Raw genomic sequence first — 143,285 nt, 5'->3', positions numbered from 1 at the left:
ATCTGCGTAGGGCATCGTGCCTTGGAACTTTCCAGACTTATATTTGGGTTCTTAATTGTCAGAGCCCCGTGTATATACCATCCCCATCCAACCTTCCTGTCTCACTCCTGCAGTATCGTCCAGGGAGGGAATACCCCAAGGTGCCCTTTCCTATGTGAGCTTGGGAGGTGCTCTGCCCTAAATTTGCGGTGTGACCTTAATCCTTCTGGACCTCAGTTTCCTTATCAGCAGAATGAGGGGTTTGGTGAGAGAGAGTCTTAGATCTCCTCTGACTCTAATAGCTTTTGGCTTTCAGAGTCACCCCTCTGGATTTCCCTGAGATGTACACATCTCGCTTGATACAAACAACTCCTGAATGATAAGGAGTTGGCAAATTGTTCCACTTTTTCTATTTATCAAATATTGCTAAATGCCTACATGTGCCAAGCACTGGACTTGATCCTACGATCCGTGCCTTCCAGAGGCTCACCATGCCGTGAAAAGTACAATAGTCTGGCTGTACCAGTCCAGAACTCAGAAGGAAACGCTGATTTTCAGGGAAATACTCAGGGGGTGATAACAAAGAAGCCAGACCATGAGGATGGTCGCATTTCCTCGGGGGGAGTACAAAAAGGAGGAAGAGACAAGTGATGGGAATGGAACCCAGGATGCAGGCTGAGAAGGAGCAGCCAGAGGGGTGGAGGAAGCCAGGGGTTCTGTGTCCTGGTACAGAAGGGGGGTGGTCAGCAGGCCAGCTGCTGCAGAGCGATCAGTTGGGAGACCGAAGAGCATGGGCCGAGTTCAGCAGCGAGGAGACCAGCGCAGGCTCTGTGGACTGGTGGAGACAAGGTCAGACTGCAGTGGGAGGAGGGGAAGTGGGGGGTAGAGGTAGCGAGTGGAGGCAAAACTTTCTAGAAGCCTAACAGTGAGGGAAGAATAGAGGGTAGCTAGAGGTAGATAGATTTTTGTTTGTTTGTTTGCTTGCTTGCTTGTTTGAGGATGGCAGAGAATTAAGCATCCTTACATTTGTTCGAGAAGTAGACATAAAAGTCATTAAAGCTACACAAGGAAAGCCATTGCCGCCATGAAGCCATGGCGTTGAGCTGGGGGAGGGTCCCAACGAGGTGGGGAGGGGGCTCCCAAGCCCGGGTGGAAGCAGGGAGCAGGACCCCAAGGCGGGGTGCAGGGAGGTGGTGGGTGATTGTGGATCCAGGCTCGATCCACCCAGGGTGTGAGTCACCCCCTGAGAGAATCATCTCTCTGGGCCTCCGCTTGCGCATTTACGAAGGGGAGAGCTAGATTACGGCTCTCAAATTCTAGATCCGTTATTCTAAGCTGTTAAAATTGGGCTGAGTCTGAGGTTTTATGATCTTCTAATTCTGTACGATCATTTTCTATTCCTCGGGTTCTCTGCGAGATTGTGAACTTCTGAGACAATATGTTTGACTGCTGCTATGATGGCGTGAGGACGGTGAATGCCGTGGCCCTGTGGCCTCCGGAGTGAGCTGGTTACAGAGAGCCCGGCCATATTCAAAGCAGAGGTTATTTTGAGGGCTTTGTGCAGGCCTCGTGGCGGTGCATCCTGGGGCAGGAGCACTGGTGTCTCTGCTGAGGCACCACCTGGCCTTGGGTTTTACTCGGTTCCAGAAAGCCCCAGGCCTGTTGGACAGGGTTCAGAGAGTGGCAGGTGGACGGAGAGAGGAGGAGGTGGAGGGAACAAGCTGAGGGAGGAGGATGGCATTTCCCACTTTCAGTACTGCCCCCATTTCTTCATAGGAAGGCAGGGAACGTGGTCTTGGAGGCAGGACAAGGGAGAGAAGGTGCTCACGCTTAAACCCAGACCTGAGTGGGGAGGCTGTTTTGGGGGTAGAATTTAAAGACCTTAGTTTCTGTTGCAGCTCTGTGACCTTGGGCAGTGACTGCCTTTCTCTGGGCCTGTTTCCTCCCGGGGGGCCCTCCCAGGCCTGGCTCAGCCTCGCTGTCACAGAGGCGGCTCCTGGTTCTTCCCAAGGACTGTCAGGGAAAGGAAGCCAGGGCAGCCATTTAAGTACTACTTTTTGAGTGCCTCCCTCAGGAAACGTCACACATTCCTTCATTCAGCATATCCTTGAGCCCAACCTTGTGCTAGAGCCCGAGGAAAGAAAAGCCCCAGCTTCTGTTGGCTTGTTTTGTTTAAGTTGCATTAATTACTCATTCATTTATTCCTTCAGCTAAGTCCATGTCCTGCCTCAACTGCCGTATTCGGCAAGTTACTCAATTTACCTGTGTGCCTTTTCCCTCCTCGGCAAAAATGAGGATAAATAATTTCTGGTCACCTCGCAGTTGTTTTGAGAATCAAAAAATGTCTTTAAAAGAACCCCACGCACTGTAAAAATTAGAAACGTTTATACCAATACACGATGTTGTTATTATTGTGTGTTTTAGTATTGATTTCTGAGGAGAAGCACTCGAGGCAATAGGAAGGCTGCAAAGATGAGTAAGACCTGGTTAAGTCCCTCGAGGGGCTTTTAATATTTGGTTGAAATAGTCTCTGTCTCCTTTTCTCTATATCGCCAACGGCAACTGCTTTCAGCAACGCACAAGAGATGGACTGTTGCCCCTTCCAGCTGTCTCAAGCTGTGCTTTAGTGAGTTGGTCATTAGGCCAGCATGGGACATAAAATGCAAGGGTGGCCTGGGCCCCGATCAACAACGATCTTTTCAAATCTCCTACGCTGTGCCTTTTTTTATATGTCCCAAGCTTACGGTTCCCTAATGTCACTTACCCTAACGACAAAGTTACCAGGATTCACTTAGTTCCGGGCACTGGGCTAGCTTCTGGGGACACGATGATGAATACGATGCCATTCCAGTCCTCAAAGAATTTGCCATTTGTTAGAGGCGGTAGCCTAACAGATTTAAAATCACAACCCAGCATACTAAGTGCTGCAGAGAATTCTGTTCCAAGACCTACAGTTGTTTAGCCACTTTCTGAACAGCTCCCGTGAAAGGGAATTTGCCGTCTTATGAGCTATGCCATTCTACTGCCGGGCACTTCTGATTCATTCCCTCATTCGTTCAGCACATCATTAGCAAACACCTTCTGTGTTAGGCGCGGCACAGGCAAGGTTCCTGTGTTCATGGAACTTAGCATCCGCCAAGAGAGACAGAATACACAAAAAAGCTAATATATGATATAATTTCAGGCAACGATCAATGCTATGAAGACAAATTAAGCAGGATGAACAGATCGCTGTAGGATGGGAGGGGGAAGCTATTTCAGATAGGGTGGGCAGGGAAGTCCTCTCTGAAGGGGTAACATTTGAGCAGAGACCTTAAAGAAGGAAGGGAGCAGACCACGCCGTGAAGAAGAAGAGCCTTGCTAGCAGAGGGAACGAAGACCCTGAGAGTCATCTTAGCATGTGCAAGGCCAGCAAGAAGGCCCCTGTGGCTGGGAGCCAGTGTATGGGGGAGGGGGAATGAGGGTGTCATCTGACTCGGAGACGGGGGCTTGATCATGTGGGTCCCTGTGGGCCAACGTGAGGAGTTTGCATTTTATTCTAGGTGTTTGGGGAAATCATTGGATGGTTTTAAAGCAGGGAGTGAGGTGACCTAATCCCATTTACAGTGTATTCTCACATATACTCCCTCCCTTAAGGCTTGCTACAACCTAAGAACAGCGAGAGCTAGAATTCTCGTGTTTCAGATGGGGAAACTGAGGTTCACAAGGATTGGCTTGCCGGGGCTCCCACGATGAGTGGTGGAGCTGGAACTACCAAGCCCATGCCCCTGACCCCCGGGCTCGAGTGCAACCCCGTGTCTTCCTAATCGTTGTGAGTGAATGAATCAAGTAATCGGTCGATGGTGCTCCCGATGGGGGGGAACCCATCAAAGCCAGGGCCCCCGCAGCCAGGGCGTGGTTGCACGCTGCCATTTAGACTGGGACTGGGAATGCTGCATTGCGTGCCTAGAGCGTTCAGTGAGCACAGCGTGTGTGTGTGTCCTGTCTCTGCCCAGGTGGATGAAGAAGCCCCGATGCGGTGTCCCTGATCACCCCCACCTAAGCCGCCGGCGGAGGAGCAAGCGCTACGCCCTGACAGGACAGAAGTGGAGGCAGAAACACATCACCTACAGGTGCTCAGACGCCCTCTCCTCCTCCCTGGCCTTGTCCCCCACCCCACCCCCGCCCCGGTTCTGTCGCCGCCTGAGTTTGAGAGGCTCCTGCTGCAGGTGGTGGGTCTGTGAGCGGGGTGAGAGCCAGGTATGTGGGCATCAGGACCAGGTGCTGAGAGCCTGTGATCCGTCCCCCTTGGGGCTTCCAGATGATGCTGTGTCTCCAACTTCAGGTTGGTTTGTGTCCTGTTTCGATTCCTACAGTTTTCAGGAAGTGGGGTATGGATTGTTTAGCAACTTTCCGCTGTGATAAAAAATGGGCTGAGCGCACTTTCCCCCTCGCTGCTTGCCACACCCCACTCCCTTCGATCTGGAGCCCTTCACTGAGCCCCATGGACTTCACCTGAACTTCCCAGCACAGATCCAGTTGTCTCCCAAGGGAACTGAATCGCCACAGTGTCGCCCCTGAACTATGCGGGGAAACCAAGGGCAGGAGAGGATCACTGTCCATGTCAGACCAGTGACCAAGGGCAGGGATGACGGAGCCCAGCACAGCAGACTCAGACATCACGGTGCAGGGTGGGGCTGAGGCAAAGGCCAGGCACAGACCAGGCTCAGATGGGCTCCGGTTGGCACTCTCACGGCTCTGATTCCATCTCAGGTAGATGCCCTGGGTTCAGGGGTAGGATCCAAGATAGAGATCCTTTTAAAATTTTTTTTTAAAGATTTTATTTACTTATTTGAGAGAGAGAGCGCGCACGAGTGGGGGTGAAGGCGCAGAGGGGAGAAGAAGCAGACTCCCCACCAAGCAGGAAGCCCGACGCGGGGCTCGATCCCACGACCCTGGGATCATGACCTGAGCCGAAGGCAGACGCTTAACTGAATGAGCCAACCAGGCGCCCCTAAGGCAGAGATTCTTAAAGCTGAAGAATGAAGGGCTCTTCTGCTGATGAGCTATAGAGACCAGAAAGGGATTTTTTCCAGAAATCTGACAAGAGAAGGAAACATAAGAAGAATCTGAGTTAGAAACTCAGATAGACTCTGAAGGTCTCATGAAGAGGTAGAATGAATCAAGAGAAAGAACTGGCTTCTAACCTTAACTTCTATCACTCGGCCTCTCTGGGCCTCAGTTTCCTTACCTATAGAATGGGTAAATAATCCTTACCCAGGTGTTCATGGCACAGAGCACCCAGGAGTGTTGCTCTGTTATGGAGAACCATTCAAATAGCTAGTGTAATCTTAAATCACTGAGTCTCTAACTGACTGAATCGGATACCACCCTATACCAACGTCCCAGGTAGACAAGCAGTAGATGGGTAGTTGGTACCAAATATTTGTAAAAGGGATGTTTCACTTAAACTCTCCACTGTTTAAATATTTCTATAACTTTTATGTTTTATAAATACTTTTTATGTATTAGGAGAAAAACTTAAAATTTAGAAAATGCTATCTCCCCACTTAATTGTTTCCTGCACATTGGAATGGAATTCTGTATTCAACACAAGCTTTGTGAGAGATCAGATATAAGACTTCGATTAAAGCAAAGCTGTGTGGACTGAGGCAGGGGTGCAGACCCAGAGCCTTGCCCGCCTGGCCTCTTCTTCAACCCCAGGGGTACCTCAGCAGAATCCTAGGGTTCAAAAATTGAAGATGACTGGGCTGTATGGCCTTTGACTCTGACTGTTCCTCCCTAATGACCCTCCCCTCTCTCACCAGCATCCACAACTATACCCCGAAGGTGGGCGAGCTAGACACGCGGAAAGCAATTCGCCAGGCTTTCGATGTCTGGCAGAAGGTGACCCCGCTGACTTTTGAAGAGGTGCCATACCATGAGATCAAAAGTGACCGGAAGGAGGCAGACATCATGATCTTCTTTGCTTCTGGTTTCCATGGCGACAGCTCCCCATTTGATGGAGAAGGGGGATTCCTGGCCCACGCCTACTTTCCTGGCCCAGGGATTGGAGGAGACACTCACTTTGACTCAGATGAGCCGTGGACACTAGGAAACGCCAACCATGATGGTAAGGCCATGAGGGGGACAGGGGGTCAGTCCTGGATTGCTCAGTTGTCAGGGAAGGGAGTCCTGAGGAAGAGCTTGGGATGCTACAGATGAGTTTCCTGCTCTGGAGCTTCAGGCCCAAGAACTAAGAACCTAAGAGGGTGGAAACTGCGGTCTCTGATAATGTTCAACACTGATCCATCCACGGAGTCGGGTCAGTTCTCTTAGTAAATGGTCTAAGGGGGGTGAGTCCAGAGGGAGGGGTCAGGCCACGAATAAGATGAAGTAATGGATCAGAGGCTGGAGAAGAGGTAAAAAAGTCATTAAAGCTGAACTTGGGGTCTGAAAGTGGTAGGCTCTGGCCTGGCTGGTAAGGGCTTCAAAGGCCATCGTACAAGACGGCCTGACTCTCTCTCCTTTATGTCAACTTCACGGGTGAATAACGGGCCCCAGAATCACTCTAGTATCCGTGGATAGCTCAGCGAATGTTATATGGAGCCAGGTCAGATTGTACAGTACTAGTAACAATACTCTTCAGCTTGCAAAAGCACTCCTCGTCAGTATTTACTCCTAGGGCACTTGCTTAGTAAGTAAGCAAGTGTACATCATTATGCCCATTTTCAAGAGAAAGGGCTTGGGGCTCAAATGGCATAGCTGGTAGCTGGCAGCACTAGGGCTCAAGCCACAGTCCAACCACCTAGCTGTGTGATTAGGGGCACATGATTCCCTCTCAGCCTCCTCGTGTATAGAATGAGGGGCTGGACTAGTGATCTCTAAGACCCATTCCAACACTAGTGTAACATGATACACAGCCCAGGGCGGGGTGTGGGGGGGAGGGTATTCAAACATTTAAACAAAAAAGACACAGTCTCTGCCCTCTGATAGTCCACAGTTGAGTGGGGGAGACAACGTGTGCATAAGTCACTCTGTCACAAAGCAGACTACTGAAGGATGTAGCAGAAATACCAAGGAAATAAGAAAATGCAGAGGGAGCCTGGAGGAGAAAGGGATAGAGGATTCTGGCTTTTAGATGAGAACGGGTAACGATTAGCATGTTGATATTCTAAGGCCTGTGTCAAGTGCTTTCCATGTGCTATGTAGTATGTATATATTATTATTATCATCCCCATTTTACAGATAGGTAAACCAAGGTACATAGAAACATTAAGTAGTCTTCCTACAGTCCCCTAGTCAGTGAATGGTGAAATAAGGCTTTGAACCTGGGCATTATGACTCCGGAGCTCATACTCTTTTTTTTTTTTTTTTTTTTAAATAACCTCTACACCCAGCGTGGGGCTCAAACTCATGATCCTGAGATCAAGAGTTGCATGCTCTAGTGACTGAGCCAGCCAGGCACCCCTGGAGCACATACTCTTAGCTACCAAGCTAAGCTCTATGGTTCTCAAACTGCAGGGCACACCGGAATCACCCAGAAATCTTTCTAAAGAATGCACATTCCAGGTTCCAGGCCCCTAACCTCTTGCTATTCTGACTCTCTCATTCTGGGACATCTGCACTTGGTGTAATAAATTCTCCAGGCACTTCTGATGTAGGCGTTCCATCACCTTGAGAAATACTGTCTTGATCCCCGGAGTTTCCCTCACTTGCCTGGTCATAAGCATCACCTGTGGTTCTTGTTATAAACAGATTCCCAGGCCCGTCCCCTGGGCATTCTGATTCTTAAACTTAGGCATGTTTGGGAACACAGGGCGTTCTCTCTCCTCAGCTATGCTTCAGGCTGAGAGCAGACTCTTACAGGCCCATTTCCTCAGGCTGAGTCTGGTGTCGGGGGATGGGGACAGCCTCCTTGAGAACATTTCAGATCATTGTGTGAATCAAGGATCGGCCGCTCTTGGCTTATCTGTCAAAGAGTGGTTTGGCCAAGGCTCAGCCTCGGCAAAGATAGGAAACTTAAATTTCTCTTTGTTTCTTGCCCCCTTCAAATGTTGGTCCTCTTTGCTATCTGGCACCATTTCCTCTGCCCTGCTACCCCTTCCTTATGTCCTGGGTGTGCTTCCTGGCTTTCTGAACAGTTATTCTTTCTTCCCTTCTTCTTGAATCAGTGTCAAGGAAGGGCTGTCTGTGCTAACTGATAAAGTGTGAGGAGAAGAAACTAACATTTTTGAGCCCTGTTATATGCCAGGCACAGTTAGCTGACAAGATTTTAGTTATAGCCCTGATAGAGACAAATGAATTCTTAAAGGGATGTTGGCCAGAGGAGGCACAGGGAAGACACTCCTAATAACTCTGCCCTCCCCTTCCCAGCTCTGGGGTTTCTACTGTCTGCAAGCCCTCCTTGTGTTGGAGACCTTGGGCCACATCTCAAAATCCCAAGAATTTCTGGTGGCATGTGTGGGAAGGAGCTGGGACCTGTGTGTGGGCACAATCTCAGCATCCTCCCGCCTGTCCCACCCCATCCTGAAGAACAATTGCCAATTCTGATAGATCATCCAGTATGGCCAATATCTTCTTTGGACAAGAGTCAGGACTTTTCTGTGCTCTGGAAAGCCAAGCATGAACTGTTCAGATGCAGCCCCTAACCTTAGCAACAGGCCCCTGACAGGTGAACTGCAATGCAGCAGGTTGCCCTAGGACAGTTTCTGGAAGGAGATGAAAGGAACCAAGATTTATGGAGCACCTGTATATTATCTCGTTTAATTTCCACATAAATTCAGCGAGGGAGTACTTGGAGCCTCCTGGGAACTTTGTGTTTATTGGCTTTCTTCTCCCTTCTAAATTTCCATTATGGAAAACCTCAAACTCACAAAAGAAGGGATAATGATAATATGAACCCCCAGGCGCCCACCACCTTGCTTCAGCTATTCCCCACATGATGTCACTGCCACCTCACCTTCTCTCCCCCTGCCACTTTTATTTTCTGGCTGATGTATTTTAAAGAAAATCCTTGGCACAGTATCATTTCACCTGTAAATACTTTAGGACATACCTCTAACAGATTATTTTTAACACAACCACAAAACCATTATGAAACCCAACAAAATCTTCAATAATTTCTTAAAATCCAATTCCCAGTTTGGGTCCATTTTCCCAGAATCACCTCAAAAACGTCCTTTACAGCTGTTTGCTTGCATCCGGACCCAGACAATACTCGCATGGCATACACGGTTGACGTCTCTTAAGTGGTTTTCGTTTACGCAGTCGGCTCGCTTCCCCACCCCCCGGCCCCGTTGAAGGAACCGTGTCACTTGTCCTGAGTAAGGTCATTTGGCTTGATGAGATTCAGATTTGCCTTTAACACACCTCCCTTCCTCCTACATCCTGAATATTGGTCATTAGACCTACAGGCCTGACTAGACTCCCTTTTGGGCAAGAGCTTCCGAAGTCGGGGGCGGGGGGGTCGACCCTCCTGCCCCGCACGGGGACATTCGGCTGTCCCACTGCTAGTGGTGCAGAGGTTGAGCAGCTGCTTCGGGTTTGTCAGCCCGACCCAATCACTATAAGTCACTTGGGGGACTTTATATTTTAAAAACAAAAAATGTTACCTAGGTCCTACCTCGAGCTCCTGAATTAGAAGCTGCCTCCATCTGTGTGTTTCAAAGGCTCTCCCCGAGAACCGCTGCATGTGAGGGCAGAAGGGCGAGTCCGATTGTCCACGTCATCCGAGTCTGTGTGGAGGGCAGTCTGGGCCAGCGTCCTTCCAGCTCCTTTCGGGGGCTGCTTCCAGGCACCTTCTGTCCTCATCTCTTTTCAGTGAGTCAAGCACTGACGTCTGAGTTCACTAAGCTCTGATGAGAAGGGAGCCCAGCCCTGGGGGAAGGTGACAAGACAGGGAGAGTCACTGAGCCCAGACCCTCACAGAGTAGAGTCCCTCGGCAATGACTTCTGTGACTCTTCCCCCACCCTGGGAGTTAGACCAGGCAGGGATCATAATCTCACTTTAGCAGATGAGGAAAGTAAAGCTCCCGGTGGTTATAAAACCTCATATAGCAAGTGGCAGAGCCAGGTGGGAACCCAGGACTCTGAATTTTTAATAATCACCCCAGGTGGTTCTGGGGCAGGTGGTCCAAGGACCACACCTGGAAAACTACGGAACATCTGGCACTGTTCCATCCTGGCTGCTGTCACCCAGCTCTGTCCAGCACAAAGCCTGCCCTCCAGAAGCTCACAGTCCCGGGGCTGAAGAGAACGTGTGCTAGTGGCTGCCACGGATGGTGGAAAGGGGTCAGTGCCATAGAGACGATTCAGATAAACTGCTGGGGAGGTAGAGGAGGGAGCACTCACTGCCAGTGGGGGGAATCAAGGAAGTCTTCCTGGAAGATGTGGCAGTGAGCCTGAGCTTTGAAGGAGTAAGGCTATTCTGGCTGGAGGGGACAGCAAGGGCAAAAGAATAGAGGCAAAGGGAAATGTTATAACCTTTTTGGGGGTTGGAGGGGTCAATGAGATGGGATTTAACAAATACAGAGGTTCCAAGAACAGGAAATGGAGCAGAGACAAGGTATATTTGAGTAGCTGAGTAAGACGTTTGGGTACTTGCTAGGAGGCCCTAGGACTTGAGCTCGAAGCCCATGGGAACACTCCCTCTCGGGGATGTTGGTTCTCGCACACAGCTCCGTGTGAGCCTGCTGGTTAACAGTAATCCGTGGTTCTGTGCCAGGAGGCAGTGTGAGCATTTCACATACCTTGCCTCATTGACCTCACCCCCATTCTTAGATTGAAGGTACCGTTACTCCCTGCATGTTACAGAGGAAGAGATTTAAACTGTCACACGGCTGTGACATGGCGGAGCTGTGACTCGTGTCAGTCTGGCTCCATCAGACTTCACTTCCAACCACTCTGCTTCCTTGCTTCTCACCCTCTTGGAGGATGAAGACCCTAACAGCCTCCTGCCCATTAGGTACTGGGATCTCCTCCCTCCTTCTGCTTTTCCCCTCACAAGCTCCAGGGAGTTCTTCTGCCCCTCTCTCCTCTCCTTCCATCTCCCCAGAGCAGCCCCCACTAAACAGTCTCTTGGTTTCTGTGCAGGGGGGTGCCAGCTCCCCAGCTCCTCTCTGCCTTTTGGTCCCTGGAAGAAACCCACAGTCCTCTTTCTTTCAAGGGCTGACTCCTGTTCTCTGCAGAGACCCTGGCACAGAGGCTATCAGAGGAATAGACGCAGGCTGAGGACACAGGTTTAGAGTCTTGCCAAGTGCTCAGAGGCCTGCTCCCTGGTTCCCAGCAGAGATCCCTGTGGATGCCCCCAAGGAAGAGCCTGGTCAGGAGACAAGAGGCCCGAACAGCTTGTCCCTGGTCGAAGAACAGGTCAGGAGCAGAGCCAGGCAGGACCAGCCCCCAGGAAGCAGAGCTGCCTTCCGCTGGCTCTAGTAGCTGCCTTTGTTTGGGATGGAGCTGAGAGATGAGCTCACCCTTCCCCGCTGCCAGAGAAACCAGGACCTGAGGAAGGAACTGGGGGCGGCCTGGCCTCCTCCTGCCAGCTTGCCCTTCCCCAGCAGAAGGCCAGCCCCAGGCTCTTGGCCAACCTTGCACTGATCTTGCCCATCCCCACTTCGCTGAAGACACTGGTGGCGTCAGCAGAGAGTCGGGCACGCACGTGTCTGGGTCTGCCCGCAAAAAACTCTTTTCTCTTCCCAAGACCTTAACCAGAAAGGCCAGCAACCAGCCCCAGCCCCATCTGACCCTCACCGGGCCCTCAACTTTGCCAGTGACACTGGAGCCAGAGTAGGCACTGGACTGCTGACCACCTCCTGGGCTCCTGGCAGCCTCCCCTGCACTTCGAGGTGGCGGGAAGGAGCTGCAACATGCCTTAGGGCTGGGCAATGAGAGGCAGGGCTCAAAGGCCAGAGGTCAAGGCAAGCAAGAGTTTATAACTGGACAGACAGGGGTCAGGACTATCGGTGCAACTGCCTGCCCAACTCCCTGTCCCTTGTGTTCCTTTCCCAAAGCTGGGGTTACTTCACCCCCCACCCCCACCCCCAAAATCAGGCCTTGCTCTGTCCCAGGCCCGATCCAGAGGCTCAGAGGAGTTGGCTTAAGAAAATCTGGTAGCTGGAATCCTCCTGGCCTTGTGCTTCCTTTCTGGTCAATGGGCTTGTTCCAGCCATCAAGCTTTCATCGTCTGTATGCTAACAACAGCTAGCATGCAGCTCCACGCCCTTTCCACATATTATCTTATCCGATCCTCACACAACCCTATGAGGTAGGTACGATCTCCTCATTTTACAAATAAGGACATTGAGGCTCAGAGGGTAGACCAGCTGGCCAAGTTCATAGTGCTGGTGGGGCAGAGCTGAAAATGAAGATCTGTCTGGCTCAGGGGCCCACACTCGTGACCACTGTACTGTGTTGCCGCCTAAGCTTCGTGCTCGGAATCCCGTGTCCCACTTTCAGCACCTGGACCTTGTTTTCACTCACATTTGAGTCCCTGCCTTGATCTTGGCCATGGTTCAGTTCTTTCAGGACCGAGGTCTTGCCAGTCCGAGCGCTGCCTCGCAATCAGGGCCCTGCCTGCCCCTGGGCCTCCTGAAGCTGACTGCCAACCTGCCACCCCCTGACCTCCCCTCTGCTTGTCCTACTCCCTCCCCTGGCTTGGCCCTTTTCATCTCTCACCCAGACCCTTCTCCCAGCTTCCAACCCAGCCCCACCGATGCCCTACCTCTGGTCTCCTTCCCCCCATCCCTCCTCCAGCCACAGCGCAGCCAGAGTGACTCATCACGTTGCCACCCCCACTCCTGCCTAAACCCCCCACTGGCTAAGAAGCCGACCCCAATTCCTTTGCGTGGCATCACAGAGCCCCACTTGCCAGGCTGGCTGACCTCATCTCTCTCTCTGCCCTCCCCTCGTGCTTTGTTCCAGAGCCAAGTGGAATGAGCCTGCTTGTCCCTGGATCTTGTTTATAGCCTTCCCTCTGCCAGGAATGCCACCCCCACCCCTCCCTCTCCTACCCTCTGAATCCCTTCTCCTGACTAACTTCTTATCTTTCCTGAGTCGACTTAAACTTCACCTTTATGAAGCTTTCCCTGAACATCTTCAAGTTTAAATCACTCCTCCCTTCTCCGAAACCTCACTTGACCCTTACAGACATCTATTAAAGCACCTGGAACATTAATCTCACTTATTTTCTTTCTTTCTCCAAATCCCCCACTATATCGAGAGTTCCAAAAGGCAGGACTGTATAGGGTTTCTCTGTAGATCCCAGTGTCCAGCACAGGGCCTGACACAAAGTCTTTGCTCAGTGTTTGCTGAAGCAATGGATTGACTGATACCTAAGTGGGTGCCTTGGGCACCTCCCCACCCCCCTCTCCACAGGGAATGACCTCTTCCTGGTGGCTGTGCACGAGCTGGGCCATGCGCTGGGACTGGAGCACTCCAACGACCCCAGTGCCATCATGGCACCCTTCTACCAGTACATGGAGACACACAACTTCAAACTGCCTCAGGATGATCTCCAGGGCATCCAGAAGATCTACGGTGTGTGGCAGGGGAGAGGGGGCCACTGCTCCTTCTTCGGGGCTGGACTGTGACTACCTGCCTGAGGGGTTGGGGCGGGGGCACTGACATCCATCACCATAGCGGCTGTCTGACCTTTACAGACTTCTGAGGTCTTTGCCTGACCCACTGGAAAACCACAGGGAGGGTCTGAGCTGCCAGAAGTGAGCGGAATCCCACCCACTCCCTCTTCTCTACCTCCTCCCCCTCCATATACCTCCCTCTCGCCTCCTGTGTTACACTCTCAAGGGGACCCCCAACCTCTAGTCCAGAGATCCTTAAACAGGAAAAAATGAGAAGCCAGACTGATATTTTGATAAGATAGGAAAGGCCTCCCTCCCAGTTCTCTGTTCACACTGGTATGTGAAGGTCTTATTCTTATCAAGTCAGTTGAGATGGGAAGACCAGTTACTTGAGCAAATGCACGTCAGCATAGCACAGGCCGCCTCAGCCCCCAGGCTATGAAGTGCAGGAGAAGGGCTCCCTCTGGACTCCCCAAGAACCTCACAGAACAGAGGGCCCCAATCAGAACCATGGAGGATGGGCAGGATCTCCTTCAGCGAAGCAGTGAAGACCAGACAGGGGAGGTGGTGACTGTAGGTATTTTGAAAGTAAAATGGACAAGATTTGCTGATAGATCAAACATGGGGGTGAGGGTCAAGGATAACACCAAGATTTCTGGCTTTTCTCATTGTGGGGTAATAGGATTTACCCATCTGCTGCTCAGAGATCTGGGCTGGGGTATTGATTTGGAATCTTAGGTGTCCAATTTTTAACCACCAACCACATGTGACTGTTGAAGTTTAAATCTGTATTAATTAGAATTAAATAAAATTAAAATTTCAGTTCCTCTGTCACACTAACAACTAGTCACTCATTTCAAGTGCTCAACAGCCACACAGGGCTGGATGCTACTGTATTGGACAGTGCAGACACAGAACATTTCTGCCATCATAGAACATCTTACTGGACAGCCCCGACAATAGAGGGTCTTTGAGGCCATGAACCTGGGTGAGATCACTTAGAGCTAATCAATTCTTAATTAGGGGACCCATTGGCATTACCTTGGGATTTCAATAAAAAGTGCCCACATTCTCAGAGATTGGGTTCTAATTGGTCTCGGGTGCCTTCTGAGCATCGTTTTAAAAGCTCTCCCAGGGATCCTGATACGCTGTCCAAGTGAGAAAACTGACCTGGGGACAAAAATAGAGAGGAGAGGACCCAGGAGCACTCCAACCTTTAGAGTAGGGCGGGCGAGGAAAGGCTGCCAGCAAAGGGGGTAGAGAAGGAACAGCCCATGAAGCAGAAAGAAAACCAAGTCAGTACAGGCTCCTGGAAAAGTGATCTTGCTACTCAAAGTGTGGGCCTCAGACCAGCAACCCTGGCATCACCTGAGAGCTTGAAGAAATGCAGAATGGCAAGCCCCACCCCAGACCCTCTGAGTCATAATCCACATTTTATCCAAATCCCTGGATAATTCAGATGCACACCAAAGTTTGAGTCAGTAATGCTTGCATCTGGCAACATGGAGGTCATTGGAGATCTTGACAGACAGGACAGACGCTGTCTTGGAGCAGGATAAGGAAGGAAGGGGAGAGCGAGTGAGGCTGGCATGTGTGGAGGGCACAGAGGAAGATGGTATGGGACACTGAGCCTAAGAAAGGACATGCTCTTCTCTTGTAACAGAAGAGAAGAAGAGAAGATACCAGATTTGTGGGTGGAAAGATGAGAGTCCCATTTCATGGCTCTTTTCATCTATTTTCTCAAAGACTGGGGGAGAGTAAAAAATGGGAGGAGGAACAGGGGGCTGGTGGGTGACAGACCCCAGTGCTGCCTGGGTGGTGACGAGGCACGGGTACTGGGAGGCCCTGTCTAAGATGCAGTCCCTCTCTCCAGGACCTCCAGCCGAGCCCCTGGAGCCCACAAGACCACTCCCCACGCTCCCCGTCCGCAGGATCCACTCACCAAGTGAAAGGAAGCATGAGCGCCAGCCCAGGCCCCCTCGGCCACCCCTGGGGGACCGGCCATCCACACCGGGTGCCAAACCCAACATCTGTGATGGCAACTTCAACACAGTGGCGCTCTTCCGAGGCGAGATGTTTGTGTTTAAGGTAAGGCCATACCCAGATGGTCCCCCTCCCACTCGTTCCCCCTCTGTGGAGCAGGAGAAGCCTGCTGATCTGGGATTAGGCCTCCTTTGGGCCTAGCCGGCAGCTGGCCCAGTGGCCAGGACACGGGGTCCCTTTCTGGTGCTGCCGGATGATTTGACTTGTTTCCAAAAAGGAGGTGGGTAGACTGGTGATCCTACACCTTCCCAGGGGTTAATGCTAGGGGAAAGTGCTGGAGACCTGCTTCTGGTCAGTGACTTTGAGCAAGTCACCTCCCTTCTCTGGACCTCAGTTTCTCCATCTGAAAGCTGGGAGTCATTCCCCTAATAGAGAGTATATGAAGACCACATGAGCGCATGGCCGTGAAGACAGAAGCCTGGAGTAGGGGCTGGGACGGTGGTGGCTGAGTCTGTCTCCAGATCCTGCCAGGGTTGAGAGGCCAGTACTGAGGGATGCCCGATAGGAAGCTGGCCAGGCTACATCTTGTCACTTGTCCTGTTCCTGTCACTTCAGCCATGGGCTGACCAGGTGGCAGCCTGTTTGGTGGGTGTGCTGCAGACTCTGAGACAGTGTTTGGAATGCAGGATTTTGATTAGGAAGTACCTTTGGGATCAATGTCTGTGGGAAAGAGGGAAGGAAGCAAGACTGGCAGGAGATAAGCAGCCAGTAGGTCCATTGCAGAGCTGGCCACCTCCACAGGGAGCTCTGGAGCTAGAATGGCCCATCGGAGTCATCCCTCATGGGGCCCAAAAAGCTGGGACTTTGTACCCCCTGCTTCATTCAGTCATTGGATGAGAAGGGGTATGACCTTGGGGGAGCTCTCTGAGGCTGAGGCCACCCCCAGATAGTCTGGCAGTTGAAAACAGCCTGCTGACCACATCCCGGGCCACCACGGCAACAAGCCCTCCACTGAAGGGATCTGGCCAGCGTGTCTCCATCACACTGGGTGGCTGTGGGGGGCTGCCCCACTCCTCTCAGGGAGTTCTCCCAGCAAGCTTTGAGTACAGAGCAAGAATCAGACGACAGGGGTCAACGCCAATCCTGCCTCTTACAGAGTAGGTCTAGGAAAGTCACTTGGCCTTCCTTAAGACTCGCTGTATCTCACATCTACTTAACAGACTTACGAAAGTCAAACTAAGGTTTAAAAAACTCAGTGTGAAAGTACTTTGTAAAACACCTTAAAGAAAACCTTTTCTAGTTTTTGAGCCATCGTTTACACATCACATTCATTCTTCTGCACTCTGATCCCCCACTGAACGGCTCCTAGGCAAGTCTGAGTTTTATCATCCCCATTTACACCTGAGAAAACTGAGGTCCTGGCAGGTTACAGGCCTTGCCCAGACCGCCTACCGGCCACGGGCGCTGCACAGGCACAAGACACTAGTTTGAAGAACAGGGCTTTGATCAGACACTTGGCCTACTGAGCTGCCATTTATTCACCATCGACTCTGTGCCCCCTGCTGTTTTAAGGCACTTTACCCATAATCTCTCACCTGATCCCCATTATTACCCACATTTGTAGGTGAGGCGCTTTGAAGTGCTGTGCTCACAGTCATGCAGCTCTGAGTGGAGGAACCTGAATTCACACCCAGGTCTTGAGCACCCACAGCTTGCTTCCCAGGGTCCTTGCCCTGCTGGGTGGAACCAGCCAGTTCGGGGAGCTCTCTGCTTAGGCTCAGTGGCCAGCCTGGGGAGTGGCCCTCGGATGTCAGTGACACTCTGCTGCCCTCGTGTGGCCACTCCGGGCCCCGGCATCATCCCTTCCAGCTCCTCCACATGTTATCCCTGCACCAGGCCTGTCTGCGGTCTGTTTCATGGCTCCTCAGGCAGCAAGAGCCATCAGAAAGCTTATATGAAGAGAGTTCATGGGCATCCTGTCTTCCTCACAGGGCACTGGAAGCTAGAAGCAGTAGATGGACAGACATCACTAAGGGTTGCAAGGCTGGGCCCAGGGGAAGCTTTTGGGTTATTGGGGCTTGAGCCCCCGAGCTGAGATCATCACTAGGTTGAGGCAGGGCCTGCCATGCCTTTTTCTCCACCCCTCCCCTTTACCCCCAGGATCGCTGGTTCTGGCGCCTGCGCAATAACCGGGTGCAAGAGGGCTACCCGATGCAGATCGAGCAGTTCTGGAAGGGCCTGCCCGCCCGCATAGATGCAGCCTACGAAAGGGCCGATGGGAGATTTGTCTTCTTCAAAGGTAATACAGCCTGTGCTGAGAGACCTGGGACAGTTCTCTGACCTTCTTGGGACCCCCTTTCCCCATCTGCATACTGAAAGAGGTGGGGCGAGAAGCAGATGCCCTCCAAGGGCCCCTCTGGCCCTAACAGAGACACTGACTTCTTACAGGACAGATCGCTGCAGGTGGGCAAAGCACAGTCTGGGGGAATCAAGACACAAAGTGATTGTTGAGGGTCTGTGTGTGCCTGGTTGGTGGCATAACAAGGCTCAGCCACACTGGACGGTCCAGGCACCTGAAGACCCTGCAGTGCTCCATGGAAGGCCATCCCAGCAGTTCTGTAAGAGGTAGCTGGGAGAAGGCTACACAGGCTGGAGAGGTCAGGGAAGGGGGCAGGGAGAGCTAGCGTGTGGCATGCCCACCCGGTGCTAGGTTGTTTCACTTCCATTATCCTGAGGTGGGCCCAGGCCAGAAGGGTAAGATACAGATAGTGAGAAGTGAGGAAAGCAGTCCAAGGGGAAGGGACAGCTTGGGTAACAGAGTAGTACTGTGGGAATGTGCCGTGCATTGGAAGAGCTTAGAAGACCCACTGACCAGCCACGGAGCCCCACATTGGAGAGCGGGGAGCAGTGGTCTGGAAAGGAGAGTGGAGGAGAGTCCTGAGGAGCCTTGGTTGCCAGGCTAGAATGCAGTCTTGACCCGAGAGGGCAATGCTGGAAGTTCACTGGATGTTTCCGAGCCATGGAGAGCCAGAGGGCAGGCGGCAATCCAATAGGGCAGAGGTGGGGAGGCCATTCTGATCAGTTGCTGGAGAGAAGGGGGCGAGTCGAGGAGGCCACATCCCGGAGCACCAGTGAGGCAGAGTGGGAACATCTAAAAGATGCAAAAGGCCTCAGGAGAGGCTGAACACTGAGAGGAGAAGGAAAGGGAGGGTCAAGGTGATGCTAGGATTCTTGTTGGGGAACTGGGAGGCAGAAGGTGATGAGGGAGGGAGCCCCCTGTGGAGGTGATGAGGAACTCTAGGAAGCAGATGTAGAAATGCCCAGAGGCTGGGATCCAGGGTCCTCGGTAGGGGCTCAGGTCCAATGGGAGTGGCTGTCAGCCCTAAGAGTTGGGTGTCACTGGTGGAAGGTGGGAGAGTCCTAATATGTGTGAAGCCACAGGAGTGGCTGAGGACACCCCAGAGGAGAGGAGCAAGTCACATGAGTGAAGAGCAGGGTGGGGCATGGAGGCTGGGCAGCATGGGGCTGGTTGCCCAGGATCTGTGGTGACTGGCCTCTGGCTTCTCGCCCCCATGCTCTGCCAGGGCCCAGGTGCCTCAGTGTCCCACAGAGGCCCTCAAGCAGGTCTTGGTTGTTTCCCCCTGACACCTGGCTCTGTGAATGACTTCAGTCCTAGAAGATGGACCTGTGGCACTAGCCACCACCTCTGGCACCACGTGACTGGGTGATCCTGGGCTTCTCTTGGCTACAGGCGACAAGTACTGGGTGTTTAAGGAGGTGACGGTGGAGCCTGGGTACCCCCACAGCCTCGGGGAGCTGGGGAGCTGTCTGCCCCGAGAAGGCATCGATACGGCTCTGCGCTGGGAACCAGTGGGCAAGACCTACTTTTTCAAAGGTGAACGGTACTGGCGCTACAGCGAGGAGCGGCGGGCCACGGACCCTGGCTACCCTAAGCCCATCACTGTGTGGAAGGGCATCCCACAGGCTCCCCAGGGGGCCTTCATCAGCAAGGAAGGATGTACGTAAGAGCCTGGCTGTAGAGGGGGTGTCTGATTTTATGTGGGTGTCAACAGGGCCCACGGGCATACTCTCAGGGTACCCAGATTTGAGAAAGGTGCCTGATGGTAAAGACAACGGCCTCATATCTACCCAGGTTCACACAGTCAATGCATTCTCTTCCCAGCTACCAAGTTACACTTCTTATCTGCAGGGATGACTCACATTTGAGAGATGTTTCCACAGATTGACTTCACCCCTTCGGACAGCATTTCTCAAACAGTGGTCCTCAGAGGTACTCTAGTGGTTCCTCGAGTAAGCAAATCTGAAAAGCAATGATGGATACAGGTGCTTTCACAAGTGCTTGTGTATAAGGCTTGAGGGCAGGCAGATGGAAAGAGAAGCCTTTTTTATTTATGAGACATTTCCTAAGCTCCTCCTGGAGGCCAGGCTGGGAGCGTCCCACCAGACTAGGAACTTCTCAAGAGGAGGGGCTGGGGTGTTGCCAGGTGCAGAGTGAATGTTTGTTAAATACATTTCCCCCAATCAGGTCAAAAGCACAGGCTCTGGAGCCTGGCTGGCTGGAGCCTGGCTGGCTTCACGTCCCACCGCCATCACTTACTAGGAGTTTGGGCAAACCACCTCAGTTTTCCCAGCATCCTCATGTATCAAATGGGGATAATAGGGGTACCTACCTTGTTGGCATTTGTAAGAATTAAATAAGATAGATTAAGTAGAGCCCTTAGACAAATGCCTAGTGCACGGTCCCTGCCACAGGTGTTTCAGCTGCTATCATCATGGCCATCATCAACATCTTGCTGGTGTGTTTTATGTTATGTAGAATGACAGGAGTCATTCAGTCACTCCCCAGTAATTCCTGAGAGTCAGCCTGTGTGGGAGAGCTGGGGAAGGAGCAGAGAACAAGCCTTGCGTTGCATCCCTGGCTCCCAGTCTAGAGGCAGAAAACAGCTAAGGTGGCAACAAATGCTTCTAAGGGAAGGGAAGGCAGTGGAAGAGCTGGGGGGTGGGGGTGGGGGCGCATTAGAGAGCATCACTGGGAAGGCTCTCCAAGGAGATGTTACTGGTAAGAAAGCCAAAAATCTCAGGGGCAGAGCTGCTACTTGGTGGCTCTCCTGTGTACCTGATGCTTTACACACACGGTCTCGCTTTCTGGGAGCCTCAGAAACAGGTGACATCAAGGACTTTGGCCAATGAAAATCCCAGGGTGGGGGGCTGGCCAATAGGAGAGTCTGAGTGAGTTGCTTTGCTGTCTCTAGACTGGCCGGGCCCTGAAGGCTGTTGCTGGGAGCCTGGTGTGGCTCTCCAGCCCCTCCACCTCCTTTCTTTCTAGGCCCTTCCTCAGCAGGGTCCCAGAGACCCTGCATCTGTGTTGTGATGTGTGACAAGCCAAAGAAAATCCATGATAACTGTGACAAGGTGGTGTCCACTGTCAACAAAAGGAGAAATCTTGCTCCCTGTCTCCCTTGCTGCAAGCGGGAGCTGGACTGTGGTCCCAGAACGATGAAGGCAGTGCTGTCCAAGCCCTAGCTGGGAGTTGATCTCACCCATGTGTGTTGGGGGGTGGTAAAGGCAAATGTGTGGAGTTGTGACCCCAAGGCAGGGAGGCACAAATTGGGACTTATCTACTTAAAGCCCCTCAGTGCCTTCCCAGCACCTCTGAGATGATGGGCTAGGCTGCTCCACGTCCTGGGCGCACCTCTCTGCAACTGTGCAGGTCACACTCTGTGATCCTGCCACACTGTGTGCAGAAGGTGCCAAGCACTGCCCTCGCCCCACCTCCAAGCCTTCCAACATGCTGCTCCCACACCTTCATATGCCCACCCCTCCTTCAGAGCTCCTCTTGGACTCCAAGGTGGGAGAGGTGCCCTTCCTCCACACTGCCCTCTCACAGTGGGTCAGAGCAGGTGCAGACAAGCGTCTGGGAGTGGTGATGCTGGGCCATGTTTCTGCAGATTACACCTACTTCTACAAGGGCCGGGACTACTGGAAGTTTGACAACCAGAAACTGAGTGTGGAGCCAGGCTACCCACGCAACATCCTGCGTGATTGGATGGGCTGCAACCAGAAGGAGGTGGAGCGGCGGAAGGAGCGGCGGCTGCCCCAGGACGATGTGGACATCATGGTGACTATCAACGACGTACCAGGCTCTGTGAATGCCGTGGCTGTGGTCATCCCCTGCATCCTGTCCCTCTGCATCCTGGTGCTGGTCTACACCATCTTCCAGTTCAAGAACAAGGCAGGCCCTCAGCCTGTCACCTACTACAAGCGGCCAGTACAGGAGTGGGTGTGAGCAGCCCAGAGCCCTCTCCGTCCACTCGGTCTGGCCAGCCAGGCCCTTCCTCATCAGGGTCTGAGGGGCAGCTCTGGCCACTGCCCACTGAGGCCAGCAGGGCCCTAGGCCAGGGGTCATGCAGCTGAAGTGGTAGGTACATTGGCCTAGGCTGAGTGTGGGGCAGGGAGTGATGGTGGCTGTGCCCCACGGTGGGTGTCTGGCACCCGGCTGCCAGCCTTCTGTCCTGGGTAAACTGCTCCCTACCCGAGGGAAGAGGCCAGGCCCCATCAGGAGGCAGGGACCATGCCAGGAGGAGGCCCTGTGGTCACTGAATCCTGTGGTATCAATGAGGCACCACAGCTCTGTTCCTGGCTGGACCCAGCACCTTCTGTGGAAGCCAGCACTAGCACTCTCAGCCCCATCTGGGAGATGCCACCAATCCCGGTCCCCCTTTGCCAACACCTGCTGGTCAGATGTCCCCCCACCCCCACCCCATTGTCCTCCAAGGCTACAAGACCCCTGCTGCCAACATGGTGGGCAAAAAGCCTGGGTTTCCCCTGCTGGCACTCAGCAGATCCCTCAGGAAACCTGCTCCACACATCAGGGTCTCCTCTGAGACCTAGGATTTAGGGTCACATGTTGCAGGCAGTGCTGTGGCCCAGCTGGGTCTGACAAGGACCCAGCTGTCACGTCGTGAATATTTAAATGTCCTGTCACTACTGTTTTAAAAGTCCCATTCTGCAAAGGCTGCTTGAGGCGTTAGGTGAATTAGAGGTGACTATCTTGGTGATGAGGCCAGCGTGGCCGGCCCTTCCCCAGGAGATAAGGACCAAGGTGCTGCTAAGGCCACTCTAGCGCCCAGACACCCCAGGAGCTAGATTCTGTCATGAGGCTAAAGGGCTGGGGCAGGAGCTGACCCTCTTTCTGGAGGCTGATCTGAGTTGTGACCATCCTCCTCTCCTCTGTCCCTCTTCCCCACTCCTCTAGTCCCTGGCCCTGTTGCTTATGGTCTGGGGCTCAGCCTGACTAGTTAGGTGCGGCAGAAATGGCTCCAGGCCAACATTCTCATGGCTTTGGGGTAACGGGCCCAGGGCAGCCTTCCGAAGTGTTCAGAGCCCACACCCCCAGCCACCCTGAGACCAACTCAATCTCTCAGCCTGGAAGCAGTGTTTATACAAGCTTGGCCCTTGCTAACCCAGCTCACTGGGCCCATCTTCCTGCACTGCTCTTTGAAAAGGGGCACCCCTCAACTGGTAGTAGTCCCAATGCTAGGGGCCCACCCTTCACTGTTGCTGGCAGGAATTCCTAGGGCTCAGCTTGCCTCTCTCCAAGCCGGTGGAGGCAGCTCCCTTTGTCACTGAGAGCCCTAGGCAAGACCAATGGGTTCAGTGGTGCCCACGGGCTCTCTGCCAAAGCCAAAAGGAGGTATCAGTCCTCAGGGTGCTGGCAGAGCCTCAGATGCCATCCTGGCTCTCTGAGCGTGCATGGGCCTTGCCCCTACCCTGTGGCCTCAGGGCTTTGGGTTGGCTTAACCTGTAGCAGACAGGGACTACTATTGCCCTGGGAGCTGTCTTGAGCAGAATCTCTCTTGTCCCAGAGGCACCTATGTGGGTCCACTGTGTTCCCTGTCATCATCCTTCTGTTTTTTCTCATTTTGGCCAAGGGCGGGCTCCCTGGGGCGGGTTGGGAACAACTGCAGAGATATTAGTGATTCATAGGTTTGTATAGTGTTTTATACTTTGCAAAGCACTTTATTAGCTCATACCTGTCCACTCACATGAAACTCGTGTAGGCCCTGGGAAGCCTAGGGTAACTCTCGCCGTGCCCTCAAATGAAGCACAGAGAGGTTGTTTCTCGCCCAGGCCATCAGGTGGTCTGGCTGGGCCTTGGGTCCCCACCTATGGACGCCTCTAGGGTCCAAGATGAGATCAGAAGGGTCTCTTTTATCCATCTCTTCCTGGCCTCCCTTTTCCCCTTCTAGGTCCCTCTCCACTCCTCAGGTTGGTGCTCTCACTTCTTGAAAGCTCTAGGCTCCCCAGGCTCCCCACTGGCTCCTGGTACTACCGAGGTCAGCTGAGAAAGAGCAGGAGATGGAGGCAGGCAGCGCAGGCTGCAGATGTGAGGGATGCAGGGTCAGGCCCGGAGAGGGCTCAGCCTGGAGGCTTCCAATCTCGGATTCTCCTGTCTTGTGGTCATCTGTTTGTCCATCACCCCAGGACAGGGCAGACAGAGGGGCACAGCACTGGGGACCCCAGAGCCCAGCTTCCCTCGGCCTGGGGAACATCACAGCATTTCAGTGTCGGTCACATTTTAAACTGATCAGCCTTTGTATAATGTTTTTTAAATCATTTCTAAATAAAACAAAAATACAGAGTGTGTTGTTTCCTTGGGATATGGGAACAAGGATCAGGTTCTGGGAGTGGCCTTAAGAACCTTCTGGGACAAGGGGAACAAGGTGCTTTGGGGTGTCTGGGAACTGTCCCATGCATCTCATCTCCCAGCTCAGCAATCGGATGTCTCCTCTCTCCAAAAGACTGGCCCTGGAGGCCCAGTGTTACTGGGGTTCCCGGAACACAGCCTGATAATGCCCCACTGGGATCCAGGATGACAGAGCAATCTCCCCTAGGAGGAGTATGGGGAAGGTCACTGTGGCTAGGTCTTCTCTGAAGCCAAGGCATATGGCACCATAACCAAAGACAAAAGCAAAAAGCCTGGTTCTCAGCAATAAGGGCCAGACGAGAGGTCACGTCAGCAGTCTTGGGGTCTTACCAGGAATCTTGGCCTGGTTTTGGAAGCCAGTGCCGGAGAGGGCTTCCCCAGGACCCAGACCGCTGAAGAAGCTATGGGGTGGGGGTGAGCACGAAGGTTTGAGCTGCTGTGGGTGCAGGCTGAGAAGTGAACAATTTCGGAGGGAGCTAGAGGCCAGCCGGTGCCCCATCCATAGTCCTCCGTGACCTCCTCGACTCTCCGAGCGTCTCCTGGGCACCGGGGGTGGAAAGAGACCACAAGAGACGAACCAGGTGAAGGCGGACAGAACGACAGCTGGCAGCGGGCAGTAACTGCGGAGGGCGGCTTGTCAGTACCAGGAGGTGCAGGCGATGAGGAAGCGCACATCGTCCAGCGGCCCCCAGGGACCGGGTTCAGGCTGGGGCCGCTCAGGGGCCTCGGGCGCCCCGGGTTGGGGTTGGGGTTGGGGTTGGGGCTCGGGCTGGGGCTGCACCTGCTCCGGGGCGCCCTGGCCGCCGCTCAGCCGAGCGCCCATGGTCTGCAAAGAGAGGCCGTCAGGTGTGGGCCAGCCGCATGCCACCCAGCCTCCCCGCCCCGCTCCGGCCCGGCCCTGCCCTCACCTCGCGCCGCCCGAGCCTCGGGTCTCCAGAATCCCAGCGCCGGCGTCAGGGCTTCGCAAGCAGCGTAGCGACGCCGGGAGGGGCTGGCGTCGTGACCTCACAGCGCGTCGACCCCGCCCCCCCCGCCCGGCGCAGCGCCGCTCCACATCCCGGGGGCGGGCCCGGCAGACCCGACTCCACCCACCAGCCACCGGCCAATGCCGCTCCAACGTCCCGGGGCCCGCCCCGCACACAGCCCGGACACACACAGGACTCCTCCAGACGCTTCCCACACCCACTGGAGCTACTGAGGGAAGTTGCTCGGACCTTGTCCGGGGCAGCTGGCAGCCAGGTCAGCGACCTCTGTCCACCTCGGTCCAAGGAGACAAAACTGCCGTGTAACCAGGTGCCCCAGACCCCTTACAGGTCCTCATACCTGCCCCGAGGCCAGCTGGAACAGATTCTCATTCCTTGAAGCCCGGAAGTATGAGGCTGAAGTTGTATGGAAAATGCGAGAACTACAGTAGAGAGAGTGCTGCTTCCTCTTGCCCTGGGAGGAAGCCACCCATCCTGATCATGGGGGAGGACAGTGGGAGATTGTGAAACTGACGCTGTGTGTGCATCCTACCCACTTTCCCCCAGAACAATGCTAAGGAAGGAGGGTTGCAGGCCCAGGCCCCCAAACAACACATTCAAGAATAGCCAGAGGAAGCTGCCCTTTAATGGGGGTGGTACAGCAAACAGAGCGGGTCAGTCAGGAGCCCTTAAGGCCTGACAGCACAATATGGCAGATTTTTGCAGTAACTGTAGATTCAGATGGGCACAGGTGAAAAGCTGGGCATCCAGCCACTCAGTCCCAGTGAGCTCTTTGCCAACTCCCTCCTAGCAACCAAAACAGACTGGGTGGGGCATGGAGGGAGCCAAAGTCCAGAGCCAGGAATCCACAGAACAGCATGGAAGGTGACTCAGGTGAGGCTAGGGAGAGAAGAAGGAATACTGTCAGTAGGTGCTTCTCAGAGCACACCTCATATTCCTGAGATGCCTGCCTCCACCCTTACCGCTTTGTTCCAGTTCAGCCCTGAACAGCCACACTCAGAGCACCCCCACCAGATTACACTGCTTCCTTGAGTCACAATCCAGTCTAGAACTCTTCGGTGCTTAAAAACTAAAAGTAACTCCTTCCCCGCTCAACTCAATAATTTGTTCAAACTTATTGATCATAAACCAGAACCTCAGAGGTCAAGTCCAACAAACATCAGAGAAGGGAGTAAGGGGATTCAAAAGAGAAGGGGCATGTCCAGACCACAAATACTCCAGTGGTAGGAATGGGGCCAGAACATTCTTCCTAGAGGTAATAATTATGTGTACAATTATAAAACTGGAATATGTATTTCTAATTACCTACCTGAACCCATCATTATGAGCTCTCATGGGCACCTCGAATCAATGCGTTCAAAACCAAATGAAGCCAATGAGTTTTGGCTCTTCCTAATACCCACCTCTTTACCTTATCTAACTGCACGAGCTAGGATCACCGTATGCTGACCTGTGTTGGGGACTGTGGGCAATTCTGCCTGACTTTAAGAGCAATTTCTGAAGCTTCACTGTTAAATACAACATTTACTGTAGTTTTTTGGTAGGTACCAATTATCAGGCTGCAGAAATTTCTTTCTGTTCTTAGGCTGCTAAGAGGTTTTAAACTTTGTTTTTTAATTAAATGATTGTGTACATACTGTCTTCTTTGTCAGATTCTATGTTCCACAAGGGCAGGGAGGGTGCATTTTACTCATCAGCCCATCATGACTGTTTGGCATAGCAGATGTTCAAAAAAAGAGCTATTGAACAAATGACAAAACCACTGGTACCACTTTCCCATTCAAACCCTTTCAACTGCTCTCTCAATGCTGATTCCCCATCAGAATCACCCAGAGAAACTTATTAAAATAAACCACACATGGTTGGGTCTCACTCCAGACTTAGGCGATCAGTAAGTGAGGGGTGATGGCAGGAATCTACATTAACAAGCATCACAACACAGACTAAAGGTCAAAATCACAGGCCTACAGCCAAAACTTCTTGATGTGGCCATTCAGGGTCTTTGACACTCTGGCAATGCAACCCTTCCTCTTCACACTCTCCACACTTCCCCATCTCAGGGTCTGTCTCAAGTGCTTCCCCACTTCATCTCTGCGTATTCAAATACCTACTCATTCCCCCGGGGTCCAGACTAACTGATGTGTCCTGCACAAAACCTTCCTGGATACCACAGTGTCTCACTGGAGCTTCCTGAGCCACTTAGGGAATAGGGCTCAATGCACAGCAGGTGAACGAATGAATGAAGAAGGGAGAATGAAGGATAATTTTGGCTGTTTTAAGTAGGGGGTCTGTTACTGGGTGCTTGCTCTACTCTGGCGTTCCCCTCCTCACAGACTCCTGTGATACTTGAGGGTGGCATATGCCTCGAGAAGAATCCTCCATGGGAAGGGTGAATATCCACACCTGCTGCTCTTCCAAAGGAAGAAGAGATTCCAGAGACTCACACCCCAGACTCTCCAGGGTTAGGGCCCAAGAACCCACTTTTTTCTTAAAAGCACAGAAATTCAGACAATTGTGATTTTGATACAACCCCACCCCCAACAAGCCCCTTAGGGTCTCCTCAGTTCCTAAGAGCAGCTTCCCCTCCTTCCCTCTGTAAACAGCTCTTTTTGTCTCAGGCTCTGGGCTGATGGCTGGGGACGTGGATACACAAGCAGCCACAGACAACAAAACAATGTGGTGAGAAAATAAGATAGCCCAGAGAGAAGCATGGCTGAGCTGCGCCTTCAGAGATGGCGACGAGCAGACATTCAGGCAACGCTTGCTGGCTGTGCCCCGTGACCCCCCTCAGCAGCGCTGCAGGTGTGCCCTCCCACACGAGGAGAACCTACCAGTATGAATGCAGAGTGGCTCCCATTCTAGCTGCCATCTCCTTCCCCTACCCTCAAAAGGCAGAAGAGAGGCCCACATACCTGTCGATGAGGGAATCCCGCATGCTGGTAGCAATGGTGCTCGGCTGGGCTTCGTTCAGCTTGAAGACACTCTCCACCACTGACAGCTCTGTGCTGGTTGTGTCCAGGCCACAGAAGGCACACCAGTCGTTCACCACCATCCCGGCGGCAATCACCTCACTGCCTCGGTTCACAGTGCCCGCCTGCCAAGGGATGGCTCAGTGTGGCTCATGGCACCAAAAGCCAAAGTCTTGCCGCTCCCCGATGAGGACATTCCCCACACCCTGCTCCCTGCCCTGCAAACCCAACTGCAAACTGTGACGCGTGGTAACGCAGATCCTTAACACTGGGCGAAGGATCTGCCTCAGCAGGAGACGGAGGTCAGAGAAAGGAATGCTTACCACAAGGGGGACCTGAAGAAGAGAGGACAGCTCATCTTGGTCTTCAATTGAAGTCTTCGGATGTACCAGGCCTCCCTGATTGCTAAAGACAGAGTAGCTTCCTACTAGCACCTGGTCAGCCACTGTCTGTCTGAAGACTTCCACCTTGAGCACATCAGCCAGGATTTCTTCTGTTTCCTGTTAGCCAAAGGCATGGTACTCAGTCCAGAACTTGCAGGTCAAAGAACGCAGGGCCCTCCATGCCCAGAACCACCCAGGACTTGGCTCTCTACACCCCTCATTCCTCTGCTACGTAGCTGCATATGGAAGCTTCGCACAGAAAAAGGAGGGAATATAGCTTGGAGCAGAGTCTAGACCTGCTAGGGAGCCCCTTATATCTGTGCATGCCCTGAGTAGACAGGCTGGTCTCCACATCACTCTCTTCTCTCTAACCCACACTCAGGAGTTCAACTGTCAATTATCTCTCCTGGCGTTGGTTGCAGGATGGGATGGGTCCATCTCCCTGATTCTGAAGGATTAATAGCCTTCTCAGCTTCTTTCTGGCACTGACCACACCACAGAAGGCCTCTATTATTACTATCCAATGAGTGTCTGACATGAGACAGCCCAAGTATAAAGAGAAGCCACAAGAGACACCCCTAAGTCCTGCCTGATAGGCAAAAACAGTGACTAACCCCTGACTATGCTGGTCCTGTGACTCCTGGGCCAAATCAGGCTATCTTACCCTGTCCAGGTCTGGGTGAACCAAGGCCACGTAGTCGTTGCAAGTGGTGACGTTGCCCAGGGCTGAAAGCCGCTCCTCCACCCGCCGGATCTGCACTGAGTCTGGGAGGCAGTTGCGAATGTGCTGCAGTTCCTGGTCGGTGGTGTTGTTGGGCACCAGGAGACCGTGTCTATTCCCTAGAAAGACCCAAATTAGGAGGGAGGGCGAGACTGGACCACAAATACATAAGATGCCTGCTAAGCTCTGGGAGCTGAAGACAGCCCAGTTAGCTTCCCTAGGAAAGCAGTTAGGCCCAGACCCCACCAATCTACTGATCCATGCAACACCCAGGGGGACCAGGAATCCCACTGGGCAGACCAGAGATAGCCCAGGAATCTGTCCCAACACACCCCGCCCACTTTGCCATCATCAACCAGGGGGAACCAGGACTAGCAAGAGGAACTCTTGGCATTAGTTGTATATTTTGCTACTTAAAAATTGAGGTAACACTACACATTTATTTTAAAGACTAAATTTTTAAAGACTAAATTTTTAAAAAGAATGCCAATACCACGTGTTGGCAAAGATACATGGAACAACCAGTAGGAGTGTAAATTGGTCAACCACTTCAGATGATTATCTGGCATCACCAGCTACATATATTCACATACCCTGTGACCTACACATTCCTCTCCGAGGTATTACATATCCAACAGAAACAAGTCCATGTGTTCACTGAAAGAGCAACACTATTCACTGTAGAACGAACTGAAAACTATTCAAATGCCTACTGTCAAATGAATATACTGTGGTTGAATATACTGAATATACTTACACAAAATGCAATAAGAATGAACAAACCACAATTATATTGCGACAATAACTAAACCTCCACCTACCATTGCAAGAACACAACTCTGAACTTCTGAACTCCGAGTTACACACATTATAAAAAAAAAAACACCAAGCATCACGTCCAAAGGTCACGATTAGGGATAAGAGTGTTTGGCCTGAAGAAGAAAATACTGAGGCCAAGGTAATCAGGCTTATGATAAAAAAAAATAAAAGAACAAACTCCTACATGGCCCCAGTGAACAGAACTAGTAGGAAAGGGTGATAGTAAAGAAATAAGGGGTGACAGTGCGACAGACCCAGCTCATAGAAAGGACCAATGGTCAGACTCAACAGTGATGGGAAGTGGGGGAGTATGACAGGGATACCACTCAGAGACATGGTAAAGGGGATTAGGATTTAAATGGGTAACTGAACAGGATGACCTAGAATCTTAGCTTGTCATTTTGTAGTGGCAGAACTGGCTCCTCAGAAAGAGGAAGCAACTTGCCTAGAGTCAGTGGCAAGGGAGAGATGACATTTCAGTGTTCCCTCACACTAGGTGTGGAACCTGGTGAGTCACTTGGGTTCTTTGGATCTTAGCTTCATTAGTCAGATTAGGCAATAATGCCTACCTGCCAGGGTCTTCCAGAAGAAGGAAAGAAATTAAGTGTAAGAGTGAAAGCACTTAATGTTATCTGTTATTCTGTGATCCCGAAGCCTTGGCCCGTGTCAGATCAGCGGACACTTTAACTGGGTCCAGCGCACGCCTGAGAGATTCTCTAGACTCTGGACATAATGGAAGAAAGACTGGAAACCCAAGGGTCACTCGGGGTTCCCTCTAAGGCTACAATTAAAGGCTCTGAGCGGCTCCACACCCTCGCTCCGCGTCTTCCACCCGGCTTACCCACACACATGCGACCGATGATGCGGCAGCCGGCGATGGACGCGTGCACCACGGGGATGGTATCAGCGAGCTCACCCTCGAACACACTGTAGGAACAGGGACTCAGTGGTCACAGGGCTGAGGGGTGTGAGCCCTCACTCTGCCGGAGCTCCCGACTCCCAGCACCCTCCCCGCCATCCAGCCACCCCACTCCCACGGGCCCCGGGGCTCCCGCCGCACCTGTAGAAGTTCTCTGACCCTCCGATGGCCACTAGGCAGTAGGTGTTGGTGAGTTTGGCAAAGCAGCCGATCTCACAGTTGTTCTCGAAAGACGCTCTGACCGCCATGAGGCCTAAGGGCTGCGGGACCGGGAGTTTAGGGCCCGCGGATCCGATCTCGGCCCTGGGTCTGGGGTCGCCGGCCTCGGCCCCTCTGGCCCCGCTGCGACCACGCCCCTCTCGGCCCCTCAAATCTCGGGTCCCGCCCACTGGGCCCCTCTAGACTCTCTAGCCCCGAATCCTCTGGCTCCTACCACTAACGATGCGGGGAGTCCGGACCTGTCCCTTCCGGTGTTCCTCCACACCGGCTCACCGATCGACCACAAAGTCCGCACGCGGCAAACGCTTCTACTCGGCCCTAAGTAGGTTTCCGTTTCCGCCTCCGTCCAGGGAGACTTCCGGGAGCGCACGGCGCACCCCGCCACGCAGGCGGCAACCGTAGCTCCACCCCCTGGGAGGACTCTATGGTTACAAGTGGAAGGGCCCGGACCCCACTTGGCCCCGCCCCAAGCATGATCTCATTCATCCATTCATTCATTCATCCATCCATCCATCCATCCATCCATCCATCCATCCATCCATCCAGGAGCTTTTTAGGAGATACAATTGACCGAGACCCTGGCTGGTGGGATGCGAGGCACAAGAGAGGAGAAACCAGGGCTGTCTCGTAGAGACACGATGAACTGAAGATGATGAAGATGCTTACTGAAGTAAAGCCTAAGAAGGAAGAGCAGGTGTGAGGAAGGTGACGGGCCGAGCTTGAGGTGCGAGACAGACGTCCAGGCCAGATCTGGAGCCCAGGGGAGAGTGAAGGACTGAGATTTGGGGCTGAAGCCTGGGGTGGATGAGGTCACCCATGGAGCCGTCCAGTGGGGAGAAATGAGACCAGGACAAAGGCTGGGGAAGGAGGCATGGCCAGCGAAGTAGAAGAAACCAGACTGAAGAAGGTACTGGAGAGAGGGGAGGGTAAATGGGCAACGGTGTGGGTCCTGACTGGCTGCCGCTGTGTGCGCCTTGCATGTGCTTGAGCACTCAGTCAGCAGCCACTTTCTGCCCCCGAGATAGATGGTGGCAGTCAAGGGACCTGCTCTCATGGATCAGAGGAACTTAATCTACATTTTGTAGACTCCACAAAAGCCCCAGGGCCTCTAAGAATGTCACAGTGAAAGTAGAGGGGGCCTGGAGCCTCTGTCCTCCCCTCCCCCCACACCCCCAGCCCTTCTGCAGCCATCCACACTCCCTCAGGGACCCCTCCATAGTTGGACTGAATGGTGCCCTTTCCCAGCCCTCAACATGCAGTTCCATAACTCCGCCTTTCTTGGAATACGCCAGGCTGTCACTGGGTCATAGCATGTCTGCCTTTATTGATTTGTATTGTGTAAACTGTCCCAGGCAGGTAGTAAGCTCAGGAAAAGGATGTACAACCTGTCAGAGCCTGTGCTTCTAGGGACACTCAGCAAAATGATGTGTGAGCCTGTGCGTGTGTCAGAGTCTGAGTATCCATGCCCTCTACATCCTCCCCAGCTCATCTCAGACCCACCCCTCCAGTCCTCCCCCTGGCCTCTCTTCATCTGCTTCCTTCTGCCAGGAATTCCTCTTCTCCTCCATCCATCCAATCCTCCCCATCCTTCAAGGCCTGGCTCAAAGGCTGCCTCCTTTGAAACTGCTCATCACTCCACCATCACCACCACTCTCTGCCCTTCCTTCTCCACCATCCTGTCACTGGTTAGCCTTTAGTTAGATACAGCTCTGTCTTGCCCGCCAGTGGTTTATGCATTTAATCCTTGTCTCCCAGGAACTGAGTCTGATTCACTTGTCAGCCCTGTGGTATGCTCAGTACAGGGCCAGGTACACAGCTTAGGTCAAAGAAGATACTGGTTGGTGTGCATGCCTCTGTGTGTGTGTGTGTGTGTGTGTGTGTGTGTGTGTGTGTGTGTGGTTATGTGCATATTTATCACCTGTGGATCCGGAGGGGTCTACTGTGTGCACTGAACGCATGGATTTTGTGTAGCCATTCATTTAGCCATATAACACTTATTGAGTACCTGTAACTAGAATTTTGAGTATTTGGGTTTATCACATGGACCTTTGTGTACTTACTGTGCATCATGGGTGTGCAGTTCGTGGATGTGAACCCTGTCAGTGTATTGTGTAGGCATTTGGGGCTTCTCTGTGATGTGCGTATTTTGTGTGCATGGACATGTGAACACTTGATAACAGTGTGCCATGTGCAAAAACACAATCTTAAGAGTCAGAGACGTGGGTTTGGGCGCTGGCTCTGCCACTGACTTGGATCTGACTCCAAGCAAGCCATTGAACTTTCTGGGCCTCAGCTTCCATATTTATAAAATAGGGAAGATAATACCTATGACCTTAGAAATGTATACCTCCTAGAGGTCTATCTTGTAGGATATTATGAGGATGAAGGATGAGAATTAACCGGTGTGAAGTGCCCAGCACAGTAGCAAATGGCAGGTACTGTGGGTTCCATTTCTGGGTGTGTGCGTGTGTGTGTGTGTGCATAAACAATCCTGAACCCAGTGAGTGTCTAACCTGGGCTTCTAGACACCCTCTACTCCCCATGCAGCCCCTGCTGGAGCACCCCAGAGTCTGGAACCTTGGTAAATCTAGAGTCTAAGTAGATAGTGGAGGGACACATCCCTGCTGGGAGTAGGACTAGGACTCAAAGCGGCTTCGGAGCAGCTTGAACTTGGACTTGTTGTACTTAGTGATGAGGTCCAGTTTGCTGTGGCCCAGGGTCAGCCGCTTCTCATCCCCAAACAGGCCATTGTTACTACCATTGTGATGTCCACCTGTGGGGACTCCAGGGAGGCCAGGCTCAGATCCTTGCCTGGCGCCCTGCAACTGATGATACTTGGTGATGAGGTCCAGCTTGCTGTGGCCCAGGGTCAGCCTCTTCTCATCCCCAGAGCCCACTCCAGCCTTTCGAGCAGTGCTTGGTCTGGGGAGACCATTGGACCCAGGACCCTCGCCCCGGAATGGGCCAAACTTTGTGATGAGGTCCAGCTGGCTGTGGCCCAGGGTCCGTCGTCGCTCATCTTGACCCTGCTTGCCAGCCCTGGCTGAGGAGCTGGCTTCAGGGGGCACTCTGGGGCCCCCAGCCTTGGGGGACTGTACCAGGAGGTCCAGTTGGCTGCGGCTGTAGTTTGCGGACAGTCTCTTGTCCTCTGGGATTCGATTGCCAGGTCTGGGGGAACCCGACTCAGGGGTACCCCCAGCACCCTGGGTCTGGGGCAGGAGATCCAGCTGGTTGTATCTCTGGTTTGGAGACAACTTCCTGTCCTCTGGGGCCTGCTCTCCAGGCCAGAGGGAGCCTGAGTTGGGGTTAACCCCAGAATCAGGGCCTCCAGCTTCTCTGGCTCTGGGGAAGGGGACGAGGAGATCCAACTGGCTCTGGCTCTGACTCATAGACACCTTCTTCTCCTCCACTGTCTCCAGGGCTGGGCCAGGTACCCAGCGACCTCGTTGGGGTCTACACTCCTGGCTTCCCAGGAGCCCATTCTCTGGGAGCCGGGACAGGGCTACAGTACCCTGGGGGAAGGGGAGCAGGGGGCGTTGGCGAGCAAGCAAAGGTAATCCCACTGCTAGGGTCAAGGGGCTGGCACCATTGTGGTTGAGGGCAGGAGAGGACTGGGACCATGGGGACACCCCCAGCTTGCCTAGATTGGACCTGTAGGGCCCTAGCAGGGAGCCATGGTTTGGGTCTGACAGCTGGCATTGCAGAGAGGGCTGGCCACTGGCCTCGCGGCGGGCAGGGCCCAGGGATGAGGACGCCATACCCATGTCACTGCAGCCACCATCTCCTGGTGGAGCGAGGTAAGAGGAATGGCCCATTAGAGGTGAGTGTTTGATGCTGCTGAGGCTGGTGCTGGAGGGTGAGGAGGATAAGGGGCTTGGCACACCACGCCCAAAGCCCACGGCTGCTGGGGGAGGACACAGTGCCCTGCGAGATACGGGATCCTCGCCACCGCAGAAGCCCTCCACAGGCCGAGACTCGGCATACAGACAGCGGAACTCCCGGTCAAAGTCTTCCACGATGCGGCCCCTCAGCTGCAGCACCATGCTAGTGTGGGCCTGGCTGCAAAGCCAGGTGAAGCTGGGGGCAGAGGGTCAGGGTCAGAAGGCAAAATGCAGGACCCTGGGGTTAGGCAGGGGTCACAACCAGGGGAGCGTATCAAGACAACTCTACCACCATGAGGACCCAATTGAGGGGGAGGGGGGTACAGAGCTCTGACTTAAGAGTCTGTGCTAGTCCAAGCTCAGCTTAGAGGACTTGGGCCCATGGCTTCCCATCTCAGGGCCTCATCTCCCATCTGTAAAAGGGACTATGGTGAGATTCCCTGAAGTCCGTCCAGTTCTGAGGTGCAAAGGCATTAAAGCAATCCTTCCACAGAATGAGCTCCTCTAGGTCCCAGCCTGGGGCTGTCTTGCTCCCCACACTACCCCCTGAGCCCTGCGCAATGCCTGGCACGTGGCGGTTGCTCGGTCCATGTTGGAAGGGATGGATAGATGGAGGCCAATTCAAGCCGCCAGATCCCGGGTGCCCTCACCAGCCAGTGGCGCAGCCCCCGGCCCCTTTCTGCCCTGTCCACATGCTCACCTGTAGCTGCCCGCCACCACCTGCTCGCAGTCAATGACGACAAACTTCTCCAGGGCCTGCCCCGTGAAGCGGCGGCCTGCCTTGCTGCAGTATGTGTCCCCACACGTGCTCCGCACACGCATATTCTGGGCCAAGAAGGGAAGGAGGTTGGGTGGTGCCCTAGTGAGAATGGGGCTCAAGCCATGTCTAAATCCCATGCAGTCTCTAACCTTAAACAGCTAAGGGAACTCAATCGCCCACTCCCATCGACCTCCAATGCTTACTGACCACCCAACTGACTCTTCTGCCCTCCCTGACTCCCCGCCTCCCCACCCCCCGTAACCGCCCCTGTTTCTCACTGACCGGCAGGTGCCCCCCATTGAGGTCCATCTTGTAGCACATCTCCAGGAAGTGCCTGAGGTGCTCCTGAGCCAGAAGCAGGTAGACGGGGACACCACGCCGGCTCGAGGCCTCCATGAGGTCACACAGAAGCTCCATGTCAGTGAACACATCCATCACCACAGCCACCACCTGGGGGATGTAGGGGAAACTCAGCCCTGCCTGGAACACTGGCCAGCCCAGGGGTAGGAGCTGGGGTCCCAGGAAAAGAGAACTGGGCTTAAAATCAGGAGGCCGGAGCCTGTGAGAATATCTGGACTGGAAGGGCTTTTAGCAACAGCCTAGCTCAGGGGTTCTTAATTTCGATACAGGGAGGTTCCACCGTCTCGAATGCCCAGAATATGCTTGGAAGTTTCTGAGTGCGTATTTTTGAGGACAGAGTGTTTATCTGTCATAAGCTTCTCAAAGATATCTGTGGGGAGACTGAGGCCCAGAGTGGGGGAGTCAGAAGCAGAACCCAGACCCCGATTCCCAGTGCCCCTTATACTCTCCCACTAGCTCTAGGCCTAGCTCTGTCGGAGGTTCCCTCCTCAATAATTAGAGCTGCAAGACAGTTATTGGGATCCTCAAGCCCTTTGCCAGACCTGCCTCAGTTTCCCTGTGAAGCTGCAGAGGTCTGGCATGGTATCTTATCCCCACAGACTCCCTCACTTCCACCCACACAAGGTGGGACCAAGTTTTGTGCTCAGTTGTGGGGCTGGGGCTTGTGGTCTCCTCCTACAATGGACTGCCTCAGAGAAGTCCAGAAAAACCCCTTGCACCATCAAGCCGCCAACTGCCCCTTTTTCCCCTTGCATATATGTGCTGTGAGAACTGCCTCTCCTCCTCCAGGCTGAGACACAAGAGGTGCAAGGCAAAGCGATCCAGTTCTGGAGCCAGACAGAACGGGATTCAAATCTGCACTCTGCTACTTCCAAGTGATGCGGCCTTGAGCGAGTTGCTTTAGCTCGGCAGGCCTCAATCTCCTCATCCGTTAAATGGGGACAATGATAGCTATATGTTGTAATTCTGGGGGTTATATGTGAAAATACTCAACACACGACAGGCACTCAATAAATGTTCCCTTCCTCTTGCCTGCTTGACAAATAAGGATGTTGGCCCACAGGAAAAGGAAGCACTTCCCAAGGTTACTCTGAGAGTCCGTGGCAGTCCAGAGTGGAAGCATGGCTCCTGGCCCAGAGGGTGGGGGTGTGGGGGTCTAGATGGGGTAAGGAGGCAAAGTGCTGGAGGATGCCTCCTTGGCACAGGCCTGGCCAGGGGTGGGGGGAACAAAGTCAGGCAGGGAAGATCAAAGGGGCAGGAGTGACGACAGCAGCCACCTCACTAATAACCCCATTCCCAGTGCCAATCAGGCCTGGCCCTCCCCTGCCTGGGGCACAGGCAGGTTTGCCAGGGAGGCTCTGGAGGTACCCGTGAGATCCCAGCATGCTGGCTCCTGATCTCTGCAGCAGGCACCCTCTGGGCTGCTCCCCCAGACAGAGACACTGAGCCTAACTCACCTCAGATCCTTCCTGGGGTCATCTGATCCATTCCCCTGCCTCCAGAGTCAGAGATCAGGGCTCAGGAATGAAGCTATGTTAGTCTGTGGCTGGAGCTTTCCCAGGTACCGACCACCCATACCAGCTCTGCTGCTTCTCTTTCTCCTGAGCCCCTGCTCCCCATCCCTGAGCCCAGAAGCCTCCATTCCTCTTCCCTTTTGGTGCAAAACTACCTTTGGAGCCCAGTCCTCCACTGCCATGCTGAGGCCCAGGCACCAGTGCCCCTTCCCTGCTTCAGGCCCAGCTGGAGATGCGGTAGGTGAGGGGTGAGGTGTGACTGGGGATATGCACCAGGAGGCAGAGCCCCTTCCTCTCCTCCCTGAGCAAGTTCCAGCCCCCCTCTGGCCTCCGTTTTCTCCTCTGTAAGTCAAGGTGGTGACTCAAATGTTCACCAAGGTTGGAGTTCTTAGTTTGGGATCATAAACCTTTCTGAGAATCTGATGAAGGCCATGGACCCTCTCCCAAGAAAGATGCAGAGGGGAGCCCTCCCTGCAATATGCACAATTTTGCATGCATTTCCAGAACGTGTGTGGACTAATGCTCTTGAATGCCAAGGGGTTACGAAGGTAAACATGCCCACCCTCTAGAGCAGAGGTTCTCGTCCCATGCTGCCCCCTAAGCTGCTGTATGGCCTTGGGTTGGTCCCTTTCCCTCCCTGGGCCTCAGTTTCCACAGCTGTGAAGTAAATGTCTGAAGAGATAAGGCCCTTACCGTGCGGGCCTGGCTGAAGAGAAAACGCAGAAGGTCCTTGATGTTCTTGGCCTTGTCCCGCTGAAAGTGGACCACAGCCTGGGTGGGGCTGAAGCCCGTGGCCTGTGGAACCTCAGGCCAGCCCAAGTCTAGGTCCGGGGGGTCTATGTCGGAGGCCATGGGGAAGTAAGTGCCCGAGGTGACTTCTGAGAGCAGGCTGAGGCGGTCAGGCCCTGAGGCTTCCAGTCCCTGGGTCTCACTGAGCTCAGGGCCCCCATGCACATGGCTGGTCATGTAGTCCACGTCCAGAGCGCTCAGGAAGGGCAGCTCCCGCTCCTCGGAGATGACCCGCAGGTAGGCAGCTTCGCCCCGCTCCAGGAGGGCGTCAGCGGCCAGCCGGGCAGCCTCACTGTGCTGGAGCACGAGTGGGGAGGCCTCCCGCCACCATGGCCGCTTCAGTTCCTCCACCCTGCCCCGCAGGGGTCCCGCCATGCCCTGGGCTCCCAAGTCCCCAGGGCCTAGGCTTCCGAACATGCCTGCCCACCTGGCTGCCCTCACCCTCCAGCAGGCTCCATGGGCTGCACGTTGGGGCTGGCTGCAGCAGGAGAGAGACACCAATCGAACCACTGCCTGCCTGCCCGCCCTGGATGTGCCAGGGCCCCCAACCTGTTGCCACCCTAAGTCAGAGCCATGCTCCGCCCCATTGCCCCTGGCCTCTAGAACTTGTCAGGTCAGCCTCACCTGTCTGCCTGCTGTTGAGACTCGCCCGCCCAGGGAAATGGCAGTGCCAGGCCCTTAGCACACACTCCTGCCCACCCCCACCCTGGCCCCACCCCAGCATCATCTGCCCCATCCCCACCAGGCTCCTAGCAAGCTTCCTCCAAACCCTGACCTTCCAGAGCCCCCAGGGAGGTTGGATTATGGTCCAGACGTACCCAGGCCTGCTCAGGGATACACACACACACACACACACATACACACCAGGGTGGATAAATGACTCAAGACATGGAGATAAAGGCGCGAACACATAAGCAGATGGGCTGACACATGGACAGTCGACACATGGACATAAGAGTATAGGCTGACATACGCAGACCACACATTTTGATCAAACTCATGTAAACAGACCCAAATGCTAATTCAGAGTCGAGCCGTAACCCCAAACCACGGTGGCTATCCCAAGCCTTGACACACCTGCACACAGGCCCTAAATAAGAACCGAACAGAGTGTCACACACAACTGTCAAGGACATCAACACCTGTCTGTCCCCATCCGGACCTCTCTGCTCCCATAATGGCTCTGCCACTCTCTACCTTCGTAACTGTGACACTCACAGTCCCCTGCCCAACCCCCAACCCTGGCTCTGAGCCCATCCTCCAAGGATCTAGAGTGGTGGCTTTCACCTTAGATCCCAGGAATAGCTGAGAAATGTTAAAATGCAGATCCCCAGGCTCCACCCATCTGAGATTCAAATCGAGGAAGTCTGAGTAAGTTTCTGGAGCCTGTTTTTATACGTACCCCGGCGCACCTGGGGCAGTGGGCCCAGGCCCACACCGGAGAAATGCTCTTCCAGATAGCTAGGTTTCCAAAACCCTCCACTCCAGGGATGCCCTTGGCCTGGCATGGGGCACGCCGCAGCCTTCCTCCACAACTCAGGCGCTGAGTAGTAAATGTTAGTAAGAGAGGTTGTTTCAGGGGCGCCTGGGTGGCGCAGTCATTAAGCATCTGCCTTCGGCTCAGGGCGTGATCCCAGCGTTCTGGGATCGAGCCCCACATCAGGCTTCTCTGCTGGGGGCCTGCTTCTTCCTCTCCCACTCCCCCTGCTTGTGTTCCCTCTCTCACTGGCTGTCTCTGTCAAATAAATAAATAAAATCTTAAAAAAAAGAAAAAAGAGAGAGGTTGTTTCAGAGGATGCAGGGCACCTGCAAGGTCAGGAGGCAAACAGAGTAGGCAGGTTTCTGTTCTCTGCCCCCAACAAAGGCTAGAGTCCCAGAGTCCTCAGGAGCATGGGTAGGAGGCTTTGCTCAGGAGAAGAGGGGTCAGCAGATGGCAGTTAGTGAGGGAGGCAGGCCAGGCAGACGTGGTCACAACGGTGCACAGTGCCAGCTCGAGGTGTCCCACTTCTAAGGAGGGCAGGAGACCGAACACTATGTCTCACAACCTTGTATGATACTGATTGCACTTGCTTTATAAGGTCATGTTCAGACCAGACACAGATCCTATGTCCACAGAGCTTCACACGGGGCCCAACACATTCATGGCAGGGGGCAGAGGGATTGAGAGGTTCCCATGTCGAGCTGGGCCCTGGGACCAAAGATGAATGGGGATGTGCCTTTGTCTTTGAGGAGCCTGGAAGGGAGGAGCCCAGGGGTCAGGGTAAGGCCAGGAGGTGAAATGTGGGGCCATTCCATCACATTCCAGGGGCAGGGGCAGAAATTGGAGCACCAGGTGCTCTAAGGAGGCCCTTCCCTAGGGGAGGGGAGGCTGCGTGAGGGGCAGGAGGTTGAGTAAGCAGAGCCACCGTGGGAGGGTAATGAGCTGTGGGGGTATCCAAGGAGGCAGGGCCTTCATTAGGGCCTTATCTCCAGCTTTGTTTAAGGGGAGAAGAGGGGCCTATCTGGGTTGGAGAAGTGCTCCTGGGAGGGGAGGCAGCGCGATTCTGTGTTGCTGAGTTCCTGTGTTTATCCCTCAGTGTTTACACGTCTATCTGATGATACATATTTTTGGCTATCTTTTTAAAAATTATTCTTAATTGTGGCAAAATACATATAACATGAAGTTTACCATCATAACCATTTTTTAAGTGTACAGTTCAGTAGCATTCAGGACATTCATGTTGTTGTGCAATCATCACCACCTTCCATCTCCAGAACTTTTTCATCTTCCCCAGTCGAAACTCTGTACCCTTAATTAAACACCAACTCCCCGTTCCCTCCTCTCCCCCAGCCTCTGGTAACCACCGCTCTACTTTCTGACTCTATAAATATGACCACTCTAAGCATCTCATCTGAGTGGAATCAAACAGTAGTTGTCTTTTTGTGACCGGCATATTTCACTTCGCATAATGTCCTCCAGGTTCGTCCATGTTGGAGCAGGAATCAGAATTTCCTTCCTTTTTAAGGCTGAATAATATACCATTGTGTGTCTATACCACATTGTGTGTCCATTCATCCACTGATGGACACTTGGGTTGTCTCCACCTTTTGGCTATTGTGAATAATGCTGCTTAAATGTGGGTGTACTAATTTGGCTCTAGATTTTTGTGGATTTCCCTCCATGCCCACGTTTGTATTAGATTCTCTCTCTCTCTAAGACTTTATTTGAGAGATAGCATGAGTGGAGGGAAGGGACAGAGAGAGAGGAACAAAAGATTCCCCACTTAGCAGGGAGCCCAATATGGGACGTGGGGCTTGATCCCAGGACCCCGAGATCACGACCTGAGCCAAAGGCAGACACTTAATCGACTGAGCCACCCAGGTGTCCCCCCGCCCCCGCCCTCTTTTTTAAGTAAGCTCTATGCCCAGTGTGGGACTTGAACTCACAACCCTGAGATCGGGAGTCACATGCTCTACCGACTGACCGACTGAGCCAGTCAGGCATCCCTAGATTCTATTTTTGTAAGTAAAAAAAAAAAAGAGAGAGAACCAAAACAAAACAAAATGCAAGAAAACACTGAATATTGGTAATTTCATATGGTTCAACTCAACATACCTACACATGCCCATGCATAACCATACCTCTATGCACGTATGTACGTGTACATACTATCTGTGATATTTGTATTTCTGCTTGGTTGTCTTTAGTCGTATGTCAGTGGATGTTTCCCTGTGTACGCATGTGTGTATGTGTACCTGTGTGCACATCTGGGTGCAGATCTATTTGTGTGCATGAGTGTCTGGGCAGCAGCGGAGGTCTTTGACCCTAACTCTGGAGTGCCGTACTGGGTGTGTGCACAGGGAGCTCAACCGAGAGAGGCAGGGATGGGCAGACTGAAGTGAAGTGAAAAGGGCTCCAAGGTAACCCTGACATCCTGATCATGAAAGCATGCAAATCAAATCAAATTCCCCAGGTGGCAGGACTGGCTGCCCTTGCTACGGGCTGAATGGGTAAAGGGCAATGGGAGGGTAGACAGGTGTATGCTGGCTTGGGGCTGGGCCTCGGGGTGGGGACCCAGCGAGATAGGAGCATACAGATAGCAAAGCCCAGCCCCCGGCGGCAGTGTGTTGGCACGGGCCCTTAATAACTGTTATTAAAAGGACGAAAAATATTGTCATGTCCAGAAGATGTGTCAGGCGCCTGCCTGGCAACACTCTGCCATCCTGGGGGCCATTTAGCCCTGTCTGTTGTCTCTCACAAGCCAAGTGGCGCCTGGGTAGGTGACTGTCATGTGGGGACGGCAGGGGCAGAGGCTGGGCTGTCGCTCTCCCATTGCAGGCTGCTCCGATGCCGACACTGCCACATACATTTTATTTCTGGGTCAGGGGAGACCATATTCCCGGGACAAGCCGCCAGGGATAGTAGGAGAGCCAGGGTGTGCCCAAATCCCTTGAATCAAGGTGAAGTGACATACCAGCTAGAGACACAGGACATGCGGTGAGGGTTCCCAGAGCTCGATATTAAAGGATGGGAAAGACTTGAAGGTGCGCAGGATGACAAGCAGGGCATTCCCGGGTGGAGGACTAGAGCGGCGAGGGCGTAGCTACGAAGGAAGATGGGGGCTGTGGCGCAGGGGAAGAGCTGCAGGCCACACGCTGAAGAGGGCCTTGCTAAGTTCCTGGCTCTGGTACAGACAGTGGCGCAAGGTTGGCAAGATTCCTGGAGCTGTGTTTTGGGATAATTTGCGAAGCCGACCCCCAGGGGGAGAGGGGCCTGAAGCACCAGACTGCCAGAAACCACCCAGATGGGTGTGGTCCTCTGTTCCTGAGCACCACACAGGCCTTCAGGAGGCCCCACCCGCTCCAGCACTTCATGGGTAAATTGAACAATCACAACTCTGAGTCACAGTGGCTCCATCCCTAAAATAGGTCCAACATCACCTCCTTCACCAGGTTTTTGAGAGGAATAAGTGGGTTAGTCTATGGCAAGTGCCTGAGAGGAGCAGTAGTTCAGTACATGCTGGATTCTAGAGCTTTCTGGCCATGAAAGGGCAGGGGCTTGGTGGAGGTCTGAAAACAAATGAAGCAGCAACCAGAGGAGCTCCCCTCGTCAGTCTCTGCCCTTTCTAGACCAAAGGCTGGCTCCGAATGTTAACATGGCCCTCTGGCTGTGTCAGTGGAGTGTGGCTCTGAGATTTGGCCTCTTATTCCAGCTCCCAGGAAACAAGGTCCTCTCCTCACCCTTCATACACAGATGAGCATTCTGGCAGGCAGATCACAAGAATGCAAATTTAGGAATTCCATTTTGGAAGGGTGGCTGTGTCTGGGGTCTAGACTGCAGACACTGTGATGGTGGGGTCTCCCTTCCCTCAACCCTCCCCCCCCATCCATTCATCCACCTCATTCCATCTGATGGTGGGAGACTTGTCCTCAAGAGTGTTTCCATACAGGGAGGGAATTCCCACTCTACTTTCCTGGAGGGGCAGGTGCAAGAGGACCACCCCCCTCTTTTCTCTTCACTCACCCTTCCTCTCCAAGGGAGGAGGATTGTCTGATTGGTGGCTTAGAAGGAGCTGGCCTGAAGCTTTCTACCCCACCCCCACCCTTCTCTCTTTTGGCTCTGTTGTAGGCAAAGATAGCATATTCTTCATTGATCTACATGGTAAACTTCCAGAGGAAGTTCTGCCCCTGTAATGGGGAGGGAGAGGTCTGCTCTTTGGGGGAGGGGTGGGGAGGTGGAGGTAAGCATGGTTAGTTTTAGGAGGTTTTTTTTTTTTTTTTTTTTAAAGATTTATTTATTCATTTTAGAGAAAGAGAGCACATGTGCAGAAGAGCCCGGGGAAGGGGCAGAGGGAAAGGAAGGAGAGAAGCAGACTCCCTGCTGAGCGCGGAGCCTGCCATTGGGGCTCAATCCCACAGCCCCAAGGTCATGACCTGAGCCAAAATCAAGAGCTGGACGATCAACCAACTGAACCACCCAGGCACCCCAAGTTTTAGGAGGTTATTAACAAGCACATTTGGCCTGAGAGTGAAAACTACATTCTTCAATCAGCTTTGTCAGAAATATTGGTAAAAAACCAGTTTTCGGGGCGCCTGGGTGGCACAGCGGTTATGCGTCTGCCTTCGGCTCAGGGCGTGATCCCGGCGATCCAGGGTCGAGCCCCACATCAGGCTCTTCTTCTGTGGGCCTGCTTCTTCCTCTCCCACTCCCCCTGCTTGTGTTCCCTCTCTCGCTGGCTGTCTCTATCTCTGTCGAATAAATAAATAAAATCTTTTAAAAAAAAAAAAAAACCAGTTTTCATGTCTGTCTGTCTGTCTCTTATGTCTTATTTCTCAATTCATTTTGAACCTGGGAGGAGATATTATCTAATGGTCTCTTAAGCCCCCAACATTATTAGTCCAGCTACCTCACCCTCCCCATCCTATCCCAACCTCTCCCCTCCCTCTGTCCATCCAGTTCATCCAATATGTATTTAATGCCTCCTTTAGGGCAGCACTGTGGTCCCAAAGATGAGTAAGACTTGTTCTCTGCCCTGGAGGAACTCACAGTTTAGTGGGGAAGGCAGACTCATAAATAATTATAAGACACAGGTTAAGCCAAGGTATAAACCATGTGCTTTGGGGTTTAGAGCTCATGACCCATTCCGGAACCTTAGAGCAACCATGTCTCCACCCCTCATCTCCACCAGGGTACAGCCCTGCGGCAGGCTTTTTCTCAGATGGTAACTGGAAGGTAAAGAGACATTTCTGGCCACAGGGAGAGAGAAAATTAGGAAGAAACAACCCAGCACAAGCCTATGGCTCTGGTTCACAACTGTGAACCTTGAGTGAGCCTCTCAGGATGACAGCCTCCTATGTATAAAGTAAGAAGGCTGGGCTGGAGGTCTCCGAGTCTCCTCTAGCACTCATATATTCCATCACCTTTTTTTCCCCCATCGCTGTTTGACATTACAGGTCAGTACTTGAAGACTGCCTTCCTGGGAATTCTCCAGTCAGGATCTCTAGGATCTTTTCTCCCCTCAGTAGGGAGTCTTCAAGTACTGACCTGTAATGTCAGGTCCTGGGTTCACCAGCATGGCTCCAGGGAAGTCTCCTGGAAGCCACAGATGATTTGCCATGGGTGGTTAACACTGGGGCAGGGGTGAGTGGGCAGAGGATCACGGCCAGGGCCTGGGGTCTGGCTTACCCCTCGCTAAGGCAAAACCCAGTGGTGGGGGTGGGCAAGACATAGCGGGATGCTGTGGGGAGGCTAGAAGTAGGCAGAACCAGGGAAACAAGTACAGGAGGACTGCTCCCAAGGGAAGAGTTCAAACATTTTGGGACCGTCTCGTTCTCTGCCCACCACTCTGTCTCCCTTCATCCCAATGGCTGATAACTCTAGGTTCCTTGGGCATCGAGACTAGCATTGGTTGGCCTTTCCCCTCTCAGCCCTCACCTCAGAAATCCCTTGTCCCCATCTGTGCTCCAATCTCTAGTCTCAGGAAAAAGTTCCTTCCTCCCCTCCAAAGCCAGGCTCTTGTTCTCAAGACCAGGCTCCCACTTCCAGAGTGATCTAATAATTCCTAACATTTATGGGAGGTCTCCTACTCCACTGAGTGCTTCACATTTAATCAGGCTCTTCCTCACCCCCAAGCCCATCTTCAGCTTTCTTCTGTGCTGCAAACACCTTAGTTCTTACCCTACTCTCCTAACTCCTGCCCAATTTTTCTCCATTTCTTTTCAGCTAGGCACCTACCAAGATACCACGGCTGCTGCCATACCCTGCCTTCTTAGCCCTCTGCAATCTCTGTATTCTCTCAAAAATCTCATTCCTGGAATACTCTAAAGCCTCATTCACTTACTCCCTGGCCCCAACTCCAACTCTGCAGCATGCAGCATTAAGAACCTCCTCCTTCTCGAAGCTTCCTCTCCCCTGACTCCTACCCCAGCCTCTACTTCCTATGCTGGTTCCTGCTCTTCCTACTCCTCCCCCTCCCACCCCACCCCACCCCTGAATGCTTTCTCCCACACCCACCCCAGTCCCTGGTCAGCCCTCTACATTTCACCTCTGGGAAATCATTCACTTTCATGATTTCAAGTGCCCCTTCTACACGCAAGTCAAGGCCAAAGTCTTTAGCCCCTCCATCCTAATCATCCCCTGAAGTCCAGCCCCTCTCTTGCCCTCCCTGGAGCACCTTCCACCTGGTTTTTTCCCATACAGATACAACCAACATACACCAAAAGCAATGGAGTAGGGCTCAAAAGAGAGGAGGCTGTTCAGCTTTGCTACAGGGTCACCTTGTACCAGTTTGTGGCAGCTTCTCTATGGAGCTGTTCCCCTATTGCATAATGGGGGTGATAATCCCTGTCCCATCCATCCCGTGGGATAATGTAACTGGCGCTTGGCAAAAACACAGCACAGAGAATTCTTCTTTTCGAGCTTCCCTCTTCTGCCTGACATCGCCATCTTCTGGTTCACAGGAGAGCTCTAGACGGCTTTCTCCAGGCTCCAGGAGCAGGGAGGTATCAAGTCCCTATGATTGCTCTGAAATATCTCTGGAGTTTGAGCTTCCCTCAGAATTCCTACAATCAGCCCCCAGGCCTCCAAGCCTAGATGGCTGGTTCCTGACCGAGCCGATCTACCTTGCATACCTCTGTACATCTTCACTCCCAGCAGGTCACCGTCCTTACCCGGAATGCCTGCCCGGGCGCAGCCTTACCCAGGCCACCCCCCACTCGTAGCCCCACCCGGCTGTCTGCAACCCTTTCTGCCTTTAGCAAACCACTCAGCTTGCCCACTTGAGTCTGAAGAAGCTTCCTACTCCGTGCCTTCCCCTAGGCAGCTCATTTCCTGTTCTTCTTTCCACCTACCTAAACCTTGCCCATCCCTTATGTCCCGACTCCCTCCAGGGCTTTTCTGAGGTCTAACCCCCTTGTTCTGATTTTTCCTGTTGGTATGAGAATGTGTCCACACAAGCCCACGTGGCTGGAATATTGCCAAAGGATTCCTTTTACTTTTAAACTGTAGCACAATGGTCCCTTTCCCCACCCAGTACTCCTTCTCTGAAACTACACGCATTGGACTTGGGTCTCAGAACCACCTGAGTTCTGCACGCAGAGTCAATTTGGGCCCCCCTGAGCTTCATGTAGTTTCCCTCAAAGGTAACAGGAGCTTAATAACACTTACTGCACAGTTTTGTCACTGAACATTAAAATAGAAAACAAGTGAAAATACCAAGCAGTGTCTGACACAGAACAGAAATGCAAAACATACTGGCTGAACGGGGGTCTTGGCCTTTATCTCCGTTTGATGTAATAAACAGCAATTATTTATGGTTCTCAAACATATGGGCAAAACTGAAATCTTAGAGGTACTTCACTGCATTGTTCAGTGTTTCTCATTTAAAATCCCCATAATACATTCTTCTCTGAAACATTTCTTCTGATGAATAAGTATACTTTCTTTTATGTGACAGTGGGGACTCAGAACCTTGACTTCCATTTCTGCCTTTGGCTCCCAGGAAGCTCAGAGCAAGGTTTTATACTCAGTTGCAGATTTCCTCGCTGACCTGTGGGGGGCAGTGTGGGATGGGGAGAGAGCAAGGGCCCTGGGGTTGGAAGATGGGAACTGGGGCACGCTGGGCCCCTTCTTCCTGTGGCTGGATAAGCTGAGCCTTAGTCCCCTCACCTGTAGAAAGGGGGTAAGAACAATGAGGACACCTATTTTACAGGAACATTGAGATAATGTGTTAAAACTACTTTATAAATTACCAAAAAAAAAAAAAAAATCCCATGAAAATTGGTTATTAGCAGTACCGGTTTTCTGACATGATTATTTCCCTTTCCCACCTCCCAATACTTGCATCTTATCTTTTAAACTTGTTCTAATCATTTTTGCAGTTTTATTATAACTGTGTCTTTTAATTTGCTGTGATCCTTTCTGGAAACATAAATGAATGACAAAACTATTTCTAAAGAGCAATCTCCCTGAGGGCAAGAAATGTCCTTCACTTGTTTTGTGTAATAACAATTTACAGTAGAAATATGTGTAGCTACAGGAACGCCTTGCTGGCCCAGTCAGTGGAGCATGTGACTCTTGGTCTGGAGGTTGCAAGTTTGAGCCCCATGTTGGTGTAGAGATTACTTAAAAAGAGAGAGAGAAAGAAAAACATGTAGCTACAGAATGAACATTTAGCTTTTGTTCCTATGCAAAGGCCAATGGAGGTATTTTGTACTGAATTATTAAAATAAGCGGAACTGTAGGTCAGAGAATGATCCAGAAAGGAACTTTTTCGTTGGGCTTGTACTGATAATGACTGATAATCTAGTCATGCATTCCTTCTTTCATTTGTCCAAGCTTATACTGATGCCTACTGTGAGCCAGGCATTCCTGGGGCACTAGAAAAACAAAGGTGACTGATCCAAACACAGTGCCCACTCTGAAGGAGCTCACAGTGCAGGATGGAGAAGGCTGTGTCAGCCATAGTTTGCATCTGGGGCAGACAAGGCTGGACAGAGGGTGGGTACGTGAGCACACATGGGATTTCTCTAGTCAGAAGGGGAAGCAAGGATTCAGGTAGAGGAAACATACAGGGTCATCTCTTCAGGTAACCCCAAGCGGTTCAGTTTGCTCAGCGAAGAACGAATTCCAGACTCAGAAACAAGCACAGGTCAAATCAAGAAGAGCCTTGCAGCCTCCAGGAGCCTGGATTTTATCTTGAAGGGGAAGGTGGTGTGTAGTGGGTGAAAGACGCCGACAGTCTGGAAGTGAGGGCTTTGGGACATCCCCGACCTGATAGAGCCAATTCGGCTCTTCAAAACGCAGCTCCGTATTACAAGGCACACTGTTTCATGATTACTCAGCTTATGGACACGACTTGGCTCTGCAGGCAGAGGGATTCATAAACGGCCTGTATGGACAGAGGCCAACTGGGATGCTGAGAAGGGGAGTCAAGTTCTGGACCGAGGCTGGACTAAGTGACCTCTAAAGTTTCTTCTAAATCTGCAGTTCTGTGATTCTCAAGCAAGCCCAGTAGCTGAACTGGTGCTGTGGGCTGGGATCTGTGGCTGGGGAGCTGCCCTGGGCAGCAAATGGGTTAAGGCTCAAATAACTTTTATATATGAATTAATGTGTGGAGTTGGGAGCCAAAATCTGTTCCATTAATTTTTCCATCCATTCCAGGAGCAGTTAGGTACACACAGTAAAGTTTATTTTGGTGCATGGTATACTTCACTCCATTAAAAATAAATTAATCAGCAAATTCCTGCCTGGCTCAGCTCTGGTTTATGTAAATAGTGCCCAGCTGTAATGAGTTACAAGGTGTTACTATCTCACACACACAGAGGGGGCTTCACTCTAGAACTCTGCTCGCAACAAAAGCATCTTAAATAAACTCAGAAAAGGCGGTCTGATTTGTAATGTTTTCACAGAAGTGGGATATACCTCACCCATATAGAATTTCTTTATATGACTCATTTATAGCAAGTTAAATGAAAGAAGTTTGATGGGGGAGGGAGGGGCACTATGGTTCCCCGCCCCCTTTCTTCAATGCAAAGAAATCCCCCAAGAGATGACCTGTGCACACTCAGGAAGGAGGGGACTGATCCGCAAGTGCAAGACCGAGCTGGCCCTGCAGCACATGCTCCAGAAGTTGGGATGGGGCTAGAAAGGGGGGCACGGGGCTGAGCCGGTACAACGAAGCCAGAAAGAATTTTCTCCTCTTCTGCCCAGTATCTCACATAAAGGGAGTCAAGAGAGGAAAGAGAGCATGTTCCTCACCTCGTTCAGCGGGCAAGTGACAAAGGGACCTATGTTCTTGGAGCTTCTTTCCAAAAGACTCAGGATGTTTCAAGCCCCTTGGCCATCAGAGGCCTCCTGGGTCCCAGAGGATGGAGCCTGGCAGGCTATGGCTTGGCCAGAACAGTGACATCTCCGTGAACTGGAGACAAAAGCAGCGGCAGAGACCCTCCTGACACTCTCACCCTCCCTGTCTCTAACTGAGCTGGGTGGTGGTCCTCAGCTTATGGTAACTGCCATCTCAGATAAGTTTCTAAAAACCCTGGAATAAAGAAGAGCCATGGCAGAGATAAGTCTCTGATTCTTTTAATGGCCAACTCAACCCCATGGCTCAAAGCCAGAGGACAGAGCGTGGTTACCCGTCTTGACTCAGCAGCATTCCAAACTGCCCCTTGGCCGTGGTGGACCCTTGGTGGAAGTACCCCCTCTCTAACCTATCCCCATCCCTCTGCCTTTGGGAAAAGCTGTCAATCACATAGTCACCAGAGGGGACCAGGAGAGTGTGTGCTGGGGAGCTCTTGCTCCAGGCTTCTCCTGTGGGGGAGGATACCTCAGAAGAGCTAAGGGTTCTCCCAGCACTGTACCCCACCAGATCAGACTCCTGGGCATTACTAAGAGGAAAATCAACACAAACGGGGCCAGGTATTTGACAGATGCTGTTCAAAGGTCAGTTCAGGCCACTTTCTGCAGGGTTCGGGGCCAAACTAGCACCTCTCTCCTGGCAGTTCCTCAAAGCCAGCTGGCCAGCTGTTCAGAGGCACCAGCCTATCAAAGACCCTCGTCGTTATAAGTTGGGGAATGGGGCTTCAGGATGCTCTGAGGATTCTTCTCCACAAGAGGGCGCCAGCTCACCTCCCCTGTCAGAAGCAGATCCTCACCATTCATGGAGTCCAAGTACTGCATCTGCAACAGGGGGAACAGGGACACGGGCAGGAGAGACATAAGATGGCATAAGGAACCAGCCTCCAAATGGAGAGGACGGGGAGGGACCTTGTGCCGGGGCGGGGGGGGGGGGGGGGGGAGTCTGACTATCCCAGCTCCCAGGACAGCAGGTCTCTGATCTCCCAGATTATTTCATTCAAGTGGGTTGGGAGAAACGATTTACTGGGGAAGCTCACTGGGAAGGCTGTAGGTAACTCCCCATCATACCCCTGAATAGACAAACAGACACACAAGCCCTGACTTTCTGGACTGCAAGAACTTCCTAGGGAGGATGTACTGGGGGAGACATGTCCTTGGGATGTATGTGAGTTTTATCCGTCTATTCAGGGTAGTGATGCTACTCAAGGTGACTCCATTCCCTTCTCTGAGGTTTAAGTTTCCTTGTCTGAGAGAGGGGACAGTAACATGTACCCCACAGGACTCATGAAGAGATTAAATGATACAACATATGTACACTGTAGTCACTGGAACTTTTTAAAATTTTAAGTACGTATGCCTTTACTGTCCTCTAGTGAGCTCCGACCCCACAATTAGTGGGCAGCCATGCTGACCAGTGGGTCCAGCTTTGCCCACTAGGATGGCTGGGGGAGTTTGTCCCCCTGAACAGCAAGTGGAAAAGGGACACCTGAGATGGAGAATGGGGAGCAGCTGCAGGGAAGGTGAGGTTGGGCCGTTCTGCAAGAGGCAGGTGATCTAATGAGTGGCCAAGTCTCAGGAGATAAAGGTGGTCTCTGGGAGGATCCCCCGGGCTGCTGCTAGTAAGAACAGCAGAATGAGAAATACTTTCAAGTGGACAGGAAAAATCAAGGGGACAGCCGGATCACATCAGGAGTGAGCACTGGATTCAGAAAAGATGAAGCTCCACTGGGGGGTGAGAAGGCATGTGGGAGAACAGGGGCAGGAGTCCAGGCCTCATCTTAGTCCTTGGATCATCTCCCTCTTCCAAGAATTCTTTCACTCCTGTTGTTTCACCTTCAGGCTGCTGACCCTTGGACTCAACCCATCTCTCACATATACCTCAGGTCTAGATTTCCACACATCCAGCTGACTTCCAGTGCAAGGAGAGCAAGTGACCCATTACCATTACCTTGACTAAAATATACTCCTCTTTCCAACAGCTCCATTTCTGTACCTAATGTCACCTCTCTGGCCACCTTCTGCACTGAAAATCTCAACATAACCTCTGATTGGCTCTTGGGCTACCCACCAGACCAACTAGGATCATGGCACAGGACTAGTCTGTTGAGGGCCCAGCTTCCTGGTCCTTCTTTATCTGCTCACTCCTAGTCTCACCTTTCTTTGGCCTTCCACAGCACTTTGTTCCTACCTGTATCACATCACAGACTGACTTATTCCAGGGTTAGCCTTGTGCCTGACTGGCTCCCTCACCAGACCACAAGCTGGCTCGAGGGCAGGTCTGGTCCTATGAATCTCTGCTTTCTCAACAGAGTGCCTGGCACAGCAGATATTCAGAAATTTTGCTGACAGGACCAGGTCCCCATCAAAGCTCCCTCCTTCCCTAAGAGCCAGATCACTGTTTTCCTATTGCCTGCCTCTCATTGGACAATATGGGACTTCTTATAGGGGACTGGTGTGCAGTCCCTTCTTTTAGGGCCCTCGAAAAGGCCCCAGCTATGCCCTTGTTGTGGCCCCTGGCACAAGCCCACCATGGCAGATGGAAAAGTTAGGCTGGTCTCTCAAAAAACACAGCATTTGCTTTGCCAATTGCTACTTGTGTCTGACGGTGAGTCCAGTCAACAGTGTGAGTCTCGAGAGGTCTCTGTGGGTGGAGCCCTCTGACCACAGTGCCTTCTCCCAGCTCTGGCAGATCTGAAAAATGGTCAAACAGAAGTCCTGGCTTCTGGGATTCTCTCTCTGGGTCTGAAGAGTCCCACTGTGTGGTTTTTCCAACAATTGGCAAGCTGCTCCTGCTAGCCCTGTCTTCTCCCTAAGTGCCAGGGCCTGGCCTTCCCCTTCCTGGCTGTTGAAGGCTTGAAGGCCGTGGATACAGGTGAATAAGAGAATAACTGTGGGGTGAGGCCCCTTCAACTCCAGGGCCAGGCCCATGAAGCAAAGGTGTGACTCATGGGACAGCCTGAGCTGATGAGCTGTCTGGAGCAGCAAAGGCCTCTAGTGGCTCCATGAATCACCAGCTTGGAGTTGTAGGCCAGCTGTGCAGGCTGACTCACTGGGAGACCCTGGAAAAGCCTCTATGTTCCTCTTCTCTGCCACTCAACTCACTCATCTATAAAGTGTGGGTTTCTCCATCAATACAGGATCAGGGGGCAGAGAGATCAAGAAATGAAGTAGCCATGGTTTCAAGGAAAACTATATAGTTAAGCAGTCCCCACTCTGGAGTTTTCTCTTAGAAATTCTGGTGCCAGGGAGCCCCAGGGGACGAGGGGGTAGGGAATGAAGTAGGGGGACCCTACTTGACTGTGGCTAGCACTCAGTGGGAAGAGGCTTGAGGGATGTCTATGGAATGCTGCCTGGAGCCCAGTCCTGCTAGAAATCAGGAGCAGGAAACATGAACGCTGGAGTTTCAAAGTGGGGACAGAAGTGGCTACAGTGGGTAACTACACTGTACCCCATTCCTATATCCTACAGGACTGTGTGTGCCCGGGGTCTCGCACAGCACTGGACACATAACACGCAATCAAATGTGTAGTGAATGAATGCCTAAAAGTTTCTGAGAGCAGACTACTCAGTTCTTCTTCTATCCCATTCCCCACTCCCTGCCTAGCTCATGGCTGGACACACAGAAGGTGCTCTTCATCAGCACCTGCTGCTGACAGGATGTAGTTAGAATTCCCTCAGACCAGCCTCTGGGAACTCAACCTCTCACAATCCTCTCAAAGTCCAGCATCTCCAGACCTCAGCAAAGACCTGCTTTCCATAAGCCTCTGGAGGGGAGGGGTAGGGTTGCTCACCTGCTTCCTCACATACTCCACCAACAACTCAAGGTGCCGAGGGTCTTCACATTTCTGGTTGAAGAAGGTTCTCCAGAGGGCAGCAGCCAGCCCATGGTCATCTGAAAGGATCCCCTGCAACACAGAGTACAACTGGTCTTGCGGGGAGTATGGCAGTCATACATACAAAAGCTGGGGATACTGTGAACATGCTGGCAACCACAGAATCGGATTGGAAAGACCTTACAGACACCACAAGAAAGAAACGGGGCAGCTACATGGTAGAGCCGGAAGGGGTCTTCAGAGAGCATCTGGTCCAACTCTTTCATTTTATGCAGAGGAAGGACACGGGAGCCAGAGGGGCCAAGTGACTGGCTAAGATTAATGTAGAGATGGGGTTCATGTCTGGCTGCCCTCCCAGGCCACAGCTCCCTCTACTCCCCCACACTGTACTTGACCCAGCAATACCTGTGAGGCCAAGAAGAGAAACGGTGGCACAGTACTCCTACTGCTATCTGCAAGGAATGGGCACAGAGTGTAGTGGGTGGGTATTTTTTCCCAGAAACAGAGGTGGGCATAGACTGCACCTTCTCTCCTGGTCCAAGGGCACACATCTGCAAGGCAGCTGGCTCTCTGGGAAAGGAAACCGGGCACCTCGGCCTCACTGTCACCCATCTCTGGGTTGGCCACGGCTGGCCCTGCCTCAACTAGAGGAATAGGCTGTTCAGCAGGACTGCCATGGGCCAGAGGGAATGCTCAGAGCCTGTGTGTATCTAATATTTTCCTTTGTAGCACGGGCGACAGCTCTGTTGAGAAGCCCATATATCACAGAGACTAATCAGCACCTGGGCCATGGACTAGAGCCATTTTCTAGTTTGGACCTCTAAAGGAAGGAGAGAGGAGGGTCCTGCTTTGTGGGGTGAGGGTGACTGAAGGGAAAGGCACCGAGAAGCTGCTGTGTCCAGGTGCCAAGTGAATGTGGAACCACACAAAGCACCGACTAGGACTTACAGGTCAGAAGGCTGGACCAAGTCCTGGCTCTGTCACTACCAAGCTCAGAGACGGCGGGCAATTCACTACTCAGCTATGAAACAGAGATGAAAGTGCTTGCCCTACACACAGCATCTTTGCATCATGAAAGTGAGATCACGTAAAGGCATTTTGTTACGTGTAGTATGTCAGATACAAGGATCAGGCGCTTGCTTTGGCAGGTAGCTGCGGCTATAGCTGAAACAACAGTGAGATCTAGGGATCAGACCACCTAGGTTCAAACGGCAGCTCTGTCACTTGACTGTGTGGCCCCTGGAAAGCCACCAGCCCTTCCCGAGCCTCAGTTCCTCATGAGCCAAACACAGTAAGACCCAGCCCACAGACTGTTGTGAGAATTCAGAGATCATGGCCATGACAGGCTCTGGAAGTGGCAAAACATTACACGAAGACCCCAGATCATGTCTTCAATGTGATGCTGTGCACTGGCCTCTGGGACACGGCAGCATATGATGTCTGACTTTAGGCCTGTTGCCACGAAGGGCCAAGCCCAGGATGGGGTGCTGACAGTTTGGTGGAAAAACATTCAACCTGTTCCAAATGCCCCCTGCTACACATCCCTATAATTCCCCAGCTTAAGAGACTGTGCTGGCACAATGGCTGAGTCAGGCAAACCAGCCTCTTCTGGCAGATGGGGACAGGGCCCAAGAACAAGCTCAGGCACATCACCGTTCTCTAAGCTATTTGCTAACACATCAGCCTGCCTGTGTCTGAAGTGCCCTGGGCACAAGCTGGAGGGCTGCTGGCAGAGACCCACATGTGCTACAGAGGAAGGAAGGGCAGTGGGAGCGGGTGTCATGAGGACCTAGAGAACGAGCACAGAGCAAAGGACAGCAAAAGCCCTGGGAGCCACAGCCTGCTGCAAACAGGCACCCCTGGCAATGGGGGGAGATGGCTGGGAAGGGACAAGTCCATAATCAGTCAGAAAGAAAAGGATGACTCAGGACTCAGATCAACAGTGATAACACCTGACTGTTCCAGGCTGTCAGTTCCTTCAAACACCTGGCTCCTAATGACTACGTATGCCAAGAAGAACAGATATTATTATCCCCATTTGAAAGATAAGTACACAGAGGCTTAGAGGTTAACTAGCTAATTGGTGGTAGACTCAGGACCAGAATGCACTGGGGAGGTCAAGGGATGGTGCCTGACTAGCTCTAGTTAGGACGCAGTACTGGCATAGAGTGGGGGGTGCAATAAAAATGGCTGAATAAATCAGTGAGCCCAACTTCAGCCTTTTCCCCACCAAACTGCTAGTATGTCAACGAAAACAAATGGGAGACCGGTCTGAGAGAGAAATCAGAAAAGGAAAAAGGGTGCTTGACAGCCAGATATTAGTTTGCATAGCAATGTTCCCACAATCTACTTGGGGGCCTGCCTGTTTTCCCTCATGACACAAAAAAGCACCCTTCAGGAGATGAAGACACCTAGGTCTAGAGTAACTGAGAGGAAGCCTGTGCCTTGAGTGTCCCGGTTATGGTTAAGGCTTCGGAGTGGCGGTCTCACTCAGAGAAGACTGATTTGTGACACCACTACATGCTTAGCATGACGCTGAGAACGCAGAATGACAGCAAAATGCTCTCAGCTCGCAGGCAGTTTGCAATCTAGCTGAAGGACCAGGCTGGTGCACACCGAACAGCAGCACAGGATCAAATCCTAGAGAGTGAACAACTGCCAACCTGTACAGGGAGACTCCAAGGCAGGCTCTGTACATGGCTGACTCCTCACTCTTCAGTCTTAGCTTCTAGGACACTCTATTTGTAACTAGACATTTGCTTGTTTACCTATTTACTGCCTGTCTCCCCATTAGAAGGTGAGCTCCCGTGGGAAAGAACCACACCATGTTTGTTTTATTCACCAAACATTCCCAGTGCATCCCACATGGTAGGCACTTTCTTCCTGTTTAATGGACGGATGGATGGGTGGGTGGGTGGATGGGTGGATGAGGTTGAAATTCAGAATAAATAAACACAGATCTAGAGAGGTCAGGGAAAGCTTTGTGGAGAAGGGGACCTTTAAGACTGGAGAATATCTGGAGAGCCACATCCTATGCAAGAGAGAATATACTGGTTCACTGAACATTTACAAAGAGAGGGCCTACATGGTACCAGGCCCAAAGCTGACAGACTCGGCCACTGCCCTCCAAACCTAGCTGTCCAGGAGAGCTTCAGGCAGGCACAGCATGTCTGTGGGGCAGTGGGGCAGATGGTCTCACTTGGAAAGAAGGTTACACACTCAAAAGCAGTGGGAGAGAACAGTGGATAGGACATGCCACGACGGGGACAGTTGACAGAAGGCCCGGAAGTTCCATGGAGGAATCTGGACTTAATGCAGCAGAAAACAGGAAGGTTCCAAAAGTGGCCAGGGTAGGGGCACAACCCAAGCAACAGCCTAGGGAAAGGGTGCTGCAGAACGGCACTGTCCAACTGAACCTTCTGTGAGGACAGAAATGTTCTATAGCCACACTGTCCAGTACAGCAGCCACTAGCCACACAAAGTTATCGAGCACGTGAAATGTAACCAGCGTGACTCCATTTTCCATTTTATTTAAGGACTTTAAATCAAAATAGCCACACGTAGGGGCACCTAGTTGGTTCAGTCGGTTAAGCGTCCAACTGCTGATCTCAGTTCAGGGCTTGATTTCAGGATCGTGAGTTCAAGTCCCGCGTCGACAACAACAACAAAGAGCCTCATCCGGCTAGTCTTGGACAGCACAGCTCTAGAACCCGTGACTCCCAGTGTGGTCTGCAGAATGGCTGCACCGCATCACCTGCAGCTTGTCCGCCACACAGAACCTCAGGCCTCGCCCCAGACTTGCCAAGTCAGATCTAAATTTTACCTACGTGATGTGCATGCACATTAAAATTACTGAGGAACTTTTACAACAGATGCCCACCTACAGCAGTTAAATTAGAACTTTTGGGAGACGGGGTCCAAACACGGGTATTTCTAAAAGCGTCCCAGGTAATTAGTATATTTCCCAAACTTTCCGACTCTTAAGAGTCACCTGAGGTGCTTGCTAAATACCAGGCCCCACTGCGATTGACCTGGAATCTTCAGAGAGGGGCTCAGGAATTAGATTTGAAGAGCTCCCCAGGTGACTCTTGTGACCAGGCATGTTGTGAGGTGGCTCTGCCAGCATGGACTGGGATGGGAGGGACGGAAAAGAGACACAATTCAGAACATCTTTATTAATACTGCTGAAAGTAATCAGCTGAGCTGGCTGCAATAAATCCTCACACAAAAGCTAGCTAATAGAGAATTCTATTTCTTCAATTCTAAGCCGCATTTTTCTATACACTGTAAGGTTTCTGAAGTCAGAATGGATCTAATTTAACAATTAATGTTTAGATGTAAGCAGTGTTTCTCAACTCCCACCCCACTCCCACAAAGCTCACGTTAAATCAATGACGTGTGTGGTATGCAATCTAAATTGCTCTCCGATAAACCTTCCTGTTTTCTACAAATCTCTGGCGGACTAAGAATCAGGAAACCTCAATTTTAACTAGTCCTATTTTTGTAAGCTTATCTCCTGGCTTTAATTATTATCTTCAGACTGATAACACTTCCTCCAGCCTGAACTCGTTTCTTACTTTCATCCTTTATGCTTTTCCTCCCTTCTTCATTCCTCACTCACCACAGGCCAGGTACCACGCCAGGCAAGAGTAATGCAAACACAGCAGACACTGCCACGACCCGGAAGGAGTCTCCACCCAGCCCGGGTGACAGTTAACACTAGCGGAGCAAGTGCTGCAGAGTCCAGGGCAGGCAGAAGGAGCTGAGCCCAGGGAAGTTCCAGGCCTGTTTCCCAGAAGGGGTGGTGCTTGCAAATGAGCATAACAGCACATGTTTTGTTAAAAAGATGAGGTATGATGAACCCTGATAGTGTGCATACAGGTGTTCATTACACCATTCTTCTACCTTTTTGATGTGTTTGACATTTCCATAATAACAGTGGGGAGAAAAAGATAAGATGGAAGCTACCACACGTGTGAACCCTGAGGACATTATGCTAAGTGAAATAAGCCAGTCACAAAAGAATAAAACCCACATGATTCCACTTACATGGGGTACTCAGAGTATTCAAATTCAGAGAGACAGAAAGCAGAAGGTGGTGGTGACCAGGGGCTGAGGGAAGAGTAAGGGTTTAATGGGTACAGAGCTTCAGTCTGGGAAGATGGATAAAGTTCTGGAGGTGGATGGTGGGGACAATTGCTCAATAATGTGAGTGTACTTAAGGTCACTAAAATGTGCACTTAAAAACAGTAAATATGATGTTATGTATATTTTACAATGTTCTGATGTGTAAGGGGGCCTAAGATACATTGTTCAGCGAAAAAGGCAAGGTGCAGAATAGTGTATGTAGTGTAACTTCCATTGTGTAAAGAAAATACATAGGTGCCTGTGTATGCAAACATAACGTCTGGAAGGACACCCAATAAACTATTAACAAAGTTTTCCTCTGGGAGAGGGAATTGGGCAGGACAGGAAAGGGGCCTTCTATTTTTTACTTCAACTGCTTATGTGCAGTTTTATGAGTTTTTGAAATGAGTATGTATTGCTTTTATAATGAAAGCCACAAAAGTGTGTGATTTGTCTGGCAGCCCACGCTGTTTACATGTGTATGGCTTCCTATCTCTAGAGGCTGACACAGTGACTGATTTGCCTTTGCCCCTACATCCAGCACCCCACAAGGGAGTCAATAAATGCTATTACTTGAATGATTCGACCATATTATATCGTGGTTTTTTTCCCAAGCACTAGGCAAACTGCTGGGCATAGTCCTTCCCGTTGTCAAGTGAATGAAGATGAGGAAACAAATTCTAAGCCATATCGGTAGGTAGCGACGATGTCCCCTGAAGGTTCCCTCAGAGTTTCTCATCAAAAGTCTTTCTATGTAAGTGACGAATCCCTGAATTCTCCTCCAGAAACCAATACTGCACTGGGTGTTCACTAATTAAAATTTAAATAAAAAAAAAAAAGGCTTTGTTGGGGAAAGCCAATGTTCTGCTTAAGGCTTGGCAAATGATCTTACCTCATCATATCCCAAGATTGCTGCATAGAAATTATTTGTCATAAGGATCATGTTCTTCTTCAGGATATAAGAATTAACCTACAGAAACAAAATGACAAAAACAAAAGTATGAAAAAAAGGGGGAAAAAACAAAAAAATATGATTTCTGCTTCTTAACTATCACAGACTCTTAGTAAAACAAAGAGAGAAGGCCCCTAACAGGTCGAACTTCTAGTCCATTCCCATTTCCATGATCTGCCAGGATTTTCCCCAATTTGAAAGTTTCTTTCAGGTTTTGATCCCAAATTACACAAAGCAGTAACTCAGTTTAATGAGCTGAGCCCTAAGTACGCGTCAGGCTTTATGCTAGACCCTCCGAACAGAAAGTGTAAGAAATGGTTTCTTAGGGGGAGGAGCACATAGTCTATTATGGAAAAACAAACATGTAAAAAATAATTAAACTGCAATATGTTGCCTCAAATTCTATCCAAAAGTGGCAAGCAATAAATGAATTTTAGTACAGACGATGTCTGCTCTGGGAGTAGGCGAAGAGTTCTCCAGGAGGTAACACTTAGGTGGACCTTGGAGGAGAGAGGACATTCCAGACAAAGGCAACAAGGTGTGCCAAGGTGCAGAGGCAGGAAAGAAAATGTTTGTGGAGTGCCAGGGAAGGTGAATGGGAAGGAAGCACTGCAAAGGTATGTTGGAGCCAGGTTAGGAGATGTCTGGGGCTACTCAAAGGAGCTGGTGGTGGTGAAAAACAGAAGGAAGTTGTGAGAGGTGCGAAGACGAGGGAGAGAGGCAGGGCCCTGAGGGAGATGCTGAGGAGAAAGGAGAGCCCCTGAGACCGTGACGAAGAAGAGAAAATAAGCTGGCCTGAAGTAGTAAGACTGTTAATCTTAAGAGACTGTTTTGAAATACAATTCCAGGGAGACCATGGACACCCGGGTAGAACTTGTCTCAGAGAACAGCCAGGTAGGCCTTCAGAGTCTAGACTGAAGTTCACTGAATGTCTTCAGTAAGTAAAACTCTGCCCTGCAGACTTCTAGGAGTATGTTTGAGAGCCCGGTCCATGTTTCATTCCTCTCTGGGATCCCAGCACAAAGCCTAGTGTAATGTGCAGTATGTAAGTGAGGACTCACTGGATATTTAAACTGACAGGTTTTAGAAACAACCAAGTTACTTGGAACTTTACACAGAGAATAAGATTTGTGCTTAACAACCCTGACCATAACCATGCCCACTGTCATCTCCTCCATTTACCGAGGACCTAGTATGGGCCACGTGCTTCATGGAGATCATCTCCTCTAACTCACTGGAACTCAGAGGGTAGGTGTGCGAGAGTCACATTTTTACGGACACAGAAAACTGAGCCTTAGGCAGGTGAAGTGACTGGCCCTAGGTCCCATAGCAAATGAGTGATAAAGCTGAGACTAGCATCCAGGTCAGTCTGAGTCCAAAGTCCATGTGCCTTACATTCCATCAGATTCCTGCCTCCAGAAGGATGATTTTACTTTGGATCATAAATCAAAGACTGAGTGATTTAATCCTGTGGTTCATAACTGGTCTCTGAAGAAGAGCAGAAAGGAGTAGTGAAAGGACCTGGGTTCGGTCAGACAACCTGGGTTCAAGTTCTAATTCTGCTGTATACAGAGAATGTGACACTGGGCAAGTCAAATAACCTCTCTATTTCCTTGCCTTTCAAATGCCCTATACACAGTCCTGGTTTAAACAGCAAATGAATTAGCATGTATTCATTCATTAATTCAACAATGTATGCTGAAAGCCTCAGTAAGCTGTGAAGTGCTCTGCAAATGCAATGAATTATGAGTAATACCTTCTGGTTTGTTTATAGAAAACTAAAACCAGTTCCAATAGTCAGGGATAATTTTCAAAAAAGAAGAGAGAATGGCCCAGCTCAAGACTGGAAAATGTGAGATTGGATGCAGCTGGTGGTACAATCCATGACCCTTCTCCCCTACCTTCAACCCAGGCCAAATCAGACCTCCAGCCTTTATGTTCCTAGAGCTCCGTCCACACTCCTCCACACTCCTCCTCCTGGATGAACAACACGGTTTAGAGCTGCGTATGTACCTGTCTCTCCCACTAGACTGTGAGCTGCTCAAAGGTCATAAGGAACTCTGTCTGATTAATCTTGGTACCCCCGACAGACACCTAGTCCAAGGCCTGGCTCGGAGCAGGACTTGAGACTGGCATGCTGATGACTGAATCCTCAGAAGAGCCTGAGTGCCACACATTGCGTGTTCTGTCCAATGACACCCTTTTGTTTCCCCTTTTTTGCTGCTTGAATACCTTGCATGTTTCTGAAATTTCAAAAATATGTACTGCCTAACTTCTTACTGCACCATCTTCCAGAATGGGCTGTGGGGAAAGGCAGTCAAGAAACAAGCCAGAGCAGAGTTCATTCCTTCTGAAGTGTGATGATGGGACTACAACGCAGACCCGCTGAGAGCCATTCTGGGGCTCTCCCTACTCCCGTACAAGTTATTCTCTTCATGATGCAAGAAGAATCAGAGCCACAAACAGATGTCAGAGACGTCACACAAAGGCCAGAGCATCTCTCAGAGGCGAACATTCACTGAAGCTGCTCAGCAGAGCTAGTTTATGTGTTGCATCTACCCCGTGAGCTTTAGAGCTGGAAGGGTCTTCAGAGATCACCTAGCTCAATCCCTCTGAGGAAATGGTGAACTGAGACCCTAAAAGGGTAGGGACTTGTCTGAGGTCACACAGAGAGTTACTGGCAGAGGCAGGATTGGAACCTGATTTCTAGACAAGTGCTTATCTGCTTCACCACCTGTAGGGCATTTCCAGAGACCAGCAACACATTAATCTGTAAACCTCAATTTCCAGCAAGGTCCAGTTACATACAAACACACTTTCTCCTCTTGGGATGCACCTGCATTCCGGCTGGCTACGACCCAGGAAGAATGGAAAGCAGGGACAGAACTCCCTATGAGCAAGGCTCCACGACCTCTGCTCCTGTAGTCTAACTCCAGTGACCTGTAAGCTGCCTCTCCCTCGCCCCTCTAGCTGAGTGATGGCAAGCAGCCACAGCTAGGAATGGCTTTCAGATATCATCACCCAGGCTGGATTAGATCATGAAAAAGGCCCTTCCTGGAAGAGGGCGGAAGCTCGATCAGTGCAGACACATGATCTGCAGGCAACAGGTGAGGGTGAGTGAGAACAGCTTCCTGAACTACTGGACTCACCCCACCGGGCCCTTCTAGCCAGCCCAGCAGCCAAGGGTAGCTGGATATTCCCTCTGGTGAACCTCTGTTGGGATTTTATTCCCACACTTAAGCTTTTGTTTGTTGGCGTGCAGGTTCTGTGTTCCCACTGCCAGATGATTCGGTATGGAGCACCCTGCCCATGATGAATACACGGATGGACAAACCGAATGAGAAACTCCTCCCAGAGAGTGTTGGGCTGTTCTCTTAGTAAACTCTTATCCTTTCCATAATGCTTTGCTTTTCATAAAAACCCATACATACAGCACCACCACAAGGAAAATGTTCTTTTTATATCAGTTACTCATATTTTCCCATTTATTTAAGCTATTAAAATTCATGCAGATATTTTATAAGCCATCAGGATTTGGTGACTGGTATTACTGAATGTTTAATAATAAACTAAACAGAAGAAATCAGAGGGTTAAATGATGACTGCAATTCCTGTAATGACTTAATTAAATTTTTATTGAGTACATAAACTATGATGTCATTTCTAGCCAACCATGGGTCTGCTTTCCCAGCATGTCACAGGGTGGGAGCACTCAATAGGAGGCTAGGCTAAATGAGCAGCAAGTCTCAGCTGAAACGGGGAGGGGAGCAAGGCTCATGTAACACACTCAATAAATTATCCGTTCATTTTTAAACAAAGTCCATGAGTTATAATATATTTGCCATGCACTTTTTATGACATAATAAAAATGTTACCTTAAGGATTACTTAACACATACTACAAATGTTATAGCAGAGGCAGGCACAAGGGGCAAAGAAAACAAACACGAGCAGGCCAGGGACGGGTCTTGGAGTTTACGTCCCAGGGGGAACAGCATAGTATATTAAAAAGGGAATGCCAAAAAGGGGGTGGGGAGATACAAGAGTTCAGGGTTACTAATCAGCAGATTAATGAATGAGACAACCAAAAGGGAACACAAGTAAAACAATAATGAATCTTGCAAGGCACATGTTTAATTAATATAGTATTCTCGAGGAGGAATATTAGCTTTAAAGAGATGCCAGTTCATTTGAGGCCAATTCGCTGCCCTCTTCCCCCTTTTTGCTGTTGCTGCTCTTAAAGACGTTTATGTGACTGCTTAACAGAGGAACCAGATTATGTGATGGAGGGAGCAGTGGAGGATCAAGTTTAAACTCCTCCATGAGCTCTACATGGTTCTCTGTGATCTGTTCTTGGTCATCTTCCGGCCTCACCTCCTCCCACCTCCCCACTTTTAGCTCACCCTCCATTCACAGTAAACGATATGCAATTCCACAAATAGGCCTTGCTCTCTTATAGCTCTTAAGCATACTGCTGCCGGGATTCCTTCCCCTTTCTTTATCCACTGGGATGCTAACTCCTTCTTATCCTCTAAGACATAGCTTATAAATGATACCTTCGGCAAAGCCTCCCCTCTCCCCAGTCTACAGTGCCACAAAAGTGATTCAAGAAAGAGGTCCCATAACTCACTGTTCACCAAGTGCCAAGAACTATGCTAAGCGCTTCATGAATGTGAGCTCACTTAATCATTCCCAGTGACTGAGACAGGTACTCTTACTATCCACACTTTAGAGAAGAGGAAACTGACATCTGGGAAGCTAGGAAATAGTGGGTGAAGATAAGAATACAGAGCAGTCTGACTCTAATGTCTATCTATGTTAGAACAAACAAAAAATTATGTGGCCACTCATTCATGTACCTACAACTTAGATTACCTGTAGAGGCAGGGCTAAGAACAACTAATATGGTCTTGGGTAAACACAACTCGGAGATTCCCAATTGCAATGGTGGCTAGAGATGGATCACCAGATGGGTCATCAGTGGCCAATTACTAATACACATCAGACATCACTGGTATAGTGAAGCCCCACTCCTGGGAAAACTAGTGGGCAAAAGGGTGTGATTGGGGCATGGGAGAACAGAATGGAAGAAGGTTGGTGGGGACAAGAACGGACGCACATGAAGGTAAGAATAAGTTTCACAGCTACTGACTTGAGGCAAAGCTACTAACAGTAGCAGGCTAGTAAGAATCTGTTGGAATGGGGGAGCCTGGCTGGCTCAGTCAGTGGAGCATGCGACTCTTGATCTTGGGGTTGTGAGTTTGAGCTTCGTGTTAGGTGCAGAGATCCCTTAAAAAGTAAAATCTTAAATAAAAAAAGAAAAGAACTTGTTGGAATGAATGAATAATCAAGGGTGGCTAGAGTTGCTGACTAAAGCATAAGGAATACACAAAATTCATCCTAAGCGTACAACAGTGCAAAAGATCGCAGGCCAGGTCTTTCCAGCACTCAGAAATGCCATCAGCAAAGCTCTGCAGTATCAATACCGGGGGCTGTGACTGCATGGCAATAGGCTAATGTGCACTGAACATCAGCCAGTCTATTAAATTCAATGTCAGAAATGAGCTCACTGTGCAACATTATGTGAAACACACAGAAACAGGTGAAAGGAGGGTGGGGAGGGACCAAATACACATGCGTGCATGTAACTCGTTTACCTGCATGATGACTAACAGATCTACTGAGGACCTTTTAGCAATGATCACAAAATACAACAAAATAAAATTGTGTGTGTGTGTGTGAGATACAGAGAAAATTGTATTAATACCAAGAAGAAAAGGAAAAATAATAAAACATGAAAAAAGATGGTCAGTTTCAATTTCTTCTTCCTTCTTTAGAAAATCATGTGAATCTGAGTAAAGCATATTTAAGCTGTGATGAAAAGCCAACCTAAACAAAACATGAGATAATTCTTACACCTTATTTTAATAAATCATTTCAAACATTTCATGCACAGGGAAGCTTGCTACATTGAAATGCCTTTTAAATTTATTTATTTACTTACTTACTTATTTATTTTAAAAATCCCAGTCTTGCAGCTTGGAATCTGCATATTCAAAATTTGCATAGCCTGATCATGTCTTGAAAAACAAGGTCCGTGGTTTGGCAGGCATACCTTCAGAACCATTAGCTTTAATTTCTGAATGGTTACAAAGCATAGGAGCCTTTTCCTCAGGCGTGGAAAACAGCAAAGCAAGAGACAGCTGTCCTTAAAAATTACAGTCATTTACCCACTTGACAAGATACTCAAACACATCAGTTAAGTCTGAAATCACCTTGAAAAGAGCTGATGAGGAACATTATGATCCTGGGAAGATCAAACTATCCTGCCAATTTAATTTTCTTCTATGTCAGGACATACAGATAAGAGGAAGATAACAGCTATAATCTACTCTCATTTCTGAAGTTTTTTATTGCATCCCAGATGGCAAGTCTCATGCGTATTCCAGTTAGAGGGGTTAATATTGGCTTGAAAGAGTCACTGTTTTAACAATAACACTAACAGCACAAAGTCCTAAAGGAAACAATTCTAGGGGCCTCCACTGAAAATCTGAACGGATAATAATTATGATAGTGGTGGTAGTAACAATGAGCATGCATCGCATTTGATTTGATAATGTATTCATATACATGATCTTATTTGTGCTTCATGACCATAACCTTGCCCTTCCAGGAGCTCATAGCCTAACTGCTACTATCGTCCTGACTCTATACACAGGAAAACAGAAGTTGAAAAATGTTAAATGCCTTGCCCCAAAGTCACACCCTTCTTGTGACAGTGCTATGACTTTTATCTTGGACAGCTGGTCCCTAAACCTAGCTAGTGTCTATGCTGAAACGTCACACCTTTCTGCTTCTGATGAATCATACCAGAAATGGAGAATCACACAAGCAAAAAAGTTAAAATTGCTAATTTCAGTACTTTGAAAAACAAGAGTAAAATGGAAACGACTTTGAATTGTTGAAAAGTTATCCTAGAAACAAGATGAGATTCAACAAGGTCAAATACACAATACCATATAGAGGTCAAAATAATAATAAGTAACAGGATGAAGGAACAGCTTGACTACATACATAGTCATAATAAAGTCCCAGAGTAAATCTCTGATCATGAGCTGACAAATGAGAAATTTTTAAGATGGACATATGAAAAGAAATTCCATATACACAGGTCAAAAAACTTTCTTTCTTCTACTATTAAAATAGTCAAAAGTCTTTATTTTAGCTACCATACTTAAATAAACATGGAGAAACCAGAGAAATTTCAGTGAAGAATGTCAGATAGGTATGGTCACGTTGGGTTGCCATTGGTCATAAGCCAGACCATTCAAGATTCTGTGGACAAAAGAAACACCCAAAGGCCATTCCATGAGCTGGCCTGGTTGCTTCCATCACCAGTATCAATGGATCAGCAGATTTTAGAAGTATTCTGATACTGCCTGAGGTGACTACCAGTCACGCTCTGCATCCCTTCCTTTGGGCCCGACTGCATCCCTTACTCCTCCCCAACTCCATATGATCTGGCAGCCTGCTGGTCCTGAAAACCTTCCCCTCACCACAGAGATGGGCAGAGAATCCCAGCTAATCTAATCAGAGTTTTGCTTCTGAGCAGAGACATCCAAAGATAAAAGGCAGCTAAAGCTGGGTCATCCCAAAGAGATTGTGCTAAAAGTTCCTATTTCTAATACTGCAAACCCTGAGCTTCCTGGGGCCTGCTGTCAAACTCTTCTTTCCATTCTGTGAGCACTAGTTAGCCTCCAATAAATGCCTTTGTTTGCTTAAATTAGCTGAAGTCAGTCTCTGTTGAGTGCAATCAATGGATATATTGTCATTCATCAAGTCAATAAAACCTCTCTATAATAATATAATAACATTAGCTAACATTTGTTGAATGCCTATCATGTGCCAGCAACTGTATTAAAAGCTTTATATATTATCTCTTTAATCTTCACAATAATTCTAAAAGGGGGGGTGTCATTGTCCTCATTTTACAGAAGAAGCATCAACTCATTTTCTGTGAAGTCTTTCAAGTTCCCCAAAGCTTGTTGCTTTTTCCTTCACATGGTTTTTAATATTTCCACCAGGAAGGCATACTGTGCTATTTTAATAATCTGTTTATAGTCTGCCCTCCTCATGCCCCCACTGCATTAGACTGTGAGCTCCTTGAGGGCAAAGATGGTACACTACTCAGCACATGTCTGCAGAATGACTCAATGCAGTATTTCCTGTCATAATTACCTCTTGTATTAGTGATGTCCATCCACTTTCACAAATTTCAGGAAAGCTCCCTTGAGTACAAGGATTGAGTATAAGGATTTGGAGAGGGGTTGAGCAGTACATGCTACTGCTGTTTTCATGGTTTCCAAACACTACCCTAGCCTGAAGAGGCCCAACTCCTGTCCTTTCAGTGTGTCCTCACATGGCCTCTGAAACCCCACACCTCTCTCAAAGCAGTCTCTTCCACTGAAATATTTCAAGACCACCTCTAGTTCCATGACTACCATCTGCTAGTGTTCTAGACCTGAAGTCAAAATACTTATACAGAAGTTTGAAGTAAGAAGGACAGCTTCTGACTGAACAGAGAAAGAACTTCACAACTGTCAGGGTAAGAAAACATGAGTGGGCAACTGAGTTCTTCCTGTCTCACTGATCGTTCTAACGAGGTAATAGCCAACTAACTCTGAAGTGAACAGATTAAATAGTAACAGACCTTCGAACCCTGCCTGCTCTATGACAAGTGCTATGGAAGAATAACTAGGAAACTTTCTAAGAAATGGCTTTTGCTTACACCTCCAAGTTTAACAAAAGGCTTATGCCCTGCTAACAAGTGCCAGCACACGGAAGTTTTGACCAGGCTTTGGTTTTCTGTTGTTAAATACAAGATTTGGAAAGTGAAAACAGTTTCATTTATTAGTGGTCATTAATGGCCAAGGTAGAACCAATCAGCAAGGCAATTACCAGAAGTATAATAAGCAAAGGATAATTCCATTTACACCTACTAGGATGGCTATAATTTTTTTTTTTAAAAAAGGAAAATATCAAGTGTTAGTGAGGATATAGAAAAACTGGAACTCTCAAGCATTGCTGGTGGGAATGTAAAATAGCACAGCGATGTGAAAAATAGTTTGTGATTTCTCATAAAGTTAAACACAGAACTACCCTATGACCTAGTAATTCCATTCCTAAGAAGATACCCAAAAGAATCGAAAGCTGAGACTGGAACAGATACTTGTATACCAATGTTCATAACAGCATTATTCACAATAGCCAAAAGGTGGAAAAAACCTAAGCGTTCATCAACAGATGAACGGATAAACAAAATGTGGTATCTACATGCAATGGACTAATATTCAGCCATAAAAAGAAATGAAAGTGATACATGCTATAACCATGGATATACCTTGAAAACATTACACTTAATAAGTCAGACAGAGAAGGACAAATACTGTATGATTTCCCCTTCTGTGAGGTACCTGGGATAGGCATAGAGGCTACAAGGAATTGGGGAGAGCAGAAATGCGCGAGTTTTTGTTGGGGATGATGAAAAAATGGAATAGACAGTGGTGATGGTTACACAACATTATGAATGCATTTCATTTAATGCCACCAAATGGTACTCTAGTGAAGGGTTAAAATGATAATGTGTATTTTATCACAATAAAAAAGAAGACAATTCCAATTACAAATGATTCTTCCCACACAAGAATTCCAATCTGTGACTTAAAAATGTGTACACATTAAAGCCTCTCTTACAATACTTATCCCATTCTGAGCAGTAGTATCTTGAAGTAACTTATGTTCCTTGCTAGACCATAAGCTGTCCAGGTGTAGAATTCTACACTGCCTTGTACGCATTCGCTAAGCATATATGGAGTGCCTACTGTATTCAAGGCATTATGGTATGCAGTGGACATAAAGGATGAATGAAACACAGTAGCTATCCTGAGGAAGTCTGTGATCTCATGTGAAAGACATACCACACACAAATGAAACACCCAGCACGCTGTAAAAAATGGCAACGGTGAGTCTAGGGGCTGAAAGGCTTCAGAGATGAAGCAACATTTATTATATTAGGTATTAAAGGGTGAACAGGTATTACTACTTTTCAGACTAAAAGAATGGTATGTGCAAAGCCAGGGAGAGGTAAACAAATACTGCACTCGCAGAGAAGATTTGTAACAAAGAGGCCATGAATGGGAAGAAGCAGAGGCAGAACTGGAAAGGCGGTATCTGATTGGAAATGGCCCTGAATGCCACATGAAGAGGTCTGAGCACAGGGGAGTTACATGGACAGGTTTACTTCCGAAAATTAACCCTAGAAGTATAAAGTACAGACCACAAAGTTGGGGGAAGGCCAAGAGGTAGGAATAGCAGAGGAGGCTGCGGCAATGGCCCAGGTGAGAGTTGGTAAGGAACTGAATTAACATAAGTGGCAACAGGCATCAAGAGGAAGGAAAGCTTTCCAGAGAAATGTCTACAGCAGGATCAACAGGATCTGATTATCAGGTGGAGGCAAAGGAGAAAAGGTGAGGAGGCCATGACTTGCACATAATCAGACCTCACTGAATGCCAGCTGAAAAAAGAATGCAACAGTTATTTGTAATCATAAGCTGATGCCTTCCTGACCCTGGTCGCACTTAGGGCAGACAACCAGTCTTGCAGGGTTTTAGCAATCACGGTGCCCTCAATGTCTCCTGTGTTGTGGTAATGGAAAATCCTACTTGAACAAGATGTAATATGAGTAAGGTGTGTACTTAGCTTGAGCCCGGCAGGCATCTCCAGTGGAGCAGGAGTACAGACCAGGGCCGAGGAGCCTGATCCCATTTCCCAGCAATCTGTTCGCTACATGTCAGTGGACAGCATTCATCTGGGTCCTCTGCATTCTACCTGCAGTCACGAGGTCTGACTACTGTCAGCAAGATGCTGACACACCTTAGGTTTCCAGACACACTTGCAGGCTCCCAAATGCACAATGGACCTCATGACTGCACTTATGAGTGCAGGAAAGCTGCACGCACAATGCTCCTTTTTAAATGATTCTTTGTTACATTTAGGCAGACTTGGGACAGTGGGAAACTACGGGACGCTTGGTCTCCATCAGTACTGGCCATCTCAAGTGCACAGACAGACAAGCGCAAAAGACGAGAATGGGTAATTTAAAGCTAGTAAGTTCTTTGCTAATGGAGCCTGGGCACTGTCATTTGTCCTGGGTGCTGAGGATCTAAACATCCCAGAAGACCTGGAGGCAGCACTGCCCTTTCCCACTCAGCAATTCCAAGACAGACATCATGCTGCCTGGAAAACCACATTCTTGGAGGATCCAAAATCTACCCCCTTCCCCCAATCTTGAGGTTCCTAGCCCTTTTACCAAACAGTCCTGTCTTCTCCTTCTCTGCAGTAATGGGGAGTAAAAGAGATGGGCCACCCTACTTCACTGAATCACACAGGCTAACTGGTGACTCCAGCTGGGCAAAGGAGGTCAGACCAAAGTCTTCAGCCCCAAACAGTAAAGTGGACATTTCCCTTGTTCTCCATGGGTCATACACAATGCTTGTCTTTCACTGCTGTCTCCTTACTGCTTACTGCTCAGAACCATACAATTTCCCAAATACTTTCCCTGTGGTAACCTCAGAAACAGGCTGGTCCCTGCTATGGAGATGAAACAAAGGCTCAGAAAGGTGAGTTGCCAATTGTCACTCTGCTCAGAGATGGTGGAGATGTTCACAGAAACAATGTCGTCTGATTCCCAGTCCAACATTCTTTTGTCTTAACGCTCAAAGAGAAGTGCTATTCTGCTGACAGAAACCTGTAGAAGCATCCTGGAAGTGGCTGAGCCTGGATTCTGGTAGAAGCACTCCTGCTCAAGTAATGAGAAGGCCATGGTGAGGCAAGCAATAACATTCAGAGTCCCAGAAAATGGAATGGACTTGGCTTTATGAGCTGTGAGAGTGGCCCTCATCTTTATAGGCTAATTCCTTTTGTCCTCTTTTTTCAGCAAAATGTTGCTAAAACAGTAAACATTTTATCTAAAGGAAAAAGAAAACCTCGGTTGGAATGCTGTATCAGGTAAAGAGCTGTGCTCTCTAGAGATCTGTATTCAAGTCCCACTTGGACCTTAGAAATGCTTTGAAATGTAAGCAAACTCTGGGACCAAACAGTTCCATATTCCCACCTTGTAACTCTGGAAGACAAATCTCTGAGACTCAGTTTTTCCATATAACTATGCAAAACTGCCTTTCTTTTTTCTATTTACATTATCACGTTAGATACAAATACTTAATAAGTAATAAAACGAAGAGCTGCAAACCTCTCTCTGGCCCCCTGGCACTGTTCAAAAAGTCTCACACGTGGTAATTCATTTAAACCTCCACAATGCTGTAAGTCAGGTGAGGCAGATACTATAGCTATGCCTATTGTATAGAGAAGAAATAGAGGCACAGAGACTAAGGTCCTTACCCAGGGTCACACAGCTGGTGTGGGATCTGAGCCTAGTCTGGCATTGGTGTTTGAGGGCTCTCAACCACTGGGAATCTGCCTTAGAAAGCTGGTTACAAACCCAACCCATTCCTCCACCTGAGCAGAAGGCTGCCAGTCTCCATCCCTCCCTTTGGCGCCTAGGAGCTGCCTAGTTGCCAGCACCATCCTGCCATCACACTCAGCCCTGTGCTGGGCCAGCTTCTCTCGGAAGTCTGCAGCGAAAATACAACAAAATAACAACAGGTGAATTCCAATCTTACTTGTTCATCTATTTAGTTTAGAACCTAACCTAGGAAAGATTCAACCTCATTTCTCTTTTTGGCATATAAGCCCCATAAGATCATTTCTCTTTGGTGCACTCTCTACCAATAGCATTTGGGGATTAGCACATGGTGAGGGACAAAAATGTTCCCTAAAAAAATAAATGAGTAAAACTATCCTTAATAGAGCCATAAAATTAATGCTGCTGCTGGACCTGGAGGAGAAAAAAATTCAATAGTGCCTTCATCACCAACAAATGTATACTCAGTGTTAACCATCCATCAAGCACGGTTCTAGGAGTTGAGGCTACAGCAATAAGCAAGAGACAATACAGGGGCGCCTGGCTGGCTCAGTCGGTAGAGCATGCAACTCTTGATCTTGGGCTTGTGAGTTTGAGCCCCACACTGGGTGTAGAGATTACTTAAAAATAAAATCTAAAAAAAAGGGGGGCGGAGAGAGAATACTTGAATTCCTAAAGCTTATATTCTAGGAAGGGGAAAAGGGCAAAATAAAATACATAGAATGTTAGATAGTAATTTTTTTATTTTTTTAAGATTTTATTTATTTATGAGAGAGAGAGCATGAGTGGTGGGGGGGAAGCAGACTCCCCAGTGAGCCCAAAGCAGGGCTCAATCCCCAGGACTCTGGGATCATGACCTGAGCCAAAGGCAGAAGCTCAACGACTGAGCCACCCAGGCGCCCCTAGACAGTAATTTTAGTGCTATTGCCCAAATCCTATCATTCAAGGCTCCTAATATGAGAACTGCCCAGTGCTTCGTGTGGTGTTCTGATGTGGGGATAGGATGTGAGTCTGCCCCTGCTAAAAGCTGGCAAGCATGGGTGTAAAGGTAGGAGAAACTTCTGAGACCGAAGCAAGGACGTTTGATGGAGGCTTTACTGTATATTCCTGGAGGACAAGGTCACATGGTCCCATCCGTATCCCCAGCACATGGCAGGCACTGAGTGAACACTTTAGCCAGTGCAGAGCATCTGGGGACAGTGAGGAAGGGAGAGTGGGAAGCCCCCTGCCTTCATATGTATCGCTGTGCTGCACCACTGTGCCAGATAAGAAAGAGGCAAGGGGATGGTTGAGGAAAATTAATCAAGAAAATATTACTCAGGAAATGCTTTACCCATATTTTTAGCAGAGATGTCTCAATACCGGTCAATTGGTGAAAGGATTATCTTTACTTTATTCTACTCTTTCCCTGAAGCCTCTTGCAATGCAACAAAACTACTTGTTTGATCAAATCAAGCAGCATTTCCTGTGTACTTAAAATGTGCTTGCTCTGCCTTGTTCCGTGCTGGGCCCTGAGGAGTCTACTCGAGGATGCCCCATGATACTTGACTGAAGAAATTTACCATCATACTGGCAGAGTAAGACACAAACGTCAACCCGGAGTGGTTAGGGAAAGTGTCAGGGGGAGCAGGTAGAATGTGGATGGGCAGAGACTGAAGGAAAAGTTCTGCAGGCAGAAAAGATAATCAAATGATGGCGAATCACAAGGAACCCTGAAGACAGGTTAGGGGGATGGTGTAGCAGGCCCCGGGGAGCCACTGTGGGTTTCTGTGTGATGAGTATTTGACATAAGCAGTGTTTAAGGAGATGAGCAAGGCTGTTGAATGATTTGCAAAATGCATCTGAGATGAACAGAGTCGAGAGGCAAGGGATCCCTGAAGCAGCCAATAGTGAGTTGAGGTAAGAGGTCAGGACTGGCTCTAAGGTAAGAGGTCAGGACTGGCTCTAAGTGTCAGGTAAGGCAGCTCAAGTCCAGAGAGTGGTTGCTGTTCCCCCTGCTCCTTTGAGGACCAGACATGTTACATTTATGGTGCCTATCACTGCCACTCAGAAAAGAGCAGCTAAACAGAGAGCATTGATGTGGAGAAAGAAGTCCCTGCTTTCCAGCTAGGCCCCTTCAGGTCGAACTATCATCAAAGGATTATTCACCCAGCATTTTAGGGAAACGAGGAAGAGGACTGTTACAACCACCTCACCAATGGATCCAGAAATACAGCACATCGAGGACAGCTACAGCCAACATCTATCTCTACTGTACCCCAGTGTGACGTCTTAGCTTCCAGAACTTTTTCACGTTGTCATCCCGTCCTGAGCAGAGCCACTGCCCTCTGGTAGTGCCCAGTGCAGGGTTAAAGCCACAGGAGAAAAGAGCAGACGGCTGCCTACCTTCTGGTAGGACACAGAGTGAGGGGTACTAACAATCTTGCTGTACCTTAAGAGCTCCCCACAGGGTTACTACAATCACTCCTTTTGCTGAAGACACAATTTACAGAAAGCCCTAGTGAAAATGCAAATGTTATCTGGGACCATTACAACATTATCCTATTAGCATCCACTAACAATTTAGCATGAATCAGTTTATCAGGCAAGGTAGCAGTAGAGAACTGATTCTCATTCTGATAATGAGTTAGGAACAGACTCTGAGTTTACTCACTCGTCCACTAACATTTGATACAGGCCTATTATGTACTAGGCACTGTGCTAGACACTAGAACACTGACCTTATGAGAAAAGGATCAAAAGAGATCTGTGACACAGGAAGACAAACGCAGGGAATCTATGGTAGCTCCAGAGAATGGTAAAGGTGACAGTACAATGTAATGAAAAGAACAGAATGAATCAGCAGTGAGTTTTAATCTCTGCTCTACTACTGTGACCCCAAACAAGCCATTTTTTTCTTGCCAGGACTAAGTGTCCTCCACTGGGAAAGATTAGATTAGGATCATCTTTGTGCCCGTTAAACTTCTAGGAGATTGCCGGCCACTGAAGTGGCACAAAATATCAACGTTGACTGCTCTGCAGGTCTAACCAGTGAGGGCTAGCCCTGACTGGGCTTTCCTGCCATCAGCCAGAGCAGTTTGGACTTCTTTAACACAGTCCCGGGGAGGGGGGGGGGGGTCACCAAGTGGGATTCTTCCGCCATCCATGTCTACCCATGGCTTCAGACCAGACAACTCCAGCACATTCTAAATCCCACACTGGTCCCCAAACCACTCTAGTCTCTCCTGGGCCTTCCAGCTGAGGATAATAGGGAAAGGGCCAGTTCTTCCAGGGCTCCAGAGCAAAAAAAGCTTGGAGAATAAGCTGAAGTCTGACAAACTGCTGTTTCCTCCTGTGAATTCTACCCTGGGTTGGAAAAGTGTTATCTCATAGATTTTTTTTTCAAGCTGGAAGAGCTCTTAGCAATAATATGGTCTAGGGGCGCCTGGGTGGCTCAGTTCATTAGGCATCCAAATCTTGGTTTCAGCTCAGGTCATGATCTTGGGGTCATGGGATCAAGTCCTGCCTTGGACTCTGCACTCAGTGGGGAGTCTGCTTGGGATTCTCTCTCTCGCTCTCCCTCTGCCCCTCTTCCCACCCAGGGCGCTCGCGTGAGCACTCTTTCTCTAAAAATAAGTAAATAAATCTTTAAAAGAGAAAAAGAGAGAGAGAGAGACATAATCTGGTCCAGGCTCTTCACCTGAGTCTCTGATTAATGATGAAACCAAGTTTAATTCCTTACTCTTTTGACTCCAAAACTAGTGAGTGGTTTTTCAAACTCTCCCATCCTCTCCTTCCTCTAGAAGGAGGATCTTCTTTGGCAGGCAACTCAGCTTGGGACCTAAAGCACAGCAGATGATAAACACTTTCTGTCTTTGAAAGAGAAGAGGTAGAGCCATAAATTATCTGTACTCAAAATACCAAAGACACTAGAATTCATTTGCAATCCAAAGAATCTTAGCAAAAGGGCACAGGACAGGGATGAAAGGAGTAGTGTGGGGGACACTGAGAATGCCACTGAGTGCTTAATGGGAATGGTCTCCTACTTCCCCATAACCAGGCACAAACCACAAGCCTGCCGATTCTTAACCCCAGCAGCTGAACTGCCCAAGGCCCACAAAAGGGGCAACACACACAGTTTACACCTTTTATTATTCTGATAGAAATTTCTCTCCTGGGAGCAGAAAGGGGTCAAAAGTCCAAAACCAAAAATATATATCTTTATAAGTCAGAGCAAAAGAAGCATTACAGCAGACAGTTATTTAAAAAAAAAAAAAAAAAGAAAGAAAGAAAGAAAAAAAAAAAGCCTTAGCGAACAGAGCAGAGTAGGAGGTGTTAGAAAACTCACTCCAAGTAATTTATTCGCTGGGAACCACAAAGGGCTTTCCCAAGAACAGCAAAAACACCATTAATTTCCCCAGTACCCTCCTTTCAAAGGGCTCCAAACACTTCACACATATCGTTTTAAATTGTCCTCAAAGGCTCCAAAATAAGGGGTTACTATTTCCCCAGGTTCAGATGGAGAAACTAAAACATTCATGGCTGCTCTGCCCTGTCCAAGTCATCCTAACAGATTCGGCCAATATCGACTGAGGGCCTGCAACGCACATGACCTGTGCCGGGCAGAACAGGCGATACAAAGATGAAAGATATGATCTCTGTTCTCCAGCAAGTCAGAAGCCATTGAGGCGTGACAGATGTGGACATGAATCGTTTTGAAATAAGGCAGCCGATGCCAGGTGCTACAGAAAGGGTCCAGACAGTGCCCATTTTACCAAGTGCTAAAATGTACCACACACTGTGCTAGGTCTTTACTAGCATCATACTGTGTGACTTATCTTACTTGGAAAGGAATGGAGACAATGAGAGGTAAAGAGACTTGCCCAGGGTCTCAAGGCCGCATTATGGCACAGCATGATCAAAACCCAGGTCTGTCTGGCTCCAAAGCCCATTTGATGAGAGGTTAAGTGCTTCGGAAGTTACATACATATACACACGACAGCAGAGGGTCCTTTTCTCAGAGCTTGAGTAGATCTCCTGCAGAGGAAGGAGGCCCCCGCTGGAGATCCCTGCAAAAGGTTCTGGCTTGGTGACAGCTCTACAGAGCCCAGATGGTGGGGGTACCCTCTGCCTCTTTTGCCAAGGCTCCACTTTGGAGGCCAAGGAAGAAAGATTTGGAGGAAGAAGGGCTTATGGAGCAGCAGGCCACTGTCCGCAGATCAGACAGGTTAGAGAGAGCATGATCAGCCTTGGGAAATCCCTGGGTCTTAGCAAGGTTAATATAAATAGCTCTATTTTAAGCCCACAGGACTAGCAGCAGATGGGGGAAAGAGAAGGTCCTCCAAACTCTAGGAGCAAACTGAGCCTGGAACAATGGAAGCCCAATCACCACTCCAGCATTCTTCCCATTTAATAATGGGATCCTTCTGTAAATTTTTTCAAATCTTAATTTCAACCTAACGAAACAACAACAACAAAAACCCTTTGATGGGGGCGCCTGGGTGGCTCAGTTGGTTGAGAGTCTGACTTCAGCTCGGGTCATGATCTCAGGGTCCTGGGATGGGCCTCATTGGGCTCCATGCTCAGGAGGAAGTCTGCTTCCTCCCTCTCCCTCTGCCCCTCCCCCCGCTTGTGTGTTCTCTTTCTCTCTCTCAAATAAATAAATAAAATCTTAAAAAAAAAAAAACAACCCTTTGATGGGCCAGATATTACTATCTTGATCAATACAAGTGACTTTGCTCCTATCAATGAATAGGTTAGTCATTAGTTCATTTACTTGTTCTTGTATCCTACCTACTTCCAAAAAAACGTTCAAGTTGGCTTATAAAAAAGGCACATGGTATGGCCAAAAGAGCAAAAGTCTGAAAATCAGCCAGATCTGGACTTGTGACTTACTGTGGTGGCCACAGCCAAGTTCGTTAACTTTTCTGCCCCTCAGTTCTCCTCAGCTACAAAATGGGCATGCTCACCTCTCTAACCAGGCAATTTGTGAGTGAGATGAGATCTGTAAAATGCCTGCCAGAACTGGGCCCACAGTACACATCTCAACCAAAAAGAAAAAAAAAAAAAAAGTAAAAGAAAAGGGTTAATAAAGTGTATGTGTGAGAGAAAGAGGATAATGAAAAATTATATCGCAAATCTAAATAAGGGAAGCTCTGTACTTTCTAGCAGCCATGGCAACGGGGAAGCAGGATTGTTACACCATTCTCATCATTAAATAAAGGGAAATAAGTTCATCAGGACAGAGAAAGTTCTTAAATTCTAAATGCAGAGAGGCTCATCTATAGTCGAGTGGATGTGTATGTGCACACACATACACACGCATGCTTACACCATTTTTCTCTCCAGCAGGAACAGGGCAAATGGCTCTCCAGAGCCCTGCGGCCCCTCTGACTCCACACTGCTGCCGCGTGCAGTGAAGTACTTCAACAGTTAAAACATTTGTGTGCCAATATTTTAAGAGTGCAGAAGGTTCCAAATTACATGTAAAATAAACAATGCCAGACTGTGAAAACTCTTGGCTGCAACGTTCTCTGATGTTAACAAGAGTTTCTTTATTACTGTAACCTTTCAGAAGTGAATAAAAATTATTTCTCTGCCCTAGTTTTGCCCTCCAGTAAAAGGGAAGAGAACAGTGACCATGGAAAGAGCTGTACAATGACCTCTCATGAAGGCTAGGAGGCTGGGAAGGGGGCAGTTTAAAACACAAAGCCTTTCGTATATGTTTCTAGTCAAAGGTTAGAAATTTAGTTTGTGCTGTGCTGATCATATTGTAAAATTTTATGTTCCTAATATTTTTACATAACTAAACCCCTCAGGGGGACCAGAGGGCATTTGCAAGGAGCCCAAACTAAGCTGATGCTAAGAGAAAACCCAAATCTTGATTAAGGCTCCTTAGCCATTCAAGGAACCTCATTACTCTGAAATTGAGTCTGAAATGCCCTTAAAAAACAGGGAAGAAGATCTACAGGTGTCCAGGACTTAGACAAAATAGGTTCTTTTACAGACCTTTGAGTCAATGAGTCTCTGAATACTGGACACCCAAAAGGATCTCAAAATGGGAGCTAGTCTGGATAGAGAGAGTCCACTTTCAGCACTGTAGGAAAAGGAAAAAAGTCACCATACAAAGGCAAACATGTGCTGTCCTCTCACACCATTCTGCTTCAACCTACACTGTTCCTTGGCCTGGAAGATTTCTCTTGTCTATTAAACACTTATCATAAAAGGTACAACCCAAATGTCATCTACCCCAAGCTTCTCTCCTCTGGGCCTTCTCGGCAATTTTTAAATATCACAATCTCTTAATATTGTAATCACCTGCTTATGTTTGTCTTCTCCGACAAGACCAGGGAGGCAGGGACAGTATCTTCATCATCTGTGTATGTCCAGTGCCTAGCAGAGTGCCTGGAAGCTAGCAGGCCACAATAAAATGGAGGGATAGATGGGTAAAACCTTGTTTGTGTCTGGGAACAGAAATCAGACAGAGAATGATGAACTGCTAAAAAAACAGAACACAAGCTCTGGGATTTAACACAAGGCTAGCTTTTCAGACTCTCACAGAATTGCAGAATGTTAAGTCTGGAAGAGAATTTAGAAATCATCTAGCTCTCCTCCCCAGAGAGGTGAGGTGATTTGACTTACTCGAGCTCACTCAGAGAGTGGCCAGGCCAGCCAGAACTCCCTCCATTATACCATACCACCCATCCCTTCTCTTTATTATCGAAAATTATAGGTGTATTTATTTCACAGTTAAGATGAGAAACATGATTAAGACTACATATTATGAGACTGTCATTTCATTATAAACAAATAACAACGGATGTCACACTAAAACTCAAACAACTTGATACAAAATGCACTGAGTTGCTCAAAAAAGTTAAACATCACCATATGACCCAGCAATTCCACTCCTAGATAATATGCCCAAGAGAACTGAAAACCATGTTCAGACAAAAACCTGTACATGAATGTTCACAGCAGCATTATTCATAAAAGCCAAAAAAAGGGAAACAACCCAAATGCCCATCAACTGATAAATGGATAATAAAATGTGGCATATCCATATAATAGACTATCCATAAAAAGGAATGAAGTATTGACACACACTACCACATGGAGAAACCATGAACACATGATGCTAAGTGAAAGAAGCCAGACAGAAAAGGCCACATATTATGATTCCATTTATATGAAATGCCCAGAATAGGAAAATCTATGGAGACAGAAAGTAGAGTAGTGGTTGTCAGGGGCTGGGGGAAGAGAGGAATGGGGAGTGACTGTCAATGGGCACAGGGTTTCTTTTTGAGGTGATGAAAATGTTCTGGAATTAGATAGTGGTGATGGTTGCATAACACTGTGAATTTACTAAAAAAAAACAAAACAAAAAAAAAACACTTAAAATGGCGACTTTTATGGGAGATGAATTATAAATCCATTTTTTTAATAGAAGGAAAAAGATACAATCTCTGCCCTCTAGGAGCTAACAATTTAACTAAAGGAGTCAGGACCAACATACAGACATGCAGAGGTTCAGTGTTATGTGACAAGTAATGTCGTACAAGTTAGAGGAAGAAGGAAACAACACTTAAGTTAAAAATCTTAACGCTTATGTTAGAGCCATAGTTCTGAGAGATGACCTTTTCAGGTAGTCTAGACTAGTGATTAAGAGCATGGGCTCTAAAGTCTGGCAGCTTTGGGTTCCAATTCAGACTCTCACATTTACTGTGTAAGACTGATTAAGTTACCTTCCTGGCAGGCTGGAATAATGGTCTCCCAAAAGATATCTACAGCCTAATTCCTGGAACCTGGGAATGTACCTTACATGGGGAAAAAAGGACCTTGCAGCTATGATTATATTAGGAGTCTTCAGATGGGAAGGTTACCCTGGATTATCAGGTGGGCCCAAAATGTAATCACATGTACCCTTAAAGAGGGAGGCTGAAATTGGAGCGATGTGGCCACAAGCCAAAGAATGCCAGCGGCCACCAGAAGCTGGAAAGGGAAAAGAACAGATTCTCCCCTAAAGCTTCCAGCAGAAGCACGGCCCTTGCTAACACCTCAATTTTGGCCCCATGAAGCTGATTTCTGGCCATCAGAACTATGGCAGAATAAATTTGTTGTTTTAAGCCACCAAGTTTGTGGTAAGTTGTTACAGCAGCTACAGGAAACGAATCCACTAGCCTCTCTGATCCTAGTGTCTTCATCTATAAAACGAGGACAGAAATACTACCTCACAGGTAAGATTGTTGTAAAATGTAAAATTCATACAGTGCTTATAAGTGCACAGCAAAGTGAAAGTTCTCGGTCAATGTTAGCTACTACTATGGGTGAACTGTTTCTATATTATGCTGAAATCCTCAACTTTCACAGGGCACCTGCCCATGCCCACACCCTGCTCCCCTCAGCAGGGAGAGCAGGAAGAGCCAGCAATCAGGAGACCCAAGCTCTGCTCTTTAGTTGGTTTGGGTTTTGTTTTTTTTTTTTAAGATTTTATTTATTTATTTGATAGAGAGACAGCCAGTGAGAGAGGGAATACAGCAGGGGGAGTGGGAGAGGAAGAAGTAGGCTCCCAGCAGAGGAGCCTGATGCGGGGCTCGATCCCAGAACGCCGGGATCACGCCCTGAGCCGCAGGCAGATGCTTAATGACTGCGCCACCCAGGAGCCCCTCTTTAGTTGGTTTCTAACTTAAATTTACTCCTCTCCTCAAGCCAGTTTCTCCATTAGTTAAATGACAGGATCAGAGTAGAGCAGTGGCCCTCTAACGAGAGGGTCTGTTAAAACACAGACTGCTGGACCCTACAGCCAGAGTTTCTGATTCCGCAGATTGAGGGTGGGGCCCTAAACCTGCATTTTTAAGAAGTTCCTAAGTGATGTCGAGGCTGCTGGTCTGGGGACCACACATTTCAAAATCTCTGGTCTAGATTATTTCAAGGTTCCTTTCCAGTTAATAGTCTAAGACACCCCATAGATGCAGCATTCAAATAATAAACATTGCTGTATCAGGCTAAAATAGCTTGACAACGAAGTTCTTTTCCTATGTAAGAAAGTAGGGGATGGGAGAGTATGAAGTCCATGATTAAGGACTGGTTTTAACTTGAACTAAGCAGAATGAAAAATCTTAAGCAATAGTGGGAACAGGAAGAGGCTGTCCCCTTATCCAACATGCTGGCCCCATTTTAATTTATCTTAATCCCACCTTTCTGCCTTTTCACCAGACCCCTCCCCCTCACACCCTCCTCGAGAAACACATCTAGGTGTCTCCTGAATTCATTTATTGGCTTTGCCGTGCACAGTATAATACCGTCTTTGTTAGTCTACCAGCCCAGCCTCTCCGAGCACGGTGTTCAGTCTCGGTGTTCCTCTACTCTTAAAAAAACACAACCAAGGAGTCTCTGAAAAATAATTGTAAAATCAACTAAGGCAAATTCAGACGATGTGGAGACATTCAGACTCTAAATGCTGGAAAAAGAAACAAATCCAAAACATTGTTAGCATTCTCACCTGTCTTTTTTTTCCCCCTTAATCTCCATTAGTCCTGTTGAGTAGGAAACCTCTGCCGTATTGGATTAGAAACTCTGAATAAAAGAGGCCTCAGGCTTGGGACTGCGCTGAAAAAATGGAATGCCTCGAGACTCAAGAAAAGCTGTCCTCTTGGCCTTTGGAAGTCCTTGGTAAGAAGACCAGCGAGAAGGAACTTGCCATGAAGTTGATCCCCCTCCTGCACCCCGGGAGGGATCATGGTATAGTAAAGTGGACAATGGACTGGGAATCAGCATACCCTAGTTTGGGTCCTCATTCTGCAGTTTTGTAACTGCACGACCTTGGGCAAATCAATGAACTTTTCTGGGACCCCATTTTCTCACCACAGAAATGAACCAGTGGGACCAGATCTACAGTCCTTATTACTCTGAGATGCACATCAGAAATCCCCTGGGGAGACTTTCCAAAATACATACATCTGAGCCCCTTCAGATTGAGAACCACAGAATGAGAGAATCTCTGAGGCATTCAAATCTAACATTTTAAGGTTCATGTATTAGAAATATAAATGATGAGAGAGCCAAGGAACCCCAGAGGCAGGGCAGGGAGAGAAAAATGAAACTTTCTCGGGAGAGAGGGTGGTCAAAGAAATTTAATCCAGGCGTGATAAGAGATCATTCATTAAGTCAGTATTTGGGAGATAGTGTTGCCCAGTCACTAATAATAGAAGCAAGTACCTGTGCCCACCCAAGTATCTGAGGGGTGACTATGTTAGGCACTCTGTGTAAGACACCAGGAATCCTAGGATCCTCATCCCATCTAATGAGCGTGACCTACACAAACCCACGATTACAGAACATCCTGGTAAGTCCCATCGCAGAAGTCTGTGCAAAGCGCTGCAGCAATACAGAGAAGGGAGTAGCCAAATATACCAATATCATTTGGGGGGGGGGTGCTGGGAAAAACTTCATGGAAGAGGTAATATGCAGCTGTGTCTTACAGTGCCACAAGCAAGGAAGACGGTGTTAAGACCACTTCGGACAAAGGGAACTGCATAAACAAAAGCCTAGAAACATAAAGGAACACGACATACTATAGCATCAGTGAAAATCTGGCATGATTGAAACCCATGTTTGAGTGTGTGTGCGCACATGTGCGCACACACGCACACATGGACATCTGTGTATTAGAGAGGTCTCTTGGCAATCACACTAGAAAGATGGGTTGAGGCTAGAATGTAAAGATTTATCCCCTCCCCTCCACCCCCCCCCCAGTTTTTCATTTTGAAAAGTTTCAAACTTACTTAAAAAATCTAAGAGTACTACAATAAAAACATATAATTTTTAGATCCACAACTGTTAATATTTTTAACATTTGCTTCATCTCTACATACACATACACATGTCCTTTTTCCTTTTGCTAAACCATGTGAAAATATCCAATCATCTCATTCCTAAATACCAAACGCTGTATCTTCTAAAAATATTCTCCTATATAACTACAAAGCATTCTATATACCATTGCTAAGATATTTGAATTTTGTCCCTCAGATTTCTAGACAGAGGGATATGATCAGATGCAGAATTTGGAAAAACCTCTGGTGATTTATACGGTGACAGGGTTCACTAGAGTGGGAAAAATCCAGAACTAGTTAGGAGGCCATGTGCAATGGAGGAGAGATGATAAGGGTTGATACGAAGCAATGGAACAGAAGAGAGAAAAAAAAAATCCGAAGATAATTTGCGTAGAAAAGTGACAGGACAATTTGGGTGCAGAGGACGAGGCAAGAGCTGAGGAGGACTCTAAGAATTCCAGCTTGGAGGGGCTAGATTGATGGTGAGACAGGAAACACAGGAAGAACAGGTTCACGGAGCTATTTATCCCATCTCCTGAGTGAGATTTACTCAGGAGAACCATGAGCAACACCTGAAAGGAAAGTGTGGAAAATGGCTTTAGCTGTGCCCAATGCACACAGCTCTAAGCAGGACTAGAACTATGGTACAAAAGATATCAAAGGGAACAGGGCACCCAGAGGGACTGGAGGCAAAAAAAAAAAAGTGATAGGGTGGAGAGATAAACAGTTCTGAGACAATGAGCTGAACTGGGAGTACTGAGTATGAAGAGTACTTAAGGGTACCCTAGAAAGACAGGACAGTGTCAACTCACCAAGGCAGTCAGGGCTTTGAAAACAGAATTAGGTCACTGTCTGTCTTCTACAGAAATTACCTGAGGTAAACTGAAGATAACAAAGAGGATCAAATTCACTTACTGATTTACTCAGGCAAGAAACATTTACTGAATGTCTACTAAGTATAAAGCTCCACTTCAGATACCAGAGGAACACAAAGACAAACAAATATCAATTAGACCTCAGGAAACTCACAACCTATAAGTGAAGGTAAAAACGGCCATGAGAGAGATAAGCCATTATGTGCATAGATAGGAGTTTCATGCTCTGTTTTTTTTTTTTTTAAGATTTTATTTATTTATTCGACAGAGAGAGAGACAGCCAGCGAGAGAGGGAACACAAGCAGGGGGAGTGGGAGAGGAAGAAGCAGGCTCATAGCAGAAGAGCCTGATGTGGGGCTCGATCCCATAACGCCGGGATCACGCCCTGAGCCGAAGGTAGACGCCTAACCGCTGTGCCACCCAGGCACCCCCATGCTCTGTTTAATTTCAATTTCAGAAAGGCTTGTAACTTCTCTTTCAGGGACAATCCCTGAAATGAAGTGAGTCCAGCATGCTGCCCAGCAGGACAGGGGAACTGAGCCATCAGCCTGGCATTCTGGCCGTATGCTCCCAGGCAGCAGAGAAGTCACAACACTGCCTAACGCACAGAATCCATGCACCCTTGCTACCTCTTGAGACCTGGGGTCATGAAACTTGTGCAGAGAAAGGAATGCCTCTACTAAAGATACATCTCAGTTGGACCCTGCTAAAGTTCATGAGCCAATCCCAAAATGAAATTGTTCTGCCTTCTAAGAATTTAGCCTTCTCTCACCTAATAAACAAATACCCACTCCAACAGCTTCGGACATTTAAAAACTTTCAAAAGAACAACTAATATCTGGGAACAAATATGTCTTATTTTAAAGGCCTCAAGCCCAAGGAATTGCTCTGTATTTATACTCCACCATTAGTTTCATTGGCCACAAAACTATGCCCTTAAAGCGGTCCTTGCCTTTTAAAACAATACCTGTGGATGGCAGTGAGTGTTAATTCTGACCTAGAGGTGCAAAGTACAGCAAAATTTTTACCTCATGGTAAAACAGAGGAGTTTGATTGAAGATTTCTGTAGGGAGATAGGGAGGAGAAGGGAATGGAATTAGAGAGGCCTGGAAGAAAATTTCCAGAAAAACTAAAGTATGTATAATTCTTAATTTTACCACCTTTTATTTTGTTAGTTCAGAAATATAAAAGGCTTCATGTATAAGTTGTTGGGCTTTTTTTAGTCAAATCCATTAGAAGATGGGAAAGCATGGAAAAAGAAAAAGAAAAACGTGAGGGTAAAGGAAGCAATTTCTCATTTCTTTTTCTTACAGTATTTAAGACTAACAGAGCAAACAAATATGCTCGAATGAAAAGAGATACCTCTCCACCCCACTTTTTCTAATACATATAGTGGGCTTCCAGAACGGTGTTCCGTTGTCAGTTATTTACCGGACATGCATTCAGCCAAGGGGCAATGATAAGCAGTTTGGAAACTACAAAGAGGGATACAGGGGATCCAGCCCCCCAGGGAATTCATGGGAAGGCAATCAATACTCACCAATAACAGTGATACAAAAGAGAAACGGTTAAGAGCCAAAAGAAGGGTACACATAAATTACTAAGGTACTTCCATCTAGGGACAACTGGGACTGGCTTCCAGTATGGGGTGGAGGGATGTAAAGGAATTGGGGCTGTGGTGTTCAGGCAACCCAGTGTATGTACCGCACGGGGAAAGACACAAGACAGGAAGAGCAAGGCATTCAGCTTGGCTGGAGTGAAGAGTATGTGAAGCAAGCCCGGAATGTGATGTTCATTGAGTGCTTACTATGTGCCAGGCACATGTGCTAGAAGTTTTCACATATTTACAGTTCAAGAAGAGCTAGAGGAAATGAGTTTGGAAAGGTAGTCTGGGGTGTGATCACAGAGGACCTTGCAAAGCAAAATGCTGGTTCTAAGAAGAAAAGTAGAATTTCACAAAGGAGTCCAGTTCAGCCCACAGCTCCTCCACCTCTTTCTAGACCCTCTGCACCATCCTGTGAGGCAGCTCTGCTAGAGAGGACAGGAGACCTTGAGGTGACAGGAGGCTCATCCTCATTCTGAAATGGTGCTAGCAAGAAATCACTGGAAGTCCTGATGAGACAACTGGCATTCCAGGGCCCACTGATAAGGATAAACGTGGAATTTCTTAATATTCCTTCCCATCTAGTCTCCAAGGCTTGGAAAGCTTAAACCTGCTCATTGTGAGCCACAAGGTGGAGATGTCTGGCAGGGCAGAACTGAGAGGAAGTCGTTTAGCCAGCCTAAGGTTACCATTAACACTTTGAGCCGCTGCCTTGAGCTAATTTTTATGTTTGTTTTTTAAGTTTGGTTGAAATGTCACAAATGGAAAAATTAACTAAAGCGCCCGGGTTAGCCACAAGACTGGACACACCTGGCTGCAAACCCAGCAAAAGAAACTTACTTCATTAGTAGGAGAGGCAGAAAGTGAAATTTACATCTGAAATGTGCCTGCACCAGGAGAAAGTGCTGAGGCCAAAGGCGCTGTCTGTTTTTACAGCTGTGTCAAGTCTTAGTTCTCTACGCTTACCAACACTCAGGAGTGAGGCAAGGGCCCAAGGAAAAATGGTCTCCAACCTCTTCAGCTGCAACTCAGCTCACAAAGGTTTTTAAGAACCAGTTAATGAAATAAAACAAGACCAGATGAGGTGATATAATGAACTTTATTTCCACAGCTAATTTATATGTTTAAATCCCAAATAATGTTTTTTTTTAAAGTTAGAACGCTCTGAATTACTGATGTGAGTTTTGTAACCTCAACTTTAACACTTGCATCTTACACCAGCTTCACTAAGGATACATGAGTCTGCCTTGTTTTCCACAAGAGTTGGGCTCCTAAAAAGCTGATAAAAAGCAAACATTTTTTAATAAAAATTTCCCCACCAAATGAGATTGCAGTTCTAATTTCAAAGGAGTTCTTGATTCAAATTTCTGATTCATCATTAATTCACAAGTGGTTCCACTCAAAGTAATAGACTCTAAGAATTATTTGGCATGAAAAAGATCACTACATTGATCAGTCTTATAAATTCTACTTTTTATATAAGTTTTCTTAAAGATGTACACCTGGGATGCCAAATTACAGAGACAGATTTACAAATTACCACCTTCAAATCGGATTTTTCAAGGCACCCCAACAACTCACATTTTTTTAAAGAAACTGAAGCACAGAGGAGGAGAGACTTGGCAGCCAGGGTTAGAACCAGGCCAGACTGGCTCCCTACTACTTTCTCCAGTCGCATGTCCCTAACTTTCCCGTTTCTTTAAGTTGTACACACAAAGAAGACTGAGAACCCCCCTACACACACAATCACACCTGTAACAGAAGTGGTTAAAATATAATTTTCTTGCCTATATAAAGGTTACCATGAGTTTGGAATGGGGGTGTGGAGGGACCAAGTCAATTACAATAGAAAAGCAGTAACAGCAATTCCCCAACTCTTCCAAACGTGTTATTTTTAAATCACCATCTTTTATCTATAGTCTTTGTAACTAAACTGGGGCTTGGCATTTCTCTCCATGCTGGTGAATTTACAAGTCTGTACTTGGGGAGTATTATGGATCATCTAAAACCTTGTTACTCGAAGTGTGGTTGCCCCATCCTCATCCTGCTCCACCTGTAGCACTGGCTTCCCCTGAAGCTTCCAAGAAATGTAGACTCTTTTGGCTCCACCCCAACCTACTGAATCAGAATCTCTATTTGAATAAGATCCCCAGGTGGACTACAGGCACATTAAAGTGTGAGAAACACCGATCTAACACACTTCTCTATAGAACATCATATCTAAAAAAATTCAGGAAGAAAAACGGTTGGATAAAAGGAAGGGGAAAAAAAGGAGAGGAAAAACTAATTCCCACAGGACTGCACTGATGTACACATGGACTAGAAACGAATCAAGCATCATCTATCTGATAGGTGGGCTTTAAAACAATTTCAGAGGCTGAAATTCAATTTATTCATTCATTCGACAAGTATTGATTCATCCAGTATTTACTATGTAAGCAAAAATGTGTGGTTAAGACAGGTCTCCTGCCTTTATAAAGCATGCAGTCAAGTGGAAGTAACATTAGAAAGTAACACAGAAGATTCAAAGTGCTGGAGATTGTGATGGAGATATCTATGGATATCTTCTAAGGGAAGTTCATGGTTGGGCGTGGGGGTAATAACTAAAAGGTTCCTGTAGTTCGAGATCAAGAGTCAGTCACCTGAGGCTCATTAAGCCAGTGGCCCACATGGCTCTAGCCATCCAACGTCCAGGCTAGTGTAGTCAATAGTGATAAGAAAAAACAGGCTAACTAATTAGAAAAGCTACTGTGTCACTGCATGGCAGTCAGCCAAGGCTTTGGCTGGCCAGGGGAGTGTCACTGGTTATCATTAAGTGATTTGGTACTAGCAGCACCACCCTATATCCACTGGGTGCTGCCACAGAGTTAGACAGTAAGTACCTGAGGGCATGTGAACACTCAGCTGCTCGAATAGCTTCAAGGCTGCTGATCCACTCTGGGTAGCAAAGACAGCAGAAAGGCCAGACAGTGAAAAAAATGAACAAGGAACCAAAGAACACACTTACAAAGACAGTCAGTACTCACTGACTCCAAAACAAATGACGATGACCCTGATAGCAGCCAAAACTCTGACATATGCTATCCTCTTCTTACAATGAACAGAAATGCCAATGGTCTACTGTCCCAGAGAAAGGCATGTAAATGTCACTGAAGACATATTAAGACGAACCCATGTCCACTGTGCTTCCTATATATGCAGTTCCTCAAAGACATGAGAATTTGGAAATACCCTCTCGGTAGGAAACCACCATCTCCATCATTTAGCCTCAAAGACCACAATTGTACACGTACAGTAAGCACATGATGCCATTAGACAATGACACAGGAGTATGTGAAAATAATTACAATAAATACAACATGGGTGACGACCTCCCATTTAACTCCCATGCAGCACAGAAAAATCTCCAAGACATATTGTTGAGTGAAAAAAATTAAGTACATATTAATTGCATATTAGTACACAGAGGATGATATCATGTATAATCAAATATACATACACAAAACCAATATTATATATTTTCTATAGATAACATAGAAGAAAGCCTTAAAAGATATACACCAAAGTAGAAACAGTGATTACCTCCTGAAAAGAGGTAACTGGCCAGGAATGAGATTAATGACTGAAGGGATTTCAGTCTTAGTTAAAACACTTTGAATTTTAGGGGCGCCTGGGTGGCGCAGTCGTTAAGCGTCTGCCTTGGGCTCAGGGCGTGATCCCGGCGTTATGGGATCGAGCCCCACATCAGGCTCCTCCGCTATGAGCCTGCTTCTTCCTCTCCCACTCCCCCTGCTTGTGTTCCCTCTCTCGCTGGCTGTCTCTGTCAAATAAATAAATAAAATCTTTAAAAAAAACAAAAACAAAAAAAACACTTTGAATTTTAAAAACAATCATAAAGTAAAAACTAATATAGGGACACTTAGCTGGCTGTCATTGGAGCAACTCTTGATCTCAGCGTCTTGAGTTTGAGCTCCACATTGGGTGTAGAGATTACTTTAAAAAAGAAATCTTTAAAAAAAAGAAACCATATCCAATATATATTAAGTTAAAAAGCCAAGATGCAAAACTGTGTATGGTTAAGCCCATCTGCGTTATGTTAAAGAATACATATTTACAATTTGCATTTATATAGGAAACAACTAGAAGGATACACATCAACTCTTAAAATGGTTACTTTTGGGGGGTTGGAATGGGGAAAGGACACTTGTCTTTACATTAAACGCTTTTTACTGTTTGATTTTTATTCTATGAACATGTATGACTTTTACAATACATATATAAACTCTGTTTACTCCTCAGTCCATAGGGAGAACATTGTAATGAAAAAAAAAACAACAAATTAACCCATTTTGTGACCCCATCTGATGGTTCTGCATTAGATGATCCTAAACTGGGAGGCAATGAAATGGGAAAAAACCAGGATTACAATCTACTAAAATATGGTCTAGACCCAAATACACATAATATACCCAAAGGAAGAGATTACTATTTATATAAACAACTGTATTCTAATGTTTTGGTTTCATTTTTCTATTACCATTACATTATATACATACACACACACACACACACACACACACACACACACACTATATCCCCCTTTCTCAGGTTAATTATTAAATGTACTAATGTACCTTTTCAGTAGATATCCTGCCAAATTATTCTAGGTTGTTAGTGATCAAGGAGCTTGTTTTTCAGTTCCTAAGGACAGTGCAGGCCTAATGCCAGGGTATTTCCATCAGAACAAATTTAGAGGAGGACTGGTTCAAACACTGAATTGGTGTCAAAGGCATAGCATACTAAAGCTTAATTATTACTTGATTTTCTCCATTCAACAAATCCATCCCTCTTACCACCTTTTTTGGTCTTAATAATTCCATTTCCATACACAGGATGTCCTCGCATTGACAAATCATAATAATGTGTGCAAACACATGAAGTCTCCACAGTATGTCAGTCTCCACAGAGGCAGAAGCAACTCTAGCTGAACTGTCACCTGACATTAGGCAGCATTACACAGAAATCTAGAAGCAAAGCCATTCTAGAACACATAAAACGTCAACTCAAGTCAGGCAATCCCTCACTGGAGTCTTCCAGGACCAGAATCTGACAGCATTTCACTTACCCCCATGACTCTGCCACGCTGCTCAACATCCTCCCACATAAAATGAACTATGATCCGACACATGTATTTCCCACTCCGGCCTTCCTGCTTCATTCGGACTAGACACATCCTAGGTGGGAAGAAGACATAAAGAGTAACTGGTTGTTTGCATTTTTTATATCACACATTTATACTGAAGGTCAGCTTCTCTGAGTAATTTCAGCAAAGAACATAGAATAAAAAAACCTGAACTGATCTTATTTTAAAAAACCAACTTTCACTGAGGTATAACATAAATACTATAAAGTGTACAAATCTTAAGTGTATAGCTTGATGAATTACATATTATGTATACCCATGTAAGCAGCACCCAGATCAAGATAGAGATTATTTAGAGCACCTCACAAGGTGCTCTCATACATGCAAGGGATCCACATTTAGTTGTTAGAAGATAAGCAAGTAAAAATCTTTCATTTTACTGAATGGAAACAGGAGTCCTACATAAGGAAAGTGGCCCAACACCACCGAGTAGTCTGTAAAGATGGGCACAGTGCCGTGTTGTCCAACACAGAAGCTACTAGCTACATGTGGCTACTGAACACTTAAAATGTGACTAGTTCCAACTGACACAGGGCATAAGTTTAAGATTTCAAAGATTTAAACAAAAAAAATGCAAATACCTCAAATTCTTTATACTGCTTACATGCTGAAATGTTATTTCAGATATATGGAGTTAAATAAAACCAATTATTAGAATAAATTTCAGTATTTTCTTTTTACTTTTTTAAATGGAGCTGCTAGAAACTTTTAAATTCAATATGTGACTTGTGTTATTTGTTGGACAGTACCTATCTAGAAAACAGATCACAGAAGGTATGATTTCACCTATGTAATTATCGAATCGTTTCCCCCATCAGAATGTAAGTTCCACTGAAGGCAAAGATCAAGTCTGGGCTGGTTCTTTTTAACCACTGTATATCCAGGGCTTAAATATAGTAGGCACTTAATATTTATTTGCTAAATAAATAAGTGAATAAAACATCTCAGGGCTAGTTTAGGGCTTCTTCTCCTATACCACATTGCCTCTAATCAGTCCATAAGGGTCTCTGCTTAAGACCTTCCGTAAGGATTTAAGAATTGTATTATATTTTATTAATTAGTAAATATATATTACAGTTAACTATATATAAGAATATAAACAGGGTCATCAACTTTCCAAACTAGTTCCTTGTCTCACTCTTAATGGGCACCCTTATTTCTATTATCTCTCATTTAATAGTTTTTAAGCAGCTGCAATAGGACTATTCGACAAAAGACATTTCCTGCTATAATTATGGAATATTGGATCTAAACTGACAATTCTGTCTCCATACACAATTAATCCTGCCCATTAAACTCTACTAGCAATAGTATGGTACAATGGAATGATTCCAGCCTGGCCTGCCTCAACATCTCTGTTAACGACTAAGATGGAGAAAAGAAAACATACTTATCAAATCTGCAGATGACAAGAAGCTGGGCAGGAAGACAAATACGCTGGATGACCAAACCATGAGCCAAAAATACTTCAAAAGACTGTTTCAATGGGCTGAATCTAACAGAATGAATTTGAACAGGGGTAAACCTAAGGTCCTGCACTTGGGTCTTCAACTGTAGTGGTACAGGATAGGTGAGTCATGCCTATCTATGTGTGAAAAAGCCTTACAAGGCTTAAGTTGACAATTAACTTCAAAGGAAGTCAAGGTGATGATGAGGTTGCCCCCCAAATTAATGTGATTTTAGATACAGTAATGGAAATATAATATCTTCAATGTGCAGAGTGAAATTTTTGTTCCATTCAGCACAGGTCAGACTCTATTTGGAATACTGTCCATAGTTTTGAACATTATATTTTAGAGACAAAAGGAAGAGACGAAAGATCAGAAGATATACAGCTTGGAGAAAAACGGGAAAGTCGCCTTAAATATTGTGGACAAGTTATTAGACTATTTGTCAAAGGGTTAGAATCAGAACCAATGGATGAGCTGCAGAGGGAGAAAGAATTCCTGAACACCGAACACTGAAAGTAGTAACATTCTAACAGGAGAGTTTCTCAAGATTCAAATAATGTAATGAATAAGCCCAAGACGTAGCGTATTTGCCTACTTCTGAAGGGTGAATAAACGCTTTGTGAGAACTCAGCTATTTGACAGGTTGACTACATGATCTTCAACATCCTTTCCAACCATGAGATTTACTGATGCTGTATTTTAAATCTGTAACCTCTGAAACCAGTTAGTGCCTAAGAAATAACACTTTGTAACAATGAAAACAGGTCATGGAAAAAGATCTGACTACTTCATATGACACAGGATATATTCCAAAGCAGAAACAAACTGGGGAAAGTTCAACAGTCCTTCTTCATAAGATTTTTCTTAAAGTTTTAATCAAGTCACTCATGTCAGCCTCTCACCTGAAAGACACTGTGAGTTTTGATGCTTACATGTCGTCAGAGGCCAATTCATCAACAGCAATAGTGAGGTAATGGAATTCTTCATTTATTTGAGAATTCTTTAGTTTGTTAATACACCTGCCCTCTGGGGTTTAAAAGGTACAGATTTTCTCAGACCATAAAGTATGCATTATGCTATGCTCACCTCAAGTGTAGCTACCATCTGTCATCATACAACCCTATTACAATAGCACTGACTATATTCCCTATGATATACCTTTTATCTCCATGACTTGTTCATTCCATAAACTGGAACACTGTATCTCCCACCCTGCTTCACCCATTTTGCCCATCCCTCACTCCCTCCTTTCTGGCAACCATCAGTTTGTTCTGTATATTTATGAGTCTCTGTTTTTTGTTTATTCATTTTTTTTTTAGATTCCATACATAAGTGAAATCATAATGTATTTGTCTTTCTCTGACTTATTTAATTTAGCATCATACCCTCTATGTCCATTCTTGTTGTCAAAAATGGCAAGATCTCATCCTTTTTATGGCTGAATAATATTCCTCTGCGCGCGCGCGCGCGCGCACGCGCGCGCGTGTGTGTGTGAGTATCTTCTTTATCCATTCACCTATTGATGGACACTTCAGTTGCTCTTAAATCTTGGCTACAGTAGATAATACTGCAATAAACACAGAGGTGCATATATCTTTTCAAATCCATGTTTTCATTTTTGGGGTAAATACCCAATAGTAGAATTATTGGACCATATGGTATTTCTATTTTTAATTTTTTGAGGAAACTCCATAAGGTTTTCCACAGTGGCTGATCCAATTTACATTCCCACCAACAGTGCATGAGGGTTCCTTTTTCTCCACATCCTCAGCAACACTTGTTATTTCTTGTCTTTTTGATCCTAACCATTCTCACAGATGTAAAGTGATCTCTCACTGTAGTTTTGATTTGCGTTGCCCTAATGATTACTGATATTGAGCATCTCTCCATGTATCTGTTGGCCATCTGTGTCTTCTTTGGAAAAACGTCTATTCAGGTCCTCTGCCCATTTTTTAATTTGATTATTTATTTTTGGGGTGTGTTGGATCACATAAATTCTTTGTATATATTGGATATTAACCCCTTATCAGATATATCACTTGTGAATATCTTCTCCCATTCAGTAGATTGCCTTTCCATTTTGTTGATGGTTTCCTTCACTACGCAAAAGCTTTTTCTTTTGGTGTAGTCCAGGTGTTCCTACCATCTACACTTTATAACTGAGGCAATTGAGTCTTAGAGAAGTAACTTGCCCTGAGTTACAAACCTAGTCAAAGGTGAGATCTGAACCATGATAATCTGATCCGAGAGTAGTACTGTTTCTCTGCCTCCTTTAATGACTAGTACGAATCTTACAGAATCCATTTACTCTATTTTCCATTTAATCCTCACAAGGGTAATAACAGTTTCGAAACCAGCATCACATTAGAAATAGTATATCAGAAGGGGAAAGGCTAACTTGAGACAAACATACCTACAACAACCAAAAGTAACTGCTGGCAGCCTAACAGGAAAGAAAGAAACTAAAAATATATTGAAAATAAACACACAAAAAATAGCACAGCAACTTAGGTTCAACATGGAGGGTAACATACCCAGCACAGCTCAAAAAAGATAGCCTGGCAAAGTTCAGTTAAGAGTTATCAGGACCAGGACGCCTGGGTGGCTCAGTCGGTTAAGCGTCTGCCTTCAGCTCAGGTCATGATCCCTGGGATCCAGCCCCACATCAGGCTCCTTGCTCAGCGGGGAGCCTGCTTCTCCCTCTGCCTGCCGCTCCCCCTGCTCATACTCTCTCTCTCTGACAAATAAATAAAAACTTGAGGGAAAAAAAAAAGAGTTATCAGGACCTCCTGAATCATCCAGAAAAGGTTAAAATACATTGGCAGGTGAAAAGAAAATTAGTGAAACAAGTCCAAAATGGTAAACAAAAAAAGATCTGATGATCCTGGTATCCACTATAAAACAAAGCAAACACTTGTCACACACAAGCTCTCACTGCACAACAATGTTTGAGTTACTAAGTAAACTATATTCCACACTAGGTTTTTTTTAAATTTAATAATAATATTTTTTATTATATTATGTTAGTCACCATACAGTACATCCCTAGTTTTTGATGTAAAATTCCATGATTCATTACTTGCATATAACACCCAGTGCACCATGCAATATGTGCCCTCCTTACTACCCATCACCGGCCTATCCCAATCCCCCCCCCCAAAGCCCTCAGTTTGTTTCCCAGAGTCCATAGTCTCTCATGGTTCATTCCCCCTTCTGTTTACCCCCCCTTTCTTCTTCCCTTTCTTCTCCTACCAATCTTCCTACTTCTTACGTTTCATAAATGAGTGAAACCATATAATTGTCTTTCTCTGCTTGACTTATTTCACTTAGCATTAAAGAACGGAACAGGATAGCTCTACTTCAATTTACATTATGGATGCATTCCTCATAATAAATATTTAAATTCAGTGTTGAGAAATCAAATTACATTTTGCTATTGATTCAACTTCATAATTGCAGAGCTCTGTTCGGGGTGGGGGGGAAATGGAAGAGGGGAAAGGGAGGACACCTCCCTGCTAAAACATAATAAAAATGCCCTTAAGAATGCAAAGTAAACTTTAAAGAGAGATAATCTTTTGCTCAAACCTAAAACTGCTCTAAAAATAGACTATTTTAAAAAATCTTTTTATAAAGAAAGAACCTAGTAATAAAAATATTCTTGTATTAAATAATTAATTATTCATTTAACAAGTATTTACTAAGCACCTATTCTGAGTATAGACTTAGTCTGTATATAAACTACTCTCTGTTTAGGAGCAATTCCAGTTACCCCTCCCAAGTTTGATGATGTTCTTAAACCCACAATTTATTATTGAGGTTTTAAGCTTCACAGTACTATCCTTGTCTCTCAGTGATTCCAGTGGCTCATAAATAATACTGATCTCCTTTACATATAAGGAAAGCAAATAACCCAGCTAGCAAAGTAAAGAAAAAAACAGGAGTAGTCAAGCCTTAGTCTTGGCTCCCAACTATCACTAAAAGGCAAGCACAGAGGCAGGGAAAAGGGGAAAAAGACTCACTCACCAGGTGTCTCAAAAAACAAAGGACTAAGATATAAATTTTACCTTACGGCAAATAATAATAGTGATTACTGTCATTTATGACATCCTCTAATATCAGCCTTGTCACTTGAAAATGCATTTGCATCCACACCCTCTTTCAATCAACTGTAACTGCTCCCATTCCACCAAAAAAAAAAAAAAAAAACCTGACACTCTGAGGCAAGAAGAGAAGGAAGAGGCTTCTTCCTCTAGGCTTATAAAAATGCTTCAGTGTTTCTCCATCTTAAAAATTAAAAAAATGTTTCCTCTCCATCCCACCTTTCTTAATCATTTGGAAATCCTTAAAATGTAGTTCATAATTACTTAAGTAACCTAAGTTGCCCAATGGAAAAGAGCAGAGCTGGAATGAAGCCTGAACTCCCCCTCTTTGCCCTAAGCCACAGTGTCTCCCAGGGCAGTGTCAGTATCAGCTGTTTCCCCCATTCTGTGACAGCACACCTCCAAGAGCCTCTTCCTGCTAGATCAGAAAAGGAGGAAGAGGAAGACAGCAACACTGCCTGCAGAGTTCAAAGGAACAAGAGTCTTAGCCATGCTTTTCTCCTCTCCGCCTAAACCTGGGAGGGAAGAATTCTTGTTATTCTTGATGCTGACCTCCTGCCATGTATTGGCAGCTCTGAGTATCCTGTCCTGGTTGCTCTCCTTGGGCCTTCTGACAATGCCAGTTGTGTTTTGGCCTTGTTTCTCCCTCATGGTGGTTTATAAGCTGCTCCAAGCAGATCTGATTTTGACTTCAGTGAAGACTAGTGGGCATTCAAGGCAGGTCTGTCACTCTGGCTGCTATGAAGGAATCCCAAAGGGGACTTTCACGTAGCTTGTTTCCCTTATTCTGCCACCAGCCAAGGCCAAGGAAAGAGAGCCTACATGCCCACACTCAAGCCTCAGCAGTGTGCTAATGAATGAGTTTATTTATTTGTGAGCTGGCATGCTTACCCTTTCCTGGGGCTGTGTACATGGCTATCTCCACCTGGTTTCCTAAACTCCCACCCCATGAAGCCCAACCTTTATGTGGGGAGTGTGGGAAGTGTGGGGAGTGTGGGGGCCACAGGACAGTCTGTGGGCAAACAGACAAGTGGGGTGAGGCACTTCCTGAAGCCATCTCACCTGACAGCGAGCCTCCTCCAAGAACTACACCTGGCCTGTGGCCTGCCTGTCAGATCCACTATAGAGAACAAGCTCCCGGGTAGCAGGTACCAGAGCTTTTAGGTTATGCAATGTTGATAAAATGATGCTGCATAGGCCTTCGGTTTGGGCAAAAAGCTACATGTGTGAGTGTTTGAACAGAGTGACTGGCTGGGGGAGGGAGAGTAAGGATGTGCACATGGCCAGGGCTCACCATATATAGCAGGTCTGGGGCTGCTAGAATCCAGAGTGAGCTTGTAAGGCCTACAGCTACATCAAAACTGCCGTGGTGGTTTTAAAGAGCCCGCTTGCAAAGGCTGGAGCGTCTGCCAGGGCAGTGCTCTGGCTGGACTGAGACTGAGACCAGTCTGTTTTCCAATCCCTTCCCACCTGCACAGTTTCCTTCCTTCTCTTTTTTCCCAGAAGCTTCTTCCCCCAGACTTATAAAAATGTTCCAGCGTTTCTCCCTCTTAAAAGAAAAAATAGAAAGCAAATAACAAAATGCCTCCCCTCTGTCCTGTTTCTCCCTCTAGTGATCATCTTTCCTAATCACTTGGAATGTCTTAAAAAGTAGTTTGCAGTTACTTCCTACCCTCCTACTAACTCCTCAAGACCCCATGTGCTCTGGTTCTAGTCCCCAGAGAGCCAATGCAACTGCTTCCTTTGACCATCCCCAGGCAGTCCCTCCTCCCCTGTGCTCCCATAAGATCTGTGTGTCTGCTACACATAGCACTTATCACCCTGTACTGTTTTCAGGTCTACTTGTTGCTTCTTCTAGGACACAGACGGCGAATACCAAGAAACACAGTTTCATACAGTTGATGGTCAGTGCTATGCTGTTTATATTCATGAAGAAACCCCCAACCCCCTGACCACCAGAAGGGGACACTCAAGCAGGAAGCCAAGAATTGCAGAACAGCAGTTAGCTTTGGATTTGAGTCTCCGATCTTCCATTACAGATGAAGAGGCCTGTGACAAATTCCTTAAAATAGCCAAAATCATCTCCCCATCTGTAAAATGAGGGGGTTGAACTAGATCTGTGGTTTTATTTTTTTTTTAAAGATGTATTCATTTTAGAGAGAGAGAGAGAGAGAGAGAGAGCAGGCGGGGAGGGGCAGCGGGAGAGGGAGAGAGTGCCAAGCAGACTCCGAGCTAAGCATAGGGCCAGACACGGGGCTCAATCTCATGACCCCTGAGATCATGACCTGAGCTGAAACCTAGAGTCAGTTGCTTAACAAACTGAGCCACTCAGGCACCCCTAGATCTGTGGTTTTTAAACTGTGGTCTGAGTTTCCACAGAGCTACGTAAGGGCCCCTTACCAGTGGGCACATTATGACAATCTGAAGTGAGCAGGTCATTCCCACTTCCTCAAGTAGCAATTCTTTATCTATTCATACATGGTGACTGAGCATAAAATTTCATTTTTAAAAAGGGCTCAGATGGTAAAAAGATTGAACCACTAGATCCCTATACCTGCAATGCTTTTCATCCACCCTTTGACTTGTTAACTTCTACTTCCCATTCAGGTGTTATTTTAAATGTCATCTCTTCAGTAAGCCCTCCCCGAGTGACTGACCCACCCCCCCCACCTAAATTATGGACCCCTCCTCCCCCCTTCCATTTCCTCTCATCACGCTATTTCAGCTGCATTTTATTAACGATTTAATGTCTCTCCCCCACACTCTAAGCCCTGTGAGGGCAGGAAACAAATTTACTGCATACAGTAGATTTAATTGGAGAATAAATGTTATAATTTATGGATTTAATTTTTTTTTTAATTTTTAAATCATCTCTACACCCACTGTAGGCCTCGAACCCACAACCCTGAGATCAAGAGTCACATGCTCCACAGACCAAGCCAGCAGGAGCACCTAAATAATTTACGGATTTATGTTTAAGAATAAGCAGGTACTTTAAATAATAAATAGCATTAATAAATATTAAATAGTATTAGTATTAATAAGCAATCATTTAATTAGTTACTTTGGTAGTTTTTAATTACCAATGAGGAAAGCAACTTAATACTTTGAGTTAGCCAGACCTATACTTTGAATTTCCTCTCCATCATGTACTAACTAGTTCTTTGGGCAAGTTTTCTGACTTCTCTAAGCTGCTGATCCCTCATGTGTAAAATAAAAATGAAGCAGTTGTACAAATGTGTGAGACAATACACGTAAAGTAAATAAAAGATATGTAAAAGCCTTAGTAATTATTATATTTATGATACCCTGACTTTAAAATAATTTTTAAAAGTACAAACTGCAGAGGCACCTGGCTGGTTCAGTAGATGAAGCATGCAACTCTTGATCTCAGGGTGTAAGTTCGAGCCCCATACTGTGTGTAGAGGTTACTTAAAAATAAAAAAATAAAAACTGCAATTTACTCCCTGCATTCCATCTTCATCATAGGCATATTCTAATTTTATTTATCCCATACCATTTTCTAAAATTAACTTCTGCATCTAGAAGGTATCACGACTAAAAGAGAAGTCTCTAACAAATCTATTAATGCCAACATAAATTCCAGCCACATGCATAAAACCACCAGAGAAACTGAAGTAGGAGTGCAGCTTTGCCAGTCTCACCCAACCACAAGACAGTGCCAGGACCCTTCCAAATGCTGTGGGAGCCAAGTCCAATCTGGGGCCATCAATTACTTAGTGAACATTTACTGACAAACTAAGAGTAAGACATGCAACTGAGAGAAGAAATATCTCATTTTCATCTTTCCAAAAAGATAATAAAAATAATTGTTGCTCTCAATAAATTCACCATCCACAAAGACTATACAATAAAACATAATAATGTTATGTGATGTGTGCTGTGATAGAGGTGTCTAAAATACTAAGAGAACACAGAAGAGGAACTAACTCTTGCCTTCAAAAGGTAGAGAAGCCTTCAAAGAAAAATGATATCTGAGTTGGATATTGAATGAAAAACAGGAGTTTGTCAGGGGGAGAGCAGGGAGAAGGGCTTTCTGAACAGAAGAAAACTTTGTACAGAAGACTTGATATTTCTATTATGTAATATTGTTTTATCTTGCAGAGGAGGGAGTGGTGGTGATAGTGGTACCTAGAATAGCACATGAGACTAGCAGATGTGGCATTTTTGGTGGGTTATGAATACCATGCTAAGAAATATACTTTGTCCCAAGAATAATGGAGAATATTAAGGAGAGAGAGAGAGAGAGTGTGTGTGTGTGTGTACTAATCCAATTTGTATTGGGAGGACCAATGGCATGTGAAGATGGAAACTGGAGGCCAAAGATCAGTTTCCGGCTACTGTTGCTTATGACCCAGTAAAGTCAATTTAATGGGTGACTTCTTAAATTTTTCTTTATAATGAATTCAAATGGAATAGAAAATATCAGAGACTATCTGACATTGTAAGGCCAAATTTTATAATTATAGCATCAGAGACAAATGTGTTCTGGGTTCCAGAGTAAAATTCATTTGTTACTGTGGGTCACGGTCAAAAAAGTTTGAGACCAGATGAAGGGGTAAGGGAAAAGTCAAGAAGGTCTCCCTGGTTTCTGGTATGGATACCTGAATGAATTGCAATGCCATTGCCCAAGACAGGGAAGAGAGGAGGAGGCCTGCCTTCATCAAGTCCACATCTGGATGCAGGAAAGCCCAGATGGCAACCTCTCTCAACAATTTTTCAGCAGCCACAGTCAATACTAATCTTGTTCGGCAAAGACGAAGGACACATAGTCATTGCAGCTGCAAGCTCACGTGAATACACAACCAATAAGGGCCCTCTAGAAATTGGAAATACACAGAGAAACCTGGGAACTAGAAAACGCAGACAGGATAAAGGAATCAGCAACACCTCTTCCAGGGAAATAAAAGGATGTGAGAAACCCTGTCCCTATTCTAAGAGCTGACAGGGAACCATCACCCTTGGGAACCCAAGCAAGCTTTCTGAAAAGTCCACTGCCAGGGTATTCTGTTTATTAGGGTTGGTTTTTTGGGTTTTGTTTTTTTTTTTTTTCCTTAGGGGATGGGGAGGGTTCTTTCTACTTTTATAACTGCTTTCTAAGCCTCCCTAGCTCTCCCTCATACTACCACCTACAGGAGGTATTTCAACCCTACACATCTCTGGCGAGTCCACCGAGTCCTGTAATACTGGATATGGCTATCCCTCAGTTATCCTCCCGGAGCTTCAGGCTAAGAGAATAGGGATGGAAGAACACAGCTTCTCCACAGAGTTGGAGTGGATCCATTACTCCTCCTAATACCCCTATCTCTTAGAAGAGAAAGTTTCCCAAATCTTCTTGGAGGATGACAGCACAACTGGGCCCCATTTATGGCAACCCTTCCTGTTAAATTTCTCCACAAGCCTGCTCTAGACACTTCAGACAAGCGGCTGTCCTCAAATACTCCATGTCCTTGCTCATATGTTCTGTGTTTTGCTCCTGATATTCCCTCAACCTAAAATGCCCTTCTTTTCTCTGACAGAAATTCTACTCACCTTTCATGGTAAGCTCAACATCATGTCTACGACAGAGCCCTCTTTATCCAATACTCTCCCCTACCTCCACCACCTAATTTGGATTTAGTCACACCTCCTTATCCTTCCATAGTTTCTGCTAGTGCCCTGGGCACAGCACTTCTTTCACTGTCATCTGTTACGGGCAATTGTACTTTCTGCCTGTTATCTGCTAGACTAAGTTTCTGAAGGTGCATGCCATGTCATACCCTTCTCTCCAAAGCCCCCCAGTCCTTACACATAGTGAGGTCTCAATACGTTTCCCGATTCGAACCGAAAAGCTACTGCTTCATTCCACCAAAGCCTGCAAATCATAAGAACCAAAGAGGAAGGGTGGAGGGGAGAGCAAGTGTGGATCTGAAGCAGACAGCCTCCCTCCCCCTACTGAACTGGTAGCAGTACTCCCCACTCCTCTGAGAAAGTAAAAGCAACCTCAGCAAGGAAGATGCAGCATGTCTGGAAATGGTGGCTATCTTGAAAAAACTATAAGTAGTTTCAAGGTTCTCCTGGCTACTATTAGTCAGGGATTGACCTTGGGATATGGTTATAGGGGTTATATATTTTATTTTGCCATCTACTCCCTCTAACACTCTGATACCTCTAGCTATATGGACAAAAAAGAGTCTTTCATACAAGCTCTGAATATTATCTTTGAGCTCCTCTGGGAACAGCCTAGCCTCCTTTCAACCCTCCCGCCTTTCCAATGAGTAATCCTGCAGTGCCACCTCTGCAGTCCTCTCCTCTTGAAAAAGCGTTTTCCTCTCAGGATATCCAGCTGCCCTCCCTAAACCTTTTCTTAACCTTCACCATTCAGACCAAAGGTACTCTGCCTTCTCAGCCGCCTGGCTAAAAGATGGTATATGTCAAAGAACAGGCAGAACTAGTAAAGGTTTTGAAATTGTGGCTTCCTCTGTGATCCATAGGCACTACTCACTCAGATTTATTATAGAACTTAGCCATTCTGATTTATCACTATTTTAAATGTCTTATCTCCCTCGTTAGACTGTGAGCTTCCTGAGAACCACTGCTAGTTCTCAGCAAACTGCCCAGGACATAATGTGCACTCAATGAAGTACCCGCTTAGAAAAAATAACATAAAATAAATTGCTACCTTATGCCCCTCAGCCAATCTCAGTGACTATGTGAGTTCAGAAGGAGAAATATTTCAGAGGTGATCAAAACCAAAAAGTCTTTATATAGCAGTCAGTCCTGTGATGCAAAGCTCAGCTGAAGGCAGTCTCAAACAAGGGTCCTTTTGACAGGGCAACCATTCCCCACGTTCCTCAGATACTCACTATGGTCAAAGTAGTAAACTTAGTTCTCCAGAATTTACTTTCCCAAGATCTGGCAGTTCAATAAATGCATTCCCCAGCCCCCACTTCAACGTCTCTCCTATATCCTTCTGACCTTTAATACTGTGTAACATTAGATGAAAAATTGATTTTTTTTGGCTACTTAATTTGCAGCTGAAGAAAAAATATACTGTTTAAGGTGTTAAATATTTTTACATGCAACAAACCTGGCATGAATCTAACCTGTATGCACATTTTAGAGGTACAGGCGTAAATGTCAGTGCTATAATTTGTTATAGGTTTCTGATGACCAGCAATGAAAATGACCACGGATTCTCACAATTCAAACCACTTTTACGTAAATGTGAACTTTCCTAAAACAGCCAAGGGAGAGAACTTTCCATCCAAGCTCACAGAGTCTCTTAGAGATACTGATAGCATTGTTCACCAGGCTAGGTGTTCTTTGAGAAAAGCCTACAAATATTAGTTTCTTTCTGGGACTATGCTTTGACCTTTAATAAAAATGTGCTTTAAGACACTAGTTATTAAAATGAAAGGAACAGTTTTTAATGCCTGAACAACTGCCATTTCATATAATCAGCCCTGCTGAAGGCCATACCTTACAAGTTAGCAGTGTTTCAAAAAAAAAAAAAAAATACATTTGGTGACTTCACTTAAATTGCTCACTTACCAGACATGAAGTAGAGTTATAAGAAACCATGAATTGAAAGTATCAGGCATCTGACACCCTAGAAAATAACAATAAAGTATAAATATGTGAGGGTTTAGGGAAGAAATATTGACTGTATTTTAAATATTGGTAGGAATCTATTCAACTCAAATATATGGCAGTTACAGTGCTGATTATGCGACCATAGAGGGCCAGTGGAACCACAGGGCAAGATGATGGGCTGAAAGAGCACTGAATGCAGTCAGACAACCAACCTTCTAATTCCAGCCCTGGCACCACTTTGCTGCGTGGCCTTGGGCAAATCGCCTTTCTCCTCAGATGCTCAGTTTTTCTCACTTTGTATAATGTGGCCTAGATGATCTGTATGGTTCCTTCCAACTTACATGCTATTTTTGAGACCTTCCTGGTCTCAAATTCATGTGGAAAGCTAGGCAGACACTACTTTGCCTACCCCACTTAAGTACAGGCATTTTTCACTGGAGACCTGCTAAGAAGTCTAAGTTTTTCTAGTTTCTTTTTCCTGTCTTCCTTCTTTAAGGAGACCCAGTATGCTACAAACATGGGTATGCTGAATGATTCACCCAAAATAAATTACCAGGAGAAAGAAGTGGGGCTCTAGAGAGCTACAGTTGAATAAGAAAGCAGATTACATCTAAAGAAAGGCATACATCATCCCTCAGGAATGACAAAACTTTAAGATACTAAAACTCAGGTCAATGCTTAAACATCCACACCTCTCAATTCTCAGATCTCTAGGAAATGCCTCTGGCTAAATGAGGGGTCCCCCGCTGAATGCAGCCTCCTTATTACATGACAGAGAGAAAAGCTGGAGCAAAAGGATAAAGAAAGTGAGTATCAGTGGTCAATTTGGGCCCATCGGGTAGAATCTGCCCTTTGAGCAATGACTCAAGAAAAAAGGGATATCTTCTGCCTTGCAGCAAACAACGAAGTATACAACATACTAAACGATAACAAAGGAGAGAAGACACAGAGGAGAACCTCTGTGAAGTACACTAACACTACCAATAATAATAAAGAGCTGTAATTCCTTGAGGGCTTACTTTGCGTGAGACACTGTAATTGATGCTTACAAGCATGAGCTCAATGAATTCTACTAACAGGTCTATAAGGTGGGTATTAATAATACCCTCAAAGACAGGTGACAAAATGAACTCTTAGAGGGACCATGACAATTGCCCAAGGTCACACAGCTATGAAATGAAACATCTGGGATCAAGTACAGATCTGCTTGATTTCAGGCACTGTGGTCTTAATCACTAACTGCTTCTCTAATACTAATACTAGAAACTAAGGTCCACTGCTAGTCATGTCAATAGATTATCTCACTTAACCCTCACTTTAACCCTGAAGGGAGGCATTATAAGACTCATTTTAGAGATGAGGAAACAGGCTCAAAAAGGCTAAGTAACTTGAGGGCAGCCACAATATAACAAGCTAGTGGTTGGGCTGGAGTTTAAGTCCAGGTCTGTCACAAAGTGACACCAAAATACTATGGTGAGCTTACTGGGAGGTGCCCAGCAGTTGTCAAGTGGACTTCCTCTTGGAACCCAGCAGGAGGGAGGTGAAGGCTGGCCTGGCCAACCGTACAGCTATTAAGATACATGCCATCTGAGAGTGGGCCAACCACCCTCCACCTAGAACAAGAATAGCCATGAGAAACTCTCAAGCCCGGATCTGAAGTTGGGTCTTTTTTGGATGCTAGAACAAAACATTAAAAAGAAAAGTTTTCTTGGAAGTCTGTCTTTCAATCTGGAAAATGAAATTTGGCTGCTTCTAAAGGACAATCTGTTCAATTGCTACCTCTACATCAAAGCTTCTCGGCAGCCTCCAGGAGCCTTTCCAATTCTCTCAGAGAGGGAATCAATTTTTGGGCTGGAAAGCACAGACAGAAAGACAGGCCAGCAGCTGGACTTGGGTCACAATTTTCCATTCTGGGGGTCGGCTCAGGGCTAACGATGGGAAAAGAGCTGGCATATTGACTCCCTGTACCCAATGGAGTCAGAACAGAAACCCACAGGGTAAAGCCCTAAGAAACAAGACGACTGAATGTCTGACCATAAGCATCACAAAAACATAGCAGATCTTCAGCTCAATGAAGCGTGTTTAAACACTTCAAAGTTAAAATCTGTTACTGCCTTTTGTCAAGATCACACTCTTGCACCAATACACGCTCGGTGTGTTATTTTCTGAGGCTAGGTACTTTCTTCCTCAATACCAAGTTGGATAATATTAAACAATTCATCACTGTTATGGAGTGGCAGTATTAACACTGTTGTTTGTGTAATGCAGGCTCTGGGGTCAGACCTCCCGATTCAAAACCCTGACTGTACCTCTTACTTGCTACGTGACTCTGGGTAAAGTTACTTAGCCTTCTCAGTGCCTCAGCTGTCTTCTCTGTAAAAATGGGAAGAACAAGAGAACCTACTTTATAGGGATTTGTAAGGATTAAATGAGATAAGGCCTGTAAAATGTTTAGCAAAATGGTTAATATTTAATAGGTACTCAATAAATATTTACTACTGTTGTTTCTCAGTGAATTATTTAAACACTATGGTTTAAAATATTTTTAATAGCTCACTATTTAAGACTGTGTCAATAAAATGATGAACCTCAATCACTGACTCAGAACTTATTCATTAAGGAGCCTCCTCTCCAAGGTATTAAGTCTCTTAAGAGCTAAAGACAAAGCAGTTTTCATACAGTACGGAATTTCAGTATGGAATTAAACACAAACTTTACTGATTGGCCCCATCTGTTCCAAAGTGCTTCTCATAACAGAACTGATCTCCAAAAGACCAGTTAGCAAGCCACTGCAGGCTCACAGACGTTATGCTCATTGATGCCACAAATGACATACACCATCAGAACATCTTAGAAACAACAGGGGACTGACTGTTAATCTCACCAGTCAGAATCCCCAAGGTCTAGGTCTCTGGATCAAGACCTTTGAACACATTGGCTCTGAGATGATAGAGAGTCTATAACTTGGGCATTTTATGGGGGTCTATCCAAGAGGCTATAGGCCTATTGTTTACTCACAAGCACAGTGTGAGTAAACAACTCATTCTTACACAATCTTCATGAATTAACACTGGCCTCCCTTCTGTTGGAAGAGTAAGGAAGACAGTGTTGAGCTACCTAAGCCTCTCTATCCTTTTTAAAAATTACTGAATGCTCAGGACTCTTAAAAGTTGAGCCCTAAAATACCAAAAATCCAAGGGAGCAACAGATTAAAGGCATAATCTTGGGAAGTGATATATATATATTCTCTTTTTTTACCCCAAACCTGCCTGGCCTACTCTTTAGAACTTTTCTATAGAAGGTACAAGAAAGTCTCATTGTTTCATAGATATTTATCTGCCTCCAAATGGTATTTTTCAGATTGGCTCCCTTTTTTATTCCTAGCCACGGTTCAGAACCACTTTGGTTTCATTTAAAATTTAATCTACCCACAAATGTCAAAGATGGACCACACTGGAGCATGATACCAATGAAAAAGCTATAAGTCTAAAAGGCAATTCTTTTTTTTTTTTTAATATTTTTTTATTATATTATGTTAGTCACCATACAGTACATCCCTGGTTTTTGATGTAAGGCTCGATGATTCATTAGTTGCGTATAACACCCAGTGCACCATGCAATACGTGCCCTCCTTACTACCCATCACCGGTCTATCCCATTCCCCCCCCCCCCCCCCGAGGCCCTCAGTTTGTTTCTCAGAGTCCAAAGTCTCTCATGCTTCACTCCCCCCTCTAATTACCCCCCCTTTCTTTATCCCTTTCTTCTCCTACCGATCTTCCTATTTCTTGTGTTCCATAGATGAGAGAAATCATATGATAATTGTCTTTCTCTGCTTGACTCATTTCACTTAGCATTATCTCCTCCAGTGCCGTCCATGTTGCAGCAAATGTTGAGAAATCATTCTTTTTGATAGCTGAGTGATATTCCATTGTATATATGGACCACAACTTCTTAATCCAGTCATCTGTTGAAGGGCATCTCGGCTCCTTCCATGATTTAGCTATTGTGGACAGAGCTGCTATGAACATTGGGGTGCATATGGCCCTTCTCTTCACTACGTCTGTATCTTTGGGGTAAATACCCAGTAGTGCAATGGCTGGATCATAGGGTAGCTCAATTTTTAACTTTTTAAGGGACCTCCACACTGTTTTCCAGAGTGGCTGTACCAACTTGCATTCCCACCAACAATGTAGGAGGGACCCCCTTTCTCCACATCCTCTCCAACAATTGTTGTTTCTTTAAAAGGCAATTCTTAAATTGAGTTTTAAAAAACCTTAAGCAAGAGTGGTGTCACTGAAAAATGTACTGCCTCTCTATGTAACTACTTCAAAGGGCAAAGCTAGAACAAAGCTTACTGAGGTGAACATATTCTAATATACGTAAACATCAGTTTATAATAGAATATCTCCTAAAGGTAGTTCTTATTTAAAAACAGTAACATACAAAAATATTAAAATGGATTATAATTTCTTTTTTTTTTTAAAGATTTTATTTATTTATTTGACAGAGAGAGACTGCCAGTGAGGGAGGGAACACAAGGAGGGGGAGTGGGAGAGGAAGAAGCAGGCTCATAGCGGAGGAGCCTGACGTGGGGCTCAATCCCATAACGCTGGGATCACGCCCTGAGCCGAAGGCAGACGCTTAACCGCTGTGCCACCCAGGTGCCCCTGGATTATAATTTCTAATTTGCAGTTATATTCTTTCACAGGCCATGTGGTATAGTGGAAAAATTCCTGGCCTTTAAGCCAGACAACGTAGGATCAAGCCTCAGCTAAGCAACTTTGGGAAATCACTTAGTCTCTTAAGTTTCAACTTAAGAAAAGAAAAGAAAAATGAAAACAAGAATACAAGTCCTTCCTATCCTACAAGGTTTTGTAACTCCTAAATGAGATCAATGTAAAAGTATACCATGTAAATGTGAATTATTAGCATATAATGGTAATAATGTGTTCAAACTTTTATTTTTATAAGTAGTTTACAACAGATTATAAATTGAAACATGATATGTTACCTTAAATATATAATAATAACCTCATTATTCAATCTATAATATTTTTTTAAAGATTTTATTTATTTATTCGACAGAGATAGAGACAGCCAGTGAGAGAGGGAACACAAGCAGGGGGAGTGGGAGAGGAAGAAGCAGGCTCATAGCGGAGGAGCCTGATGTGGGGCTCGATCCCATAACGCCAGGATCACGCCCTGAGCCAAAGGGCGTGTCACCCAGGCGCCCCCTCAATCTATAATATTAACTCAAGGATCTTCAATAATGAGGACTGGCTAAGACAAAGATAACTAATAAACATCATTTCAAAATAATTATAAATTTATGACTTATTTATGGAATCAAATGTTAAATAGATATCTGAGGATGAGATTTTAAAAAGATATGATGAAAAATACTTGGCGACATGTATTCCAGAAATCACTTAAGAAAAATACAACTTCTAATACTAATAGTTTCTTCATCAAATAAAGAATATTTTCTCCTTTCAGACTAATTTTTCCTAAAATGAGAAATTTTTAGAGATTAAAAGGAAGAAGGAAAGTTTACTTTTGTCCCTATGAATAAATAAGAAACAGAAGGTAGACACTAAATCAGGATTACAACTCAGTAGGGTACTTTAAGTTTCTAACATAACATCAATCTGCTGAAATTGTAAAATCACCAAAACAACTTGCATTTGGTTTTAAAAAACCAAAATAGTTATTAAATAATCCAAACTGCATCTACCTATCTTCCTTGTTATTAACATAATTCTACATAAACATTTGCTCTCCATGAAAAATATCAAGTATATACAGTTAAGTAAGTGTTTGTGGCTTGCAGGATAATGGCTGTTACCACAGATGTGCACAGCACACATTTCTTTCCAAAATCTGTAGAACTAGAAACAGCTTAACTTTCCCAATTACTTTATAAGTACCTGCTTTAACTAACTTTATTTATAACTAAACAGTTTACAGCATCAAAATGAATACTATATTGACATAACCAACTGATAGTGGTGGTACAAACCAGTAAAACTCTTTTGGAAAACAATTTATCAATGGATATAAATTATAAAATTATATATATATATATATCTTTTGACCCAATTATCCTTCAACAGAAAGAAAACAGTCATTAGGCATCAACCAAAACAATTAAAAACTAGAAATAAAAGAAGAGTGATTGGCAAAAAGTTCATTTCGTCAAAATGCTAAGCAAAACATCCAGAATGTAAACAGGACTTGTTTACTATGAGTACTCATATGTAAAAAGACGCATGTGTGGAAAAATGTCAAAGTACTAGTCAAATTTTTAGGTTTCTTCTTTTTTCAAACTTGTTAAAATGTCTTATTTATAGGTTTTTTTGCCCTTGTTTATTCTATTAACAGGGAAAAATAAGCAGGTTTTATTACACACTCTGTAAAGGAAAAATTGTTTCACTAATGACTCAAAACCGATACAGTCATAAAAATGAAAAATAGATTCTTTTTTTTTTTTAAGATTTTATTTTTAAGTAATCTCTCACCCAACATGGGGCTCAAACTTACAACCCCAAAATCAAGAGTCACGTGCTCTACCGACTGAGCCAACCAGGCACCCCATGAAAAGTAGATTCATTCTCCTTTTCAGAACTATCAAAAGTAGTAACTTACTTAGAAAGAATTCCTCGAAGTCAGTTTTCTCCACACAGCTAGTATACATGCGCAGGGCCGCAATCTTAATCTTCTAGACAAAAAAAATAAAACCATACTCAAGATATGACCAAGTATGTTCTAGTGCTGTTAGATGTAGGTCACAGCATCTTGTATTTGTTCAACTAGGAGGAGGAGTCCAAACCTATCTCTAGGCAAATTTAATAGCTAAACCAACACAGATTCTTTCTTTCTTAAAGCTAACCACATAATTTTCACATTTTATAATTTAGCATCAAAATGTCAAAAAGATTTTTCTAATATTTAAATGAAATCTCTCCTATAATTTCCTTCATCACATTTGAGCCTCTAAATCACTGTTCAGCATCATTCACATTAACTCTTTATAATCTGAAATCCCTTATATTAAAAAATTATCCATTCTTCTGACCAAAATCAAACAAACAAACCAAAAAACCCCCTCAATCCTTCAACCTTACCTCAGAAGCACTACTATCTATTCTGTAAGTCTTTTTTATACCTTGGGGAAAGAGTCATTTTTTTTCTGTATTCTCCCTAGTTTTATAGTTTGTTGAATAAGAGAAGACCGTGCTTACAAATAAGGGTTCTTAATGAATGCAAAATATAGTAAAAGGGTCAATATTTTACTATTCCCCAAAGCATTAAGAATTCTCTTAGAATCTGGATCTGAGTGGTGGTTTTAATTTATTCACTGTATACTTAAGGTGTGTATATTTTACCGTATATACATTATACCTCCATAAAAAATAAATCTAAAAGTGAAAAATAAATTCTTTTAACAGTTAAATTGTAGGTCCGAGGACCAACTCAGTGCTAAAGTAAGGAAGTATTTCTAAGGACTTTCAAAATATTTCCTTAAGGATACAATGAAATAAATTAGGCCATGCACGAAAGCCTTTATAGCAGCTTATTTTTTCTTAAAATGATAGAAAATTACAAACTCAAATATGCAGACTAAAAAAAATGCACAAACAGAATGAAATAGGAACTGAAGAAAAAACAATCTAGAATTTTAGTAAAGCTATGTTATTAAGGTTCATAGTCACCAGAAATATACTATATCCAATACTATATATAATGCTCATTTCTCAGTACACTGTAGGGTCAAAACAGCAGTGTCTCTAATAGGCAGAAGTACCCAGAATAAATTAAAGAAGGATTATGTCTCTAATTGTAATTAAGATTTTTTTCTTTGCTAATTTGAGGTCTGTCATATTTTCAAGGCTTTCAGAGTAAAGCTCATATAGGGGAAAACAGAATAAACACAAAACAACAAAAACAGATATATCTACAAGGGAATAAATCAGCATTAGAAGCCAATTTAAACAACACCTACAGTAAGACACTAAAAAAGCAGAGCAAATTAAACCTAAAAGCAAGCAGAAAGAATGATATAATAACAGAGATCATAAAACTGGAAACAGAAAAATAGCACAGAAAATCAAAGAAGCCAAAGCCAGTTCCTCAATAATATCAGTAAAATTGATAAAACATTAATAGAACTGATCAAGGAAAAAAGAAAAAACAGAGAAGATAAAAATTAGCAGTATCAAGAATCAGAGAAGGTATCAAAACATACCCTAAAGATACTCAGAGAATAATAAGAGACTATTATGAGCACCTTTAGGACAACAGATGTGATTATTAGAGAAAATGGACAAATTACCAAAACTCCCTAGAATAAATAACATGAATAGCCCTGTATCTACTAAAGAAACGGGATTTGTGACCAAAAACAAACAAACAAACAAACAAAACCTTCTCTGAAGAAAACTCCATGCTTGATGGCATCACTAAACATCATTCAACGTTCCTACCAAACATCTGAAGAAATACTAAATCTCCATAAACTTTTCCAGAAAACAAGAGGGATGAACACTTCCTAGCTCTTTCTATAAGGCCAATATTACCCTGATACCAAAACCAAAGTCATTAGAAGAAAATAAAACTACAGAACCACAGCCTTCATGAATAGATGCAAAAATCCTTAACAAAATATTAACAAATCAAATCCAGCAATATTTTAAAAGGACAACAAATCACAACCAACTGGGATTTATCCCTGGAATGCAAAGCTGATTCAACATTCACAAATCAATCAGTGTAATTCCCCATATCAGCAGGCTGAAAAAAAAGCCTCTTTAACTTTGTAAACATCTGCAGCTCTAGGAAGCATCTGACATAGAACACATTTTGGGAAGTACTGGTCTCTACCATCATCAAACTAATGATATCCTAATATCATTATCCAAATGCTTTGGCTTTGACCGGCCTATTTCTATCCTCAAGACAGGGAGTTTAGGACATCTGTTAGCTCTTCACTTCAGTCAACAGTTTATTGAGTACCTAACTCAGTACTTGATGTGGATTTGGATGTTGGGAATACAGCAGTAAACAAAGAAGTCAAAAACTCCTGTTTTCATGAAGCTTATGGCCTACCTCAACTACAGACACACTGACCTTTTTTTTTTTTTTTTTTTTGCCTGTAAACATAGGAGAAGACACTCAACTTTATCAGTAACCAGAGGAATGCAAAAATACCATTTCACACCATCTAATTGGTAAACATTAAACAGTTTGACAGTATCAAGTGTTGGAAATGATACTGAACCTTTAAACCCTAACTGATGGACGTATAAACTGACAGAACAACTGATGAATATAATTTAATAGTTAACAATATTCATAGACTAGTACCCAGTAATTCCATCTCTCTCTCAAGAAACTCCTACACAATTTAAAAGTACTGTCATTATGAAAAAGCTAAAACAACTGTCTTTGGTAGAGGAACAGTTAAGCTGTAATTTAATTATACAATGTGAAGCTATTCAGCAACTGAAGTGAAAAAAATCAGATCTCCACTCAAAAACATAATGTTTACTAATAAAAACAGGTTGAAAAGTGAGATATCACTTACATAGTTATTATGAATACAATATAGAATAGTGTGTATGTTGTTTACGGATGATATATGAGTGGTAAAAGAACAAAAATGTACACGAGGATGACAAAAAACAACTTTAGAATAGTAATTATCTCGGTGGAGAAAGAAAGAGAAGAAAGGAGAAATGGGCTTGTTTATTTTCTGTAAAAGTTTATCTTGGAAAAAATAAAGCTAAAGCAAATATGGCAAAAATTAATATCTGTCAAATATGGGTACTGGTATCTAAATGTCAACACATTTACAATTTTAGTAAAATTCCTAATGGCCTATTTCTTGATTTTTTTTCTAACTCCACAGTTTCCTTCAGAGTCTCACACAGAGAGTCCTCTAGGTTCATAATCATTCTGCCTGAGAAAGGCAGATTTGCCACCAAAACCCAAATCTTCCCTTGAGAAGGTTTTCCCCCACAACATGTTCATGAAGAAAGCCTTCTTTACAAATAATGAAGACCTCACCAGATTGGCCAGTGTATTTATACACTGCTCATAATGTGGCAATCAGGAGCATTTTATAGTTCCTCACTTTTCCTGCAGTGAAGCCAAGCCTTTATACTTGGGTGAGCCACTTTCCTGGACAAATGTCTAAAGCAAGTCCCCTAAGACCATCACAGAGGGACTGGAAATAACAACTTGGGGAAAGAATTTCTTCCAAGATTCATGCATTAATATAAGTTAAAGAGGTAGGTGGACTAAATTCCACCCAGTCAATACAAATTGTTCTGGTTCTCAGAACACTTCATGTTTATTTCATTCTAACTTTGGAAGACTTCATCAGTGTCCCTGATGAAAACACAAGCACCTCAGACAGCTTTAAGAAATGAAAATTAGCTCTCCCACTGACTGATGCATCTTGTGTCATCTTACAGGATGAAAAATGAATGCAGTAAAAGGTTTGCACTAACAGCTGTGTGAGAGCTGAAGGGGCTTTGAAGTCATTTGAACCTTCTATTCTGTACTGGAATTCCTTCTACAGCATTTTTGATTCACAGTCAACCATCTGGGCCACTGTTCAAACAAGTCCAATGACCCTGGGAGGTTACCTATACCCCTGAAGGACAGTTCTTGTTAGAGTTTTATGAATGTAAATCTGCTTCATGTAACATTCATGAAACATTCACTGCCCAGTGGAATACCTTAGTTAGATTAAGTCTCTTCATTTTTTTTTTTTAACCAATACCTGAGAAGAACCATCATGTCTTCTCTTTTCCAGGGTAAGCATCCCTATTTCCTTCCACCACTCTTCATTCAAAACGGCTCCTGAAGCCTTCACAAGGCTCACTGCCCACTTTTGAAAGCATTCCAGTTTGTCAGTGTCCTTTAGAACAGAAATAATTTTTTGGCTTTATGCTAACCTGGAAACTGCCTATTCTATGACATGTGACTGAACCTGGGAAATGCTGTCCTTGTCTTACCTGATATCACTACATAAAGATAATGGAAAAGAATGGTTATTTCAGGACAAACAGGTAAGGAAAAGCTACATTTAAATTCCTAAATATGAATCTAGAAGAAAAATGAAACTACATATGAAAACGTTACAGAAAAAAATGGAGGAAAGAAGGTTGATACTGCTGATGTCAAGCAGATATTTTACTCCCTAATGAAAGGCATGTGAAAACACAAAACTCAAAGATCTTTCTAGTGCAATCCAATACACGTGTCTAGTCATTGATACCTGAGTCAACACTTACTGAAAAGGGCTTGCAATCTTTCTTTTTATTTATTTATTTGACAGAGAGAGAAAGAGAGCAGCAGAGGGAGAGAATCAGGCTCCCTGCTCAGATCAGACTCCCTGCTCGGACTTGATCCGAGGACCCCAGGATCATGACCCCAGCTGAAGGCAGACGCTTAACCAACTGAGCCACCCAGGCACCCAAGGCCTGCAATCTTTTAAAATGGGAAGTTACACCTATGTTTTCCTATCCAACTTATACTAGAATGGCATACTTTGATGTTTTGATGTCACAAATTAAAAAATGAAGGTTACAGAAAGTAAACACTGCCACATCACAAAGCCTTTTAAAATGCAAATATTAAGTACTTAGTTGAGGTCACAAAGGAACCAAGAAAAATCAAAGGCTAACTTAAACTACAACAGTGAAGAAATTTTCCTGATGATTTAGTAATCCTCCAAATGGTAGCCAACTTTCCCTCTGGAATCATAAAAAAACAGACTAGACAAAGCAATGGTAGCAACCAAGTGGAACTCAACCATCAAGAAATGAATAAAACAGTAAATTTTTCCTTTTTTTCTTTCTGCTCTCATTTCCCTTTTCTTTTAATTAATTTCTAATTTTCATTTTTTTTTAAAGATTTTATTTATTTATTCGACAGAGATAGAGACAGCCAGTGAGAGGGAACACAAGCAGGGGGAGTGGGAGAGGAAGAAGCAGGCTCCTAGTGGAGGAGCCTGATGTGGGGCTCGATCCCATAACGCCAGGATCACGCCCTGAGCCGAAGGCAGACGCTTAACCGCTGTGCCACCCAGGCGCCCCTAATTTCTAATTTTCAAACAAAACACGTTTTTTTAAGTTTTTGAATCCAAATGCCATAATCACAAACCTTTTTTTCATAAGAAAGATTCTTGTTAAAATCATTACCCAATATACCAATGATTATCATTTGCCAAAAGATTAAGATGTAAAAAAGATAACTTTAATGAATATAACTAATATTTCACTGATGATTAAGAAGGCACTTCATAACCTTAGGCTCTCAAGAACATCATTACCTAGTAATATGTGTTTTCTTCTATACTTTTCAAAGCCCCGTGAAAACAAAATGTTTGCAGAATCACCATTTGCTTTTCAGAATTTATATAAAAAAGACATTATAGAGAGAAGCCTATACTTGGCTGCAGTGAGAACTGTTAGGAAGAGAACCAGACATTGCAAGGAGAACTACAAGTAAAGTCTGTAATAAAACTAAAATTCTAATTTGAATCTATCCTGCTAAAATGGTATAACTGGCATTATTTGATCATTTGGGGCAAAGCTATGATGTTCTCTAGAAAAGTCCTCCCTACTGCTTTGTGATGACTTGCTTTGATTAACATGTAACTTAACGACTGATTAGGCTTATCCAACATTCTAGCAACCTTGAAAAGCATTAAAGGCTTTATAGCAGAAGTTAGAGAGAAATGCTAGCACCAGGAGATAACTGGGCTAATATTTTATTACTTTAATTGGTTAGAGGCATTGTTATAAAAACCCAGGGGCAATATGCACCTGATGCAGAGAAGACATTCATTCATTTATAGCAATGACTATAAAGCAAAAAATATGCTAAGCTAAGACTTGACTAGGAATGACACAGCTAGCAAATATCCCTCCATAAAAAAGAATTATAATAAATTACAAAATTGATTAATTTTAAAAAGGTTATTAGTAAAATTTTAACAAAAGTCACTCTAAAAAAAAAAAGTCACTCTAATGACCTAGTGAAAAAGATCACTTATGAAAAAGGATTCATCAGAGAGTAATATTTCCTTAAGAATGCTACCCATCAGAACATATGGCCCATCTACTTCCTTAGAACTCATTTGTATGGCGTATCACGTAGCAAGAGCCTGGAAAGCCCAGTCTCACTGGCTTAGCCTGTACTGAGATATTTCTAAGGAAATCAAGTTAAGGGAACAGCGACAGTATTCCAGACCTGCATATTACATAGATCTGACTCAGAATGAGAGGGTGAGGGAGGAACAATACATTTTGAAGCTCTCAAAATAATGTATGAATTTCACAAAAGCAAAGCAGAAGCTTTAAAAAAAATCTATAAGGAGCAGAAAGCACAAAGCCCAAAAAGAAAATGAGAAGAATTTAAAAAGAATTTACCCATTTACTGTATTTCAAAGGTCCTGTAAATCCCATGGCTTCTATTATCTTCGTGAAGGCACCAACCTTCTCCTCAACAGGCTGTGGAGAATCCTTGGTAGTAGAAAGCTATTTCATCAAAAAGAAAGGGACAAAATCAGTTACAAAAAAAAATTTTTTTTAAGATTTATTTATTTATTTTAGGTGGGGAATAGGGAGAGAAAAACTTTTTTTTTTTTTTTTTTTTTGAGAGCAAGAGCATGAACAGGGGAAGGGGCAGGGCAGAGGGAAAGGGAAAAGCAGACTCCCCATTGAGCAGGGAGCCCCATGCAGAGCTCGGTCCCAGGGCCCTAGAATTATGACCTGAGCCAAAGACAGACACTTAACCAACTGAGCTATCCAGATGCCCCTAGACAGAAAGTCTTAAGCAGACTCCTTGCTGAGTGTGGAGCCTGACATAGGGCTCGATCTTACCACCCTGAGTATCATGACCTGAACCAAAACAAAGAGTCAGACACTTAACCGACTGCACCACCCAGGCACCCCACAAAATAATGTTCAAAAATAGAATGCTTTTGTTTCTTATTAGATCTAAGGGTATTTTTTTATTGCTTAGATTTTTTTTCACCTAGAATTTTTAATTCTCATTTTTCTGGGCATCTTATCACTCAGTGCAAATATATCTGGAACTCTAATAGGTGTCCTTCAAGTTTCAGAGCCACCTCACTGACTATATGCCTATGAACCCATGTCTAGGAAATGACAGATTTGGGCTATCAGAATAAAAGTTCTATGGAAAAGAGTACTTTTAACAGGAAACATTGACCCTTACCTCCCAAAGAAGAATTCTGAGAAGTGGAATGCTCTATGTTTTTAGCATAACAGGAAAAGGAAAGAAAACTACTGTCTGAAAGCAGTCAAAAGTCATTCAAAATCAAAACTGACCAAAGCAAGCACTGAATAAGTGTTCCTAAACTCGTATTTTTTAGTATAACACATTTTATTAATGACTATAGAAGATACAAGTCTTGTAGTTTGCAAATAAACTCCAAGAAAAACCTATTCTAATGTTAAGCCTCTCCAAATGAAGGCAAGCTATATAATCAATAAGGAATTCTCCAAAAGTTAAATATTACTTCAAACATGTTTAACATACAAAAATCTTTACACTACTTTTAACATATAAAAAATCCGTAACAACTGTTTTCTCTAAAGGGTTTTCTAAGCAAGACAGTACAACAGAAGAAATACAGGGCACAGGATCAGAAGCCTTAGGTTCAAATATTCAGTTGGTCTGTCGCTTATCTTCGTGACCTTGGGCAAGTCACTTACTTCCATGAGCCTCACCTTCTGCATTCAATAAAATTCCTTGCCTCATCCAGCTAACCATTTTGCTGAGGTTCAAATAAGAACACCTGTGTGAAAGCAGTCTATAAATGTAGAAAACACTAATAATTCTCACCTTATTTGTGGTGTGATACTTCCTACTCCTCTGAACATCTATCCCATGAATCTGTTCTGATCCACCACATTCTAGGGACTGGCTCACCTGAGGCCACTGGGGGATTAAAAAAAAAAAGATGTAAGCAACAGAGAGCATTCACTTGGACAGTTACTCTGAGTAGAGCTGCTTCAAAATTAAGACTACAGAATCTCTCCAACCTTGCTTAACGTAGCTCCTGGTGATCTGATCACCAAAAGAATCCAAGATGGGCACTTAAAATTGTGTCTGGTAGGTACTCAATAAACATCTGTTGGCTACCTGAATAAATAAAAGGACTCGGTTCTGGAAACCTGGAACTAAATACATCTGAGTCAACTCTAGGAACTAGAATTGCAGTAAAGACCTACCTAAACAATGGCAGCAGTGTGGTATATGGGGGGGAGGGGACTCTTAACAGTCAATTTTAAGTTTAAAGCCTGATTCTGCCACATATAAGCTGGGTGGCCATGAGCAATTTACTGAACCTCAGTTGCAGGGAGGATTGAAGATAACACATGTAAAGTAATTTCCACAAAATAATAAATAGAAGCTGCCATCATCACCATCACCACCAACATTGTTGTTCAGATCAGAATTGCCTTCCTTTTATGTTCTCATTGCACTTGAATGCATTTTGGCAATAAAATAGCCATTATTTACAATCATCACGTGCCAGGTACTATGCTAAGTGCCTTACATATACTGCCTTCTTTAATACTCACCATAACACTATTAGGTTGGTATTAAAATTAAGACCAATAAACACAGTTTTGAAAACAAATTCCCAAGGGAAAAAAATTTCATGTAAGAGAGCCTCACTGCAGCATTATTCACAAGAGTGAAAACTGGGGGGGAAAAAAGTCCAATAAGACGGTTAATTAAATTACGGTAAAGTCACTCAATGGAAAATCAGGTAGTCATTGAGATTTTTTTAAATACATTTTATTTTTTAAAACAGTTTTATGTTCACAACAACACTGAGCAGGAAGTACAAAGAACTCCCATAAACCCCTTCTTCATACACTCACATCCTCCACTATCAGCATCCCCCAGCAGAACAGGACATTTCTTACAATAGACGGAACCTACCCTGACACATCATTATCACCCAAAGTCCTAAGGCTCATTATTGTTGGCAACATGAAAACACTTGTATGTATAAAATTATAGGTAAAAACATAAATGCATATGGGCATCTCTAAAAGAAACATACAGAAATTAAAGAGTTATTTTGTTAACAGAATTATGGGTGAGGGAGCAGAAGGAGGGTTACCCCTTCAATTCTGGTTTACTCCAAGAAAAGAGGGAAAACATGAAATAAAAATGATTTTTTTTTCTTTAATCCTAATGAGGGAAAAACAGAATTTCTAATTGACAGTTATTTACTTTTCTTTCCAAATACGGATATAAAAAAATTAGTTAGGATTTTCCTGGTCAGTCCTAAGAACACTTATGCTTTAATTCATAGGTATTAAGCAGGCTTTGTAAAACAGACTAAACACAGAACACGTCCCATTATATTACATACATCAATATAATGGTTTATCTAGAACACAAAGCACTCAAACAGGTTCAAAGAACAACGGACAATTCCAACTAGCCATGCTTTGGGGCAAACTCTCTTTTACTAGATTACATGATCCTTCTCTTCTCCCATAGCTCCAGGAGTAACCAATGGATTCCTGTGTGATTGTCTCATCGACTGCTACATTTCTGTCCTACCATTATTCATAAGTTAACATTTAACACTATTTGAACTATTGCAGTACCTAGGTATCTAGTCCCAAGAACAACACCTTGTTTCCCCATACCTACACATATTTATGAATACACACATTTACTATTTGTTGTTCTTGCCCCCCAAAAAAGATTCCCTTGACCTTTAAAGACAACAATTTTTCCTTTCTTTATTTCTTTTTTGTTTTTTTTAGATTTTATTTATTTATTTGACAGAGAGAGAGACAGCCAACGAGAGAGGGAACACAAGCAGGGGGAGTGGGAGAGGAAGCAGCAGGCTCCCAGCGGGGCAGGGAGCCTGATGTGGGGCTCAATCCCAGGACCCTGGGATCACGCCCTGAGCCGAAGGCAGATGCTTAACAACTGAGCCACCCAGGTGCCCCAATTTTTCCTTTCTTTAAACTGAAGAGATACCAATAAACAACTTTTTGTACAAGGAAAAAAAATACCCTGAAATACTCAAATGTCACTTTTTCAAAGAGGCTTTCTCTGACCATTTTATCTAAAATAGTTTATCATCCCATCATTCTCCATCATAGCAGTAGCCTGTTCATTTCAGTCACAGTACTCATTATAATGTATAATTATATGTTTATGAAACTTGCTTATTTTCTATCACCACTACCAAAAAGATCCATGAGGGTAGAAACTAGGCATATTACCAGAATCAAATGCAGTGTGTTAGATATGGGAAACACTCCAATATTTGTTGAATGAACAAACTCAACCACTTATATGGTTATTTCTTATTATTTCCTTCTTGTCTTTATCTACATACACGCCATGTATATGTGCTTCATTCACCCAATCTTTATTTAATGCCCACAATATGCCAGTCTTTGTGTGAGGTTTTAGGATACAAACAATCCCTGTCCTCAAGCAGCTCATAGTTTTATGGAGAACAGAAAGAAGACTCACTACACAAGAAATGGAACCAAATATCACATTTCAAAATGGTAAAAGGGGCACCTGGGTGGCTCAGTGGGTTGAGCATCCAACTCTTGATCAGCTCAGGTCATGATCTCAGGGTCGTCTGATCAAGCCCTGTATCAGGGCTTGGCACTCAGTGGAGTCTGCTGGAGATTCTCTCTCTCCCTCTCCCTACGCCCCTCCCCTTGTTCGTGCACTCTCTCTCTCATAAATAAATCTTTTAAAAAATAAAAATAAAAAATAAAATAAATAAAATGGTTAAAGATCATATACTGCCCCCCCACACACACACACAGAAGTGTTAAGCAAAGATGCAGAGCAACCAGAACTCTCATACACTGCTGGTGGGAGTGTAAATGGTACAATCACTTTGGAAAATTATTTGGCAATATCTACGTAAGCTGAATGTATGCACATTCTAGAAAACTCAGCAATTCCACTTCTAAGTATATACCCCAAAAGAAATGTGTACATATGTTCACCAAAAAACATGTACAAGAATGCTCATAGCAGCACTGTTACTAACAGCTCAAACTGGAAACAATCCAAACACCCATCAATACATAAATGAGTCATGGTATATTTATATAATAAAATACTACACAACAAGAATGAATAAACTAGTACTACACAGAGCAATACTGATGAAGCAAACATACAGAGTACATACTGTATATTTAAAACGCAACTATTTTATGATATTCAAGGTGAAGACTGCGGTTAACCTTGGCTATGGGTAGTGACTGGGGGGCTCAAGGAGCTTCTTGGGTTCTATTTCTTGATCTGGGTGCTGGTTAGTTCACTTTGTAATGATTCATTGGGCTGTGCACTTACGATTTATGCCTTTATATTTTTATTATACTTCAATAAAATGTACAAAAAATGCTTAAAGGTATATAATAAACTATGTAAACTATAGAAATTTGGAGGCGAAAAGAATTACATACAGTCATCCAAAAAGACTTCACAAAGAAGCCTTAAGAAGTGGGCAGGACAAAGGAGGTGAGAAGTCAAAGTGGAGGGAGTGCAGTAGAATGGAAGAGAAAAGCATGGAGGCAGAAGCCCCAGCTCTGCCTATCATAAATTTGTTTTGAGAACCAAATAAAAAAGTGTATGTGAAAAAGATAAGCAAACTATAATGCATAACATAAATGCAAAGACCTATTCCAGACAACTCCAATGATAAACTCTTGCAGGCAGCCCCTCATTTAAATATAAGATTTGACCCCCTTTTTTTTTTTTTTTTTTTTTTTGCTTTCAGAAAGGTTCTGAAAGTAAAGAGACCTCCCTGATCCAAAAGAAAGAAAGGAGGAGGAAGGGAAGGGAGGGGTGGGGTGGGGAAAGGAAGAGAAAGGAAAAAAGAAAAAAAGGAAGGAAGAAGGAAGGAAGGACTCCAGCAATTCTGGAACATCATGGAATATGTAACTGGTCCTTTTAGAAAAACTATAAGCTCTACCAGGGCATAGTCTACCTTATACTTCTTTTATTTTCTGTCCCATTGCTCAAGATCATTCTGGGCATGGAGTCGGCACTCAATAAAACTTAGGTGGATTTTTTTTCAATTTTTTTTTTTTGTTGTGGGTTTTTTTGGGGTTTTTTGGGTTTTTTTTAAATAAAAAGACAATCTGGAGAAGGTCCAGAAAAGAACCACAGGAATGATCAAAGAGATGAATAAAAGGTCCTAGTGGAAAGGTTAAAATGAATTGAGGCTGTTTAGCTTGGAGAAGAAGCAACTGAAGAACTAAGGAGTAACTCAGAATAACAACACTTGAGCTGGAAGAAATCTCAAAGATCTAAGTCCAACCTTTTCACTTCGCAGATGAGGAAACTAAGACCCAGGGAAAGCTTGCAACTTGAGGTGGTTTTAGGACAATTTTTTAAGTTTCAGTTTATACAGTAAGGATAAAATTCACCCAAATAGCATGAACACACATATAGCAACAAAAACAGCAATTACAACTTATTGAAGATCTCCTATATGCCCTGCACCTATATGTTTGATGTTTTACTTAAATTATCTGACAACAACTTTGCAGAGTTGATACTATTTTCTCCCATTTTAGAAATGAGGACACTAAGGCCCAAAGAAGAAAAGTTCTTTTTTTAAATAACGGATTAAACATATATTCAGAGCTATCTTCTTTCCCCTATATCAAGCTGCTTTCAAAAACCTAAGTAGAGGCCAGTGACATATGCTCTGCACACTAAGCACAATATCTTAATTTCTACACATTCCAAATACCATTCTCCAGTTAAAGGAACCAAGGTTCCTTAGAGAAATTGCTGAATCTAAGGCTAAAGCAAAGAAAATACAACATGAACTTGAAACATCTTGTGGTGCTAGGAAATAAAGAATGTTCAAAAATGATGAAAGCATGTAGAAAGGAACTTGAATGAGTTCCTAAGAGCCAAACCTGGGACAATTTGATCCACAAAATTAATAAAAAGCAAGATGAATTACAACTCACAGAGGGAAGTAAACATCTATGAGCTCATACTGATATAAATAATTGGATAAATAAATGGAGAAGTAGCAGCTCTTCTTTACAGTAGAATTCCAAGCAATAAATATAGCAGTCATGATGGAAATAGAAAATCATCATTATACAAAACCACAGTAATGATTACGGCAGTCAAGAACCATCAGTAGAATTACCACATAATGCATAATCTCACTTCTGGGTATACATCCACAAGAATTCAAAGTAGGACCTTGAAGAGACATTTGCACACTACAGCAGTGCAGCATTATTCACAATAGGCAAGATGTGAAAGCAACCCAAATGTCCATCAAAATGGATAAAGCAAATGTGGTGTATACATATAATGGGAAATTATGCAGCCTTAAAAAAGTGAAATCCTGTCACATGCCACAACATGGATGAACCTTAAGGACATTATGCTAAGCAACAAAAGTCACAAAAGGACAAATACTATATGATTCCACTCATATGTAGTATCCAAAATAGCCTAAATCATAGAAACAGAAAGTAGAAATGTGGTTGCCAGGGGTGGGATGGAGTGAATTAGTGTTTAAGATTTTATTTATTTATTTTTGCGGTTTTGAGAAAGAGAGAGAGAGAGCGCGCACGTGCACATGAGCGGGGGGGGGGGGGGGGGGGGGGAGGCAGAGGGAGAAGCAGACTCCCCGCTGAGCAGGGAGCCTGATGTGGGACTTGATCCCAGGACCCTGGGATCATGACCTGAGCTGAAGGCAGATGCTTAACCAACTGAGCCAACCAGGCACCCCTGAATTAGTGTTTAATGGGTATAGAATTTCAGTTTAGCAAGACGAAAAAGTTCTAGAGATCGTACAACAATGTGAATATACTTTACACTACTAAACTACAGAATTAGAAATGGTTAACATAGTAAATTTAATGCTCTGTGTTTTTTAACAACTTTTAAAATAATTAATTAATTAATATTATATATCTTAAAAAAAAAAACCACTGATGGATGTTAAAAGTAGTGAGCAGAAGGATGCTGAGAAACAGAATATCTGCATAGACTCTAAGTATCTTCTCACAAGGTACTTATTAATTACAAAGGGGAAAATAGTAACTTTATAGTAGGGAAACCTGACAGACACCAATTTAATAATCAAGTGATCAAAGTTAACCTCACCAATAACAAGACATATTGGCATCATATATCCCCTGTAATTATGCACTGAGAAGGGAACATCACTTTTGCCAAAAATGTATAACCTAATTATAAGAAAATATTAGACAAACTCAAATTGAAGAACCAAATAAAGGACATTAGTGGAAAAAAGACTGGTAAAACTGGACTAAGTTACATAGATTAGTTAATAGTATTGTATCAATGTTAATTTCTTAGTTACAATAATTGCACTATGGTTATAGAAGATATTAACATTAGAGAAAGCTAGGCGAAGGGTATATGGGATCCCTACTATTTTTACAACTTTTCTGCAAGTGTCATTTATTTCAAAAGTTTAAAAAAATATTTTTATTGTTTTTATTTTTTAAGATTTATTTATTTATTTGAGAGAGAGAGAGCAGAGTGAGTGAGAACACGAGTGGGGGGCAGAGGGAGATGGAGAAGCAGGGAGTCCCAAACGGGGCTCGATCCCAGGACCCCAGGACCACAACCTAAGCCAAAGGCAGACTCTTAACCTACTGAGCCACTCAGGCACCCCTAAAAAATGTTTTTAAAGTAGACTCATCAAAGTATGACAGAACTTCAAAATGTTATTTAGGAAAGACAGAGATGAGAATACAATGTCCCTAGCTTTTCGAAAATGGTAGCAGGATTATAGCATTGGACATTACCTTAGAGATCATCTGATACTATCACTTAACCAATGAAGAATTCTTTTATGCCATGCCCTTAACATACAGTCTTCCGACCATTGCCTGAATATTTCCAGTAACAGGAAATTTACTATGTCAAAATGCAGCCCACACATTCCATGACCCCACAATTCTAATTAACACAAAGTTCTTCTCCATTCTGAGCTAAACCTGCCTCCTTGTCAGACATATACCTGAGGAAAACCAGAGTTTTCCAACCAGGGGTCCCCAAAGCGGGAAAATGTGCGAATATGACAAAATGTCCAGTTTATTTACATTGGCTAAAATTACAACTTGTCAGCATGAGATAAACCACCCTAAGTTATTTACATGGATGATGTGCTATAATGCTGTCCCAGAACCTAATACGGTACTTGGTACATATTGGGTATTCAAGAAATGTTTATTGATTCAAAGAATGAGGCACAAGTCTGAGAGTCACATAATGAGTACCTCCTCCACCACCTATGTACATACAAAAACAAATGACTTAGAACTCTATGATAAATTCCATTCAAATTTTCCAATGCACAAAAGCAACAGAACATACCCCAACTCTGAAAAGAAATAGCTGCATGACTACATAAAGTAGAATGCCTCCTCTGTACAGACATATTCTTTATTCATTCAACATATATTTAGCACCTACTCTGTGCCAGGGTGAGTGAGAAGCCCAGGAAGTACAGGCACAAACAAAACATGTCCTCAGAAGGGCAAGGCTTACACACTAGTTAGAGGGAATTACACTATTTTAAATCGTTTTAGTATATTATATTTATGTAAATAAATTATATAACACATTTTTACATCAAAAATATTTTAATTGCATCAAATATAAAAAGAAGTTAGTGGCTACAGAAGGAATTCATATAAATTGGTAAGAAAAATAAATTCCCAGAGATAAATTGAGAAATGATACAAGCATATGATTTTTACAAACTAGAATGTAACTGATAAACATAGAAAAATGTTTAGCCCTGACAGATAATACAAAGCAAAACAAGGTAACATTTTCTACCCAGTTAGTTTAAATTTTTTTAAAACACCCAATTCAGAGGGGTAATAATGAAAGACTAGTTATATATACATTACTGGTGGCACTGTAAATTACAACAACCTTATGGAGAGAGAAACTGCTCATACTCACTGACCCAGGGTATACCCTCCTAGTAATTTATCTTTAATAAATAATTAAAATTTTTAAAAACTATATACCAAGAAAATGGTAACTATATTAAAGCCTATAATGACAAAAAAATTGGAAATAATTTTAATATCAAACAAAGCCTAAGTAAATAGAATAACACGTAGCCATTAAAAAATTTAATTATGCAATCTACCTAACATGAATAATGTCTGCTCTAATAAGTGAAAAGACACCAGAAAATAAAATTCTGTGGATATTTGTTAAGGTATCTAAGGAAAAAATTAGTACACACACACGCACATAAGGACTGGAAAAAAACCAGCAGATGTTTTCACGTTTGAGGTCATGGATGATTTTTATTTCCTTTATTACTAAATTATTTGTATAATTAACAAAAATCAGGAGAAAAAACTCTCAAGGAGGGTCCAAGGTAATGAATCATGTGGTTAATGGTAAACTAAGGCCTCAAATTGTTCCTTGGATTTTGTGTTCATAAAAAGAAAAAAAAAAGAAGAAAGGAAGAAACATTTCTCACCCCGAATAAAAGTGGCACAGTGTGGCTACAAAAAGAAAACTGAAGTTAACTCTGAGATGAATATCTGGAAACATTCCCAACAGTAAAAATCATCAGACTGTAGCATGGTATCCTAGGCTAAGTTCCACTGCTGGGGTATTTAGAAGCAACGCCCTAGACACCATACTGTAGGAATCAGCCCTGAGCTGGCACCACAGAGACCCAGAAGTGGTCTCATGAGGTTTTTCCATCACACAATTTGTTTGGCTAATCTATAAATATATGACATTTGCAAATAAACACTAAGGTTTTCATACCAAGTAAAGGAACAACAAACCTTACCTGGAAAGTACCAGACAGAGCCCTGCCCCACTGTCCCTGTGTAGAAGACACAGGTACCAATCGGCTGCATACTGGAACCCACTGGGAAATGTTAATCCGGTTCCTCTAGAGAAAGAAAAAAATGTCTGTCAAGAATTATATCCAACTTCACATATAGAAGTTTAGAAATCCTGCCAGAACAGGGTACATGAAAAGAGAACTTCCGGGGCGCCTAGGTAGCTGATTCAGTCAAGCATCTGCTTCGGCTCAGGTCATGATCTCAGGGTCCTGGGATCAAGCCCTGTGTCAGGTTCCCTGCTCAGCAGAGTCTGCTTCTCCCTCCCCCTCTGCCCCTCTCTCTGCTCATGCTCTCTCTTTCTCTCTCAAATAAATAAACAAAATCTTTAGAAAGAAAGAAAGGAAGGAAGGAAGGAAGGAAGGAAGGAAGGAAGGAAGAAAGAAAGAAAGAAAGAAAGAAAGAAAGAAAGAAAGAAAGAAAGGAAGAAAAGTTCCAAAATAGGACCAGGACCAAACATCCCCATGCTCACCTCTCTAAGGATAAAATGTACCCCTGCCTATTACTGATCTACGAACCAAAACAACTCTAGTAATAGCTGACTCAAGCAGGGGGACATGGGTTCCCTCTCAGGAAAGTAACAAAATAACCAGACTTCAGGCATTTTACAATTAGATTATCATTTAAATAAGAGTTTGCAATGCCTTTTCATAAACACTGACTTGTCTGAGCTTTACAGAATCCCTTTATAGTAAGCAGTGTGGGATCGCTATCATCCTCAAAAGGATGAAGAAACTAGGGCTGAAATGTTTAGGGTGGGAAAACACAGTAAGGCAATTTGATTTCCAAAACAAAAGAGGGAGATTAAATGGCTGTCAGAGTTATGATTGAAGTTCAGTTTTCCCCTCTGGTATTAACTGACCTCAGAAAGGCCTCGGCCAAAGTAAAAGACTAAGCTGGGGAAAGGAGAGCTCCATTTTGTAAATGAGAAGCCTGCTTTATTTTACGAACCTGAATTACATTCCACCGTATAAATGGCATTCATGTACACAGCACTGGAGATCTCTATTCTAGGAACCAATTCTGGGGGACCCAAGGATTTCTTTCTACTTGACCTATAGAGTTTATAGGACCACAATGAGGACTGGATACACAAATTGTTTAAAAACACTTTGCCGGGGCACCTGGGTGGCTCAGTAGGTTAAGCACTGGACTCTTGATTTCGGCTCAGGTCATGATCTCAGGGTCATGAGATCAAGCCCCACTTCAGACTCCATGCTGGGCATGGAACCTGCCTGAGATTCTCTCCCTCTTCCTCTGCCCCCCACCTCCGCTCATGCGCACACACATGTGCACACTCTCTCTAAAAGATAAATAAATAAAAATTAATTAAAAAATAAAAAATAAAGCGAAACAAATAAAAAAAAAAAACCAAACAGATAAACTACAGTACTAGGAGCCAAAGATCTGGATTCTAGTTTAAACTCAGCTAGTCTAATAGATCTTTACAAATAATTTAACCTCTACAATGCACAGATTCCTCATAGCAATTATTAGTAATATTTATGAGTACTTGCTATGTGTTGGGCACTTTTCTAGGTACTTTACATATATAAACTCATTTAGAGCTCACAATCACCACCCAATGACCTAAGAATATTGCTATTATCTCATTTATATGGATAAAGAAACTGAGGTATGGACAGCATAAGTAATTTCTCAAGGTCACATAGTTAATATAATGACAGGGTTAAGATTTGAACCCAGGCAGCTCAACTCCAGAATCCATGCTCGTTTATGGGATGAAAGGGTAAAGGGAGTATCTCCAAACTCTATCCTAACACCCTATGATCCAGTCTTGAAACAATTAAAACATAGTATAGTACTGTGGAAAGAGCCATGTACTTGGACTCAAAAAGCACTGATTTGACTCTTGGCTCCTCTGTTGAGATACAAGCCTTTGTTGCCTCTTCTATAAAATAAAAGAAAAATCCCTACTTCTCAGGATTTAAGAAAAATCAGCAAATGTACCTTGCAGCATGTCCAAATAAATAATAAGTTGAATCTGAATCTCCATTTCCTCATGAGTAGGCAGGAAGGGGTAAGAGTGATGTGGAGAAAGGTGTAGGAATTTTAAACCTAGAAATGCTTTCTCAAGTGTCTCACAGTTTTAAAACCATGTAACTGGGGCGCCTGGGTGGCTCAGTTGTTAAGCGTCTGCCTTCAGCTCAGGGCATGATCCCAGCGTTCTGGGATTGAGCCCCACATCAGGCTCCTCTGCTAGGAGCCTGCTTCTTCTTCTCCCACTCCCCCTGCTTGTGTTCCCTCTCTCGCTGGCTGTCTCTCTCTCTCTCTCTGTCAAATAAATAAATAAAATTTAAAATAAAAAATAAAATAGAACTGCGTAACTATTTTTAATAGACAACTCACAACACCTTATGTCTTAAATGAAAAGTAAAGCTTCAAAATATTTTATTCCAGCTGAGATTTGATCTGTTGGGATAATATTCAAATAAGAGACAGTTACTGGCTTTTTGTTTACTAACACTGAATCATTTTCCAGAATCATTCAACATTAGATGTTCCTTTCCTAAATATGTAAATGTGGGACAAGATGAAATTTCTGCAGATTCAAGCCCAAAGCAGGGACAAAAAAGTAAAGGGAAATTACAAGTAGGAACAATACAAACTTTTCAAAGATTTTCTGAAGAATTTCATCACGTTTTCTCTCCATGTCAACAAAATTTTTCTCTGTAATTTTGGTTCTACCTGGTTTTATGCCAATACTTTAAATCAGTTATTAGAAGAAAGAAACAATCAGCTCTGTTCTTTCCTTCTCCAATCCTACAACAACAATTCTTGTCCAAACCCTTAATTGAAACTGAGGTGCAGCAGAAAGGGTATTTGAATCCCAAGACGGTTATTAAATAGCTGTGTGACCCTGAATGAGTTACTCAACATTTTGGACCTCCATTTTCCTTTATGTAAAGTGGGAATAATAAAAGCTACCTCACAAGAGTGTTTCAGGGATCATCTGTAAAAGCACCTCAAGAACACTAAAACACTCACAAAAGCATCATTTTAAAATTGTTACTGAATTATGTACACAAGCTTCTCTTTTCACAGCAAACTGTCATAGCAGCAAGAATCATTTTCTTAAAATATTGTTTTGAACCTGGTATTCCCTTTCTCAAAAGCTTGCAGTGCCTCCAAGTGCCCTTTTAGTCAAACTTAAACACCTGATCTTTACCAACTGGACCCCTCTAGACTCAACTTTATACTTACATACCCTGTCTTGTATTCTCCATTCAGCAGTTCTAAAACCCGACGCAGATTCCCTGGTTTGGGAATTACTGCTTCTCTCCACACAAGCTAATCCCCTTCTGGTCAGTTCCTCTGGGACTCTCTTCTTCCCTCTTAGCCAACCCATGAGCTCATTAGCTTCAAGAAGTCGCCCCAGACTCCAGGTACTGGTTCTACTGACTCTATTTGGTCCATTTTCCTCCGCACCTCTCCCAGTACTTCATTTATAAATATAAATCTGTGGAAGTACCTCTCTCCCTCTTACAGATACTGACATATCAGGCCTATAACAATTAGCAAATCTCAACTCCCAAGTTTAGGAAAACATTCCTAGCCATTTCCAGTGGTTAAAATTACTGCTTTAACTTAGGATATTATATACACCATAACTAAATGGGAACTGGTTTTATTGTCTTTTTGCCTCACCAACACTTCAAAGACAAGTTTCATGTTTTTATTTCCTGTGCGTATTGTAAATTGCAGATGATTTTACATTTGTATTTCAAAATACTCTGAACAGACCAATTTTTCAACTATACTTGAATCAATCCACTGAGCAGCCTGTTGCTGCATGTGGTTTTTAAGGTACATAGTATTTTCCTCGGCTTACTCATGAGCTGGAAAAGGCTTTACAGGGAGTCCATTCTCCTATTCCCCATAGTTTTGTTTTATAAAGTGAAACAAACACCGAGTTAGTAAATACTGAACCATCGCTCCTAGGGTAAATACAGGCTTAGGTTCCTGCAAGCCTCTGGTCACATTTTCATATACCAATCGATACATAACCTTGTGTGTTTCTGTTTAAAGACATCTTATTTTATTATATATGTGTGTATATATATATACGCATATATAGTTGATTCATTAACATTGAACTCATGGCCAATAGCACGTAACTCACTCCTGAACAAAACTTACCTAACACATAAATTTTCTCTGTAAGAAACACCACAGCCTTCTCGCACTTAGCAACACTAGATAGCACTAGACGGCACTAACATTAGGGGGCCATATTAAACAGGGAAATCACCAACAAAGCACAAAAATGCAAAAAAACATGGCATTAAATAGAACATGAAAAGGATACTTGTTCTCAGTATAAGAGCTAAAATAAGAAGTTAGAATATCTATCTCAGCTAGGAACTTGCATGTTGCAGCTCAAATTTTTCACTCCTCTGCACATATCCATAAATGACCCCAAAAGTGCCATAAGTATTGATTTTGGAATTACAAATAAATTTTAGCAAGTATAATGAATTCAAAAATACAGAATCTGTGAATAATGAAGATCGACCACAGTCACCAAATCTACTCTGCAAATGTCCACTGGCTCCTGTACTCTGAATACCATGGATGCTAATTCAGTTCCATAATCCGAAAGATAAACACCACCTTACTTACAAAGTGGCATGCTACAAAAGGATACTTACACAGAGAGGAGCAGAGAATGTTCATAATTATTGAATACTCTGCCTCCTCCCATTTTGTTAGGGGTGTCCAATCTACGCTTTAAAAGATTGATTAAATCCAGGGAAGATTTGAGCAAATCAGTAAATATATTAAGACTGAGCAAATAAGCATATATATCAATTATTACAAATATTAAAGGTTTCTGTTAGAGAAAGGCGTTAACAAATATGAAAAGGCAGAAGGGTACAATAAACCCTGTGGTACTAGGATGGATTTAGAGTAATTGGTATGGGTTTTTAATATGTATAATAAATATAGAAATAGATGTGTGTTTATGTATTTGTACACACTTACATATACTTCTTATCCCTGTCTTGATAGGTCCTGGAGGCAATGATTACATCTAGCATCCAAGTTTGGTTTCTAAAGCAATATTCACTAAAAAGAACTAGTCTTCTCTGGAGAAAAGTTACTGAATGGAGTTGATGCTCCTTAAAGCCTTATTTGCAAAGAACTAGCATTATTTGATCTGTTAGTAGTTCTTTGGAAGACTTCATTTGCAAAGCTGTCCTGGAACTCACGCAATATGAAAAACCGAAAAAACGAAAAACCGTTTCCCCAGCAGCACTGATTGAAAACAAACAGAGACAATTGTTTAACTTCATGGCTGCCTGAGGCAGTGGATAATACTTGGGGAAAACAATAGGCTAATAAAAAAAGTTTAAAAGGAAAAGCAAGAGAATGAGCTGTTCACAAGGGCTTTGAAAAGGTCTGACATATTCCTGGGAAGGCCATGCATATGCACAGAGCTGTGTCCAAGAACAGGAAAGACCTGAGACCTCTGGTTGACCTCAAGACTCTGCACAAGCAGGAAGTGAAGTTTAAGACAGAGATGTTAAATGACAGGCAGAATGTGCCCCAACATGTGCACAGAGTTCCTCAGAAAAAAACAGGAGACTTACTGGGTCCAAGTATTTAAGGACGTCTCCAATCATTATCTGACCACTAAGTTAACTAAGCACACAATAAAGAATAAAGTCTTTATTTATTTATTAATTCAGAAAGGTCACTAAATAGAAAATAATAACAAACTCTGGGAAAGAACAGATCTGATTTCCAAAGTTGCCACATATATATTATTTAAAATGTCCAGGGGCACCTGGGTGGCACAGCGGTTAAGCATCTGCCTTCGGCTCAGGGCGTGATCCCAGCGTTATGGGATCAAGCCCCACATCAGGCTCCTCCGCTATGAGCCTGCTTCTTCCTCTCCCACTCCCCCTGCTTGTGTTCCCTCTCTCGCTGGCTTTCTCTATCTCTGTCAAATAAATAAATAAAATCTTTAAAAAAAAATACAGCATGAATATTTAAAAAAAATACAGCATGAATATTTTTTGTTTATAATTATTTTTATTTCCATTTTTATTTTTAATTTAAAAAGCAACTGCATAAAGAATAATTGTAAATCTATGCTGATGGGCACATGATGTATAAATATGTAATCTGATGACACTGACGGCATGAGGGACTCAGGAAGGAAGGGAGCTAAATGGAATCAAAGTTCTAATGTATTATTGAAATCAAGTTGATACTAATTCAAACTAGATTGTTATAAATCAAGACGTTAATTGTAATCCCCACAGCAAACACAAAGAAAATAACAAAAAACTACAGTAAAACCTTAAAACAGATACAAAAATTAACTCAAAATGGATCAAAGACCTAAACATAAGACCTAAAACTAAGATGCTCTTAAAAGAAAACATAAGTGATGACATTGGATTTGGCAATGATTTCTGGTATATGACACCAAAGCCCAGGCAACAGGAGAAAAAAAATAGTTAAGTTGGACTTCATCAAAATTAAAAACTTTTGTGCATCAAAGAATACTATCAATAAGGTAATAAGGCAATCCACGGAATGGGAGAGAGTATTTACAAATCATATATCTGATAAGGGACTGAATCCAGAATATATTAAAAAGAAAAAAACTGGGATGCCTAGGTGGCTCAGTTGGTTAAGTGATCAAGTCATGATCCCAGGGTCCTGGGATCAAGCCCCACATCAGGGTCCTTGCTCAGCGGGGAGCCTGCTTCTCCCTCTGCCTGCTGTTCCCCCTGCTTGTGCTCTCTGACAAATAAATAAATAAAATCTTAAAAAAACAAAAACAAAACTCCTACAACTCAACAACCACAAAAAACTCAATTTAAAAAGTGGGCAAAGGACTCACATAGACATTTGTCCAAAGACATAAATGGCCAGCTTCCATATAAAATATTCTCCACATCCATTAGAGAAATGCAAATCAAAGCTACAATGAGACATCATCTCACACCCATTAAGATGGCCACTAAGGGGGTGCCTGGGTGGCTCCGCTGGTTAAGTGTCCAACTCTCAATTTTCGATCACCGTCATGATCTCAGGGTTGTGAGATCGAGCTCCCCCACCAGGCTCTGCACCGGGCACAGAGCCTGCTTAAGATCTTTCCCTCCCTCTTCCTCTGCCCTCCTCTCCCAACCTGCTCCTGCACACTCTCGCTCTTAAAAAAAAAAAAAAAAAAAAAAAAAAGAGATGGTCACTATGAAAGGAAAAAAGGAAGAAAAAATAACAAGCATTAGCAAAGATGTGGAGAAACTGGAGCCCTTATGCTTTCTTGGTGGGAATGTAAACACTGCAGCCACTGTGAAAAATAAAATGGCAAATGCTCAAAAAATTAAACATAGAATTACCATATGATCCAGTAATTTTACTTCTGAATACATACCCAAAAGAAGTGAAAAAAGGGCCTTGAACAGATATACGTACACCCATGTTCATGGCAGCACTATTTCATAACAGCCAAAAGACAGAAGCAACCTAAGTGTCTGTCCTCAGATGAATGGGTAAACAAGATGTGGTATATACATACTATAGAATATTATTCAGCCTTAAAAGGGAAGAAAATTCTGACACATGCTACAACATAGAAGAACCCGGAAGACATTATGCTAAGTAAAATACACTACTCACAAAAGGATAAATACCATGTGATTCCACTAATAAGAAGTACCTAGAGTAGTCAAAATCATAAAGACAGAAAGAATGGTGGTTGCCTGGGGCTAAGCAGAGGGGGGCATGGTGATTTATTGCTTAATAGGTAGAATTTCAGTTCTGCAAGATAAAAAGAGTTCTGTGATCCATGGTTGTGACGGCAGCACAACAATGTAAATGTATTTAATTTAATGCTACTGAACTGTATAGTTAAAAATGATTAAAATGGTACATTTTATACTATGTGTATTTTACTACAATTAAAAAAAAAAACACAAGTACAGAGGGGCACCTGGGTAACCCAGTCAGTTAAGTGTCCGACTCTTGGTTTTGGCTCAGCACGTGATCTCAGGGTTGTGAGATGGAGCCCTCCATCCAGCTCTGCACTCAGCGAGGAGTCTGAATTTCTCTCTCCCTCTGCTCCTCCCCCCGCAACACACACACATACTCTCTCTCTCTCAAATAAATAAATCAATCTTAAAAAAAAAAAAAGTACACAGTGCCTTTCTGCAATTTCTACTACTGTCAAACTAAAGCAAAAATGATCACCAATGCCCAGGACAGCTCATAAAACCATAAACAAGCCCCACTACACTGCTCAAATGTCCAGTTCCTCCACCGGAGCTACTCTGAAACAGCAGTGTTTTAGCTTCCTCCTGCTTCCTAAACCCATTGTTGGAGAAGGGAAAAAAAGAGGAAAAACAAAGGGGAAACTAATGAGAATGTTTTAGGAATACTACTTCTCTGGGGTTCAAATTTCTTATCTTAAAATGGAGAATACAATAGGGCCTACCTTTTTAAAGGGCTATCGTCAGGATTAAGTAAATTCACACATATAAAGTATTTAAGAGTGCTTACCACATGGTAAATGCCCTATAAATGTTAAACTTTTTTTTTTTTTTTTAGGGTGGGGGAGAGAGAGAGTGTGTGCATGCACAGGGGTGGGAGCGGGTGGAGGGAGAGCGAAAGTGAGAATCTCAGGCAGACTCCCCGCTGAGCGCAGAGCCCTATGTGGGGCTCAATCTCAGGACCCTGAGATCATGACCTGAGCTGGAATCAAGAGTTCAGCAGTTAACCCACTGAGCCACCCAGGCACCCTGATAAATGCCCTAAAAATGTTGGCTATCCATATTCTTGCCCAGGAAATCTCAACATCTCATTCCAACTCTATCTCAGTTGGCTTACTCTCTCCTGAATGCCAGCTGTCCAGCTACTTAAAAACAACAACAATAACAACAAAACACCACCTCCAGCTGGATATGTTCAGTGAAGGACACAGCTATATTAACTCAGTCATCCACGGCAGACCTGGGACTCACTGTTAGATATCCCTCTCCCTCATCCTCAACATCTAACCCTTCACCAAGCCCTGGTAGGTGGTTTCCTCACCTGTTGAAATCATCCCTTCCTCTTTAACCACACTTCCCCTCTTACTACAGGCCTTCCTCACTTCTTCCAGGATTACTTGAGTAGCTTCTGACTGGCCTTCAGGACTTGGAACCTCAGCCCTCTGACTGATCCATCCACAACTGCTACAGGGATCTATTAAAGCAAAAATCTAATAGTGAGTATGAGAGTTTCTGATGATGAGTTTCTTTCTTTTTTTTAAACTTTTTTATACTTTCAAAATAAAATTTTTAAATTTTAATTAAAAAAGGAGAGAAGAGAGGCACCTGGCTGGCTCAGTTGGTAGAGCATTCAACTCCTGAGCTCTGGGTCATGAGTTCAAGACCCACACTGGGTGTAGAGCTTATTTAAAAAAAAAAAATAAAAGTAAAAAGACCATAGCTTTAAAAAATAAATAAAAATTTTAAAAATAAAAATAAAAAATGAGAGAAGAAACTAAAGCGTTCCCTGATCAGTGGTGGTTGCAGGGCGAGATCAATAGGAGAAAAGGACTGCAAAAGAGCACATAGAAACGTTGGGGAGTGAGAAACATGTTCATTATTTTTATTGTGGTGATAGCTTTTCAAGTGTATATCTATCTTAACAGTTATCAAATTGTATAATTAAATAAGTCCAACTTATTGTATGTCAATTATTCTTTAACTTTAAAAATTTAGATAACAAAAGAATAAATGTATCAAAAAACCTTTAAAAACAAACTTTTTTGCCCTAAAAACAGAAGCTTTAACATAGATCCCATCTACAGCATGGTAGATGATGCCAAGCAATATATATACATCACTATCACAGACTACCCGCCTATCTCCAGCACAAGTCACAAAAGGTCAGGGAGTGCGTAACCTTGTCCTAGAACCCAGTCTCCAGGGCTAGGCGCAAACTGGGGACTACAGGAAACCAGCCTGGACACTGGGCTGCTATCAGTTATTAGGTTGCACACCATTCAAACCTCCTCAGTGTGCACTTGCAGCTTACCCATGATGCATCTCCTCCCTTAGCCCATTGGAAAGACTCAGGATCTCACCCTATAGAAGTACCTTAGTGGTTTACATTACAGGCATAAGAATAACTTGAGAATGAAGATCGGGTTGTTTTCAACTTGAAAATTACGAATGAATGAATGAATGAGAGAGAGAGAGAGAAAGAGAAAGAAAAAAAACAAAGGGGGGAGGGAGAGAGGGAGAATACTTGGGAAAAAACCTATTAAAAATAAATCTTCCTTTGCTTAAAATATTTCAAAGGCTCCCCTCTGTCTCCGGATAAACCTCTAATCCTAATCATGAAACACAAGACACTGACTCCTCTCCTGCCACTTCCCCGTAAGTGTCCCCAAGTCAAGCTAAACAGATTCATGTACAGTTCTTGGTTGTATGGCATTAGTAGCATAAACTAATGCTTCTCTTCTATGCTCTCTCTCCCATTCCCGATATAATGTTCTCATTTAGTTCAGGTATCTCTCCCCGATGAATGCTTATCCTCAAGCTGGGTTAGGTGTGTCTCTACTCTGCTCCTGTAGCACCTGGTACAGACTTCTTTTTTTTTTTTTAAAGAGTTTTTATTTATTTGACAGAGATAGAGACAGCCAGTGAGAGAGGAAACACAAGCAGAGGGAGTGGGAGAGGAAGAAGCAGGCTCCCAGCGGAGGAGCCTGATGTGGGGCTCGATCCCAGAACGCCAGGATCACGCCCTGAGCCGAAGGCAGACGCTTAACGACTGAGCCACCCAGGCGCCCCCTGGTACAGACTTCTATCACAGCATTTCAAGTATTGTATTAGTAGTTCTCTTTTCTGTCTCTCCTATTAGATTATAACCTTGAGAGAAAAGTGTATGTTTTTCATCCTCAGTCCCTTGGACAGTTCTTAGAATGCTCAAACTCTCAAAACAGTTGCTAAACTAAAAGGAAGGGAAGAAAAGCACTTAAATGTTATCTGTATCACCTGACTTTCTGATCAATCCTATCAAACCTACTGTTAAGAAAATCTGAGGCTCAGAGAAATTAGAAGACTTGCTCAAGGGTACACTCATAGTAAGTAATGGAGCCAAGCTTTCAACCAAGGCTCTTCGGACTCCTAGACAGGTAGATTTCCTGTATTTGTGAATTCCTCAGCATCTAAACCAAATGCCTCCTCAATAAATAATCAATAAATATCTGCTGCTTTCACGTTTACTGCCACTTTCAACCAGTCCTAGGGGAGACTCCATTGCTTTGTCACACAGCACACTGTATCGTATAAGAGGCCTTTACGATCAGTATAAAGGGAAAGTGATTTTAAAACCTAAAAAAGTGAAAATGACTTTATCTAAACTTGGTTTTTATCTAAAAAGATGTACAGAAAGGAATAAATAGAAAAAAAATCTGACTAACAGAGGGCAGTTAGGTGGTTTCAATGGATGCTACCACCTAAGAATAAACCTGAAACAGTCCACACACTCAGGGGCAAGAACATTTAATATTATCTGGGCAGCCACTAACTTCCAAGACAAATCAAGGTGTTCGTTCATTTTGGATGTATAGCCCAGTAAACTTTTCATCTTTTTCCTGACATACCCACCTTAAAAACTAAATAAGGACATCCTAGTTGCCATTTCCAACACCAGTTCTCAAATCTGAATCAATTTCTGCCCTGGCATCAACAATTACATCACCAAATGAATCTTTCTGTAAGTTAAATGAGCTATTATTCTTCAAACACTGGGCAGCAATAGAGAGAACTGCACTTTGCTAGGCTGACAAGAAATACAAGAGGTAAAACTGCAGTCCTTGTAAACCATATATAAAAAGATTAGAAACGTTAAGTGTAAATAACAAGTCACAGAATAGCCAGAGGCAGGAAGGGAAAGTTGTCTGCTCTGAAAAACAATGTCCTTGATCCAATTTTTGAAAGACTCACTAAAATTATAAACCCTTCCATCCCTCAATGATTAGTAACTAAGCTCTGTATCCTCCTAACCTTTTTCTGCTGTCACTTTCTTTCTCCTTGAATTCCCAGATGTCAGAGTATGCTACAAGGTAAGGACGAATCAAAAGTGCAGTAGTTTCCCATAAGGGTGCTAAGAAGTCTAGTAATCCTTCCTTCCTTACTTCATTAATTCCTTCAATAAATATTTCTTGAACACCTATGATGTGCCATACACTGTGCTAGGCAAAGTCAAAACGACAGATAGGAGCCCCGTTTTCGTGCAGCTTTCAACCTGACAACCTGTAATAGTATTCCACTTAACTGTACAGTCACGAATCGTCTTACTGATCTCGGAAACAAACCCAGAGAACCTCAGAAACCGAAGGGACTGCAGATTAACCTCGTTTTTTCCATCGGGACACCGAGGCCCGAAAGTGACCCGTCCAAGGTCACCCTGGGCATCAGTGACAGAACAGAAACTAGAACCCAGGTCTCCCGACACTCCAATCAGTGCCCCCAGGTGCTGCCTCTCCTTGCGGGAAAGCGATCGCATGAGGTGACTAAGAAAAAGCAAACTTCGCCAAATTTAGGTCCGATGTCACTGTCTCCCTTCTCCAAAGAGGGAGAAGCCACGGCCAAACAGAGGATAGGGGGAACCAGGACGCTGCCTCAGTTTCCCCGCAGAGAGGCGGCCGCGTAGCCTCGCGCCGCACAAGCTCCCCTCCTGCACTTTCCTCCAGTTTCTCCCGCCCTGCCCTCTCCGACTCCAACCCTGGGGCCCAGCGGGCGACCACAGCAAATTACTCCTTCACTCACAAGGACTCGCACCAGCAACGCCATGTTCCTCTACAACCATTTCCGGGTAAAGGGTGGCCTTCCGGAGCCCCGCGGCCCCCACCCCTTGCCTGCGTTGTCCTTTCGCCGGCGGGTGCCCGGCAACGGCGGCGCAGGCGTACAGAGGCCGCCGCGCTCACGAGCGCGCGCTTTTCTCTGCGGAGCGCGAGGCTGCGTGTCCCCGGCGCGCGCCTCCGTTCTCTCCAGTCTTTCCCTCGTGACACGTCACAGAGGCTCAGGTCCTCTCCTCAGCACCTGTCCTCCTTGACCAGTGCGCTTGGGCTTTTCAGAGCTGTCTCCTTAAGCGCCCCGCTTGACCCGGCCTCACCCCTCAGCGCCCGTTGTCAGAACTCTCCCAGACTCTACCACGGGAATCCCTCTCCCTTGTCACTGGGGGCGGGGGAGTGGGTGGGGAAAAAAAAGGACTTTGGAAGAGCCCAACATTTAAGCACTCCCTAAAAAAAAAGAGCCTGAGAAGGAGTTGTAGAGGAACACAGGGGAGTGTTGAGCTGAGTCCTGAAAGTTAGGGGAACAGGGCCATCACCGGCTGACCTGAGGCCGGAAGAGAACTTTTGAAGTTTCTGGTGTGTTGGTTGTTTCATGGGAACATCTTTGAGTATTGATAGGAGATGATTGTAAAGGTGAAGATACAGAAGAAAGAATCAAGGATGCAGGGAGTTTCTTGAGGAGGTGGGAGAGAATGGCCTTGGCTGGAGGACCTCTTCCGTTGTATCCCAAGAGCAGTAGAGGAGAAAAGAAGTGGGTGGATGCACCTGGGGGTTGACTGAGAGCAGAGGGACAGGACGTTCAAGGACTTCCTTCTTTTCATTCAGTCAGCAAAGACCCAGTGAATGTTCACTATGTGCTGGTCACAAGAATAGTGTGGATAATAGCTTTGTGGAGCTCCTAGACTGATGGGGGAGGCATGCCAAAGTCTAATAAACCAATGAAAAAATAAAATAACTAAAACCTTACGAAAAAAAAATTATGATAAGTGCTTTGAAGGAAACAACAAAGAGCTAAACTTGAG

General features: G+C 45.2%; 5 protein-coding genes across 9 annotated transcripts in view; 1 reads left to right on the top strand and 4 right to left on the bottom strand.

Moving 5' to 3' along the window:
* The window catches only part of MMP24 (matrix metallopeptidase 24), a 41,977-nt gene extending 17,799 nt beyond the window's left edge, over nucleotides 1-24,178 (top strand). Inside the window, exons 3-9 of the mRNA XM_026503364.4 lie at nucleotides 3,975-4,091; nucleotides 5,787-6,091; nucleotides 13,333-13,494; nucleotides 15,409-15,623; nucleotides 17,679-17,817; nucleotides 19,270-19,536; nucleotides 21,488-24,178. Of these exons, the coding sequence (XP_026359149.2) occupies nucleotides 3,975-4,091; nucleotides 5,787-6,091; nucleotides 13,333-13,494; nucleotides 15,409-15,623; nucleotides 17,679-17,817; nucleotides 19,270-19,536; nucleotides 21,488-21,825 (1,543 nt within the window). The 3' untranslated portion in view covers nucleotides 21,826-24,178. The remainder of the gene's footprint in view (nucleotides 1-3,974; nucleotides 4,092-5,786; nucleotides 6,092-13,332; nucleotides 13,495-15,408; nucleotides 15,624-17,678; nucleotides 17,818-19,269; nucleotides 19,537-21,487) is intronic.
* Nucleotides 1-25,251, bottom strand: part of MMP24OS (MMP24 opposite strand) — a 39,862-nt gene extending 14,611 nt beyond the window's left edge. The window contains exons 1-3 of one of the 3 annotated variants that reach the window (XR_006409998.3): nucleotides 25,155-25,251; nucleotides 19,740-19,839; nucleotides 9,584-9,837 (exon numbers count right to left, since the gene is read on the bottom strand). Coding sequence is in view for 1 of the 3 variants with exons in the window: in XM_026503362.4 (XP_026359147.3) it covers nucleotides 24,884-25,069 (186 nt within the window). In the remaining 2 variants the exon portion in view is untranslated. Of the gene's footprint in view, nucleotides 1-9,583; nucleotides 9,838-19,739; nucleotides 19,840-24,388; nucleotides 25,073-25,154 lie in introns of those variants that run through there. The other 2 variants (XR_006409997.3, XM_026503362.4) reach the window with 2 other exon arrangements.
* A 583-nt stretch (nucleotides 25,252-25,834) lies between these two features.
* On the bottom strand, nucleotides 25,835-31,605 carry EIF6 (eukaryotic translation initiation factor 6). Of its 2 annotated transcripts, none has more exons than XM_026503359.4 (7): nucleotides 31,474-31,605; nucleotides 31,182-31,300; nucleotides 30,963-31,048; nucleotides 29,246-29,421; nucleotides 28,522-28,698; nucleotides 28,142-28,323; nucleotides 25,835-26,108 (listed from the first exon to the last, which is right to left on the bottom strand). In XM_026503359.4, exons 2-7 carry the CDS (start codon nucleotides 31,286-31,288, stop codon nucleotides 26,099-26,101), a joined length of 738 nt encoding a protein of 245 aa, XP_026359144.1. In that variant the 5' UTR covers nucleotides 31,289-31,300; nucleotides 31,474-31,605; the 3' UTR covers nucleotides 25,835-26,098. The 2 variants fall into 2 exon arrangements, with proteins under 2 accessions (XP_026359144.1, XP_026359145.1); XM_026503360.4 differs by having other exon boundaries at nucleotides 31,499-31,598.
* A 953-nt stretch (nucleotides 31,606-32,558) lies between these two features.
* On the bottom strand, nucleotides 32,559-44,284 carry FAM83C (family with sequence similarity 83 member C). Its single transcript, XM_026503365.4, has 4 exons — nucleotides 38,468-44,284; nucleotides 36,183-36,350; nucleotides 35,841-35,965; nucleotides 32,559-35,336 (listed from the first exon to the last, which is right to left on the bottom strand). Exons 1-4 carry the CDS (start codon nucleotides 38,978-38,980, stop codon nucleotides 33,896-33,898), a joined length of 2,247 nt encoding a protein of 748 aa, XP_026359150.3. The 5' UTR covers nucleotides 38,981-44,284; the 3' UTR covers nucleotides 32,559-33,895.
* A 5,425-nt stretch (nucleotides 44,285-49,709) lies between these two features.
* LOC113258537 (ubiquinol-cytochrome-c reductase complex assembly factor 1) lies at nucleotides 49,710-142,384 on the bottom strand. Of its 2 annotated transcripts, XM_026503366.4 has the most exons (10): nucleotides 142,238-142,384; nucleotides 129,383-129,487; nucleotides 120,373-120,468; nucleotides 118,932-119,039; nucleotides 112,135-112,207; nucleotides 105,448-105,505; nucleotides 92,265-92,373; nucleotides 60,252-60,329; nucleotides 54,191-54,304; nucleotides 49,710-51,221 (listed from the first exon to the last, which is right to left on the bottom strand). In XM_026503366.4, the coding sequence occupies exons 1-10, from the start codon at nucleotides 142,259-142,261 to the stop codon at nucleotides 51,087-51,089; spliced, it is 900 nt and encodes a 299-aa protein (XP_026359151.1). In that variant the 5' UTR covers nucleotides 142,262-142,384; the 3' UTR covers nucleotides 49,710-51,086. The 2 variants fall into 2 exon arrangements, with proteins under 2 accessions (XP_026359151.1, XP_026359152.1); XM_026503367.4 differs by lacking the exon at nucleotides 120,373-120,468 and having other exon boundaries at nucleotides 142,238-142,353.
* Nucleotides 142,385-143,285: the final 901 nt, after the last annotated feature.

Source organism: Ursus arctos, unplaced genomic scaffold (genome assembly GCF_023065955.2).
Source record: "Ursus arctos isolate Adak ecotype North America unplaced genomic scaffold, UrsArc2.0 scaffold_16, whole genome shotgun sequence".
Lineage (NCBI taxonomy): Eukaryota > Metazoa > Chordata > Mammalia > Carnivora > Ursidae > Ursus > Ursus arctos.
The sequence above is the reverse complement of the archived record's forward strand: the minus strand, read 5'-3'. Positions and strand labels throughout refer to the sequence as shown.

Excerpts from the sequence above, each read along its gene's own strand:
- LOC113258537 (XM_026503366.4), bottom strand. The coding sequence starts at position 142,261 with ATGGCGTTGCTGGTGCGAGTCCTT. Across the intron at positions 119,040-120,372 it reads AGTATCACACCACAAATAAG|CTTTCTACTACCAAGGATTC; the intron begins GTGAGAATTATT and ends TTGATGAAATAG. Across the intron at positions 112,208-118,931 it reads CTTTGAAATACAGTAAATGG|AAGATTAAGATTGCGGCCCT; the intron begins GTAAATTCTTTT and ends TTTTTTGTCTAG.
- FAM83C (XM_026503365.4), bottom strand. The coding sequence starts at position 38,980 with ATGTTCGGAAGCCTAGGCCCTGGGGACTTGGGAGCCCAGGGCATGGCG. Across the intron at positions 35,966-36,182 it reads TCAATGGGGGGCACCTGCCG|AATATGCGTGTGCGGAGCAC; the intron begins GTCAGTGAGAAA and ends TTCTTGGCCCAG. Across the intron at positions 35,337-35,840 it reads GTGGTGGCGGGCAGCTACAG|CTTCACCTGGCTTTGCAGCC; the intron begins GTGAGCATGTGG and ends CTCTGCCCCCAG.
- EIF6 (XM_026503359.4), bottom strand. The coding sequence starts at position 31,288 with ATGGCGGTCAGAGCGTCTTTCGAGAACAACTGTGAGATCGGCTGCTTT. Across the intron at positions 29,422-30,962 it reads CATCGGTCGCATGTGTGTGG|GGAATAGACACGGTCTCCTG; the intron begins GTAAGCCGGGTG and ends GGGTCTTTCTAG. Across the intron at positions 28,324-28,521 it reads TTCTTCAGGTCCCCCTTGTG|GCGGGCACTGTGAACCGAGG; the intron begins GTAAGCATTCCT and ends ATCCCTTGGCAG.